The 121,896-nt window shown below is 34.3% G+C and overlaps 12 protein-coding genes, 2 long non-coding RNA genes and 1 pseudogene across 25 annotated transcripts; 7 read left to right on the forward strand and 8 right to left on the reverse strand.

Annotated features, from left to right (window-relative positions):
• The first annotated feature begins 50,905 nt into the window (after window positions 1-50,905).
• Window positions 50,906-53,713, forward strand: LOC125580625 (transcription factor FAMA-like). The gene has a single exon (XM_048745399.1). It carries the CDS (start codon window positions 51,527-51,529, stop codon window positions 52,046-52,048), a length of 522 nt encoding a protein of 173 aa, XP_048601356.1. The 5' UTR covers window positions 50,906-51,526; the 3' UTR covers window positions 52,049-53,713.
• Window positions 53,714-56,065: 2,352 nt separating this feature from the next.
• Window positions 56,066-57,897, forward strand: LOC106379407. The gene is made up of 3 exons (XR_002655499.2): window positions 56,066-56,803; window positions 56,895-56,950; window positions 57,447-57,897. It is a non-coding gene; the product is annotated as an uncharacterized LOC106379407 (long non-coding RNA).
• A 15,079-nt stretch (window positions 57,898-72,976) lies between these two features.
• LOC106375512 (auxin-responsive protein IAA27) lies at window positions 72,977-74,650 on the forward strand. The gene is made up of 5 exons (XM_013815440.3): window positions 72,977-73,502; window positions 73,591-73,850; window positions 73,928-74,069; window positions 74,180-74,241; window positions 74,404-74,650. Exons 1-5 carry the CDS (start codon window positions 73,132-73,134, stop codon window positions 74,439-74,441), a joined length of 873 nt encoding a protein of 290 aa, XP_013670894.2. The 5' UTR covers window positions 72,977-73,131; the 3' UTR covers window positions 74,442-74,650.
• Window positions 74,651-74,787: 137 nt separating this feature from the next.
• On the reverse strand, window positions 74,788-76,375 carry BNAC01G09360D. Of its 3 annotated transcripts, none has more exons than XM_013815437.3 (3): window positions 76,257-76,375; window positions 75,223-75,832; window positions 74,788-75,136 (listed from the first exon to the last, which is right to left on the reverse strand). In XM_013815437.3, exons 2-3 carry the CDS (start codon window positions 75,830-75,832, stop codon window positions 75,009-75,011), a joined length of 738 nt encoding a protein of 245 aa, XP_013670891.1. In that variant the 5' UTR covers window positions 76,257-76,375; the 3' UTR covers window positions 74,788-75,008. The 3 variants fall into 3 exon arrangements, with proteins under 3 accessions (XP_013670891.1, XP_048601357.1, XP_048601358.1); XM_048745400.1 differs by having other exon boundaries at window positions 76,191-76,262; XM_048745401.1 differs by lacking the exon at window positions 76,257-76,375 and adding an exon at window positions 75,967-76,243.
• Window positions 76,376-76,426: 51 nt separating this feature from the next.
• Window positions 76,427-80,218, forward strand: LOC106375509. Of its 3 annotated transcripts, XR_002660937.2 has the most exons (11): window positions 76,427-76,569; window positions 76,808-76,874; window positions 76,947-77,047; window positions 77,142-77,249; window positions 77,601-77,651; window positions 77,741-77,797; window positions 78,169-78,337; window positions 78,428-78,542; window positions 78,850-78,991; window positions 79,179-79,304; window positions 79,389-80,218. It is a non-coding gene; the product is annotated as an uncharacterized LOC106375509 (long non-coding RNA). The 3 variants fall into 3 exon arrangements; XR_002660935.2 differs by having other exon boundaries at window positions 78,169-78,542; window positions 79,191-79,304; XR_001275295.3 differs by having other exon boundaries at window positions 76,428-76,569; window positions 78,169-78,542; window positions 79,187-79,304.
• A 1,385-nt stretch (window positions 80,219-81,603) lies between these two features.
• LOC106375508 (F-box protein At1g30790-like) lies at window positions 81,604-83,215 on the reverse strand. The gene has a single exon (XM_013815436.3). The coding sequence runs from the start codon at window positions 83,171-83,173 to the stop codon at window positions 81,842-81,844; it is 1,332 nt and encodes a 443-aa protein (XP_013670890.1). The 5' UTR covers window positions 83,174-83,215; the 3' UTR covers window positions 81,604-81,841.
• Window positions 83,216-83,293: 78 nt separating this feature from the next.
• LOC106375507 lies at window positions 83,294-87,857 on the forward strand. 8 transcript variants are annotated; one of them, XM_048745408.1, is made up of 4 exons: window positions 83,294-85,371; window positions 85,461-85,514; window positions 87,171-87,287; window positions 87,625-87,857. In XM_048745408.1, exon 1 carries the CDS (start codon window positions 83,429-83,431, stop codon window positions 84,512-84,514), a length of 1,086 nt encoding a protein of 361 aa, XP_048601365.1. In that variant the 5' UTR covers window positions 83,294-83,428; the 3' UTR covers window positions 84,515-85,371; window positions 85,461-85,514; window positions 87,171-87,287; window positions 87,625-87,857. The 8 variants fall into 8 exon arrangements, with proteins under 8 accessions (XP_048601365.1, XP_048601359.1, XP_048601360.1 ...); XM_048745402.1 differs by lacking the exons at window positions 87,171-87,287; window positions 87,625-87,857 and adding an exon at window positions 85,978-86,424 and having other exon boundaries at window positions 85,461-85,553; XM_048745403.1 differs by lacking the exons at window positions 87,171-87,287; window positions 87,625-87,857 and adding an exon at window positions 85,987-86,424 and having other exon boundaries at window positions 85,461-85,553.
• On the forward strand, window positions 85,158-88,160 carry LOC106372879. Its single transcript, XM_048743592.1, has 4 exons — window positions 85,158-85,394; window positions 85,461-85,553; window positions 86,262-86,366; window positions 87,472-88,160. Exons 1-4 carry the CDS (start codon window positions 85,158-85,160, stop codon window positions 88,033-88,035), a joined length of 999 nt encoding a protein of 332 aa, XP_048599549.1. The 3' UTR covers window positions 88,036-88,160.
• A 23-nt stretch (window positions 88,161-88,183) lies between these two features.
• LOC106375505 (polyprotein of EF-Ts, chloroplastic) lies at window positions 88,184-92,152 on the reverse strand. Its single transcript, XM_013815435.2, has 7 exons — window positions 91,917-92,152; window positions 90,418-91,755; window positions 89,965-90,327; window positions 89,594-89,889; window positions 89,095-89,513; window positions 88,694-89,018; window positions 88,184-88,622 (listed from the first exon to the last, which is right to left on the reverse strand). The coding sequence occupies exons 2-7, from the start codon at window positions 91,745-91,747 to the stop codon at window positions 88,338-88,340; spliced, it is 3,018 nt and encodes a 1,005-aa protein (XP_013670889.1). The 5' UTR covers window positions 91,748-91,755; window positions 91,917-92,152; the 3' UTR covers window positions 88,184-88,337.
• Window positions 92,153-98,058: 5,906 nt separating this feature from the next.
• LOC106375504 (aspartate--tRNA ligase 1, cytoplasmic) lies at window positions 98,059-100,830 on the reverse strand. The gene is made up of 10 exons (XM_013815434.3): window positions 100,755-100,830; window positions 100,078-100,581; window positions 99,889-99,999; window positions 99,683-99,796; window positions 99,294-99,584; window positions 99,095-99,205; window positions 98,954-99,007; window positions 98,673-98,868; window positions 98,474-98,588; window positions 98,059-98,387 (listed from the first exon to the last, which is right to left on the reverse strand). Exons 2-10 carry the CDS (start codon window positions 100,561-100,563, stop codon window positions 98,261-98,263), a joined length of 1,605 nt encoding a protein of 534 aa, XP_013670888.2. The 5' UTR covers window positions 100,564-100,581; window positions 100,755-100,830; the 3' UTR covers window positions 98,059-98,260.
• A 1,916-nt stretch (window positions 100,831-102,746) lies between these two features.
• Window positions 102,747-105,410, forward strand: LOC106375502 (annotated as a pseudogene).
• Window positions 105,411-105,568: 158 nt separating this feature from the next.
• Window positions 105,569-108,052, reverse strand: LOC106375503 (26S proteasome regulatory subunit 4 homolog A-like). Its single transcript, XM_048745409.1, has 6 exons — window positions 107,499-108,052; window positions 107,175-107,420; window positions 106,393-106,562; window positions 106,089-106,305; window positions 105,863-106,003; window positions 105,569-105,775 (listed from the first exon to the last, which is right to left on the reverse strand). The coding sequence occupies exons 1-6, from the start codon at window positions 107,970-107,972 to the stop codon at window positions 105,692-105,694; spliced, it is 1,332 nt and encodes a 443-aa protein (XP_048601366.1). The 5' UTR covers window positions 107,973-108,052; the 3' UTR covers window positions 105,569-105,691.
• A 192-nt stretch (window positions 108,053-108,244) lies between these two features.
• On the reverse strand, window positions 108,245-109,691 carry LOC125580627 (S-protein homolog 21-like). Its single transcript, XM_048745410.1, has 2 exons — window positions 108,665-109,691; window positions 108,245-108,568 (listed from the first exon to the last, which is right to left on the reverse strand). The coding sequence occupies exons 1-2, from the start codon at window positions 108,914-108,916 to the stop codon at window positions 108,344-108,346; spliced, it is 477 nt and encodes a 158-aa protein (XP_048601367.1). The 5' UTR covers window positions 108,917-109,691; the 3' UTR covers window positions 108,245-108,343.
• Window positions 109,692-113,707: 4,016 nt separating this feature from the next.
• On the reverse strand, window positions 113,708-115,034 carry BNAC01G09490D (S-protein homolog 74). The gene has a single exon (XM_013815049.2). It carries the CDS (start codon window positions 114,311-114,313, stop codon window positions 113,837-113,839), a length of 477 nt encoding a protein of 158 aa, XP_013670503.2. The 5' UTR covers window positions 114,314-115,034; the 3' UTR covers window positions 113,708-113,836.
• A 4,092-nt stretch (window positions 115,035-119,126) lies between these two features.
• On the reverse strand, window positions 119,127-119,847 carry LOC106375553 (glycine-rich cell wall structural protein). Its single transcript, XM_013815497.3, has one exon. It carries the CDS (start codon window positions 119,741-119,743, stop codon window positions 119,402-119,404), a length of 342 nt encoding a protein of 113 aa, XP_013670951.1. The 5' UTR covers window positions 119,744-119,847; the 3' UTR covers window positions 119,127-119,401.
• Window positions 119,848-121,896: the final 2,049 nt, after the last annotated feature.

Below are 121,896 nucleotides of genomic sequence, written 5' to 3' on the forward strand. Positions count from 1 at the left end.
AATATCCTCTTGAGTCCTGGTATTATCTGTTTGTATCTCTTCAAGTGCTTGTTGTAACATATTTATTTTTTTCTTACCATAAGGTGGATTATTTTTCCGCCATTTAGCAATTTCATGACGACAATTACTAATTTTTGCCACTATACTCTCTGCGCCCCCTCCTGCTTTTTCTTCTTTATGGTCTATCCAGCCAATTGTAACTTAAACATGAGTTTAAAACCCAAAAAAATATTTCAAAAATAATAGTTAGAAACAAAAATATTTTTAGTACTTGTTCGTTAGAATTGAATTTTCTTAGTTAACATTCAAACGTATAAAGTATAAATTATAAATAATGTTAAGACTAAAAACTAAAAATATATTATTGTTTGATCTTATATTAATTAATAACTTTGTTTGTATATGATCACACCTCATACATGGTTTTGCAACGTTTGTTATTTTAGTTAATTAAATACGTTGTATTAATGAGTAACTGTGTTTGTATATGATCTTGTATTAATTATTTTAGATGTATTTAATTAACTAAAATATAATATTCTTTTAAGGGTTTAATGTATTTAAATAATATTCAGTAATACGTAAAAACAAGTCACAAAATATGTAAGCATCTTTATACATCGGCTGATCAAATTGCTCAACATATTTTTTTGAGAAACAATTGCTCAACCGTTTCTTCAAATGCTACAAAGTTTCTTTCCTTATTTTCTAAAAGATCGAAAGAACATATATGTCTGATATCTAGGATTGGACAAAAAACTAGAATTCGAAGAACCGAACCGAAATTGATTAAATATTTGAATGGGTTTAAAATTTTGGTATCTAGAGATGTGAAATCAAACCTGATCTGAACTGAAGTATTTCGAGTATCCGAATATAACAGAAATAGATTTATATACTTAAATATATTAATTATTCTTAGATTAATGTATACTAAAAACATCTAAAATATATAAGATACTTTAACTACAAGAAAACAGCAAGGATACTGAGGGAAAAAATCGTCGGAATTTCGTCGGAATAATGTTATTCCGACGACATACCGACGAAACAAGTCCTCGGAAATAATTCCTTGGAATTTCTTCTTTCCTCGGAAATCCCTCGGAATTTTCCGACGGAATTCTGAGGAAACATATTTCCGAGGAAATTCCGAGGATCACTTGTTTGTCGGAAAACTCCTCGGAATATACCGAGGGAGAACTTCGTCGGGATATCTCCTCGGAGTACTCGATCGATCGATGCGTTTTTGGACGTATATCCACCGATCGATCCGTTTATAAAAAAAAGTTCGGAATATACCGAGGAAAAACTTCCTCGGAAGTCCCTCGGTATATTCCGAGGAACATGTCCCTCGGTATATTCCGAGGAACATGTCCCTCGGTATATTCCGAGGAAAGGTGTCTCTCGGTATATTCCGAGGAAAGGTGTCCCTCGGTATATTCCGAGGAATATGTCCCTCGGTATATTCCGAAAGTTTTTTTATAAACGGATCGATCGATGGATATATGTCCAAAAACGCATCGATCGATCGAGTAAAAAATATATTTAATTTCATCGGAATGTTAAAAATATTAATTTTTTTTTAAAAATAAAATTTTTGAAATTTAAATTCGAAAATACAAAATTAAAATTGAAATCATATTAATTAATATTCGAAGTTTCACAAATAAAAATAAAACATTCCGAGTTTTTGGAAAAAAAAAAAACTACGGGTCTGGCACGTCCGAGAACACCTCGTTCGGGTACATCCTCTGCATCATCTCCATCATTTGCTGGTTCAGCCTCCTCTGTGCCTCATAGCCCGCCTGTTGAGCCGCCATCTGGGTCTCCAACAAAGATATGCGATCATCCTTGTCCTTCAACTGAGCCGTAAGTACTTCTGGATCAACAAAGGGCGGTGGTGCAGAAGAAGGAGGAACCGACCGGGTGCGACGACCCAAACCGACCAAACGTCCCTTCTTCTTTGGAACCGACTAAATAGAAAATAGCCAAATTTACAAATCTAAACCAAGAAATAAATGAATTGAACTTTAAAAAAAAAAGAACTTACGGATTCAACGATTTCGTTGATTCGAAACCGGGACAAGTTGGTCGAAGCCGTCGAAGCGTCATCCTCGGTTTGAAGCTGAGACACTTCGTCTACCACCTGAGTTTGGACCAGGTCGACCACGTCCCTCACAAGACCGTCATCAATCTGTCCGGTCTTCTTGTTGGTATACGCCCTCCTCATTAGGGCGAGATCATCAACCGGCTCGCCATTATTTTCTTCCGCCTTGAAAAAAAACATAAATTAAAGAAACATTAGAAATTTGAAGAAATGCACAATAAATTAAAATTGTGAAACTCAAATAATTGAAGAAAAAACGGTTGAACTTACCAAGCGATCTCCCAGAGTGGCAATAGATTGAGCACCCAAGTTATGCTTGTAGATGCCCTTCTCTTTACGGTCGCTCCTGCGGTTGGTGGAGTTGGTGGAAGAAGTTTCTTTCGTCTCTTCCTTATCCCAATGCGCACACAACTCATTCCAGACCGTGTCGTTCATCGACTTTGGGACCTTTTAATAATTAAAAAAAAATAGTTTATTAAATTAAAAAATAGTTTAATAAATTAAAAAATTATTTAATAAATTAAATCGAACCTTATTGATTTCCCACTTTTTCTTCCACTCGTGGATCTGCTTCCCATAGTTGTCCATAACTTTATGGACGAAGTGGTGATAGATAAAGAGCGTCTCATCGGAATTCCAGTTGAACTCTTGCTGAAAAAAACACACAATTAGTAGAAAATTTATATTAAAGATTAAAAATATAAGTAAAAAATTAGAATACTTACCGCAAACTGACGAAACCACAGAACCTGCTTGTCGGTAGGGAAGTGAGTGAAAGTCGGATGTCCCCTGTCGAGGGCCGGGTACATCATACGGTTGATCCATGCGCTGATCCCGTTCCCGGATCGGTTGAACCTAATAAAAAGAACAAACGGTTAATAATGAATCCAAATTTAAAGAAAAAAAATGTTTAATTACCATGTTTGACCCCGTCCATGTGCATACGGAGTGAGATACGGAAGATGGTCACGACCGGGTTGTTGAACCAACTCCGCAACACTCATCACTCCCGGAGGACCCGGAGGAGCAGGAGCGGATGCAGCAGCGGGAGCAAGAGGAGCAGGAGCGGGTGCAGCAGAGGGAGATGTATGGTTGGAGCTTTGGGGCGAAGGGGAATCCTGAAAATGGCTGGAATCCCGAGACTGGCTCCCCGTACCACCACGACCACGACGCTGTCGAGGCCGGATCTGATCATCATGAGACCTGTAAATTAAAAAAATATATTTAATAAATACAGAAATATATAAATTAATTTTTTTTAAAAAAAAAAGTCCCAAATAATTTAATCACAAAAAAAATATTTATAGATATTAAAAATAATTAATAAATATATAAAAATAATTCTAATAAACAAAAAATAGTTTTAATAAATAAAAAATAGTTTAATAATTACAAAAACTAGTTCTAATAATATATATATATTAAAAATATTTTTAAATCCCAAATAATAGTTTTTAATTAGAAAAAAAGTTTTATAGATATTAAAAAATGTTTTGTAAAATCCAAAAAATCGAATTTATATACAAAAAAGATTTTGTAAAATCCAAAAAATCGAGTTTATATAGAAAAATCGTTTTGTAAAATACAAAAATCGATTTTATATACAAAAATCAATTTTATAAATACAAAAAAAATAAAAAAATTATAAAAAAATTATAAATCAATTCAACAAAACAAATTATTCAACCAAATCACAATTCTAAACCTATTATACAACCAAATCACAATCCTAACCAATCACCCCAACAAAAATCTATCAAAACTACACAAAAACCTAACAAATAGAACCTAAGAGAGTGGGATAGGGTCCTTACATGATTTGTGTAAGAGAAGGGGGAGATCGCCGGAGATATCGTCGGATTTGAGTGGGAAATCGCCGGAGAGAAGAGAGGAGTCGCGCAGAGGAAGAAGAGAGAAATGGGGAAGAAGAAGTGGCTCGTGGTTATAAAACCTAGGGTCCGACAGATATTATCCGTCGGAATTCCGTTGGAAATATAATTTCAATTTTCGCGAAATATTTGCCAGGTAAAATCAAAATATTCCGAGGAAATTTCGACGGATAGTAAATTATCTGTCGGAATTTCCTCGGAATATTCCGAGGAAATACCGAGGAACTAGTGTTCGGGGTTTCAAAACATCAATTTTTTTTGCCGTATTTCATTTCCTATACAACTGTAATGCATACCATTGAGGATTCTTTGTATAGATGAGCATAAACCATGAAATAACAAATTTCAAAACTAATTGAAAGTATTCTCTTTACCGTTCATTAAAAGGTATAAGTGCTTCTCTTATGTTGTGGGATTTCGTTCATACAATCGGAAAAGTGTTAATTATACGGTTAGGAACAAATTTTTGACTTCATAATGAACGTAAGACACTTAATAAGGGTTATATATGTGTTATTCAAACCGCAAAACATTGTATTAGGTTTAAAAACCCTATTTCCTCGGAATTTCCTCGGACTAATCCGAGGGAATTGCGAGGAAACCCTATTCTTCCTCGGAATTCCGAGGAATATTCCGAGGAACTAGTGTTTGGGGTTTCAATACGTCAACTTTTGTTTCTAAACGGATTGATCGATGTATATATATACAAAAACGCATCGATCGATCACCAAGATGGACGAAAGCCGTAACAATGTGATCGATCGATTAGATTATACCATCGATAGATCGAACAAAATCTCAAGCGTTCCTCGGAATTTCCTCGGAAAATCTCGTACGTTTTTTATAAACGGATCGATCGATGTATATATATCCAAAAACGCATCGATCGATCACTAAGATGGACGAAAGCCGTAACAATGTGATCGATCGATTAGATTATACCATCGATCGATCGAACAAAATCTCAAGCGTTCCTCGGAATTTCCTCGGAAAATCTCGTACGTTTTTTATAAACGGATCGATCGATGTATATATATCCAAAAACGCATCGATCGATCACTAAGATGGACGAAAGCCGTAACAATGTGATCGATCGATTAGATTATACCATCGATCGATCGAACAAAATCTCAAGCGTTCCTCGGAATATCCTCGGAAAATCTCGTACGTTTTTTTATAAACGGATCCATCGATGCGTAATTGTACAAAAACGCATCGATCGATGCGTGTGCGAACAGAATTATAATGCAAAACCCGAACTTTTTGGATCAAAACCTCAGAACTCTCATCCCCTCCGATTTCCCCTATAATTCGACCCCCCCCCTTTTTCTCTCTCTATAATCATCCGATTTGAACAATTTTGGGCTCTATTCCCCTTGATTTTTCGAGCTCTACCTGATTCATACACTCGTTTTCACCCTAAGACAGGTATACTCCACGAATCTCCACATTCTCAAATCGTGTTCTTGAGCAATTTTTTGGGTTTTGTGAATTTCTTATTTCCGTGTTGATTCCTTGATCAAATATGCATGAAACTGATGTTTAAACATGGAATAGAACACAATTGTCTGTGATCAACGAGTTTGGAACAGGATTTGAGATGATTTAGGGATTGAGAATTTTTTTCAATTTGGTTTTTTTTATCACAACTCTCGCTTGTTTTTTATCAAAACATATACTGCATGCATACTCACTTGTTTCAAAGATTCTATTTTGTAGAGAATGAAGCGCACGAAAATATCAGCAAAGAAGAACACACAAGAAGAGGGTTCGTCTCAGCGAGAGAAGCAAAGGCCAAAGAAGTGGGATAAGTCTAATACCACCCACTACAACAACATGAAGAAGGTAGCCGTTCCGGCTACACAACTAGCATGTCTTGAGACGATGACAATATTGGAATCAAATCAGACATTGAAGGGCTGTTCCAGAACATGGGTCTATGCCAACTATGCAACCCCAACGAACCCACTTATCCAGAGTTGGTACGCCAGTTCCTAGCATCCGCATACGTCAGCCATCCCGATGATAGCCATCAGGAAGGTTTTCTGGCATTCGTAGTGCAGAAAGTATACTTTGAGGTATCTTTCACAGACCTCTGCGGACTATTTGGATTGAGTGTAGGGGAGAGGACATCTGGTCTTTATTGGACTTCAGAGCTGTTGAACTTCTGGGAAACGACTGGCACAGGGGTTTATAGATCTTCTCAGGCAAAGGAGTCACTTATCCGGAGCCCAGTACTGAGATATGCCACACGCCTCATTGGCTTATTGCTATACGGGACAACCACAGCCGCATCAGTCACGCAATGGGAGTTGTGCCTCCTGTACCAAGGTGTGAGGCATTTGCTACCGGCATTTGGAAACTCTACATTCCCACCTGCTACTGCCTTCAACATGGGAGCGGTGCTGGCCGTAAACTTAGCAGGATACAAGGGGAAAGTAACCAAATCCAAGAGCAGTGCATGTGGATTTGGTGCAGTGATTACTCGGATCCTTACACATGTGGGTGTAGACTGCGAGAACCATCAGGTAGCACTGGACAGATCGAACAACATTGCTTGGAACTACCTGGATGTCAAAAATCTAGTAAGTAAGGAGTTCATAGCTGGTCCCACTCGAGGATCCATCGGGATGGTCCTTACGTCTACGTATTCCAGGACCGAGCGAAGAAAACACTCTACTGCCACCTGCCTCAGATCGGCCTGACTGCTCTACTTTCAGAGGCTGCAGTTGAGTTCCTACCCCCTGCTACCGCACTAGTAGACAAGCCATCCTTCTTCACGCCAAAATATCATACCAAAGGCAAGGCCGTGGATGATGAAGAAGGAGAAGATGAGGCTGCACAAGCCATTCCAGATGATTCACAACCCCATCAGCTACTCCCATCAGACTCCAGCCAGTACAAGCTGCAAGAGCTTCCACCGAACGCCACTTCGCGCCAGCAACAACATTGGAGAGATCAGAGCAAAGACAAACAACGACATGCTACACAAGATCTGGGCTGCCATTTCACGTATCAGGCCGTGTCGTTGCCAAAAGGATGATGTAGTTCATCCGGACAACTCTCCATCCAGCTCTGGTTCGGGTTCGAGTGGTACACACAGGGTAAGAAAGAGGTCTAAGAGACCCAAACATGCAGGAACATCTGGAGCAGGAGACGAGGAGTAGGAGCTACGTTTTTTTTCGGTTAATTTTGAACTTAGTTTTGAACTTAGTTTTTTTTTATTTTTTTTCTTAATTATGCGTTCGTTTATCTTTTACATGGTTTCTTCGTTTTATTTGGTTGTGTTTTGAGTAGTTTTTAATTCGTATTCTGCTTTGCCTTGCTAGATAAACCAAATAACTAATATCCGAGGAAAGAGGTTATATCAAGTGTTCCTCAGAATTTCCTCGGTATTTCTTAAAAAAAAAAAAAAAAAAATCAATGGTAGTCTGTTTCCGAGTCATCATCACCAGATGAATCTGAATCTGGATCTTGGTGAAACTCTCCAATCACTGGTTCATCCTCTACGTGAACGACGGCTTCCTCTCCGAAGTCGGTTAAATCGACTACAAGGCCAACTCCAGCTAAATCTTCTGCTGCACTTAAGTTGCCGGATGTGCTTGGTTGTAGTGGGTCTTCCAGCTCAGAACTTCCCTGAACTCGGCCTCTCGGGTTGAGTCTTGTAACAGTAACCCATGGATCATCTCTGTTCCTTACCGGGGGTACTTGATATAACAAACCTGTAACATTTAGAAAAATTATAAATTAATACACATGATGATGAATCATTCTGAATAATTAACATTTAATTACCTGATCGGCCTGAGAAGCAAGAATGAAAGGATCATAATATTGCAGCTTTCGCCTCGAATTTACTGATGTAACACCAAATGCATCTGTTCTCACACCTCGATCTGGAGTGTTGTCGTGCCAATCACAATAGAAAACAGTACAGCGCAATCCAACCATGCCCAAATACTTGATTTCCAAAATCTCATGTATGTGTCCGTAGTATACATCATCTCCTGATGCAGAACAAACGCCAGCATCATAAGTCGTACTCGAACGTCTCCTCTTCTGAGTTGTGAATGCATATCCTCGAGTACAAAATCTCGGATATGACTTCACAACAAAGTTTGGTCCAACGACCATCTCACGTATCCAATCGTCAAATGTTTCACCTCTGGCCAAACCAGCAGACACCTATTAATAGCACATATATATATGTTATATCAATAAATGTGAATTAGTATAAATATGTGATAAAATATATTTTAATTTGTTTAAAGCACTCACATAAGTAAACATCCATCCAGTAAATTCTCTCTGCTTCATTTCTTCTAGTTCGTCCTCTGTGGCGTATCTATACTCGAACCGCTTTTCTGCCATGAAAATCCTGTATATGATGACAATAATGTAATTAATTAAGATTTAAATTTCAACTTGTTAAAATAAAAATTTGTAAGCTCATTTATTTACCTCTCATATTGAAGAACGTCTTCGCAGTTGGTGAGCAAATATGTTTGCAAATGACTGCGCTCCTGCTCAGTAAGTCGACGGTCCTTTGGTTTTCCGCTAAGTCGTCCAACGTCTGTGAAAATGTCTGGAACCGTAACATGATATGTTGCCCGTTCGCCTCTATCATCATGCCGAGCAGGTCTTCTGTTTTTGGTCTGAACTTCTGCTGGAAAGTAGTACTCGGCAAAGTTTGAAGTTTCTTCATTGATCATCTGTGCGACTATAGAACCTTCCACCCTACTTAAATTTTTCACCATCTTCTTCAAATGGAACATATACCGCTCATACAGATACATCCATCTATACTGCACAGGACCACCAAGTTCCAATTCTCTTGCCAGGTGAATAACAAGATGCTCCATAACATCAAAAAATGAGGGAGGAAATATCTTCTCAAGGTTGCACTGAATCACGGCTATGTTAGTCTTCAAATTTTCAATACCTTCAAGAGTCACTGATCTCGTGCATAAATCGCGGAAGAAACCACTTATCCCTGCAATTGCTTCATGAACATTTCGTGGTAATAGTTCCTTGAAGGCGAACGGAAGGAGGCGCTGCATCATTACATGGCAATCGTGGCTTTTCAAGCCAGTAAACTTTCCTTCCTTTCTGTCGATACAGTTACGCAAATTTGATGCGTAACCGTCTGGAAATTCCACATCGTTTGAAATCCAATCAAAGAACGCATCTTTTCCCTCTGCATCAAGTCGGTATATGGGAAAAGGAGCCCTACCATTCTCATCAACATGAAGTTCTGAACGAGCACATATATCGACTAAATCCAGTCTTGACTTCAAATTATCCTTTGTTTTACCTTGAACATTAAGGATCGTGTTCATGAGATTGTCAAAAAAGTTCTTCTCAATATGCATGACATCTAAATTATGCCTTAGCAGATGATCCTCCCAGTATGGCAGATCCCAGAAAATATTTTTTTTGTGCCAGTTATGTAGTTCTCCAACAGCATCTACCGGAAAACGCTCATGTCCACCGACGTCTGGCGTCCTTTCTGCACCAAAATCTCTTAGTTGTATCTTCAAATCTTTCCCACAAATTTCCGGAGGTGGACTGTCAAACACCCTCTTGTTCTTCGTAAACAAATTCCTACTCCTACGATATGGATGATCAGGTGGTAGGAATCTCCTGTGACAGTCAAACCAACACGTTTTCCTTCCGTGTTTTAGTTGGAAAGCATCAGTGTTATCTTGACAATATGGACATGATAGCCTTCCATGCGTTGTCCATCCAGACAACATACCATATGCTGGAAAATCACTTATTGTCCACATTAGTACTGCCCGCATTTGAAAGTTTTCTTTACACGAAACATCGTATGTTTCAGCACCTTGAGCCCATAGTTGTTGCAACTCATATATTAGTGGCTGAAGAAACACATCAAGTGATCTCTTAGGATGCTCTGGTCCGGGAACGAGAATCGAGAGAAACAAAAACTCTCGTCGCAAGCACAAGTTTGGGGGTAGGTTGTATGGTGTAAGAATGACGGGCCATAGAGAATACTGTCTTCCACTCTTGCCAAACGGACTGAAACCATCAGTACATAATCCAAGGTAGACATTTCTTCTCTCATACGCAAAGTCGGGATACTTTGATTGGAAATGCTTCCACGCTTTTGCATCTGAAGGATGTCTGATCTCACCATCTGTTGAGTGCTCCGCATGCCATCTCATTGGTTGCGCTGTGCGTTCAGACAGATACAACCTCTGCAACCTTTCCGTCAAAGGTAAATACCACATCCTTTTATATGGCACTGGAACTCTTCCACTCGTATCTTTATAACGAGGCTTTCCACAAAATTTGCATGTAACCCGCTGTTCATCCGCCCTCCAATAAATCATGCAGTTGTCGCTGCATACATCTATTACCTGATACGATAAACCAAGACCAGCTACGAGTTTCTGAACCTCGTAGTATGAACCAGGAGCTACATTATCCTCGGGTAGAATACCTTTTACAAAATCAGCAATCGCATCCACACAGTCTTCAGCCAAATTATAATCTGTTTTAATGCCCATCAATCTTGTAGCAGATGATAAAGCTGAATGACCATCTCTGCAACCTTCGTACAATGGTTGCTTTCCAGCATCCAACATATCATAAAATCTCCTAGCTTGTGCATTGGGTAAATCTTCCCCTCTAAAATGATCATTTACCATCTGCTCAGTACCTACACCATAATCTACATCCGTTCTAATTGGTTCTTCTAATCTAACCGCTGGCTGAGGTTCGCTAGTACTACCATGTTCATAATCAGTTTCCCCATGATGATACCAAATTTTGTAACTTCGTGTAAACCCACTCAAATATAGATGAGTCCAAACATCCCACTCTTTAATAACCTTTCTATTTTTACAATTAGAGCAAGGACATCTTAACATACCTGTTTTTGCTTCCGGTTGTCGGTGAACTAACCCCATGAATTCGGTTATACCTCGTTGGTATTCTTCCGTAAGCAATCTCGTGTTCGGATCCAAATGAGGTCGATCGATCCAAGAACGAAAATAATTTGAAGAAGATATATTTTTTATGAATCAAATTCGTGTGTAAATAGAGTAAGAGGGAGGATGAAGATATGGAGTGAATGAAGAGGAAGAGGAGTGCTTGTATTTATTGTTTAAATCCTGCCGACAGACCGAGGAAATTCCGACGGAATTCCGACGCCAACGGCTAGTTCGTCGGAATTTCATCGGAATTTTGTAAAATCCCCAAACGGCTCTCCAACGGCTATAATATTTCTTCGGAATTCATCGGTTTTTTCCGAGGAACACATAATTTCCTCGGAATTTCCTCGGAATATTCCGACGGATTGATATTTCCTCGGAATTCCGTCGGTATATTCCGGGGAAATTCCGAGGAAACCAAATTTTGTGTTTCCTCGGAATTTCCTCGGAAATTCCTCGGGATATTCGAGGATTTCATTTTACGTAGGAATGTCCGTCAGAATACCGCTGTTTTCTTGTAGTGTTTTAAGTTGTCCAAAATACTTGAAAAAATATATATAAATAGTCAAAATTAAATGTCTAAAATAGCTAAAATATACTCAAAACACCAAAAATACTTAAAATATTGATTCTCTATCCAAAAATTCACACCAAACTAATTTATATGTTAAATTTAGGTATTTTGACATTTTTTTATTCAAATGTATATGTAATATATTATTTTGTTTATAGATTTTGAGAAATACAAAGTATATAATGAATTTTTAAATTTTTAAATAATTTAAATGGGTTATCCGAACCCGATCCAAAAATATCCGAACCGAACCCGGTCCAAAATTTAGAAATACCTGAATGTGACTGAAATCTTTGATTCCGAAAACTCGAAACCCGAATAAACCTGAATCGAACTAGAATAGATATCAAACAACGTGGAATATATATATATAGTGTATGAAAGAAATCAGTAACTATCAAACAAGAAATAATTTTATAATGAATGATAAAATGTAACAACAAATAAACGTCGTAACAACAACAATTTACAAATTTGAATAGATTTTCCAAAAAAATCACTATATGATTATTATATTTTCAATGTATTTGATCTAATGAATAGATAATTCAAAATTAGCTTTTTAATACCAAATGTTTATTAAAATTAAAGGCCTAATAAATTAAGTCGGTTATAACCGAGAGATTTTCCACGATGAGCTGATAAACGAAAATAACTAAAATATGCCAAAAAATAAATGTGACTAAATAGAGAAAAAATCTATAGAGAAGCTTTACTTGTAATCGTAAAATTTGCATTCGAAGAAAAGCAAAGAAGTCAAAGTCGACGGTGAAGAACTCAACTATAACGCTAGCTTATGCTATTTAGTTGGAATCAAATACTTTTGTATACTTTTATTATTTAATGTATTAATTAATTTTATATACTTACATTTTGAGGTTATGTGTGTTTGTTTTACAAAATGTATTTTATTATATTTTATTATATAAGTGTACATACTGCTACGATGGTCTTTTTTTATGTTGTAATCGTATTTGTGTATATAATTACATTTTGAGGCTATGTGTTTGTTTACAAAATGTATTTCATTATATTTTATTATATAAGTATCTCAAAAAAAAGTACATACTGCTATGATGGTCGGTTTTTTTAGTTGTGATCGTATTTGTATATTGTGCATACACAATTGTTCGTTTTTATTTTGTATTCAACCATGTTATAGTGGGGCAATAGAAAGCTGGCATATTAAAGTGTGGCTATATGTATGCACCACTGCCGCTGGTTTATAATCGAGGAAAATTTATTTTTAAGCAATATCCAATATAATAAAAAAGTTGACGGAAAATAGATGTAATAATAAAATGGTTTGCTACTTACACGGTGACGAGAGCATTGTGTCATATGACGCACACAAATATAACTTGCTTTTAAGTTTTGAAATTTTTTTAGAGAGCAAAATACTCTACTATTTGAGTATTTGTTTTTTTGTCTGATAGTACTAAGTACTAACAAGGAAGATGACCAATTTCTCGAACGCGTCAATAATGTCCTAGGGTTTGGAGATCCCTAATATTCTCCTCCTCAGTTATTCAATTTCCAAGAAATTCTTACTGGTAAAATATAAATATATCGAGTCAGAAAAAATACAGATATACTTAACTATACGTCTTAGATATGTATTTAATAATGTGTAGTTTGCACCTAAATGAATTGAAGGGTATAATTTTTTTTTTTTTTGTAAACGAAGTATAAATTGATACGATTGTAAGTAACCCTTTCTTTTTTTGAAGAAGTAATTGTAACCCTTTCTCAAAACACAAAAATATACAATTGCTGATATTATTGTTCCATTTTTAGTTGTATTTTTTTTTTCTTTAAAAGTGTGATCCGAAGAAAAAAAAAAGTGATCCGAAGAACTTTATCCAGTTTTTGTTATACAGTTATACTGCAAGAAAAGAAAGAAAGCATTGCAATGGGAAAAAAATAAATTCAAATACTAAAAATGGTTAAAACTCAACATATATATCACCTAGCGACTAAGAGAATTTCCAAAAAAAAACTTTATAACTCTAAATATAGAGTATTTTGCTCTCTAAAATTTTTTCAAAACTTCAAATTAAAGTTTTAAATAGTGAAACTTCAATTTTGGTCCTTACAATTAATTACACATCATATTAAAAAATTATAAGTATTTTTCGTTTATCATTTTAATTCTTAAAAATTTTATATCTCATAAATATTTTAATTTTTTAAAAAAAAACTCAAATTTTACACATAAATCAAAAAAATAAATAAATTAAGATTTGTAATATTTTAAAATTAGAATTAGAGAACAAGAATATTACAAAATAAACTCAATAATTATTTTTTTAAAGGTATATGAAGACATAACTATTAATATATTTAGGCATGCCCTTAAAAATGAACATCAAATGCAATTTTATGTTTTACAAATTTAATTAGATTTAATAAATGACATTTTTATAATAAATATCTCTGATCTCTTTAAAAAGTAGTAAATAAAGATTTGGGGAGTAATAACAAATTTAATTTTTTTTTGTATATGGCGTAAACTATTGAAACTTAGGGACCAAGTTGCATCGTTTCTCCTGTCTGAGATAGGGAATAGCAAGACCACCTTATTCTGGTTTGATAACTGGCTTCGGGTTGGAAGGCTTCTCAACATTACAGGCCCTTCAGGAACACAAGTTTGGATATCCCTCGCTACGCGACGGTCTTGGAAGCGGCCTCTGGTGGACAATGGAACATTCTTCGGTGTCGTGGCTATCACCTATGGGCGATGATAGCCTGCATCAACTCTGTTCCAGCTCCGGCAGAGGACGCGGTTGCTGATCGTCGTCTATGGCGCCACGGAGATGAAGATTACAAACCAACCTTCTCAAGCAAAGCAACATGGGAACAACTTCGGGTCCACAATCCAAAACTCCCTTGGTGCAAAGTTGTTTGGTTTCAACAGAGCATTCCACGGTTTGTTTTTATCATATGGTTGGCTTTTCAGGATAGATTGTCGACATGAGCGAGAAGTAGAGCTTGGGGTTGCGTGCAACCGTGTTTCCTCTGTGGTGAACCGGACGAAACTCGTGACCACCTGTTTTTCGCTTGCCCTTACTCATTTACAGTATGGATCGATCTAGTAGGGTTTCTATTGGGTTCTCGTGTGAATCCTGACTGGACTATCACCGTCACATCTCTTCTATCTCCTCGCAGGAGGGAGATTGATATATGTATCCTGAAGCTTGCTCTCCAAGCTAGCATCCATAGTATTTGGCGTGAGAGGAACAGCAGGCGCCACCAGGGTACTCTCCTCAGCGCGGGTCAAATGGTTCGGTACATTGACAAGACAATTAGGAACATGATATCCTCTCTCTGAAAGCGGAAGCCAAGCTTCTATGGTGACATGATGCAGCGATGACTCGTTTGGGCTTCTTCGCTACAACTGTAATATGTTGTTTTTCCATTATATGACTTGTGTTTCTTTATCCGAAAGCATAAACCTCAGTGGCATGTAATTTTTTCTTTCGTTGATAATCAATTTAAAAATTCAACAAAAAATAATAAACTTTTTTCAGTTTTTCTAACTTCAGTTTAATACAGTAGAAACTATCTAATTTGAATCAAAATAAGATAAAATAATTAAAAGCAATCTAATTCGAACCATATAATTTGGTCCTCCCGTTTTAATGGGTTTGAGTTTTCTTCTAAATCTTTGTCGGAGAGGATGTGTCGTTTCTTCCCATATTTATTCTCTTCCTTACTATTTCTTCTTATTTTATCATCTTAATGCTTACGAACAAACACCAAGCGCCAAATTCCTGTTTCTTGTCTTCCTCAATCATCCCTATTTTAATTTATTTTCTTAAAACTATATAAGTACTTTTTTGTAACTAAAACTATTCATTAACTACTTGTATTCATTTGTTTGAGAAGACAAATTGGAGTAAATAACAGAATCTAACTCGGTTGCATAGTGCATGTGGCAATCCTAATCAATTTAAACATATTGGTCAGTTCTGTAATTTAATATATTGGAAGAATTAAACATATTGGAAATAAATCATGTGGGTTACTAAGTTCACTATTCGACCAACAACTTATGTCTATTATATTGACTATTGATATGGCGGCAGTCAAGTAAACGTGAAGGTTGGAAAGGGGTGAATTTCTCTCATGGGTGAGGAATTGAGGATTTAGGATCGGAGGCCAGATCTGGTTTTATGATTAATTATGTTATTTCGAATATTTGAGATATATACTCTGTCTTTTCTTTTGTTAAAATGAAGAGTTCAAATTTGATTTCAGTAAACTCCACTTCGAGGGGAAGTGAACTTAAAGCTTATATTAAAAATAAATCACGTGTTCTTTTATTTACTGTTTTCTTGAAATTTGGTTTTGTGATCCAAATCACAAAGTGGATCATCTAAATTATGGTTTATTGCTAGCAAATGTTATCTGGCTAGTAAATGGAAGGTTTATATTTTTTTTTTTAACATCTTCTAAAACATCATCTATTACAACGATGAGAAATATTACATATACGATTCTACGGTCGACAATTCTACCATCATATGAAAATGCACGTCTGACTGTATCACTCTGAACCGTCCTATGAGATCCATGTTCGATGATACGTCCTGCACCATACTGAAGACCTCTTGTAATTTTTTTTCTCCGTAATCTACATAATTTGTGTTTTCTGGGGTTTGAACCCCAAATTTCATGGTGTAGAAGCATTAATAAACCCTTAGTTAAACCACGGTACCACGGGGCTTCCACGGAAGGTTTATATCTATATGTAACAATTACGATTTTTATATACCCAATAGTATTGGACCATATCTCAGTGGCGTATGATTATAAAAATCATCAAACACTCTCAATAATTATCATATAAAATAAAAAAAGGAGTGATTAAACTACAGATCCCAAAACCCCTTAAATCATGCCTTTTGTGTTTTTTATTTGTTGTTTTGTCTTCTATATAAATGTAAAGTATATTTAGTTAAATATTATATATGTCTTCTTTTGCAGTTTTTTCTCCACTTACTGAACTCTAATTACTTTCGTCGCCTATAAAGGAAAATAACTACTTTTGTGGATGACGAGAGAACTATTCCTTGTATTTTTTTTTAGACTATATACTTATATTTGTAACTGGAGTATAAATATAAAAAAACTAATTTTGATTTTATGAGTCTAAGAAACTACAAAATATAACGATGATTACTGTAAGTGATTTTATTTAGAGTTATATTATATCTCAAGAACAGAATTCTACAAGTTAGATAAGTTAGATGAAACCACAATAAACTTTTATATGCAAGCCATCCATTTTTTTTTGTATTGCAGCATTTGTATATAATTTGAATCCGTTTACTATAATTACAACATAAATATAGAATCATTCGCTCTAGGTTTGTATATCAAGAGTTCAAAAAACGACCGTAAACTTGATGCATGTAGAATGTATATCTTATATTTTTATACTGAAATAGATTTACATTATAAACTTTTCTTGAAACTATTCGTTGTATCTTACATGATAATTCGTTTTTTTTTGTATTTGAGCATTTGTATATAATGTGAATCAATTTAATCTAATTTTAATAGAATCATTCGTTCTAGGTTTATATATCGTGTTTAGATATATATCGTAAACATAATGCATGTAGAATGTCTATCTTATATTTTATAGTGAAATAAAGTTTTCTAAATTTTATTGAAATTATTTTTTGTATCTTACATAAAAATTTAAGGTATTTTCCACAAGTTTTGTTAAAGACATTCTCTTACTAACGATTTTTAGTTTTCTGTAGTAGTTAACCACTAACAATATAATTCAACATAACTCTTAGTATAAAATACTAAAAGATAAATATGAAATAAAAATCCATAGAAAAACTCTAAAACGACTAGACATTGAACACATAGACATATATATGAGTGTGTAAATTATGAGAAATAGATTTTGTACGATATATTTTAAATACAAGAAAACAGTTTAAACACATAAATCAATACACATTTATATTTTCCGAAAATTTGTTTTTGTGACTGCATAATTATACATAAATTTTAGAAAACCAATGACGATAAATCAATACACATTTATATTTTCCGAAGTTTTGTTTTTGTGATGCATAATTATACATAAATTTTAGAAAACCAATGACGATATTTCTGTGGCTGTACCCGTGGATCTTAGTGGTGTTGGGAACAGACCATATTAGGCCTGGGATTTTTGTCCGAACCGAATGGGCCGAACCGGACCGAACCGGTTTTTTTCAGTTTTCGGTTCGGTTCGGTTTTCAATTCGATTCAATTCGGTATGGTTTTGAAAATTAATTCGGTTTTCGGTTCGGTTTTTGATTTTCAAAAAAAAAAAATTAAAAAACCGAAAATAACCAAAAATATTCGAAAATAACCGAAAACCCGAACCGAAAATAACCGAATAACCCAAAAATAACCGAATTTAACCGAAATAACCGAATTTAACCGAAAATATCCGAATATTTTGGAAACATTATACCAAAATTAACCAAAATTTTAAAAATTTGGTTATTTTCGGAAATAAAATTGAAAACCGAAATAAAACGATAACCGAACCGAACCGAACCGAAATTTCATTCGGTTTATTTCGGAATTGTTTTTAATAACTTCGGTTAACCGAAAACCGACGGTTCGGTTCGGTTCGGTTTCGGAAAACCGAAGTCGCAGGCCTCGACCATATTATTTAAAAGCCCAATTGCTTTACTACATGAGATCTGTCTGAAAAATTGCAAGTACAAAGGCTAATTTCTCTCTCGCTCTTAAAAACATTGAAGTATAAAAATAGAAGTTTTTTCATTATTGAAAGTGGAAACCAAAAGAGTGATGAAATATGGAGAAACAGATGTTTAATACTTAAAATGGAATATATAAAAAGGAAAAAATAAAATTTCCCAAGCAAAATTTTAATGCATTTTCTGTTGTAATATCTTTTAAATATTGTATATATTTATTACAAACAAGTAATGTCAACCTTGAAATTCATTTACGTAATAAATACTTCTTCTGTTTCATATTAGCTTTCGTCTTAGAGTTAAAATTTTATTTTATTTTTTTAAATATTGTTTTATGTTTTCAATGCATTTGTTTGATAGTTTTCCAATTTTATATCCATTTTTATCTTATTAATTAACATAATAAAAAAATAATGTATTAATTAGGGTTAAAATAATAAATTTAGTAATTTTCCTAATATGTGCGAAAGAAACTAAAACAACGTATAAATTGGGCTTGAATTGAACCTCTCTCTAACTCCCCTCTCTCTCTCTAAATCCTCTCAAAAAACAAAACCCTATTTCGTTCTTCACCTTGGTGGCCGGCGGCGCTCCTCCTTCTCTGTAGTCGCTGGTCATCCACCCCCCCCCCCTTTTTTCGCTGTTTCTCCTCTCGCCGCTCTTCTCCCTCCTCTGCTTTGTTTCCTTTCTCGGTGGTTCTAGGTCTTCGCGTCTCCGCGCGGGCTAGATCTGGCGCGTCGGACTTGGAATCCCGGTGAAACATGGTAGAGGAGGGGATGTGTTGGTTCCTTTGAGCGAGTGGAGTCGCGGGGGCTTCGATCTGGTGTCAGATCTGAGCTTTGGATGCAGGATTTTTATTGTATCTCTTGCCTCTCTACTCGGTCTTCTCGGATGGGTGAGTGAGTTGGCTTGGCTGAAGGCGTCTTGGGCCCTTCTGACGGTGGAGCTGCGGTGCTTCTTCCCCTTGTCTGTCTGGTCTCCAGCGGCGTTCTTTTTGGGCCGGTCAACTTTCTCCCAGGAGCTTCTCGGAGTTGCCTTCGTTTCCAAGCTGGTTTGGTCTTCGACGGGTTCTCCGTCGCAGGGGCGTGTGCGGCGAGAATGGTTGCTGGTCTTGTCAACCGCAGCTAGGCTCTTCGGTGGCAACATGTGCGGAGTCAACAGGGTTCTGGGGCTGATCTAGGGCTGTCTCGAGAACATTCACCTTACGGTGGAGGTTGTTGTCTTTGTCTCTCCGGTGCAGGTTCGATGGCAGTGTGGCGGCTTTGGGTGCTCCTTCTCCAAATAAAGCTCGATCTTCTCTCGGCCGGTGTCCTTGGTTGCAGGTGTAGCGGTCTGTCCTTGAAGGCCGTGGATTAGGTGGGCCTAGCGAGCTGTTTTTGACTTCCCGATCTTTAAGATTTGGTCACCGGGTACGCCCAATTCTACCGGATCCAATATCTCGTTCTAACTGGGGGTTCGATTCTGCGGCAAGTTATGGCTTTATCTTTGATGCTTTCTTCATGTGATGTTGCTTTGCTTGTAGTTTAGGTCATGTTTATGTTTATGTGTTGGTCTGAGTTTCTGTTAGATTTAATTTTGTACTCCGCTTCTTGTTTCCCCTGTTTGTCTGTAAAAAACTAAAAATCTGGTAATGAATTTTAACATTTTTACCAAAGAAAAAAAACGTATAAATTGAAACATAAAAAATAATTGTTAGGAATAAATTATTTTCTTGAACAATTACATTGAATCCACTTGATTTAAGAAAGAAAAAGAAGCAATTTCCATTCTCATAAGACAATGATTACTGAAAAAGAAAAGAAAATCTTGTGTTGTGTCTTGTAGACTTTTTAGTGTGGCTAAGACTTATCGGCATGCTCGATTAAGTCGGATCAAGATGAATCTATATTTTACTTTTATCTACATATGAAAATTTTGCGATGATTCGTACGTAGTTTGTTTCTTACTACCATATACTGCGTGTATGTCCGTTTCGTTATTTGGACTTTAGTCTAAATGTTTTAACCCACTGTTGGCTTGTATCAAGGAGCATACTTTACTTCTCATATTAGTTGGATGCTTCGGCCAAATCTGATGTTAAAGTGAAACTTATAATCCTAATCAGGTGATGGAAAAGGTGAATGATAAACCTTCTGCTTAAAAAGTTAAAAGATGTAAAATGTACTAGAATCCTGACAAAATGGAACGTATCTTAAGAAAATAGTCTATGGTTTTGTCAATATGAAAACTTAAATATATTCGAAATTAATAGTTGATTACAATTCTAAAAGTGACTTCATCAAATGAGAATACAGTATGTCAAAAAATAAAGTCTTACAATATTTCTGAAGAGAATTAACGATAAATCATGAAGTTAAGATTATGAATATCTAAAATTGTTTACTTGTATATACTATTCCAAATTGCTATTAGGGCCGACTGTTAATTACCCGTTTGGTCAAAAAGATTATGATTTTATTCATCTGTTAAAGAGAAGATATATAAGTTGTTGAATTATAATTATAACTGGCTTGTTAAAATGATTGAATTTGAAAATATAGAAGGCAAAAAGTATATTTAAAAATATCATATACTAAAATTCCTATAATAATAAAATATCCAAAATTTTAAAAGTCATTTGTTTACTAAACCGATGTTTATATTTATACCCTTTTATTTCTTAAGTGGTTGTTAAACCATTTGTATAACTTAGACCATTTTCAATGTATATTTCTATTTTTGAGTCTAAAATAGAAGAACTCTATATAATAGAGGTGTATTCCTCTAAAATAATTAAAAAATAATAATTACAGAATAAAAAATAAAAGATTATTACTTTTGTAGAAGAAAAATAGAAACTTCTGTTTTAGAAGTAGAAATAGAGTTGGATTGGAATAAATTTGCCTCTAAATGCTGCTATAGAAACAAATATAAAGATAAGTTGGAGATACTTTTCCTAGTATAAGTTATAACCACATGCTTCGACCACTTTTATAAACGGTTTGTTTAATTATGAAAGTAATCCGCACGTCTAATTTGCTAACTGAGGAATGAAGAGATGGCTCACGCCCAACCGCTTCCATATCATCTTCAGTTAAATCTAAATAACTAAGTAGAATTAGTTTTGAGACCTTTAGATAGCTTTTTGGTATTAGACATGTCTAGAACTTATATGTCAGAATAAAGACATGTAGATGAGAAGAGATGTTATTTTAATCTTTGTCGACACAAGTAAACACTACAAGAAAACAGCAAGGATTCTGAGGGAAAAAATCGTCGGAATTTCGTCGGAATACCGTTATTCCGACGACATACCGACGAAACAAGTCGTCGGAAATAATTCCTCGGAATTTCTTCTTTCCTCGGAAATCCCTCGGAATTTTCCGACGGAATTCCGAGAAAACAAATTTCCGAGGAAATTCCGAGGACCATTATTTTGTCGGAAATGTCCTCGGAATATACCGAGGGAGAACATCGTCGGGATATTTCCTCGAACGTTCATCGATCGATGCGTTTTGGACATATATACATCGATCGATAGGAATATACCGACGGAACTGTTCCCTCGGAATATACCGAGGGACATCTTCCTCGGAATATTCCGAGGGAACAGTTCCTCGGTATATTCTGAGGAACATGTCCCTCGGTATATTCCGAACGTTTTTTTTGTAAACAGATCGATCGATGGATTTATGTCCAAAAACGCATCGATCGATCGCGTAAAAAATATAATTAATTTCCTCGGAATGTAAAAAATATTAATTTTTTTAAAAAAATAAAATTTCTGAAATTTAAATTCGAAAATATGAAATTAAAATTAAAATTGAAATCATATTAATTAATATTCAAAGTTTCACAAATAAAAATAAAACATTCCGAGTTTTTGGAAAAAAAAAAATAATCTACGGGTCTGGCACGTCCGGGAACACCTCGTTCGGGTACATCATCTGCATCATCTCCATCATTTGCTGGTTCAGCCTCCTCTGTGCCTCATAGCCCGCCTGTTGAGCCGCCATCTGGGTCTCCAACAAAGATATACGATCATCTTTGTCCTTCAACTGAGCCGTAAGTACTTCTGGATCAACAAAGGGCGGTGGTGCAGAAGAAGGAGGAACCGACCGGGTGCGACGACCCAAACCGACCAAACGTCCCTTCTTCTTTGGAACCGACTGAATAGAAAATAGCCAAATTTACAAATTTAAACCAAAAAATAAATGAATTGAACTTTAAAAAAAAAGAACTTACGGATTCAACGATTTCGTTGATTCGAAACCGAGACAAGTTGGTCGAAGCCGTCGAAGCGTCATCCTCGGTTTGAAGCTGAGACACTTCGTCTACCACCTGAGTTTGGACCAGGTCGACCACGTCCCTCACAAGACCGTCATCAATCTGGCCGGTCTTCTTGTTGGTATACGCCCTCCTCATTAGGGCGAGATCATCAACCGGCTCGCCATCATTTTCTTCCGCCTTGAAAAAAAACATAAATTAAAGAAACATTAGAAATTAGAAGAAATGCACAATAAATTAAAATTCTGAAACTCAAATAATTGAAGAAAAAACGTTTGAACTTACCATGCGATCTCCCAAGTGGCAATAGATTGAGCACCCAAGTTATGCTTGTAGATGCCCTTCCCTTTACGGTCGCTCCTGCGGTTGGTGGAGTTGGTGGAAGAAGTTTCTTTCGTCTCTTCCTTATCCCAATGCGCACACAACTCCTTCCAGACCGTGTCGTTCATCGACTTTGGTACCTTTTAATAAAAAAAAAAATAGTTTATTAAATTTAAAAATAGTTTAATAAATTAAAAAATTGTTTAATAAATTAAATCGAACCTTATTGATTTCCCACTTTTTCTTCCACTCGTGGATCTGCTTCCCATAGTTGTCCATAACTTTATGGACGAAGTGGTGATAGATAAAGAGCGTCTCATCGGAATTCCAGTTGAACTCTTGCTGAAAAAAAAACACAATTAGTAAAAATTTATATTAAAGATTAAAAATATAAGTAAAAAATTAGAATACTTACCGCAAACTGACGAAACCACAGAACCTGCTTTTCGGTAGGGAAGTGAGTGAAAGTCGGATGTCCCTTGTCGAGGGCCGAGTACATCATACGGTTGATCCATGCGCTGATCCCGTTCCCGGATCGGTTGAACCTAATAAAAAGAACAAACGGTTAATAATGAATCAAAATTTAAAGAAAAAAAATGTTTAATTACCATGTTTGACCATGTCCATGTGGATACGGAGTGAGATACGGAAGATGGTCACGACCGGGCTGTTGAACCAACTCCGCAACACTCATCACTCCCGGAGGACCCGGAGGAGGAGGAGCGGATGCAGTAGCGGGAGCGAGAGGAGCAGGAGCGGGTGCAGCAGAGGGAGATGTCTGGTTGGAGCTGTGGGGCGAAGGGGAATCCTGAAATTGGCTTGAATCCCGAGACTGGCTCCCCGTACCACCACGACCACGACGCTGTCGAGGCCGGATCTGATCATCATGAGACCTGTAAATTAAAAAATATATATTTAATAAATACAGAAATATATAAATTTTTTTTTTTAAAGTCTCAAATAATTTAATCACAAAAAAAGATTTATAGATATTAAAAATATTTAATAAATATATAAAAATAGTTCTAATAAATAAAATAGTTTTAATAAATAAAAAATAGTTCAATAATTACAAAAAATAGTTTTAATAATATATATATATATATTAAAAATATTTTTAAATCCCAAATAATAGTTTTTAATCACAAAAAAGTTGTATAGATATTAAAAAATGTTTTGTAAAATCCAAAAAATCGAATTTATATACAAAAAAGATTTTGTAAAATCCAAAAAATCGAATTTATATAGAAAAATCGTTTTGTAAAATAAAAAAATCAATTTTATATACTAAAATCAATTTTATAAATACAAAAAAAATAAAAAAATTATAAAAAAATTATAAATCAATTCAACAAAACAAATTATTCAACCAAATCACAATTCTAAACATATTATACAACCAAAAATCACAGTCCTAACCAATCACCTTAACAAAAATCTATCAAAACTCCACAAAAACCTAACAAATAGAACCTAAGAGAGTGGGATAGGGTCCTTACATGATTTGTGTAAGAAAAGTGGGAGATCGCCGGAGATATCGTCGGATTTCAGGGGGAAATCGCCGGAGAAAAAAGAGAGGAGTCGCGCAGAGGAAGAAGAGAGAAATGGGGAAGAAGAAGTGGCTCGTGGTTATAAAACCTAGGGTCCGACGGATATTTTCCGTCGGAATTCTAATTTCAATTTTCGCGAAATATTTGCCCGGTAAAATGAAAATTTATGCCGAGGAAATTCCGACGGATAGTAAAGTATCCGTCGGAATTTCCTCGGAATATTCCGAGGAAATACCGAGGAACTAGTGTTTGGGGTTTCAAAACATCAATTTTTTTTGGGGTTTTTCATTTCTTATACAATTGTAATATATACCATTGAGGATTCTTTGTATAGATTAGCATAAACCATGAAATAACAAATTTCAAAACTAATTGAAAGTATTCCCTATACCGTTCATTAAAACGTATAAGTGTTTCTCTTATGTTGTGGGATTTCGTTCATACAATCGGAAAAGTGTTAATTAAGGGGTAAGGAACAAATTTTAGACTTCATAATTAACGTAAGACACTTAATAAGGGTTATATAGGTGTTATTCAAACCGCAAAACGTTGTTTTCGGTTTAAAACCCCTATTTCCTCGGAATTTCCTCAGACTATTCCGAGGGAATTCCGAGGAAACCCTTTTCTTCCTCGTAATTCCGTCGGAATATTCTGAGGAAATTCCGAGGAACTAGTGTTTGGGGTTTCAATCTTGTATGTTTTTTTATAAACGAATCGCTCGATGTGTTTTTGAAAAAAAAATACATCGATCGATCACCAGATGGACGAAAGCCGTAAGAATGTGATCGATCGATCAGATTATATAATCGATCGATTGAACAAAATCTCAAACCTTCCTCGGAATATCCTCGGAAAACGGATCGATCGATGCATTTGTGTAAAAAAACACATCGATCGATCACCAGATGGACGAAAGCCGTAAGAATGTGATCGATCGATCAGATTATATTATCGATCGATTGAACAAAATCTCAAACCTTCCTCGGAATATCCTCGGAAAACGGATCGATCGATGCGTTTGTGTAAAAAATCGCATCGATCGATCACCAGATGGACGAAAGCCGTAAGAATGTAATCGATCGATTGGATTATACGATCGATCGATCGAACAAAATCTGAAGCCTTCCTCGGAATAGCCTCGGAAAATCTTGTATCTTTTGTTATAAACCGATCGATCGATGCGTTTATATAACAAAACGCATCGATCGATGCGTGTGCGAACAGAATTATTAGGCAAAACCCGAATTTTTTGGATCTAAACCTCAGAACTCTCATCCCCTCCGATTTCCCCTATAATTCGACCCCCTTTTTCTCTCTCTATAATCATCCGATTTGAACAATTTTGGGCTCTATTCCCCTTGATTTTTCGAGCTCTACCTGATTCCTACACTCGTTTTCACCCTAAGACAGGTATACTCCGCGAATCTCCACATTCTCAAATCGTGTTCTTGAGCAATTTTTTGGGTTTTGTGAATTTCTTATTTCCGTGTTGATTCCTTGATCAAATAAGTATGAAACAGATGTTTAAACACCAAATAGAACACAATTGTCTGTGATCAACGAGTTTGGAACCGGATTTGAGATGATTTAGGGATTGAGAATTTTTTTCAATTTGGTTTTTATTTATCACAACTCGCTTGTTTTTTATCAAAACATATACTGCATACTCACTTGTTTCAAAGATTCTATTTTGTAGAGAATGAACCGTCCGAAAACATCAGCAAAGAAGAACACACAAGAAGAGGGTTCGTCTCAGCGAGAGAAGCAAAGGCCAAAGAACTGGGATAAGTCTGATACCACCCACTACAACAACATGAAGAAGGTAGCCGTTCCGGCTACACAACTAGCATGTCCTGAGACGATGACAATATTGGGAATCAAATCAGACATTGAAGGGCTGTTCCAGAACATGGGTCTAGGCCAACTATGCAACCTCAACGAACCCACTTATCCGGAGTTGGTACGCCAGTTCATAGCATCCGCATACGTCAGCCATCCCGATGATAGCCATCAGGAAGGTTTTTGGCATTCGTAGTGCAGAAAAAATACTTTGAGGTATCTTTCACAGACCTCTGCGGATTATTTGGATTGAGTGCAGGGGAGAGGACATCTGGTCTTTATTGGACTTCAGAGCTGTTGAACTTCTGGGAAACGATTGGCACAGGGGTTTATAGATCTTCTCAGGCAAAGGAGTCACTTATCCGGAGCCCAGTACTGAGATATGCCACACGCCTCATTGGCTCATTGCTATACGGGACAACCACAGCCGCATCAGTCACGCAATGGGAGTTGTGCCTCCTGTACCAAGGTGTGAGGCATTTGCTACCGGCATTTGGAAACTCTACATTCCCACCTGCTACTGCCTTCAACATGGGAGCGGTGCTGGCCGCAAACTTAGCAGGATACAAGGGGAAAGTAACCAAATCCAAGAGCCGTGCATGTGGATTTGGTGCAGTGATTACTCGGATCCTTACACATGTGGGTGTAGACTGCGAGAACCATCAGGTAGCACTGGACAGATCGAACAAAATTGCTTGGAACTACCTGGATGTCAAAAATCTAGTAAGTAAAGAGTTCATAGCTGGTCCCCACTCGAGGATCCATCGGGATGGTCCTTACGTCTACGTATTCCAGGACCGAGCGAAGAAAACACTCTACTGCCACCTGCCTCAGATCGGCCTGACTGCTCTACTTTCAGACGCTGCAGTTGAGTTCCTACCCCCTGCTACCGCACTAGTAGACAAGCCATCCTTCTTCACGCCAAAATATCAGACCAAAGGCAAGGCCGTGGATGATGAAGAAGGAGAAGATGAGGCTGCACAAGCCATTCCAGATGATTCACAACCCCATCAGCTACTCCCATCAGACTCCAGCCAGTACAAGCTGCAAGAGCTTCCACCGAACGCCACTTCGCGCCAGCAACAACATTGGAGAGATCAGAGCATAAAGACAAACAACGACATGCTACACAAGATCTGGGCTGCCATTTCACGTATCAGGCCGTGTCGTTGCCAAAAGGATGATGTAGTTCATCGGGACAACTCTCCATCCAGCTCTGGTTCGGGTTCGAGTGGTACACACAGGGTAAGAAAGAGGTCTAAGAGAGCCAAAGATGCAGGAACATCTGGAGCAGGAGACGAGGAGTAGGAGCTATGTTTTTTTTTCGGTTAATTTTGAACTTAATTTTGAACTTAGTTTTTTATTTTTTTTTTTTCTTAATTATGAGTTCCTATATCTTTTACATGGTTTCTTCGTTTTATTTGGTTGTGTTTTGAGTAGTTTTTAATTCGTATTCAGCTTTGCCTTGCTAGATAAACCAAATAACTTATATCCGAGGAAAGAGGTTATATCAAGTGTTCCTCGGAATTTCCTCGGTATTTCTTTAAAAAAAAAAAAAAAATCAATGGTATTCTGTTTCCGAGTCATCATCACTAGATGAATCTGAATCTGGATCTTGGTGAAACTCTCCAATCACTGGTTCATCCTCTACGTGAACGACGGCTTCCTCTCCGAAGTCGGTTAAATCGACTACAAGACCAACTCCAGCTAAATCTTCTGCTGCACTTAAGTTGCCGGATGTGCTTGGTTGTAGTGGGTCTTCCAGCTCAGAACTTCCCTGAACTCGGCCTCTCGGGTTGAGTCTTGTAACAGTAACCCATGGATCATCTCTGTTCCTTACCCGGGGGTACTTGATATAACAAACCTGTAACATTTAGAAAAATTATAAATTAATACACATGATGATGAATCATTCTGAATAATTAACATTTAATTACCTGATCGGCCTGAGAAGCAAGAATGAAAGGATCATAATATTGCAGCTTTCGCCTCGAATTTACTGATGTAACACCAAATGCATCTGTTCTCACACCTCGATCTGGAGTGTTGTCGTGCCAATCACAATAGAAAACAGTACAGCGCAATCCAACCATGCCCAAATACTTGATTTCCAAAATCTCATGTATGTGTCCGTAGTATACATCATCTCCTGATGCAGAACAAACGCCAGCATCATAAGTCGTACTCGAACGTCTCCTCTTCTGAGTTGTGAATGCATATCCTCGAGTACAAAATCTCGGATATGACTTCACAACAAAGTTTGGTCCAACGACCATCTCGCGTATCCAATCGTCAAATGTTTCACCTCTGGCCAAACCAGCAGACACCTATTAATAGCACATATATATGTTATATCAATAAATGTGAATTAGTATAAATATGTGATAAATGATATTTTAATTTGTTTAAAGCACTCACATAAATAAACATCCATCTAGCAAAATCTCTCTGCTTCATTTCTTCTAGTTCGTCCTCTGTGGCGTATCTATATTCGAACCGCTTTTCTGCCATGAAAATCCTGTACATATGATGACAATAATGTAATTAATTAAGATTTAAATTTCAACTTGTTAAAATAAAAATTTGTAAGCTAATTTATTTACCTCTCATATTGAAGAACATCTTCGCAGTTGGTGAGCAAATATGTTTGCAAATGACTGCGCTCCTGCTCAGTAAGTCGACGGTCCTTTGGTTTTCCGCTAAGTCGCCCAACGTCTGTGAAAATGTCTGGAACCGTAACAGGATATGTTGCCCGTTCGCCTCTATCATCATGCCGAGCAGGTCTTCTGTTTTTGGTCTGAACTTCTGCTGGAAAGTAGTACTCGGCAAAGTTTGAAGTTTCTTCATTGATCATCTGTGCGACTATAGAACCTTCCACCCTACTTAAATTTTTCACCATCTTCTTCAAATGGAACATATACCGCTCATACAGATACATCCATCTATACTGCACAGGACCACCAAGTTCCAATTCTCTTGCCAGGTGAATAACAAGATGCTCCATAACATCAAAAAATGAAGGAGGAAATATCTTCTCTAGGTTGCACTGAATCACGGCTATGTTAGTCTTCAAATTTTCAATACCTTCAAGAGTCACTGATCTCGTGCATAAATCGCGGAAGAAACCACTTATCCCTGCAATTGCTTCATGAACATTTCGTGGTAATAGTTCCTTGAAGGCAAACGGAAGGAGGCGCTGCATCATTACATGGCAATCGTGGCTTTTCAAGCCAGTAAACTTTCCTTCCTTTCTGTCGATACAGTTACGCAAATTAGATGCGTAACCGTCTGGAAATTCCACATCGTTTGAAATCCAATCAAAGAACACATCTTTTCCCTCTGCATCAAGTCGGTATATGGGAAAAGGAGCCCTACCATTCTCATCAACATGAAGTTCTGAACGAGCGCATATATCGACTAAATCCTGTCTTGACTTCAAATTATCCTTTGTTTTACCTTGAACATTAAGGATCGTGTTCATGAGATTGTCAAAAAAGTTCTTCTCAATATGCATGACATCTAAATTATGCCTTAGCAGATGATCCTCCCAGTATGGCAATCCCAGAAAATACTTTTTTTGTGCCAGTTATGTAGTTCTCCAACAGCATCTACCGGAAAACGCTCATGTCCACCGACGTCTGGCGTCCTTTCTGCACCAAAATCTCTTAGTTGTATCTTCAAATCTTTCCCACAAATTTCCGGAGGTGGACTGTCAAACACCCTCTTGTTCTTCGTAAACAAATTCCTACTCCTACGATATGGATGATCAGGTGGTAGGAATCTCCTGTGACAGTCAAACCAACACGTTTTCCTTCCGTGTTTTAGTTGGAAAGCATCAGTGTTATCTTGACAATATGGACATGATAGCCTTCCATGCGTTGTCCATCCAGACAACATACCATATGCTGGAAAATCACTTATTGTCCACATTAGTACTGCCCGCATTTGAAAGTTTTCTTTACACGAAACATCATATGTTTCAGCACCTTGAGCCCATAGTTGTTGCAACTCATATATTAGTGGCTGAAGAAACACATCAAGTGATCTCTTAGGATGCTCTGGTCCGGGAACGAGAATCGAGAGAAACAAAAACTCTCGTCGCAAGCACAAGTTTGGGGGTAGGTTGTATGGTGTAAGAATGACGGGCCATAGAGAATACTGTCTTCCACTCTTGCCAAACGGACTGAAACCATCAGTACATAATCCAAGGTAGACATTTCTTCTCTCATACGCAAAGTCGGGATACTTTGATTGGAAATGCTTCCACGCTTTTGCATCTGAAGGATGTCTGATCTCACCATCTGTTGAGTGCTCCGCATGCCATCTCATTGGTTGCGCTGTGCGTTCAGACATATACAACCTCTGCAACCTTTCCGTCAAAGGCAAATACCACATCCTTTTATATGGCACTGGAACTCTTCCACTCGTATCTTTATAACGAGGCTTCCCACAAAATTTGCATGTAACCCGCTGTTCATCCGCCCTCCAATAAATCATGCAGTTGTCGCTGCATACATCTATTACCTGATACGATAAACCAAGACCAGCTACGAGTTTCTGAACCTCGTAGTATGAACCAGGAGCTACATTATCCTCGGGTAGAATACCTTTTACAAAATCAGCAATCGCATCCACACAGTCTTCAGCCAAATTATAATCTGTTTTAATGCCCATCAATCTTGTAGCAGATGATAAAGCTGAATGACCATCTCTGCAACCTTCGTACAATGGTTGCTTTCCAGCATCCAACATATCATAAAATCTCCTAGCTTGTGCATTGGGTAAATCTTCCCCTCTAAAATGATCATTTACCATCTGCTCAGTACCTACACCATAATCTACATCCGTTCTAATTGGTTCTTCTAATCTAACCGCTGGCTGAGGTTCGCTAGTACTACCATGTTCATAATCAGTTTCCCCATGATGATACCAAATTTTGTAACTTCGTGTAAACCCACTCAAATATAGATGAGTCCAAACATCCCACTCTTTAATAACCTTTCTATTTTTACAATTAGAGCAAGGACATCTTAACTTACTGTTTTTGCTTCCGGTTGTCGGTGAACTAACCCCATGAATTCGGTTATACCTCGTTGGTATTCTTCCGTAAGCAATCTCGTGTTCGGATCCAAATGAGGTCGATCGATCCAAGAACGAAAATAATTTGAAGAAGACATATTTTTATGAATCAAATTCGTGTGTAAATAGAGTAAGAGGGAGGATGAAGATATGGAGTGAATGAAGAGGAAGAGGAGCTTGTATTTATAGGTTAAATCCTGCCGACAAACCGAGGAAATTCCGACGGAATTCCGACGCCAACGGCTAGTCCGTCGGAATTTCCTCGGAATTATGTAAAATCCTCAAACGGCTCTCCAACGGCTCTAATATTTCCTCGGAATTCATCGGTTTTTTCCGAGGAAAATATATTTCCTCGGAATTTCCTCGGAATATTCCGACGGATTGATATTTCCTCGGAATTCCGTCGGTTTATTCCGAGGAAATTCCGAGGAAACCAAATTTTGTGTTTCCTCGGAATTTCCGAGGAAATTCCTCGGGATATTCCGAGGATTTCATTTTCCGTCGGAATGTCCGTCAGAATATCGTTGTTTTCTTGTAGTGAAAGTGACCAATTTAAAGAATTATTTATGCCTTAAGTTCTTCAAAATGCTTTTCTGTCTTTAAAAGGAAAAGGAAAAGAATTGAGGATAATTACGTATAATATTGTAACTGATACGTATATGCAAACAAGAATGAGTTGGATTGCTCATTCAGCTAAAATTAATTGTTGATTTGGATAATAATGCATTGAATTTATGAAGACAGTCATCGTCATGAGAAAAAGTAAGTCTAATTAAACTTAAATTAAGAGACTAATTAGTCCAGATTTAATGCGACCAACTTTTGGTGGAGCTTTAAGCAAAAAAAAAAAAAAAACTTTTGGTGGAGCTGACTATGTTTGCTTTGTATTGCTTTCAAATGTAGTCTGCTTTGGCATAATGAAATAAAAGGTTAATGATTTATAGCTTTCAAGTTGGTCTAACGTATAAGCTTCAACTTCACATTATTATTAGTGTTTCTACATATTACAATAAATAATTTTATCATTATGCCGTATGAAATTATTAATTTTATTTTTAGAAGCACATTTCAGGTTTTGAAAATTTAAAAGGTGCATACTTTCCTCTCGTACCCCAACTACCATTTCCATCATGAAAATCAGATTTCATCAAGGCTTTTATCTAAGCGTTACTAGTAGGATCCGATGTATGTCACCTGGTATTATGATCGTTTAGTTATTGTTTTCTTACTGTATAATGAATCTTTGGGTTTGTGATCTTGAGAATTTGTCTTCCGTCTTTATAAGAGAAAATTGTTGGCGGTGGTTTAACCGTTAACATTCTCAGTAATTCTTCATTGGTTTTCTAAAAAGTAGTATGTCTTGCAGGTTTTGAGTTAGTGTGAGCATTTTGTCTCTGTTTAAGTTTTGGGTTTGTTCTATTTCGTTTAAAACTATTTTAATGTTATGCATTGTTTGGAGTTTTTAGGTTTTTTCCCTTCAAAACACTGATTCTAAGAAAAACATTCGAGGCACGGTTATAAGCTCCGTGGAGTTCATTGAGAATTAGCTATTCCGAAAACGTCACGAGAAGTCCCGGTATCCGAGGCAACAAAGAGAACCTCACATTCCCGGGAACTTCGTCGATAGTTGAGAACGGCAACCGAATCCTAAAGATTACAAAAAACAGACTAGCGGAATATGCTGGGTTTAGTGGACGGGCGAAGCTAGTTTTGCAATAGTTTGACTTAGGAATTTTTGTCCGAAATGGGCTTATAACCAGATCTGATTTGTCGATGTTTCTGATTGAATAAATATTATCTACATATTAAAGGAGAAACATTACAACATTTAATGTCGTCATGTATCATCACCACAATGAATCTTAGAATTCTTAGAAAATATGTTGGTCTATCTAAATATATAATAAACTTTTTATTAAAATAACCATATATTCACTATTAATGTTCCTCATTTTCCTAAAATAAAAATTACAGAATTACCTAATTTGACTAAAGTAAACATAAAATTAATTATTTTGAATAAGAAATATTTGATAAAAATTAGTGTAACCTCTATCATATTTTTTAATTTTAAATTAATAAAATAAATAAAACAACCACATTAAAAATATAATAAAATTTTGGATTTTTCTGTATATGTTATATTTTGATTTTTGTAAAGGACTATAAATTATTAAAACTATTAAAAGTCTCACATAATTTTTGTGATCCATGATTTAAATTTTTTGTTATGATAAGATACAAATGATTACAAAATCATATAAGTAGGTAGTATCATTTAAAAATATTAAGATTAAAAGATATATATATATATATATATTAATATTGTTTAAATTGTAATATAAACGATATAAAATACATAAATATTTTAATTTGGAAATCTGCTTTGAACAAAATTGAAAACTTAATATTAAATTTTAAATTTTGCTTTGATTTTTTTAAATTATAAATTACTAAAACTATTAATCCCACAATATTTTTTTTTTGCAAGTGATTTATGTTTTTGTTATAAAAATACACAAATGATCAAAAAACCATATGAGTAGAAATTATCATTTAATATATATCAATATTTAAATTACACTATATATACGTTAATATCATTTAAATTTAATTATGTACCATATAAAATAGAAAAAGAGTGTTTGGATTATTAAAATTTATTTATGTATTCACACCAATTTGATTATATACGTAATAGTTACTGACTTTTTAATTATTTAATATATATTTATTATTTCATAATATGTATGAAAATATATAATATATATGAAATGTTTATCACGCGCAAGGTGCAGATCTTAATCTAGTTATATTAAAAACATTGTTTTATCAGTATTGAGTTAATTAACATGCTTTAAGATAACCATAAAAACTGGAGTATATTCAATTTGAAATTGGAATTGGTTTTATTTTTATTAAATTCTAGTTAAACCATTTAAAAATTATCAGATTTAGAATGTAATTTTTTAATTAAAACACTCTAAAATAACTAAAATGCATAAAATTTACGACTTAAATATTTTTAATAATAATAACTTTTAAGATATCATGTCAAATAACAAATTGAATAAATATTTGAATAACATTGAATTTGTTATTTTACTACAAATCATTTCAGACTTCCAATTGAATAGATCTGAATATGCTATTCATTTATCATGGATAAAAATTATAAAATGGTGCTATATTAAAAGATAAATAAATCTAATAAAATAATAGAAACATATTAAAAGAAACCCAGACGACTCAAATTAGAGACAATGGGGCAGAAACATATTCTGAGTGGGGGTAACAGAGCAGTGCATCCAGCGTTTTCTATAAGAATTTGCACACATTTAAATAATTATTATAATTCTTCACTGGGGACAGCCGCCCCCACCTCACATAAGGTTTGCTGGTGTGTAATAGGTCTGAGACGGATCGGGTATCCGGCCAATTTTAAGGTATCCGGATCCGGATTTTTATCCGGCGGATCCATAATTTTACTATCCTTACCGGATCTGGGGTTCTCGGATATCCGGGTGTCGGATATCCTTCTAAAAATTGTAATATCCTGATGTTGATTTGGATCCTTAAAATAAATACAAAATAATATAAATATATATAAAATATTAAAAATAATTTTAAAATAAAAAATATAATGTTTTTAATTATTTCTATGTATAATATATTGATATTACAAAATTTACATAAAATTTATATATACTATTATAAAAATGAAATATATTAAATAAAATTAATTTTTATATATAGATATTACTATTTTTGAAATAGTTATTAATAAAACTTACGGATCCGGATATCCAGACTAAAAAATTAAGATATTCGGATTCGGATCCGGCTTCGACGGATCCAACATTTTACTATCCAGATCCGGATTCGACCCCTTTGGATATTCAGATTTTCGGATCGGATCCGGATCGGAGTCCAGATCTCAGATAAAAGTATCAGGTCTAGTGTGTAATGTTACAAAATGATAATGTTACAGTGTACTTTTATAATGTACTAGTTGCAGATAAATAGGTGAATAATATTTGCAGAGGCTGGTGTGTGGGGCCCATATTATATGGGCTTACTATTAACCTAAAACAAAAACTCTTTTCACACGTTGGGCCTTTCGCACGTGAAAATAACCGAATCATGTTTTGGAGGCAGGATTAGGCCCACACGTCGTCCCATTTCTTACATGTCGCCTCCAGTTTCAGTCTGCCGATTTCACCCCCTACTCAACACCTCTCTTTCTTTTTTATCAACTATTTTATTTATATAAAATATAACATTACAAAAAGATAATAAAAATACAGTACAATCAATTACAAATTTAGAGAAAAAATACATTATAATACATAAATTAAAATTTGAAAATCTATCTTCTGAACTATATTCTTCGATAAAATAGACCAAATTTTATTTTGCAATTTTCTTTGTTGTATTATATTGGTCAAACTCCAATATATAGACATCAACCGAATAATAATTTAGTATAATAATTCTTTTAGAATAACAAAAACTTAAATCTGCCAATTTTCAACCATTCAAAAAATATTGCAATACAACAAAAAAAATAGTCTTGATTATTGCAAAAAATAATCTATAGTGCTTTTTAATTATGACAATCTTGAACAACGTAATTAGGGCAAGTTCCTTACCACTTAAATCTGTATATAATACCAATACGATGATTGTCTTGTTGTCGATCATGGCCACAAATCTGGATTACTGCACCTCTATTTCATGTGATATTATGGTATTTATCTCTATTTTCAGCATAATAATTGATTTCTTTTGTCGACAATTGATCTTTAAAAAAAAATCCAAGTGTATGTATATAAAATTGTAAGAGTAAAAATCTAAATATTTCTAAAACTGATGAATAAAGATGTCTACCTGTTTAGTACATAGATATCCGACAGTTAACGTATACTAGATTTTGACCCGCACATGTATATTTTTTTATTTTATAAATATTTATTTTAGATATTATCGATAAATTTTTTAATATAGTGATTGACGTTTTAGTGTTATATATTATATAAATTTTTAATATTATTGTTTAGGTTTCTTATTCGATATTATTAATAAATACTAAGTTGTTTATGTATTTTACTATGTTATTAATTGTTATTGCATATTAATATATTTTGAGTACAATACAATAAATTCATATAGTAAAAATTTATTAATTGTTATCACATAATTTGTTTTCCGGTGTTTCATTATACAAAGATTATACTTTAGGGTCTATGATTTTATCTTTTTAAAATTTGGACTATTATAATTTTCGAGTTTGAAATATATTTTTCAAATTTGTATATTTGGTTAAGAGAAATTTAAAAAAGTAACACAACTATTTTGAATTTGGAAGATTATACGACTGAATTTTTTTGTTACTAAATTAATGTGTTGTCTTTATAAAAAAAAAATTGGTAAGATTTTTAAAAACGTTTTCAACTTATTTTTATAACTAAAAGAATAAAAGTTATTGTTAAAATTGATTTTTCATTACTATATTTAATGAATTATTAAAAATTAAAATTTTATAATAGCATATTTAAAATAACACATCAATTAAAAGCTGTTATATACATTTATATTTTGCATCTAATCATTTTAGATAATATATTCTTGTGAGTTTCAAAATAAATAAAATAATAATATATAGCTGTAGACATACAGTTTAACACATGCTAAGAATTTTATATTTTGTATAAAAATAATACATACACGATTTCTTATACGACCCTTATGTCTATTTAGAGTATTCACTGAGAATTACAATAATCAGAGTCGTGTATCAGGTCCAATTACAATTTAATATGGCGTTGGTTTAGTAGATAACCGAATATACATTTAATATGGCGATGGTTTAGTTGTGTGTTACCATGTTGGTTTAGTTTAAGTAGTTCTTATGATATTTTTATAAATAGCGTAATTAGATTGTAACTTTTTGAAAAGGTCCAAAACTTAAATGACAACTTGTAACAGTAGATAAAAATAAGACTCTAAATTAATAGATTAGATGTATATAAGTTTATAAGAGAATTCAAGTTCTATTTTTTTTGTCTTTTTTATCATAGAAAGCAAAAATATTTAAGGAAACAAAAAATTCTTAACACTCTAACCAACAAAAAATGAAGAAAAACTCGTTATACAAGGTTCACAAAGTTAGGAAAACTCTTGTTCCATTTGCATACAACTGATGACATTAAAAAATTTAAAGAAAAAATCACTCTCAAAACATTGCAGTTCCTTCTTTGGCTAATGTCGTTTTTTGGAAACAAGTGTGTTGTTTGATGCGGAAAATATGAAAATAGAGTGTTTATTAGGAACTTTAGATTCTAATATAGCGACGCAGTGCCGGTCCGGAGTTTTGGGGCACCTAAAGCGCACTAACAAAATAATGCCCCTAGCAACAACATTTTTTTCTTGATTTTTGTTTTTTTAAACCAAAAAAATCCAAAATTATTGTTCATAATGCCGAAATTTCATAAAAACACTAACATGTTATTGAGAATACCATTGGTTTCTTATTACTCTAATTCATCTTGTATTCACCTAACTGTTTTTTCTTTCAGCAACAATTTATACAAATGCAAAAGTCCGAATAATTTAGTTATATCTAGTGAGAAACAGAACAATACAAATATTAGTAAATACAACACAAGACAACGATCACTTTGAGTTCGTTTTAGTTTAATTTTTGTAAACTGAATCCTTAAACCGTTGAAGTTGGAGAAAGTGGAAGGGATAGTGAGATAGTATTAGAACCCACCAATAAACCTCATGTTTGGCTTTAGTTTAAAAAATACACAAAAGAAAAATTGGGAGAAACAAGGATAATTAGTATAATGTAAGAGCTTTGACAATGAAAAAAGAGAATACGGTCGAATTTGTTGGAATTCTGCAAGAAATCAGTGTTCTAGCAAAATTTATTCATGGAAAATGAAAGAAGAAAGAAAGATGAATTGTCTTAATAAATGCATCATGCACGAAACAAAATCAGTGCTTTATTTTATTTTATATGACTAATAGTATCATTTAATGAAAAAATATATAAAATCGGAAACCAAGACTGTCACTAAATAAATACAAATCAATTAGATTCTTTCAGTTATTATCAAAAAAAAGAATAAAGGAAAACAAAAATAGAACCAGCGGATTCAAACTGAACATCTCGGAGTTAAGTAATGAAGAGCTCAACCAGTAGACTAAATCTTATATAATGTTTGGCGCCCATAAATCTTATATAATGTTTGGCGCCTAAAGCCCTACCTTTCCGGGCTTTAGTCCAGGGCCGGTCCTGAGCGACGTTAGTATGTCTGTCGTCAGTACTGGCTACTAATCGTCAATTGTGAAATGAAGTAACGAAGTCAATCAACGTATTATATAAATATTGTCTTCATTTAATACAAAGTAAACGACATATACATAAATTAGATTTGTTCTACAAGAAACCTCTTAAAATAATACCAGTTTTTGATTAATAAAACCGTATAAGAAACATTAAACATACCGGATGAATCCATAACTCATGTCTTAGATCTGGATTAGATCTTCCAAAGCAATAGAAGGTTTTTCTAGGTGAGAAAAAGAAATTTATAGTGATTGAGTACGAACCAATAAGATATACGTTTATCTTCAGCTTGTTTGCAATCGAAATTAGTCAATTTCTTTTAGAGAATTCACGAGTACAGTTTTAAAACAAAAGTATATATATATATATATATATATATATATATATCCTTACTAATAAAAGGGATCTTTTAAGGCTCCATAGAGCGTCCACATCAGCAAAAAAACTTCATCCGAAAAATACACGTGGTATAAAATATAGTTTTACATTTTAATATTACTAATTTTCGAAAATTATAAATAATATGTAAACATACAGCATAAAAAATAGAAAAACTACATTAAACATATGTAAAATTACCATTTTTCACTTAAAAAAAAGACGGCTTATCTCCATAATGTAATATTACCGTTTTATGAAAAAAAACAAAAAAAATTATTTATAATTTTCAAAAATTAGTAATATTAAAATGTAAAACTATATTTTATACCACGTGTCATCTTTCGGGTGAAGTTTTTTTGCTGATGTGGACGATCTGTGGAGCCTCAAAAGGTCCCTTTTATTAGTAAGATTTACTTATTATTTATTTTTCTATACATTGAGTATTTCTCTTTCTTATGCTTTATATTTAGTTAATATCTATATTTTATATTTTAAGATAGATGTTTAAATCTTAATGTTTTTTCCATTTTTAATGTAAAACGGCAATGTTTAATAGAAGGGGCCTTTTGAGGCTTCATAGAGCGTTCACATCAGCAAAAAAACTTGAGAAAATTGCCAAATATGACTCACAACTTGATTTCAAACAGAAAGGTTAACCCAAACTTGAAACAAATGCAAAAGTAACCTAAAAGACTATTGAAATTACAACCAACCCCTTGTGAACAAACAAAAAAAACCAAAATTTTTTTACGTTTCTAACCCCCGTAAGTCGCTGCCCAGACGACTTTCCAGTAAGTCGTCCAGACGACTTACCAGAAAGTCGTCCAGACGACTTATCTGGACTAGTTTTACTTAGAAATAATTTAAAAATTTTGTAAAAAATATTTTGATAAGCGAAAAATTGAAATCATGTAATTAACATATGTTTTAAGAGATATAAATTAAGATATAACAAAAGTTAATTGTTTTCAACATAGATGAGTGAAAGTAGTGAGTCATGATATTCTTTGGTTTATGTTTTGCCAACATATGTTGTAGTATTGTATGTGTTCTTAGGGTTAGATTTTGGAATGCATAAATGTTTTTTTGAAAACTTTAAAATTTACCTAAGTGTTTTAATTCTGTGTATAGTAAACACTATTTAAGTATAACTACGGGTTTATAACGTGGTTAGTTAGTTAATTTAGTCAATTTAGTTTAGGGGTTAAATTTCGGGTCTGGGACGACTTACTAGTAAGTCGTCTGATGTACATTATTCAACAGACGACTTACTAGTAAGTCGTCCAACCGGACCAAACCTTTAATTTTACAATGTACTTTTAAACCTAACTGGATTATTTACCGGCCATATATAAGGTGTTTTTTTTTCACTGTTTATCGAAAATCAGAAGCCGTTTCTCTCAAAGGCGATTTCGAAGGCGATTTCCGTCGATTCTCTCTAATCCATCGTTCTCACCGCCGGTTATCTCTCCGCCGTTATCACCGTCGTTCTAACCACCGTTCTCACAGCCGCTTCCTCTATTTAAGATCCGAGAGGAAACCCTTGCGCGCATTCTCTCAGAGGCGTTTCGTTGAACTCCGCCGCCGGTAAGTTATATCTCTTACTGTCGAGTGATTGATTGAGGAAAAGATGAACATAAAACTGGAAGTCTTGGAAGACTTATAATTAAGTCGTCTGGGAAGTCTTCCAGCTGGAAGACTTCCCAGACGACTTAATTATAAGTCTTTCAGCTGGAAAACTTGCCAGACGACTTAATTATAAGTCTTTGATTGTTTGAGATGGTTGTCTTTGATTGTTTTGCAGGCAGACAAAAAAAATGGAGATGCCAGAACTCCCCCGTAGGATATATACATTAGGGGAAGAGCTCCCCGCAGTGCATAGCATTTCGTATCATACTTGTTGGACGTTGCATGCTGCTTTAAAGAAAGCTCTTCATGATGACGAATATGAAGAGCTGAAGGAGTCGAAGTTGGGAGTTTTCATCAAGTTCCAAGAGCTGGGATTTGATTGGGCTTCAAGGCTGGTTCACTACATGCTCGGTTTCCAGCTGGACATAAAGAAGAAGCATGAGCTGTGGAGTCTCGTTGGTCCAGAACCTGTGAGGTTTTCACTGTTAGAGTTTGAACACCTCACTGGTCTTGTCCGTAAGTGTTTGCTTTTCACATAATAGCTTGCTTTTTACGTAATAGCTTGCTTTTCCCATAAAACCTGATTGCTTTTCAACATTTTGTGTTTTCAGTTATTATAGAACAGCTCTCGATAAAAAACCACGTAAAAGTAGAACTCGGTGGTATCAAATCCTCCGAACCTCCCTAGAGTGGCTGGAGGACTGTGTAAGTCTTCTGCTATGACGTAGACAACTTACTTGTAAGTCGTCTGGTAAGTCATCGACGTAGAAGACTTACCACTAAGTCGTCTGATATCTTCTGACTTCTACTTTATTTTATATGCAGCATATTGATGCTTGGATTAATGTGCTGAGGAAGAGGTACAACGCTAACCCACAACATTTCAGGAGCGAGAGAATGTGCTTCCTTGATCATCTCTCTGCTCAGCAATGGAGATTCAACTTCAAGGATTTTAAGGACTCGAAGCCCGATCAAAACGGTTTAGGAAGAAGACTCACTGGTGGGGCGTGGAATTATTATGCAAGCACTATACCATCATTTTGCCAATCGAACAAGGTTTGGGGGACAGATATTGATGATATCTATGCGCCAGTAAACTTCGCCGACAGTCATTGGATTGCTATTTGGATATCGATCCCTAAGAGGCACATAGTCGTCTTTGACAGCATTTGTTCCAGTATCTCCCCAAAAGAACTCGATGTGGTAATGGAGCCTTTTCTCTACATGGTCCCTTATCGGCTTGTTGAGTGCACTTCCTCAGACGAACTACGTGCCCAATACAGCATGGAGCCATTCACATATGAGAGACCGACCAATATACCTCCGGCCCGAGCTGGTGATTGTGGCGTGTACACTCTAAAGTACATTGAATGTCATGCTCTTGGGATAGAGTTTAGTAAAAAAGACTTTGCTAAGGCCAACGGGAAGAGTATGAGGGATAAGATGGCGGTGGATATATTTCAAGAGCTTCCTGACGCGCATGAGTTCGAAAACAAGGACATGGATGACATCCTGGGTACGTATGACGGGTGATAAACATGCCACTTTAGATGATTTTGTATGATAGATTAGGCTGATGTGTGTATTTGAACTTGATCCCTATTTTGTAACTATATTCTGCGCAGAAGACTTACAGTTAAGTCGTCTGGACGACTTAACTATAAGTAGTCTGGAAAGTCTTCTGAGCAGTGACCTTTTGTAACTATATTTCGGATAATATAAAGGGCAAGACCATCTCAAATTTGTTTGGTAGTGCAATTTGACAAAGAAGTTGACACAGATAAGTTCATAACACAAATTTTTAGTACATAGACTGAACACTGGACGACTAACTGGACGACCTTCTGGACGACTTAATTGAAGGTCTTCTGGAAGACTAAACACTGGACGACTAACTGGACGACCTTCTGGACGACTTAATTGAAGGTCTTCTGGAAGACTGAACACTGGACGACTAACTTGAAGGTCTTCTAGAAGAAAAAACTCTGGACGACCTTCTGGACGACTTAATTGAAGGTCTTCTGGAAGACTAAACACTGGACAACTAACTGGACGACCTTCTGGACGACTTAATTGAAGGTCTTCTGGAAGACTAAACACTGGACGACTAACTTGAAGGTCTTCAGGAAGAAAAAACCCTGGATGACTAACTGGACGACCTTCTGGACGACTTAACTGAAGGTCATCTGGAAGACTAAACACTGGACGACTTACATTGTGGTTTCGTATGGCCAGTTTCCTTGCATTTTGAGCATCTATAAGCCTTGTGTTGCTTCCGGGGTTTACGTCCTCTCATCCTGGATAGCTCCAACCAAGATTGCCATCTTGATTTCTTCTGTCTTCCCGAACCACGTTTTACTTCCGGAGGAAAGCATGTGCGTTCCTCAACTTGTTGTCCAACACAAGGATATATATTCTCTGAGTATCCTGCAAACAGAAAATCCTTTGAGTACACTGGACATACAAGTGTGGAGATATGCAAACCAACAGATGTTCCAGCAGCTATAGCATGAGGGCAAGGTATTTTCTCCACTGCATAGACACCACAATCACACTTTCCATGTTCCAAATCAACCACACAGTCCATTTTCCCACCTTTCACAAAGAATCGCCATCCATCAATTGGTTGTACCGTCATCGTATCCGCTATCTCCGATCGAACAACAAGCAAGTATTCAACACCTCGACTATGTTGAGTTGGGAGACTCAAAGCATCTTCTCTCCTTTTCCAAAACCACTTTCCTAGCTTCTCCCTTATGAACTCCAACAGGAACTGAACCGGAAATCCTCTAGCTCGCTTCAGAGCGGAATTAATAGATTCAGCGATGTTGCTTGTCTTTATGTTGTACCTGTCCCCCTGACAATAAACCCTTGACCATAGGCTGACGTCGGCATTCTCCAAATACGTTACAAGCCATGTACCGGTCAAAATCTGAAACCGTATGAGCATAAGCAGCACCTTTCACCAAGTACAAGAGATGTTTCCCTTTATACTTTTTGACAATGTTATCTTGAAGGTGATAATAACATATTCCTCGGGTTGCCCAAGGAAACACCTTATCACACGCACTTTTAATGGCCGCGTGCCGGTCAGAGACTATCACCAGAGGCTGCTCATCAGATACACAACTAGCCAATTTTGTGAAAAACCATTCTCAAGAAGGTTCATCTTCAGCATCTACGATCCCAAAAGCCAATGGAAATATCTGAAAATTCACATCTTGTGCGGCTGCAACTAACATAACACCTCCATATTTCCCACTTAGGTGAGTCTCATCCACCACAATGACCCTTCTCTGATACTTAAAACCTTTGATATAAGCTCCAAAAGAGAGAAATAGATACTTAAATCTATTGATAGAATCAAGTTCTATAGCCGTGATAGAATCGGGATTTGCTAAGGAGATTTGCTCGAGATATGATGGCAGACGCGAATACCCATATTCTGCTGATCCTCTCACCAATGTTTGTGCATATAAAAGTGCTCTGTATGAAGTGGTGTAATCAAGCGTCATGCCAAACATGTTCTTCATTGCATCAGTGATATGCTGCGGATTCAACCCATCAATGATTCCAACACGATCAATGAAAAGCCAACCAACATACTTCGGAGTACAGTGTCTCCGCTGAGCGAGTCGGTCTCCCGCTGAGCATGTATGTTTTTCCACATACTTTGTTACCCAAAACGTGTTTGTCCCATGTTTCACACTCGCTCTGACCTTCCATTGACAACCACTAACCGGACATGTTGTCACAAGGAGAGTTTTCGTTGACTTGTATATTCTGAAGGAGAACTTAAACCTCACTGCTGTCAACCGCAGCTCTGAAAGCAGTGCATCCTTGCTAAAAAAACTCTGGTTGACATAGATACTGTTACCATCCGATTTTCCTCCTTCAATCTTTTCGATATCTTCAAAACACATATCATCATCTTCCTCATCCTCATCTTCAACCTTTCCATAAACACTGTAATCCTCACCATTCTCGTCCGCTTCAGCAACAATAGAGATACCAGCATCCTCCTCCCCATCGTCCTCATCCCCATCGTCCTCCTCCCCGTCATGATTTTCATCTTCAACCAAATCATCATCATCATCATCTTCAAAACATTCATCAGCTTCATCATCTTCCCTGAACTCTGAAACCGTTTCCACCTTGCTACGGCTTGATACACAAAGCCGTACTCCATGCGTTTTGGTTATCTCGAGCAAGTTTCGAACTTGTCTATCACTTGTAACATGAATAGGAGGGGTGTCTGGAGCCTGCATCATTTCTGCTGGTAATGAGTAGGTTATCTCCACAGATTCTGTGCTCATGTCCAGGTTATAATCTTCTTGAGCCATTGCAAGAAGTTCAGCATGTGTCGAACCTTCCCCCAAAAAAATGATTCTCGCTCCTTTGACATTATCAACCACAAAATCTCAACGACAATCATTCAACAACCATTCTCCATACACTGCATGTAACTGACGCATCATCTACAAAAATTCAAAATAAAACACATTAGTAAACATAGAGAAAATGTAAGTTTACTAAACATTGACGCAGACGACATACCAGTAAGTCGTCTGGAAGACTTACCAGTAAGTTGTCCAAACAGGTCATTTTTGCAATTGAATTTTAAATAGGACGACTTACTTGTAAGTCGTCCAGCTTTGTTTGTTAAAAAAAAAAAACCTAGACGACTTACCAGTAAGTCGTCTAGGATAAATGGGTTTGTTTTGCATTTGACCGAATTGTATCAGATATTTGACTTTTTTTGGACGACTTACCAGTAAGTCATCTCAGGGAAAACAAAAATTTCAATAGTTTATTAAAGCTAGACGACTTATTTGTAAGTCTTCTCAGGTTAGTTTGCAATTCGAAAAAGAAACTTATATATTTAACTTTACCCAGACGACTTACTTGAAAGTCGTCCAGGCAGACGACAAACAAGAAAGTCGTCCGAGATAAGCAATGTTTGACCATAATCTAGGAATTAAATCTGGACGACTTTGCTTATCCTGGACGACTTTCAAGTAAGTCGTCTTACTGGACGACTTCCGCGTAAGTCGTCTTACTGGACGACTTCCGCGTAAGTCGTGTGGGAAAAGTTAAATTTAAGTTTTATTTTCCAATTGCAAAAGTAACCTGAGATGACTTACAGATAAGTCGTCCAGATTTAATAAAATATTGAAATTTTTGTTTTCCCAGAGAAGACTTACTGGTAAGTCGTCCAGGAATAGTCAAATATCTTACACAATTCGGTCAAATGCAAAACTAACCCATTTATCCTAGACGACTTATCAGTAAGTCGTCTAGGGTATTCTCTAGTTCTTTTTTTAACAAACAAAGATGACGACTTAAAAGTAAGTCGTCCGTTTGACCAGAAGACTTACCCGTAAGTCTTCTACAGCCAGACTACTTACGGGTAAGTCTTCTACACAAACAGATCTGGAAAAAATTTCAGTTTCATACCTTAAACTAGTGAGATGACTTCCTTAGCACACAGAGTCTTCTCCAACCACCCACAATCTCAAACGAAAGTAACCCACCAAGAATAGTATGCTTGAATGGCTCTATAAACCATAAAAAAAATTGAATCAAAAGCTTGAGTTTTTTGGATGAATATGGAGGCAAAGTGAAAGAGATGTTGTTTTTAGTTCATAACAAGTGAGAAAGAGAGAGTGTAAATCGATTTTAGGTGCATTAAGAGCTTCAAATTGGTTGCTCATGGTGGTTGGGGTATTGATCACAATGGCAATCTTGTAATTACTTGAAGATGATGAGGGTGAGAGAGTAAAAATATCATTTTCGGAAAAAAAAAATAAAAAAAATTTGATGGCATTTTCGTGAATATCATGAACTTGTGGGGTGAATAGGACAAAAGAACAATCCAAGAAAAGCATGAGTTAGTTTTAGGTTTGACTTTGAGTTTTGAGTCAATCTTGCAAAAAGCCCAAAAAACTTCACCCGAAAGATGAAACGAGGTATAAAATATAGTTTTACATTTTAATATTACTAATTTTCAAAAATTATAAATAACATGTAAACATACAACATAAAAAATAGAAAAACTACATTAAACATATGTAAAATTACCATTTTTCACTTAAAAAAAGACGGCTTATCTCCATAATGTAATATTACCGTTTTATGAAAAAAACAAAAAAATTATATATAATTTCGAAAATAATAAATATATGTAAACATACAACATAAAAAATGGAAATAATACATTGAACATAAGTAAGATTACCATTTTAAATTTTTATTTTTTAAAAATAATATGTAAACATACAACATAAAAAGCGGAAAAACTACATTAAACATATGTAAGATTACCATTTTTTCACTAAAAAAAAGACGGTTTATCTCCATAATGTAACATTACTATTTTGTAAAAAAAAAACATTATATATAATTTCGAAAATAATAAATAATATGCAAATATACAACATAAAAATTGAAATACTACTTTAAACATACGTAAGATTACTATTTTACATTTAAAAATAACAAAAATATGTAAACATACAACATAAAAAAAAATGGAAAAACTACATTAAACATATCCTTACTAATAAAAGAGACCTTTTGAGGCTCCATAGAGCGTCCACATCAGCAAAAAAACTTCACTCGAAAGATGACACGTGGCATAAAATATAGTTTTACATTTTAATATTATTAATTTTAGAAAATTATAAATAATATGTAAACATACATCATAAAAAATAGAAAAACTACATTAAACATATGTAAAATTACCATTTTTCACTTAAAAAAAATGACGGTTTATCTCCATAATGTAACATTACCGTTTTATAAAAAAAACAAAAAAAATTATATATAATTTCGAAAATAATAAATATATGTAAACATACAACATAAAAAATGGAAATACTACATTAAACATATGTAAGACTACCATTTTACATTTTTATTTTTAAAAAATAATATGTAAACATACAACTTAAAAAATGGAAAAACTACATTAAACATATGTAAGATTACCATTTTTCACTAAAAAAAAGATGGCTTATCTCCATAATGTAACATTACTATTTTGTAAATAAAAAACATTATATATAATTTCGAAAATAATAAATAATATGTAAACATACAACATAAAAAATGGAAATACTACTTTAAACATATATAAGACTACCCTTTTAAATTTAAAAATAACAAAAATATGTAAACATACAAACATAAAAAAAATGGAAAAACTACATTAAACATATCCTTACTAATAAAAGGGACCTTTTGAGGCTCCATAGAGCGTCCACATCAGCAAAAAAACTTCACCCGAAAGATGACACGTGGCATAAAATATAGTTTTACATTTTAATATTACTAATTTTAGAAAATTATAAATAATATGTAAACATACAGCATAAAAAATGAAAAACTACATTAAACATATGTAAACTTAAAATTTTTCACTTAAAAAAAAATGACGGTTTATCTCCATAATGTAACATTACCGTTTTATAAAAAAACAAAAAAAGTTATATATAATTTCGAAAATAATAAATATATGTAAATATACAACATAAAAAATGGAAATACTACATTAAACATATGTAAGATTACCGTTTTACATTTTTATTTTTAAAAAATAATATGTAAACATACAACATAAAAAATGAAAAACTACATTAAACATATGTAAGATTACCATTTTTCACTAAAAAAACGACGGCTTATCTCCATAATGTTATTTTGTAAAAAAAACATTATATATAATTTCGAAAATAATAAATAATATGTAAACATACAACATAAAAAAATGGAAATACTACATTAAACATAAGTAAGATTACCGTTTTACATTTAAAAATAACAAGAATATGTAAACATACAACATAAAAAAAAAAAAAAACTACATTAAACATATGTAAGATTACCATTTTTCACTAAAAAAAATGGCTTATCTCCATAATGTAACATTACCGTTTTATAAAAAAAAAAAACATAAATATAACTATTTGATTATTTGTCCAAGTTCTTCTATTAAACATTTCCGTTTTACATTAAAAACGGAAAAAACATTAAGATTTAAACATCTATCTTAAAATATAAAACATAGATATTAACTAAATATAAAGTATAAGAAAAAGAAATACTCAATGTATAGAAAAATAAATAATAAGTAAATATTATAAATATATAAATATATGAATTATATATACAATAATAAGTAAATGCACAATTTTTAAAATATGGAAAGAGTACATTAAATATTAAACATCTATCTTAAAATATAAAATATAGATATTAAGTAAATAGAAAGTATAAGAAAAAGAAATACACAGCTTAAGAACAATGGAAAAAGTATATTAATATTTAAACATCTATCTTAAAATGTAAAATATAGATATTACGCAAATAGAAAGTATAAGAAAATGAAATACACAATTTAAAAAAATGGAAAAAGTACATTAGTATTTAAACATCCATCTTAAAATGTAAATCTATCTTAAAATATAAAATTATTAGTAAATAGAAAGTATATGAAATAGAAATACACAATATAAAGAAAGATAAATAATAAGTAAATATATAATATAAGTAAATACGTAATTTAAAAATGGAAAATTACATTAAGATTTAAAAATATATCTTAAAATTTATAATATAGATATTACGTAAATAGAAAGTATAACAAATGGAAATATACAATTTAAAGAAAAAGGAAAATGTACATTAAGATCTAAACATCTATCTTAAAATGTAAAATAGAGATATTAAGTAAACAAAAAATACAAGAAATAGAAATACATATACAGGAAAATAAGTAATAAGTAAATAATGTAAATATATAATATATGAATTATATATATAATAATAAGTAAATACACATTTTTATTTAAAAAATGGAAAAAGTTCATTAAGCATTAAACATCTATCTTAAAATGTAAAATATATAATATAAGTAAATACACAATTTTAAAAAATAGAAAAAGTACATTAAGATTTAAATATCTATTTTAAAATATAAAATATAAATATAGATATTACGTAAATAAAAAATATAAGAAATGAAAATAAACATTTAAAAAAATGGAAAAAATACATTAAAATTTAAACATCTATCTTAAAATGTACATCTATCTTAAAATGATAGTAAATTATATAAAAATGGAAATACCACATTAAACAAAAAAAAATGTATAGTTTTACATCAAGAAAGTCCCTATAAAATTCATTATTTCATCAACATCAACCTCACACTATTAAGGAAAACTTCAAAGCACTCGAGCAAAAAAAATGGTTCCACCATCAACTCTTGCCGTCCCAAAAACCTGTAATGACCTTGAAGGAGATTTTTTATAACAACGAACTTTTTGTTAGGTGGATTCATTGTTGGGAAACCTGCAACTTTCAAAAGCTAAACTTATTCATGGGAATTGAATTGCTTTTCATATACTCAAAGGTATTCTTACAAATTTAAATTAATCTAATCCATAATTTTATTGTTAATATTTATATTACTCTTTAATGATCAAACCATTACATTTAATAACCATTCAAGCGTTTATCCCGAAACACTTCTTTCCTCGCCGAATCAGGTATTGGTTCATGTTGGTTTAGTATTGTTTTTGGTTTATTAACCGGTTTAGGATGATCCTATTGTAAATATAATTTAAGTTGGTTTAGCATATATTATGCTTAAAATAACTTAAATTAAATAATAGTAATATTATGCTTAAAATATAATTTTAGAGAATTTTCAAATATAGTTTACAGAACATTATAGGTGATGAATTTAATTTATTAAATTTATTAAATTTATTAAATTCGTTTATTACTTAAAACTAAGTTTTTTTTAAGAAAAACATACTGAGTTATAAATATCAATGCTCGATTGGTGAGTATAACATGAAGACAAAAATATAAATATTTCATTTTCAAGATAAGAAATTCAGCTTTTATTCAGTTACTCAATATATAATATCTTAAATTATTTTTAAAAAAATATACATAATTTGTATATATAGATTAATCTTCCAAACTTAAACTATTATATTATATATGAATAATTTTTTTAAATAAAAATAATTTCTGATTTAAAAAAAATAAAAACAACAAATGGTTATTTTCAAATAACGGATGCAATTTACATTATACTATCATTTAACAAGTATTAGATACATTTTGATATATCATTATTTTCTATTTTCAGAAAAAAATAAATTGTTAAACATTAATATCATCTAGGTTAAGTATACTAACAACACAAATTCAAACATCACAAAAAATATTTACATAAACATTATAATACAATAATTTAATCAAAAAATACAATTCAAAAAAAATATTCAAAAGAATAGTTATATACTTAATATTTGAAAATCAAAGATATTTTTGCTAAAATTGTACTTACCTGGCCAAGGAGATCGACCATCTTTTTACGGATCGATCGATTGTTGAGCATGTAGTCGATCCGAAAAAGCTCTGCAGTTTAATTACTTTGTGCAGAAGCCTTTGCTAACTGGATCGCTCCTCCGTGCCCGTTCTATTGGTATAATGCCTCCTTGATCAAGTGACAATCATTAAAACCCAAAATTCTGTATTTTGCTCTGTGTGTAGCACGTTAGTAAACCATGGAATCAACTTGCAGTGTGAAAACATTGATTCAAAGTCACTGTGAAGTTCATGGATAGTTGTTATCAGGCCAAGAAGCTTTATAATCAAGTACGAAGCCGTGGATAAAAGTAACTCGGTATGTAAGTTTTCTCCATATCTTAATAATTATTTCACCTATATATATACATAAATACTCCAGTTTCTTTCACGAACCGAACTTCTTAGGTGAATCCTCAGGTGTTAACGACGATAACAACTCCGATATGATATACTACTATATGTCCAGAAGAAGCATTCAACAACAAAACCAAACGATGCAGCAGCAGCATCAACTGTCTCCGTCAGGACTTGGAGCAACACCTAGCCTCGCAGGCGTGATGCAGTTTGCGCACTTTGGTCTGAAACTGGCGTTGAACCAGACCAGAAACCAAGATGATCAAGAAACCGGGATGGACCCAGTTTATTTCTTGAAGTTACAAGTCTTAAATGATAAGATAGAGGATCATAACCAAATCCATAATCTCATGTCTCAAGCAGGAGGTGAGTGTGAAGGAAACATAGTCAACGTGTTTCTTGAAGAAAAGGAGAATCAAGAGGATGAAAACGACAATAGCTCCGTGCAACTCCGTTTTACTGGAGGAGAAGAAGAAGGAGATAGAGAGAACAAGAATGACTTGACAAAGGAGTTAAAGAGCAAGAAGAAGAGAACAAGAACAAGCAAGACAAGTGAAGAAGTAGAAAGCCAACGAACGATTTATATCGCAGTCGTTAAAGGAACTGTATGAAGAAAATGAACAAGCATCTTCATGTCCTCAGGTCTCTTATGCCTGGATCCTACGTTCAAAGGGCACCCTAATAACGTATATACTTCTTTTTTGTATTCATATATCTTAAAACATTTTTTAGTATGCACGTATATAACATGGAGATCAAGCTTTGATCATAGGTGGAGCAATAGAGTTTGTGAGAGAGTTGTAGCAACTTCTACAATGCCTAGAGTCACAAAAGCGTCAGATAATCCTCGGAGAAACCGGTAATAGGCAAATTGGGAACATGACCACGGCAATGACTTCTTCTTCATCGATAACTTCAGTTGCTAACCCGCTAATTATTAGTGGAAATTTAATTGAACTAGAGGGTGGAGGAGGAGGGCTCCAGGAAGAAACAGCAGAGAACAAGCCGTGCTTGGCTGATGTGGAGGTGGAGCTGCTGGGTTTGATGCCATGATCAAGAAGAAGACCAAGACAACTGATTAAGACTATTGCTGCGGATCTTCAAGATGCATGATTAACATTTTCCATGATTTTTAGTTTGCTAAACTCTGTTTCAAATTTTCCCGTTTCAATAATTAATCTCCTTTTCCATAAGTTGCATACTTAGCTATTAGAAGCTTACGTGAAAACATCATCAAAGATAACAAATTAAATATTAAAAACAACAAATATTTACCATATATACAGTGATATATGATACACTAAGAAAACATATTCACGAAAATGATATTGAAAGCTATCTCTGCAATAAGTACAATAATACATTAAAGATTACTTGACAGACTGCTTGACAGACAAGTTATTACTACAAACACACAAACATAGCTAAAAAGACATATACTAATTTTACGGCAACAAGTCCACATATGATTTACAAACCCAAACAAACGTAGCTTACAATAGATAGTTTAAGACAAATAATAAGTAAATAACTCTTAATTGGCGGTCGCTTCTTAATAGCATTGACACAACCTATGGGTAAAAAATATTGACATTCTCTTGAACACGATTATACAAACCCTACATGGTCCTTCAGCCACAAGGCAACCAAGGTTGTCTTATACTCAAAACTATTATATCTTCCTTCAAAATTATAGCACGCAATCATGCTGACTTCATTTTATTATTGAACACATTCACAAAATACCAATCCAACTAAAATATCTAACAATGTGAAATTCACAACTTATTTGTAATATCCCATAAAATAAAACAATAAAATCAATAGGAAAAAAATCTCATAACAAACAATGATTTCACAATTCTGTTCAAAAAGAAATAACACAATGTTTAAATTATGTGTAGCGTGGACGAGTCCTAGGCCATAACAGTCCTAGGCGGTGATCTATATAATTATATAACTGTATATTTTCATTTATTTTCACATTATCTAAATCAATAGGTTTAAAAATGTATAAAAATATCAATGCATTCAAAAACAAATATATAAGAATGAAAAATAATTCATAATTTGTATTGAATTTCAACTATAATGACAAGTATTTTTATTTCACTTACTTTTATAATAAATATATAACAAACACTAAATATAAAAAAAAATAATTACATTAATTAAAAAATAAAATATTTTTGTTAATTTATCAAACCTTTTATTTCTAATAAGAACAAAAGAAACAATAGAAAAAAATATTTTTAGTTTAGAGTAAACTGCATATTTTTACACGTACATGAAAATACAATAAATCTTTTAATTGATCTTCACTTGCTTAACATAGATTAATATAGGCAAAAATAAGTTAATAACAACATCAATTATAATAACTGATATTAAAACAAATATTTTGTATAATTTATTAATAAGTGTCTCAAATTGATATCATTTGTTTTTCTGTTACTATTTATGTAATATAATATGATATTTTTTGTAGTGTTATCATACACATCTCTTGCAAATTCAAATTTAAAATACAAACCACAAAATCATACAAAAAATAATAACTTAGATCATAAGTAAAGTATATTCCGCCGGTAGGGCGGACCGACCCTAGTTATCTATATCCCCTATATATTAATTGAGAAGCATTTGAAAAATTAGAACCTTAATTTTGTATTAATTAAAAAAACCTCAAATCCTATGTGGCACTCTAAATGCCTTCTAAAATTCATTTCAAAGAATTCTAGAGCATTTAATATAAAGTATAGTTTAATCTAATGGTGTCACATTATTTCATAATTATATAACACTAGAGAACATTATATTAACCTAAAATATAGGAAGTGTGTATTCTTTCCTTAAATAAAAGCTACGGAATTACCTAATATGATTTACATATATATGGCAATTAATGATTATGAATAATAAAGATTTGATAACAATTTTTACATCCTTCTTCATTTTTGTTTAAATTTATATTATTAAAAAAAATTAAACAATCACATTAACTATATAATAAAAAAATTAGATTTTTTCTTATATGTTATATTTTGAATTTTTTAAAATGACTTTAAATTACAAAAATGAGAAAACCTTATATGTTATATTTTTTTTAAAAATGACTTTAAAATACAAAAATGAGGACACCTTATATGTTATATTTTTCTTATATGTTAGAATTTTCTTATATGTTATATTTTGAATTTTTTTAAAACGATTTTAAATTACAAAAATGTAAGTTTTTCTTAAGTAAACGACTAAAAACATTAAAATGACATGTATTAATTCGATGGTTGATTTGAAAGTTTTCAAAACTATATGGAAGATAAAAGTCAAAATAATTTAACTGTGGAAACAATACTGTTCACTTTTTTCAAGAATGTGTTCGAGGGGAAAAATAAGGTTTTTATGTCATAATTTGTTTAATGTCCACTAGAGAACATTATATTAACCTAAAATATAAGAAGTGTGTATTCTTTCCCTAAATAAAAGCTACGAAATTACCTAATATTATTTACATATATATGACAATTAATGATTATGAATAATAAAGATTTGATAACAATTTTTACATCCTTCTTCATTTTGTTTAATTTTATATTATTAAAAAAATAAACAATCACATTAACCATATAATAAAAAAATTAGATGTTTTCTTATATGTTATATTTTGAATTTTTTAAAATAATTTTAAATTACAAAAATGAGGAAACCTTATATGTTATATATTTTTTTAAAACGACTTTAAAATACAAGAATGAGGACACCTTATATGTTATATTTTTCTTATATGTTATATTTTTCTTATATGTTATATTTTGAATTATTTAAAACGACTTTAAATTACAAAAATGTAAGTTTTCCTCAAGTATACGACTAAAAACATTAAAATGACATGTATCAGTTCGATGTTTGATTTGAAAGCTTTCAAAACCATATGTAAGATAAAAGTCAAAACAATTCAACTGTGAAAACAATACTGTTCACTTTTTCAAGAATGTGTTCGAGGGGAAAAATAAGGTTTTATGTCATAATTTGTTTAATGTCCACTAGAGAACATTATATTAACTTAAAATATAAGAAGTGTGTATTCTTTCCCTAAATAAAAGCTACGAAATTACCTAATATTATTTACATATATATGACAATTAATGATTATGAATAATAAAGATTTGATAACAATTTTTGCATCCTTCTTCATTTTGTTTAATTTTATATTATTAAAAGTAATAAACAATCACATTAACCATATAATAAAAAAAATTAGATTTTTTTCTTATATGTTATATTTTGAATTTTTTAAAATGACTTTAAATTACAAAAATGAGGAAACCTTATATGTTATATATTTTTTTTTAAAAACGACTTTAAAATACAAAAATGAGGACACCTTATATGTTATATTTTTCTTATATGTTAGATTTTTTCTTATATGTTAATTTTGAATTTTTTAAAACGACTTTAAATTACAAAAATGTAAGTTTTTCTTAAGTATACGACTAAAAACATTAAAATGACATGTATCAATTCGATGGTTGATTTGAAAACTTTTAGAACCATATGAAAGATAAAAGTCAAAATAACTCAACTGTGAAAATAATATTGTTCATTTTGTTCAAGAATGTGTTCGATGGAAAAATAAGGTTTTTATGTCATAATTTGTTTAATGTCCAATCCGATCAACCCATGATGTATTAATTATAGTTTTGTTCTATTATTTTTAATAAAAATTGATCCGATCCATCGGAAAAAAATTATATAATAACAACACAAAATATTTTATATATATAAATAAAATGATCAAATATATAAAAGAAACTATCGATAATATATACAAATAAATTCATCCTGCGCAAGGCGCATCTCTTATCCTAGTAATAATAATAATAATAATAATAAAGTTGCTCAGAAAGCTCCTCGTGCATCCACATCATCTCTCCATGCTCCAAAACTCGCCACGTGTCTCTGTTCCATGGCTCTTTCTTTATGTTTGATTTTTTTGTCCTCTTTGTTTCGTTTGATTTTATTTGGGCCCATGATTATACGAAAATCTCACCCCGATATGTCTTTTAGGGTTATCTCATGCTCAAGTTACTGTTCGGCGCTGTAAACATTCAGATTTCCAAGGTTCCCATTAAAAAGAATTGTAACGTTTTCCCTTCTATGTAACTCCACCATTAATCCAATCATTAAAACTACACTCCACCTCCCCTCACACTCCGTCTCATTTATTCAGTCTCATCATCGGTGTAGGTACCGGCTTGAAGCTCCACCTATAAATGAGTCCGTTTGATGCGATGAACATCTCCGTCAGATTTCTGAAAGATTAAACTCTGTAACGCAACAGCTCCAACCTCATCCTTGACAAGAAGGTAACTCCCACGACCTCATCCCTTTCTTATTAATACAAACGTTTATCACAAAACCGATTGTGTAAAGTTATTGTTTATTCTTGTCAAGCAGTCTCCGCTTATCCAAGGGACCATCAATGCCAACCGAAACTCAGCGATCATTAACATGTAATAGTCGTAACTTTTCCTTCGCTTCTTCTAATTCTGATTACTGTAACAGTCGAATATCCTTTTTACTAGCTGTTGTGGAAAAGGATTTGATGGTTATGTATCTGCTTATCTTCTTAATTCATTGACTCCGATGATTTTTAAAATGTCCCTCTTTCGTTTATCGATTTGTCTAATATTTCATTTGTTTGGTTACTGCAAAAAGTGTTATCGGCTAAATATGTTATGGTGTTCTTCCTGATTAGTATTTAAAACTTTTATATCACTTTTGGAGTCTATTTGTGCTTCAGTCTTCATGTCTTTCCTTCTCTAATGGTTTTCATGTAAAGTTTCATGTCAGCTCTCCGATGGTTCACAAGTATTTTCATCGTAAACGTTTCTTCTCTTTAACTTAAACTGTTATGTAGAACGTGCTTCTTATTTTTAACCTCATCTTGTGAGGTGAAACATTCTGCTCGCCTATTCGGTCTTCTGCTGATCATTTGTGTTCTTGCAGGTTGTAGTCAGGAGACTCAAGGCATGTAGAAACAGAGAAGATATAGATTTTGTTGTTGAAGTCGAGATTCGAAAGAAAGTTTTGTGAAAATTGTTGATCAGAGACTGAGAGTAGAGAACGTGGAAGAGAAGCTGAGAAGTTTTTCTTGCTGGGACTAAAATATGCTCAGATGGAGCCGGAGAAGAGACCAACAATGTCTGAAGTGGTGGAGATGCTAATGAATAAATTAATGGAGAAAATGTCGTCTGAAATTGAAGCCAATTCTCTCTTCAAGAATCCATATAGCAGCAATTAAAACTGTAGAGAGCATCAGGAGGTTGCAGATGAAAGCTCATACGTGATCTCGGAAGAAAAGGATCATTATTAAAAGGGTTTTTAGGCACATGACATTTGTTTTCTCAGATTAGTTTTTAACATCTTCTCTTAATTATATTAACACATGACAAAGCTACTCCATTTCCAAATTTCTACTAACACACTTCTCCACTGAAACTTCCATTAAAAAGGTGTCAAATGAAACTATTTCACTTAGTTTGTGTATGACAACTTTGTTTTGTACATCCTTAGGGTTGCTTCATCACAGTTTCTCTGACTTGGCCCAAGTCACCATACCTTGACCGTAGAAAGACCTGCAGCAAAATAGTAAACTCATCATATCATTAGGTGAAAGAGAAGCATTGTTCTCAACATCGCAACAGTGTAGATGGTTGGAAGCAAGGATCCAAAGCGAGTAATAACCCGCGGATTCCAATATAAAAAATGATCTCAAAGGAAACACCACCAAAGTCTGAAAAAAGTTTATGAAAAAAAGAAGTGGTAAATACATTTAAAAGCATTTTAGTAATTTATAAAAGGTCCAAATATATCACATATTTTGTATTACTGAAAAAGTTTTTTAAAAAATAATGATAAAAATAAATTTCACCACTAAAACTCCTTTAATGTATGTATTGTATCTACTTCCTAAAGTGATATATATGTAGTCTTACACTACCAAATTTAATAGAACGATTAGCAAATTTTAACATTTAAGGAACAAATTTATATGATCAAATTATTATAACAAATGTTATATTTCAGTGAAATTTTGATGCTTTAAAATGAACCATCAACACATATAATCTCAATTTATGATAACCAGAAGCTTAAAACTTAACATTAAAATATTGATATATGTACAACAAATTTTTATGAGTTAGCTATACACAAAATAATCTATAAATTTTTGAAAATAATTAATCTCTTCTAAAATTTTAAGATTGTAATATAAACTTTGAACTGAAAAAATTAAAATAATTATCATGAAAATTATTAGCATATGAATATTTATGTTTTGTGTTGATAAGAGGAAACTAGACCGCGAAATACACATCAAGCAAAAAATTACATTAAAATATTATTGAAAACCAACACTTATAAAAAAAACTATAGAACAAGAAAACCTTACGAATCAAAACAATATTTTTCATCATTTGTTTTCATAAGTCCCATCATCTTATGAATTTAAATTATAATATTAACTTAGAATTATAAGTTTAATTTCCAAGGGATTGAAACAAAATCCATATGTAGAATATATTCTCCCCGTTGATAGTCAGGGTCTTCTGTATTATTGATGGTAACATTCAAGAGGGTTCAACCATTGTCCAACCAACCTTACAAACCAATGATGACACTGCAGACCAGGCTTTGGACATTTGGGTATTCCTTCGGATAGAATTTTTTGGATTAAAAAAATTGGTCTCATTCGGATATTACAAAAATAATCACGTTCAAGTCGGATCCTCCCAGATACGTGTGGGTTCGAATTTTATCCGAAATAACCAAACTATTCGATTCAACTCGGGTATTTTATATCCAAATTACTCAAACTAATATAAAATAACTTAAAACCTAAAAATACTCAATTTATATAGTTCGAATTAGTTATATTTTATTTGAAAGTAACTATATACATAATGTTATTTGAGTATTTTTTTTTTAAATCTAAGCATCTATTTTTATCTATGAATACCTAAAATAACTAATATATTTGATTTATAATTTTAATTTTAAGTATTAATACTATTATAAATATGATTTAAAATAATATTATATATATATTTATGTTTGGACATGTTTGGATACTCATTTAGTTTTCCGTACGGGTCGGGTTTGGTTTTGATTTTTTTGGATTTTTGAAAAATGGTCACATTCAGATGTTCAGGCATGATCCAACTGATACCCTATTTTTCGGGTCGGTTCGGGTAAATATTTCGGATATGAATATTATACCCAGCCCTACTGCAGACATAAAGGACAAGTGAGACGCAATATACACAACAGATTTAAAGCAATTGTGTTTAAATAAATTTGTAAAATAAAAACCATATTTCTCCAGTTCTAAAAACTCTTCAAGCATAAATCAAATACTAATATGGATATTAATATATATATATATATATATATATATAGTGAAAACAAGAGATACAATATAAATGATCGGAAAAGTACAAAATAATATAAATAAAATTATCTCAATTGTGGTATAGATTAAAACAAATCGATAAAAATATATACCATTAAATGAGAATATCTTCACTGAAACTTTGTTAATTATGAAAATTAGTTACCCTCAACTAAAAGGAAGCTGAATATTATTAAAAACAAAATCAACCGAAAAACGATAAAAGTAAGATAAAAAGGATCAAATAAATATTATTTTATACAAAATAATCAAATCATGAAAATAAATGATAAATAAAATATAATTTGAAACTAAATTTTCACGCGAAGTGCGGACAAACCACTAGTATTAGAATAAAGTTAGCATGATTACATATGGAGTTAAATCATGGAGGCCTTAAAAGAGAGCTTAAATCATTGAGAAGAGCAGTGACAACTTGTATTAATAATTAGTGATAACAGTTAATCTATCTATTCGTTTTTAATAACGCGATTAGAATAAAGGACCCTTAATCAGTGTCCATATTTTGCCTTAGGCTCGTAGAGAAAAAAACCAAGTGTCTACATGTTCTCTTTTTTTTTTTAACTGATTACATGTTCTCTTTAGTTAGATAGATTTCTCATTTCTGTATCGTTACATTAATTCTTATTCTAGTTTCTTTTTGAAAACGGGCTTTACATTCTTATTCTAGTTTTTTTTTTTTTTTTTTTTTAGGTAACCGCGGGTTTCCGGCGACCGTGGTCAACCGACTATTCCTGCGAGGTCCACGGCACTCCATGTATTTTTGGGATTTAACCCTAACCCGGATGGCCAGCAGGACTCGAACTGCGGGTACCGTATTGAGGATTTTTTCCTCGAGCACCACTAGCGCAAGGCTGCTGGTTACTTTCTTATTCCAGTTGCAGAGTATAAATTTTGTTTCATGGAGTTTATAAGTTTCTCTTAGTCATATATATATATGTTTATAAGTGTATGTTTCTTCATAATTTTTTTTTTGCGAACTTTTCTCCATAATTCTTTTAATACGTCTCTTTGATTCCTTACTATTTTGTTTGTTTTGGTTAGTTGCCGTAAGAACGATAACGATGTTTGTTTGTTTTTTTGTCAACGATCATGTTATTTGTTAGGTTTGTTAATTTTCTCGAATTATTAGGTTGTAGTTGCGGTAACCTTCTTTCGTTGTTTTTTTTTTTTTCTGAACACCTCTTTCGTTGTTTTTATACTGTCTTTGTTTTGGGTGAGAAAAACACACTATTCTTTTTTTGGGTAAACTTCGAGTTGTTTTAGCAAACCCTAAAGTTTTTTGAATGGTCAATTGCCGTCGAATCCATTACTGGGCCGAATCGCTTAAATGGGCTATATATCATATATAATACCAGACTAGTGAATGGGCTTCGATCCATCTCCTTATATTAAACTTGAAATTGCTTCGAATAAGGTTTGTCACGAGACATCAATTAATACGTGACAAATTTCTTTTTTGGTAAAAATGTAAAGTTATTATTACCAGGAGCTTTTGGACAGAAACACAGAGAACAAGAAGCAGATCAACAGAAAACAAAACTAAACACACCCAAATTTATTGGAGAGCGACACTACAAACCGATAAGCCGTCCAGAGGTCTTGACCAGGATTGCACTAACAGCTTGCCGCAAAGAGAGTAGCCGCAATTAAACCGAGAGCTAAAATCCGGTAATTTTGGCCTCCACGATGATCCACTCTTTATGATTCGACTCCATCGAGAACAGCTTGCGGAAGGCTACCTAAGCACCCACACACACGAGCAGACAACACCGGCAGAGACCAAACACACCCGCTCCGACCAAACCGAGCAATTATTCGGAAAGAAAGGCCTCCACGGCTAGCCACACACCACAGACCAACACCAAGAAATTAGAGAAGACACGCACCGCCAGTAAAAGAAGGACAGAAGACAGCCCTAAATCATGCCCCTGAAGCTAATCGTCTCAACGCGCAAGCCACATAGAAGGAGAATCGTGGTTGACAAGACCAGCAACAGACCTCCTTTTACGCGTCCACAGCGGAGAACCCGCAGCAGAACTTCTCAGATCAGAACCAAAGCAACCGAAGAGACCAGTCAAGAGCTTGACTGACTTACCTTAAGACATGCGCCGCCGTGACCAAAGAACATGCACAAGAACACCGAACCTTCACCGTCTGAAGAGCTCAGTCGCGAATGCAGATCGAGAGAGCTAGCTCCCCCGCACCGAGAAGGTGAGGCAGAGGAGAAGGGAGGAGATCCACTTCCAATGGTCAGATATCTGACACTAGATCGAAAACCTCAGCCCCCGAGCCCGACCAAAAAAAAACCCTCAACAAACCGAACACCTTGATTTTCCGATGCTCCGAGCCAAACACACCAGATCTGAACCGCGGTGGTGATAGGGCCTAGAGTGTAGAGAAAGGAATCACGGAGGGAGGGATCGAGAGGGGTGAGACGGAGAGAGCCAAATCGAAAAGGAGGGGGGGGGGGGCGACCAGAGCAGGAAGTGGAGTTCAGGCCACCCAAAGCGGCTGAATTAGGGTTTGCGCTCTATACGCTTTTAGAGATGGAAGAGAGCGTTTTAATTTAGAAAAAGAAAGTTTTTCGACAAATTCTCTATTAACCCTTCTTTTTGTAACAATTCTCTATTAGCCCCTTGATTCTGAAACATTGCTTCTACTGCTAGTTTATACTATAACAGATTCAAAAAAATATTATAAGACAAATCTACTAACAAATTTACCTACTTTGTTAAGATTAATATGAAATTCTACGTGCACTAGTTTCAAAAAAAAAATATACGTGCACTACAATTAACCATCATATAAAAATCTAATCTTGATGGTTCTAACTATACCATATTAAAGATTTTTTTTTAACGTCTGATTAATTATGTTATTACAACGATAAAAAATATTATATAGACGATTCTACGGCCGACAATTCTAATATCATATGAGAATGCATGTCTGACTGCATCACTCTGAGCCGCCTTATGATATTCATGTTCGATGATACGCTCTTGCACCATGATGAATACCTCTTGTAACCATTTTTCTCCATAATCTGCATAATTTGTGTTTTCTGGAGTTTGAACCCCAAACCTCTTGGTGTAGAAGCATTAATGAACTTTTAGTCAAATCACTGGACTAATGGGACTTCCATCGTATTAAAGATCTTATGTAAATTATTATTATTTATTTATATAATTAATGACAATTCATATTTTGATACTCTAAACTTAGACCTTCTGGTATAATAACATTAATAAAATTTTAATCAAATCACTATAGTAAGTGCTTCAACAATTTCGAAAGATGGCTTTACAAGAGATTGTACGCACTACGCAGTACGGCAGTAGCCAGTAGGCCGCTTTCTTCATTGACTTTCCAGTAACTGGAGTCTAGAGAGTAGAAACTATCTGAGGTCAACCGGTTTCCATTCCATATCAATATCCGTTTCTGGTCAGCTACTCATCAAACCTAACCAAATCGAACAAACCCTATATGTGCCAGTGGCCATGATATATATTACATTTGGTATTTACAGATTTCGGCAAATAGAATAATGTGAATAAGCATCATCATGTGGTATATCTTCATAAATCTTGATAGTGGAACGCAATAATGCAATATGCATATACAAATGGAGCATATATGTAAACCTACATCATTGAGGCTTACGACTTATAAACGTCGACTCTGATTGACAAAGTCAATTTTCCAATACCAATCACTTTCTAAAATGTCTACCATATATTTGTCAAAGAAAATTTTAATGAATCTCATGATTACAGTATTTGAAATCTTATAAAAAAATTATACCCTTCGATCAAATGTATACTCACACTAACCCTATATTTATATTTGCATCAAGGATCAAAACAATTTTCCTAATTTGATATAATTTTTTTACTTATTATTGGATTCACCTTTTATGGTGAACTTCTAGGTTCACCAATGATCTTGTTATTTCATATTCGATATTTGAAAGAAAAAAAATTGTTAAGTTATATTATGTTTTTTAAAATAAAATGGTAAAAAAATAAAAAATAGTAATAGTTATAAAAAAATATTTTTAGCGTCATCAGCAAAACACTAAACCCTAAATCCTAAACTTTTGGGTAAACCATAAATACTTGGGTAAACCCTAAACCCTTGGGTAAACCCTAAACCCTTGGATAAATCATAAATTCTAAATCTAAAACACTAAAACACTCAAGGGTTTAGGGTTTAAGATTTAGGTTTAGGGTTTAGTGTTTTAATGTTTAATGTTTTTTATTTAGAGTGTAGGATTTAGGGTTTACCAAAGAATTTAGGGTTTAGGATTTAGGGTTTAATGTTTTGATGACGACCCTAAAAAATATATTAAAAAAAAAAATTGTAACTACTATTATTTTTATTTTTATTTTTACCTTTTTAATTTAAAAACATAATATAACTTGACAATATTTTGTTTCTTTTTCTAAAAGATATCAAAAATGAAATAACGATATCATGTTGGTTGGTGAACCTAAAGGTTCATCACAGGAGGTGTCTCATGATTACAGTATTTGAAATCTTTAAAAATTACACCCTCCGATCAAATGTATACTCACAGTAACCCTATATATATGTGTATATTTGCATCGAGGATCAAAACAATTTTCCTAAATTTGATATAATTTCCCCAAAACAACCGGGAGTGTCATTGGTATAACCGACCTTTTACTGTTGCGGCAAAGGTCACTAACATTATTATTAATCACAGCAATTTCTTAACAGAGTGAAATAACCGCGTCTGAATGAAGATAATATAATATCTAATCATTCATGGTCGTCGTATTGATTCGATAGTAGGTTATAATGGAGCATGAGGTTCTTGTATAGATGTTAAATCAGTGGAGTAAGTGGCTGCTTTGTGTAAAGATTCACACTGTCGCTTTGATCTTTTTCTTTCCATTGCTACACAAATCGATCTTTCACTAACGTCGTATGTACAATCTTTCACTGATTTAACGTTTTTAGGTATAGTGTAATTCCAGTCGATATTCAACTAAATATATTTTCAGTTAGTCATTGTTTTGATGCCTTGCAGGAACTATTTGTAGTAATATAACAAGCATTAATTAGAATCTGATAACGTTTTTAATATATCATCATAATTTACACTTCAGTTAGCACTTTTTATGTTCCCTTAATACGTTGAAAATAATAAACACACATCCAAGGACAACATTTTATCTATAAGTTACTTATGGTATCTCTTTCTAATATAATTAAAACCTATATGATTTAGTCAAACAAAGTGCTACTAGCTAGTAATAATTATAATCAGCACATCTGAATATCTGATGCAACAATGATTATGCAACAGCCATATACATCTTTAGAGTTTACATATTGCATAAATTTCGATAGTGATAAAACATTGTAACTATAACTTTTAATGAACTAATGGCTCGATTAGATGGTGAGTTGAGGTGCAATTTAAGATGAGATGTTTGTAAAACGACAAAAACTTACCAAAAAAGAGAGAGAAAGACAAATGAAAAAGGAAAATAAAGGCACCTTATGATTAAGACCCTCGAACTTACACAAAAACACAAATCCAAAAAGCTTTAGATAAGATACAAAGATGAATCCACGTTAGAGGCTTTAGTTAACCAAATTACTATGCATGGTGTAACAATGCAACGTACACGTATTTTTTATATATATATATATATACAATTTAATAAAATGGAAACTGTTATCTCGTTGGTAGAAATGGCAAATATTTATCTATTACTTTTTCGTTTTCCATCCACGCGAATCTCTGAATTTTTTTCTATTAAAAAACTGGCTTAAAATCCGGAGTATGCAGCTTTTGTAATATTACAATACTAAAAGTTGGATATACTCAACAGAGAAGCTGTCCACGTCATCTATAAAAATTGACAAATCAGAAAGCTTTCATTCGCCACATTAGTACTGCTGTTTTGACTGATCAAAACTGGGTTTCGTTTCTCTGTCTTAGTCTGTCTTAACATTTTAATTCGGCCCATAACAAACCCACCTTGCTAAGCCCTTTTTTCGTCTGTCTATTGAGAGTCGATATCTCCCTCCCCCGACTGTTCCACTTCTTCTCCCTCATCTGTTCCCTCTCTGAACTAAACGTAGCCTTCAGACATTACTGATCAATCAATGAAGGTCTTTAAGCTCCTCTTGATTGTTTCGTTCCACTTCCCATTCATCCTCCTCCTATATAAATCATTGCGTCTACTCCTTAACTCCACACAAAATCAAAACATACTGAAACAGCTACATTCATGGCCATGAAATCGACCGGAAAATCTCAGTTTTTTACTTCAGCGATGCCTCACCAGGTCCAGCCGAATCAGAGCTTCGATTTCAATTGATCCACTTCTAGCACTACAAGAAAACAGCGACATACTGAGGGAAAAAATCGTCGGTATGTCGTCGGAATAACGTTATTCCGACGACATACCGACGAAACAAGTCCTCGGAAATAACTCCTCGGAAATTCATTTTTCCTCGGAAATCCCTCGGAATTTTCTGACGGAATTCCGAGGACCACCTGTTCGTCGGAAAGCTCCTCGGAATATACCGAGGGAGAGCTTCCTCAGGATATTTCGATGGATTTTCCGATGGTCCAATCCTCGGAAGTTCCGACGAAATGTTCCTCGAAATTTTCATCGGAAGTTCCGACAAAAAAAAGTCGACTTTTTTTGTGACAACCCGCCCCGTGGGAACTACCTGCCCCGTGGGGCCCAGGCTCACAGCGCTGCAGCGCACCGACCCCAACCTCTCCATTATGAGTTCTCTCTAACTCCATAATTAGGTTGTTGGTGAGCCTCGAACCCAGAACCTCACCCTTTAACAGCATTCCCACTGGACAAGCTGTCACCAATTGACATTACAAGGCTCTGATACCAACTTGTATGACCAGATCCTGGATTCCCCAATCCAACCAGACCGCAGCCTCACCAAACAATGCAACCAGTTTCATTTACATATTCAAGTTTAAGTGATAAATAATTCTAAGTCTTTTTCAGAGTTTTGAGGTTCCAACATTCACAGTCAAACCATCCAACATCGACTAGGGCAAATAGATATTTCATAGATAATAACCAAGGTTCATACATCATTCATCATCCTAATAAATAGATCACACACTAGAATCGCATAAGTTCACAAGTTGCACAATAGGCTACAATAATTACATAATTTTCCGAATCAACCCAATCACCACACATCTTCCCATGGCCGCTTCCTCATGGTGCTTTTCCCTTACCACGGTCCATTTCAGGTCCTGGATCCAACACAGACAAACACACAATCACAAGGTTAGATTACAAAACTAGAATCAGTTCACATTGCATGGTCGAATCCAATCTAGACAAGAACAATCATCAAAAATGTCAAATCTGACCCCTTTAAAAAGAGATCCAAATACCAAATAAAATTCGTGATAAATCATGACAATTCAGAAGAAAAATATTCTCATAATCAGATTCAAAAGAACCGGCTCAGATCATAGTGATCTCGGCCATGATCAGCCCACACAAGAACAAGGGGCTTTCATGGGGATTTGATCAGGCCAAGGCCTTAAGATTGATAGATCCTTCCCTGTAATATCATAAAACAATCCCTAGTACAATATATATAAAGAAACAGAGTAGAAGAAGTCAGAGTAAGGAGTGGCCAATCGATCCAAACCGGCCAGACTCACACGGCCATCATCCGCAGCCTCGTCCGGTTACTCTTGGCCACACCTCTCACCTTAGGAGTTCGGTCTCCAGGGGCGACTTCCTTCTCTTTCTCCTTTGCCTTCTCCTTGTCTTTCTGTCTCAAATCCATCCTCTTGATCACACGCCCAAACACACCAGGAACACTCAAGAACAATCGCTTGGATCAAATCGGCCAATCCAAGGTTTGTGTCTCTCTTTCTCTCTTGAATTTTCTCTGTGTTTCTCTCTGTGTGAAAGTGAGTAAAAATCGACCAGAATGGCAGAAAAGAGAGAGAGAGGACGACTTAAACTGTCCCCAACCGCCTGGGCGAACAGTTACCAAAAATCACATCCCTTCTTCCCAAAACCGTCCCATAACCGCCCATTGGCGGTTTCTCCCCTTTTCTTCCTTTGACAAATCAATCACTGAGCCTTAGCTCACACTTTGGAAGCTTGCCCACTCCCTGTCCCAAGCCTAAGACCAATTTGGTCGAACCGTCCCGCACCCGGACCATCGGCTCGCCCAGTAACCGTCCCAGACTCGTCCACACTGATCCGAACCAGAACGCACCGATCACCGGATTGAGCTGACCTCCAGCTGTTCCCAGCTGAGTGAGCTAGTCCACCAGCTCCCGTGAGCTGAACATATCTTAGTGAACTGAATACCAGCTGAACCGATCTGATTGAACTCAAACCAACACTCGTCCAGCTGCCTAAACACTCACTCAACTCCTTTAACCTTGTTTCCATCCTATCCTGGTTAAGTCTCAGCTGACTGATGCCCTTAACCTTCATTTAGGGCCATGAAACGCTTGTCTCAAGGTCCAATGACCTGACTGGTGTGTCTCCCCGCACCATGGCCCGTCCGGCCGATCCTATCTAGGATCGGAGACATGACAAGTCTCCCCCACTAACTTGAGATTCGTCCTCGAATCCATGTTAAGTGTTTCCTCAGGAAGAAATTGTTTGTACCAGTCCGGATATGTAGCTTTCATTTTTGCTTCTGTTTCCCAAGTGATGAGGTCTTTACCATTATAATCCCACACCACTTTGATCATGGGAACTGTCTTCTTTCTCATAGCTTTCTTTGACCGATCCACAATCCGAACCGGTAAGGTTTCCAAAGCCAGGTCCTTACCAAGGTCAGCAGGAATCTCGGGCAAGAAAATGTCTTGTTTAGACAAACATTTCCGGAGTTGGGATACATGGAACACATTGTGGTATGCATCCATTGCTGATGGCAAGTCCAACTTGTATGCCACTGCACCCATTCTCTCTATGATTCTGAATGGACCCAAGTACCTAGGATCCAGTTTCTTTCGTCCAGAAACCCTCGTCCTACCCTTAAAGGTAATCATCTTGAGATACACCAGGTCATTGACCTCAAACTCAAGATGTTTCCTACGCTTGTCTGCATAGCTCTTTTGGCGGTCATGCGCTTCTTTCATCTTCTCTTTAGGCTATTTGCGTGTGATGTATGGATGTAGCGCCTCTTTCATCTTCTCTTTAGGCTATTTGCGTGTGATGTATGGATGTAGAGGAAGCCTAGGGCGTGGCAAACAATAACCAAAACTCACCAGAGTAGAAAGAAGAAATAAAGGAAATGATAAGCCATCAAAGTAGAAAGAAAGAAGATGATGAATATTTTAACCAAAAAAAATATATTGAAAAGGACATAATAGATATAAACATATTATGATTTGGACATGTGCAGTGTAGCATATAGCCAACATATGACTATGCGAGTGCCATTTTCTAAAATTACACTTAAAAATAAATTATAGAGGATTTGTGAATCATACTCAAATTGTAAAACATATACATGCTATTCGAGTCAAACACACATTGAAAATGATGTGAAAATTACTGATCATACTAAAGGTTTTTCAAAAGTCATCTTACATGAAAACATATACTAAAATTTTTATTTTTAAACAAATTTCAAAGCGACATTACATACATGCCAACATCACAAATTACAAAATGGCAAAAAAACATTATAAGGAATATAAGAGAGATTCAAAAAGAATTTCGAAACCATCATGTCTTTATTGTGAATTGGAGACATAACTAACTGGAATTTGGACATGGTATAACACCCACTTGACGATGTAGGAAAACAGATAATATAAATTAAATGGTGAGAGTAATTAGTAATTAGTGATTAGTGAAAAATAAAACGAGTAATAAACATGTTATCAAATAGGCCCAAACGCAAAAAGAAATTAAAAAAATGTTGAAAATTTATAACATAGATAATATTCAATGCAGTTTTTAAGTTCTATAAAATTTAAAACATTATTCTTCTACTTTAGTTTCTACTTTCTACATTTAGAATGTAACTAATTTGACGAGAAGCGTATAAGTATTTTTTTTTAAATTAGTTACATAACTAACTACAAATCAAATGCATGGTTTACTTATATATAATAAAATCTATATATTTTATAAACATAAATAAGTATATGGAAACATCATATTTTAGCTATATTTATATATAAAAATTAAAAATTTATAATGCTTTTATTCATATTTAAAATTAATTGAAAAATTAAACTAAGTTATCAGTTTATAATATCTTTATTCATATTTTTATAATTTTTGGTTCAAATCCACCGAGAACAAAATTTAAAAAAGATTCTCATATATCTGTTAAAACTGGTCTTAACTAATGGTCAATTATAGGTTGCTTTCTTACATATTACAACTAAAGCTGGAATGACAATCATTCAAAAAAAAAAGGTTACATCTTCTAAAACTGAAGAACATAGTGTACAAAAAACTAAAATTTAATAAATAAAATTGATAAGAGCCCAAAATAATTTGTAAGTATATAGTTTTACTTTCATCACAAATTAAAAAAAAAATGTTACTGATTAAGTTTTGAAAATATTTTAAAATTAAATAAATATAAAATTTAAAAGGAAAAAGAAAGATTTGTTTTGTCTTAGAGCCCGTACTAGTGTTGAATCGGTCCTGATCACAATTTAATTGTTGTCAACGTATGTTAACTATAAGTTTATAACCTTATATGAGAAAACATGTATTTATATATTATAACTAACGATTGCTATTACAACATTCCTCTCTTGATCCTTTCCAAATACTCTCTACCATATTACCAGAGACTATTGATTTCATACAGTAGTTAAATTGTTATAATTAACCTTTTCAGTTGTCATATACAATGACGATAAACACATTCAACTTTCTAAAGTTATGCATGCAAATCATATTTTTTGGTTACATAAAGACTGTACACAAAAATTTTAGTATCAAAATTTAAACTAATTACTAATATACTGCAAAACACCAAACAAAAAAACAAATATATCAAACTTAAGATCAAAATGGTCAATGATATAACTAATAAAGTTTTCAAAAAAACACAAATGAGAAAAATAGTTCACATTCTAATTAAACATCAAAATAATATATATTTACAGGCATTATCCGCGCGTAGCGTGGAAAAAAGTTCTAGTAATAATAAAGATAGAAATGTATATCTCTAACTACCGCTAAACGTAATAGATGAAATATGATACTTTCATGAATATATAGGATATATGTGTTTCTCCCGGACATAAATATCCACACATGCAAACATAAATATTTTATAATTATTTATTAATATATGCATTACTAATTAAGAGACTATAATGATAAATTATTATTTATGTTTTTTGAAAATTCTTATATATTATTTTTTTTGAAAATTTCTTTGTATACTATACTCATCATTTAAATAAATTTTAGAATTCACTAAATATTATTTTTCAGTTATATAATAGAAATTTTACTTGATTATTATTTAATTATGTATTTTCTGTTTCTTAATTTTAAATTTTTGATTAAAAGATATTTTTGGTTAACAACACAATATCTATAGGAAGTATCTTTTTATTTTAAAATATATTTTTAAAATTTTGGATAATTCTTATTATATTAATTTTAATTACCTATGTTATCAAGAAAGTAAACTCTTTTTTATTTTAGCTAATTAATATATTTTATTTATTATGTGTATAAACGATATTATATGCTCTAACTTTTAACATGAGAACACAAATGTCAAAAAATCACTTCGCAAATAAAATTACCTGTCAAAAAATTAAACTCATTTTTGTTTTTAGCTAACTAATATATTTTATTCATTATGTGTATAAACAATATTACCCGCTCTAGTTTTTAACATGAGAATTCGAATGTCAAAAATCACTTCGCAAATAATAGTATAAATATTATACATGAAACATTATGATGCAAATATATAATAGATACACAAAAACCCACTAAATTCGAGTGAAATGTGATGTATATTTGTCCAAAAAAATATGATGTATATATAATCTGATAAACATTTATACTAAACACACTAACAGAGAGTTTCATAATCCATTCTTGATCTTTTTAATGACTTTCACACATTATTCCAACTATCCAAAATTTTATTATAGGTCAAAACTTTAAACATATTCCTGATTTTGGGAAAGCATAGTATAAAATAAAAAGGTGGTTTGTGGAGACGACACTTCTTTATTTGGGAACACTGCTCAATATTGCTACTGCGGCTAAGTGGCAAAGACCTACCCCCTACTGTTTCTTTCCACTTTTCATGCCCCGTGTGGCCCCAATAATGAGAGCCCATGGGCCCAAAACTTTTCGAGATTCTCTGCTCTCCCTCATCCTCAAGTCTCATCATCTTCATTGCAATTATTGGCGATTTAGTAAATCTCTATACCATTAGTGAACGGGTAACATTACTAATATCTATTCATTACGATTTAGAAACATAATATGTAAAGTTTCATTTTATTTTATAAAATGATATTGCAGTGAAAAAAAAGTTACATACTTCTACTCATTTCAATCAAATTCACAAAAGTCATGAACTCTATTAAAAGTTGATTTTATAATTCACTAACTAAACATAATTATCGGTGCAATCATCAAGACGGATTACATTAAGAAAGCGTATTTTAGCTGCTAAATCATATGCATGGTAGCATAACATGCGCTTCCAAGAGAAAGCAAATTGTTTTTAAATAAAATAGAATAAGAAAATGGAGAAAGCGAGAGACAATGGCAGAATCGTAAAGCTAACAGGACGCTTTCTGTGACCTGTCGGGGAGTAGATGTCTATACATATGTAGCGTGTATATATAGATTCATACATGTATATACAATTTGCCAAATACAGTACTACCATTCTTTTTCTTAATTCAAAGTCAGTAGTCTATTTTAAGGTTAATCTAATGTATCGTGATTTGTGTTTAAACCCCAAAGAGGAAATAATTTACTTCTAATTATTGATTATAAAAAATATTAACTTAAGTATATTTATTCAAATAAATAAAAGAAGAGAAAGCTCTTGCTTTTGTTTATCACACAAGTTTTAATTTTTCCTCTTCTTCTTCATCTCTCTCTCTCTCTCTCTCTCTCTCTCTCGCACAGGAAGGGTTTTACTGTTTTCTCTAAATCACTATATGCTTCAACAGTTACTCCACATTCATCATACTTGAGAATGTCTGAATCCGTAGCAGCAGAGCATGATTACATAGGTTTGTCCATGGAAGCAGCACAAATGTCTGACAACAAAACCAAAACCAGAGACAACAACAACAACAAAAACGACGACGTTCTGAATTTCAAAGCAACCGAGTTAAGACTCGGTTTACCCGGTTCTGAGTCACCGGAGCGAGTTGACCAATGGTTCTTGTCTCCCAAGAGCTCATGTCCAGTGTCAGGTGCCAAAAGGGTGTTTTCCGACGCCATTAACGGGTCTACCAAATGGGTCTTCTCTCCTGGATCCGCTACTGATGTCAAAGACATTAAACCGGCCGTTCCGGTTAAGGAGAAGAAGAGCTCTGCTGCAGCAGCACCTCCAGCTTCCAAGTAAGATATATAAAAAAAAAAAAGCTCTCTCCTTTCTACTCAGACATCTCTGTTTTAGAGCTTTAATGATGTTTATTTGATGGAGCAGGGCACAAGTTGTGGGTTGGCCACCGATTAGATCATTCAGGAAGAACACAATGGCTTCTTCTCAATCTCAGAAACAAGGTGGTGGTGATAATAATAACTCAGAGACTGAAGGAGAAGCAAAGTCTGGAGCTGAGCCTTGCTTGTATGTTAAAGTGAGCATGGAAGGTGCTCCTTACTTGAGGAAAATCGATCTCAAGACTTACAAGAGCTACGTCGAGCTCTCTTCTGCTCTTGAGGAGATGTTCAGCTGCTTCACTATTGGTATTGTTGTTTATAAGTCTCTTTCATTGAAGATAATAATACATGTGAGTGTGACTGAGTTGTTTCATTTTCTACAGGTCAGTTTGGGTCTCACGGAGGGTGTGGCCGAGATGGGTTAAACGAGAGTCGTTTGACCGATCTCTTGCGTGGTTCTGAGTATGTTGTTACCTATGAAGACAAAGACAGTGACTGGATGTTGGTTGGTGATGTCCCTTGGGAGTAAGTCTTTGATTGTGCTCAATTTTAGAAACCACTAAGATCAATCAACAACTTAAGCTTAACCGAAGAAGGATATATCAATGAAACTCTTTACTGTGTTTTCTCTGCAGAATGTTTATATGCTCCTGCAAGAAGCTGAGGATCATGAAGAGCTTTGAGGCTATAGGCTTAGGTTAGCCTTCCTTCTCTAAACTCTTGCTCTAAGCATAAAACTTTTCTTCAGAGAAAGAAACATATCAGTGATAAATAGCTCAGAAAGGATACCACTTGGTCCCTTCCGAACTCTTGAAACACTAAGAACTGTCCTATAACACAAATCTTGTTTGTTTTGCAGCTCCAAGGGTGATGGAGAAATGCAGAAGCCGGAACTAGTTGATGATATATGAATTTGTTTTCTAAGTATTCTTGTGTGTGTGTTTGTGTGCTAAGAGTGATGTTTGATCTTTGTTTAAACAGCCTCTCTGTCTCTAATCCATCAAATGGGTTTGTTTGTGTATGTGTGTTTTTGCTTAGTGAGACTTCATAACTCATATGTATAAAAAGATTGTTAGTGTGTAAACCAGCTGCGTTTTGAAACTTCATATCGATGCACTCTCTCTCTGGTTTGGTCCCGGCTAACCAAATGATATACCTAAAAGTCGCAGTGAAGCAAAAGTTGGAACATTCTCTGGTTCAGAGTTTACGTTGAAGTGATATCTAATTTGATTGAACTATTGGATTCAAACGAAGTGATACGGATCATCATACTATTACTAAACATGTACAAAGGGTTTAAAACACGCACACCACAGTTTCATATTAAATGTATTTGATCTAATATATATTACAGAACCTAATCCTCAGTTCCCTTCTCTTTAAACCTCTATGTACCAAACTGGAAACCGGAAAGGCTTACAGGACTTGTAGCGTAACACACTCCGATTTGCTTCCTTGTGTCTCTCAATTCTTCTGGAAGTTCCAGCTTCTCTTGCTAAGGCTGTTCACTAGCCAGCCAAAGTCGAGTAGATTTTGCCCGTATTGTATCTTCACGAGGTAGCTTCTGTAAGGTATCAGTATGTTCTTAAGACCTGAGAGCATTCAAGATAGATATCATTAAACGGAGAGTGGAGACAGTCATTAACAGACATCAAACATAAAGAGCGTTGTTAGTTACCTGTTATGCACATTGTCTTGTAGAAGTGGGCAACATGCGCATCACCCTTGGTCACAACGCGCTTGTTCGACTCCAAACACTCAAGAAACGCCAGGTCGGCTTTCAGCAACTCAGCCTGGTCATGAGTGTCATAACCAATATCATGGCAATAACAGCAATGGTCTAACCAATCAATAGGTCTCTGATCCCAAATCGGCGAACCCCCATCTTTCCCACTAGACCAATTCGGTCCACAGTAATGCCCGTACCTCGGGAAAAGCTGCGAAAGAAGCGCTCTCGGCCCTGTGTGCCACGGAACCTTAGACACATAAGGTCTAAACCGATAAACAGTGCTCACGGTATTCACTCTCGATGACCTGCGAGACACGGCATGCCTTTTCAACCCTCTGTTTATAGTAGTGGGTTTCTGCTGCTTCCCATCAGGTGAAGTTGCAGCCCAAGGAAACACAGAACCAAGGGAGAAAGTCCATATCTTTATGCCGAACAAGCTTTGCCCTTGATCTTGCTGTTCAAGGAGAGAAGTGGTGGATGTCACGGTTTCTACCATGGTTGCATCTTTCTTCGAGCTGTTGCTGTTAAACCAGGAGATGCTCGGTAACCCAAAGTTCATCTGTAAACAACACACAGCAGTACATACAATGACTTCAGAAACTAAGTATCAACTCTGTCATCACTATGAATATAATCATGTTTGAGTAATTAAAAAAAACAAGACTTTGTTTCTGAAACTTCTTGGAAACCGACCTTTTTTGTGTAATGATCAAGACAAGAAGAAAAGTTTTAATTTTTTCAGACATAGGTTAGTAGTGTACGAAAAGGAATAAACTTTGGTCTGTGTAATAAGACGCGAGTGTTTGGGAATTCAAGTTTTTGAATTTCATGATAATGCAAAGAGAGCAGTTTTAATGGATGATGATGAACAAGTCGAGATCTCAATAAACATTTAAAATTTACTAAACCTAAATTACATTAGATCAAGATCTCCAAAATGGAAATAGAATCAGACTGATTGAATCAAAATGAAATTCACGAACCTGAACAGGAAATTTTACAGAGACGCTACGAGAAGAAGACAGCTTTTTCGTTTTCCTTCACAAGTTTTATCTAACCCTTTGTTTTATTTTATTGAGAAGAAACTTTAATGAGCCGAAAACTTTAGTGGGCCGACGTTATAGCCCATATAGGAACTAGATTATCACAAAAAAGTCTCAAGTCTTCACCTCTCAGAGGTAGAGATGTCAAACGGGTTGATCCGTTCTGTCCCGTCCCGTACCAATAAACCCGGCAGCAGGTGAGGCCTGGAAGCGGAGAGGACAGGCTCGTGCTGCTCTTGGGGAATTTGCTGAGGTTAGTAGTTCCACGTCTTCTCTACTTCTTTGTTCAGAGCTAAAAGCATAGACAATAAATGTATTTGATGGTCCTCTATTCGCCCCTGCATAATATGATAAATAATATTTTCTGATTGATATCCAATGATTTGGATTACTCTCTGATTGATGTCTGTGTTTAAGCCTGTTTAGTGCTTGCATTTTATGGGTAAATACAAGTTTCTTGTACACACTCTCAATCTACTCGTTATTGATAGGCGGTTGAAGCTTTGACTCGAGCACTGGAATTGGAGCCAAAATCACCTGATATTTTGCATGAAAGGGGTAAGTGTCTTTGTAATGTATTTCCTTTTACTTTACCTATTTCAGTTTTGATATCTTAATAATTGTATTCAGGTATTTCAATTTTAGATCTAAGGACTTCACTGCTGCCGTAAAGGACTTATCTATATGTCTGAAACAAGAAAAGGATAACAAGTCCGCACATACTTTATTTGGTAAGACTATCTTCTGTTCTTATTCTTGGTCTCCGAAATAACAATGACAAAGTCCGCAAATGTTTTCTTAGCAAAAATTTGTTGATCTTTCCAGGGACTATCTTTTGCATATCTTGGTGAATATATTAAAGCTGAAGAGGCGCATCTGAAGTCCATCCAGCTGGATAGTAATTATCTTGAAGCATGGCTACATCTCGCCCAGGTAACACACATATACTTATTTATGTACAATTATGCGTTTTCTATATAATTTTCAACTATTTAGTCATGAAAACAGTATTTTGGTTATTGCTTTATTCTTCCTTTTTCAATCTGGGTTTCCATGCATATGATGGTGAATAAACGAAGTTGGCTTTCTGTAAAGCTTGTGAGACTTGTAAATGAAGAGTTCTTTCATTGACTTTGGAGGCAAACACTTAAAAAGTTTCCTGAAAGCCATTGGAAAATGACCTTACTTTAGTTGTCTTATCCAAGTTTTTTCCATAATCAATTGACTATGGAACCCTTCACACTTTTTTTATTCACTGACGTTGTTTCCTGATTTTCTTGGCAGTTGTATCAAAGCTTTGGAATGCATTGATCAGGTTCTACAAGTCGACAACAGGTAGCTCTTTATTTGGGATGAACTATCACATGCTTACTATATTTCTGGCTTTGCCATCGTAGTAATGGAAATGTTCCCGTCTTGACCAGGGTTTGGAAGGCCTATCACTTTCGTGGGTTTGTGTTCCATGGATTAGGTGAACACAGGTATGTATAGTTAGGCTGTACTTAGATTACTGGAAAGTGAAACTTTGGTTAAAGAGGAAAATACGCCTTCGTTAGTTTGCGTGTTACCTAAATCTCCTTAGTGATCCACGTATATCTCAATGTGTACTTTAAGATATGATGTCTGATAAGATTTTCTTCTCATGGCTCTTGGTGTTAAAAGATCTCCGTGTGAGCAAAAGAATGTTCTAATAGAAACCGAGAATTTTGATGGTCATATTCACCTTGGGTTTTATCTACAAGGCTGGTCTTTAAAACAGTGTTATTACTTAATATTCACCTGTAGTTGTTTTGCTATTTTGATTTTTAAGGAGAGTATAGAGATGCGGTAAATAATCCACTTTGCTTCGCAGAAGGGATACTTGGAAGTTGTCAGAACTCTACTTTCCGTCGGAGTTTCATTGAAAGCCATCACTCGCAAGGGACTGACACCTCTTCCCTACGCTGCTCAAGGTTCTCAGTTGGACCTCGTCAAGTACTTGGTTAAGAAAGGAGCCAATGTCAGAGCTACAACAAAGGCAGGTGTTTATGGAGCATGTGTTTCAGACTCTGTTTTTCTCTATCTCCGTCCCTTGCAATGTCATTTTTGATCATCTTTCTGCTGAATGGTAGCTTGTGGCAGTGAGCCAAGTGAGAAACATTCTCGGACTGGGAACACGGGAGGCTGAAGCTATTACTGTTGATGTCACGTCTAAGGCATACCGTAAAAGACTTGCAATCCATGAAGGTATATTGGGACCACCTGACCTTATGTTGTTGCGTTATATAGTTTGACTTACCACTGTATCGCCCAAAGATACGATGGATGGGGCCATGGAAAACTAGATTCTTATCAATTTGGTTGATGGCTTGTGAACCTGCTGGTCCCTTACCTTGCGAACTAGCTTAAATTGTTGTGAATTTTGGTTCTCAGCAGACTTCCAACAAGTCTGGCACTTTCGTGTGGGTTTACACGCTGTTATCTAACAGTTTTGATGTCTATTGAATGAAGTCTTTTCTTCCCAGTCATCTGACAATAACCTGCTTTTCTTCAGAAATCTACAGGCAGAAGCTTCAACAATGTGTTCTGATGGAGAGCCGAGCGATGACAATGTCGCTGCTTTGTTAAGGTCAAGAGTCATGCTCTGAACTATTGAGGCAGCTCATGCAGAAATCTGTGGAAGCAAATTTGAAAAGGTAATCCAGCTTATTAGTCCCCTTCTATGCCCTAGTTTGTTACCATGGTCTTTCGTCTTAGTGCTCTGCAGATTTAACGCTGTTTTTTAATCTCTCATGTTAATAGTAATTTTTTTGCCTGTTTTCAATCCGTTTCCATTAACTTCCTTTGGACCATATTTGAATACAGATACTTATTCGTTACCAGTTTGGCAGGCAGGTTATTTCTTCTGGAGTGAGATGGTTACGATGCTGAAACTACAAATCAGTAAGAAAGGCTACTCATGGTCTTCGGTTATCCAGAGAGACTGCCATGTCTATTGCTAGCAAGGCTGTGAGTATCATCATCGCACTCTTTACTTTCCCCATATTTTTGATATTAATAGTTTCTCTGATAAGAAAAGATAAACTATATCAGACGAGCAAAGGAGCCCAAGAAGATGATTGCCTTGAATCGCTCAGAAAGACAAGACCTGACAAAGAACTCGCGGAGAAGATGGGAAAGCCTGGCCAGACTGAGATAACTCTTAAAAACGACCTTCCCGAGAGGGACAGGATCGATCTCTACAAAACATACTTGCTCTACTGTCTAACAGGAGAGGTAACAACAAAGAGAGACGACTCAGAGTACTTGCTTCTGAATCAGCTTGGTGGGATCCTTGGATTAATTTCGAAAGAAATAGTCAACATTCACGTAGGTTTAGGCGTTAGCTGAAGTGATTCTAGCTGATGGGCAGTTGACAAAGGCTAGAGTAGAGCAGCTAGACGAGCTGCAGAAACAAGTTGGGTTGCCTCAGCCGCAAGTGGAGAGAAGGTTATAAAGAACATAACAAACCACAAAAATGGCAAACGCGAAAGAAACTGCTGTTAACCAAGGAAGACGGAATATAAAGCAGATACGAGAGAGCTCAAGGAGTAGACTAACGAACTCGCTGATCCACGCTGTGGCATTACCAAGGCAGAGAAACGCTAAAGGAGTGGTATGCAAATCCTCTTTTCCTCTCAATTCTAGGAAGTCGTTTTGTATGTCTCATTAGTTTGCCGGAGCACAAGAGATTTTGTGGATTTCTAAAGTTTATAGATTTTTAAAATAACTGATTTTTTTTTCATAGACTTTTTCAATTATGTTAGTCCATATATATATAGAGTCCATAATTTTTTTTTTAATCATGTTATTTTGTTTTATTATTGTTAAGTAAAGTAACTATGTAAGAATATTGTTGTTGTAAGGTAATATGTTAACACTGAGAGCATCTCCAAAAGACACTCTATAATTTTAAATATGAAGTTTTTTGCTTTCTAAAATAAACTTCAAAACTTCAAATTTGATGTTTTGAGAAGTGAAACTCTATATTTGAAGTTTCACTACTCAAAACTTCAAATTTGAAGTTTCATATTTTTATTTGCATTTTGGTCCCTACAATTACACGTCACATTTATGGTTCATAAATATTTTCTTGTTTATTGTTTAATCCTTATAAAAATTATATCTCATAAATAGTTTTAAGTTTGTTTACAAAATTTAAGTTTACACATAAAATTAAATAAAAACTTTAAAATAAGATTTAAAATATTTAAAACTATATTTAGATAACAAAAGTATACAAATAAACTTAACAAAAAGCTTTTAAAAAATTACATGAAGACATAAATATTACACAAATTTAAATATTATAACAACACTAATAGTCAGGTAAGTTTGATCCGAAACCTTCAAAATTTCCAAAAATTGTCCAATTTTGTTTTGTGTAACTGAAGATGGTTGTTGTTGTTGTTAATGTCTTTTCGTACAATTTTTTCTTGTTCATATTGAATATATTCACGAGTGTTAATATCATCGATAAAATTTAGTCTTTTAGCAATATTTTATGTTTCTCTTTTACTTTCTTGCTCTAATCTAATGCATTTACAAGTATTAATATCATCTGATTTCAATAATTTTTATTTTTAATCTACAAATTAAAATGAGGAGAGCCATTTTTACTTAAAAATGCACTAGTATATCATATATGCATTACGAAAATCACTTTATGGAATAATATGTTGTTTTGCTTGAAGTTTAATATTAATTAAGTTATTTTGTTTAAAATTTTATATTATAATATAATATTTTATTAATTAATATTGTTGTAATATGTTTATATATGTGCTAGTTATTTACAGAATTTTTATGAATTCAAATTAGTTATGACAAATATAAGGACCATATTATAAAATACAAATAGTTTTGAAGTTGAGTTTGAAGTTTTGCTTTTGGAGAAGAACAACTTTAAACTTCAAATATAGAGTTTTGGAAACTTCAAAATAGAGTTCATTTTCGGAGATGCTCTAACAATGAGGTACGTCAAAGAGGTGTTAGTTTTTTTGAAAGGTATGTTACATGTATATGAAAAGAATCTAAGTTTTATCAGTTTAATGTGTCTTTTTAACATATGTCATTTAAAAATTTAAACAAACATCAAAAATATTCATGCTCCTTTTCAGTTTGTTCACGAGATCATTGTACTAATTTGAATAGAATGGGAGCCATCTTGAGTAGTCAAAAGGGTGACATGGTTATATAGCAGGGGGATATGGCTGTCGGTACCAAACATCATCGACCCAAAACAGAGAACACAGTAGCAAGACACAAGTTGAAAGAAATCTAGTGCATATATAACACAATACACAAGTATATACAAATATAAGTAAAGAGTTGTGAAACTAGAATAAACAAGGAAAAGGAAAAAAAAGAACCATCAACAGATGCGAGCCAATAAAGATAAACAAAAACAAGTTTGCTGCATAAATATTATTTGATAAAGAAAAAAAAAAAAATCCCGAGAGGGTTTTGTTTGTCAACAAGCTCTTAGACATAAAAACACACACATTTTATAGAAAAGCAATACTATCAGCGTGCTGGGGTGAGAAAGAGGCGCAACAAATGCCTGTGAGTCCATAACGGCTCCAGAACTCTTCAGTATCTGCGACACCGTGGATCCTGACTCTTCTGGCGCTCTTCGTGTCTGTGTTGAAGTAGAAAACATAGAAGGGCTTGGCACGGCCTGGTAGAGTTGTTGGGGAGAAAATGATTTCACCAGCCTTGTTGGTTCCTTGGGAGATCAATCTCTGACCCATCGGCGCACGAGTGAAGGGAAGAGGCAAGGGAAGCTCAAATGTTTGTTTGGACCACTCATGTTTCGTCACATCCTCCAGTATCCAAAGATTAAAACGGTCGAAAGAAGAAGCACATCCCAAGCAGTTTGGTACAATGACAGCTAGCTTCCCTTTGTATTCTATCAATGATGTATAAGACTGCCAAACCAGGACCTCCTTAGGCGTTGTGATAAAACTTAGTATCCTCTCATTTCTAACATCAAAACACACAAACACAGGAGTAGGAGGAGTCTCTTCTTCATTTGGAACTGGAACAGAAGCACCATAATACATGAAACCATTGATGCTTAGTCCCACAGTCAAAGGGAGATAATACGGGGAGGTAACTTGGCTGCTACGAGATACTACTACTCCTCCTCTTCCAAGTCTTATAACCTCGTGCGTGCACATCATCAAACTAGGGTTATGAATATGATCAAACTCAGATGTCAACAGGGTCAACGCTTTGAATTGATCATGGACAGGATCGTATCCCAAGGATGTGCGAAATGCCTTGCAGTGAAAGGAAAGGACTTGCCGCGTGCTAGGGTTACAAATAATGAAAGTTGTAACATCATTACAAGCCATAAAGCCATGGACGGAAGAATACTTGTAGCCGTTGCAAGGCAAGGTCACCGAGGGTATTGTCATGTCTAGATTGGCAACCAAAGAAGAAGAACAAGTTTTCTCCTCCTCTCCCGAGAAGATGAACAGACGCTCGGGTTTACCAAATACACTATTGGTGAAAGCGGCTACAAAACGGGATGGCTTGGCAGCGTAGTAAGAAGCGACGAATCTTTGGCTTCGGATAAGGGAATACCAATTCTTGGACACGCATAGGAACTTCATAAGCGACTTTCCAGGCAATCTAGTCAGTGTCTCCACCTCCATATCGTAAGGGAGGAAGACATGTAGCTTCTTACCTGGGCTCTTGTCCCTTGACTCGTAGACTTCTTTTTGGTGATGGGTCACACTCTTTGCAGGCGATCTAGCCATCTTCTTCAGATCAAGAGGGATCGGTTCCAAGATGCTTCGGCTGCCCTTCTCATGTTCCTTGCGTTTCATCATGGAACGAAAACCCTTAATTCGACTCGATTGTTAGATCTAGATCCATATAAAGACAAAGGAGTGTTTCGTTTTGAGAATTCAGACAGATCTCAGCCGTTCGTTTGAATTTTAACTTTTAACAACTCTAACTCTGACACATCTACTTTACCTTTTTTTTAGTTTATTAGATTTTGTTACGAGTAACTAAGGTTCGGTTCGGAACCTGTGGTGGGAAGGGATGATTTTTTCACCTGGAAGTTAAACAAAAGTGGAGATATGACAGTAAAGTCTGCTTATTGGCTGGCTTCGTCACTTAAGGCCAAGGAGCAGATTCCGGAAGCTTTCATAGAACCCTCAACCAATCTACTCAAGGAGAAAGTATGGCAAGTGAAAACAGTCTCTAAAATCAGAGTTTTCTTATGGAAATCACTAAGTGCTGCTCTCCCTACGACTGACTTGATCAGTGCCAGAGGAATGAGGGTTGATAGTAGATGTCAAACGTGTGGTGAAGAGACGGAATCGATCAACCATATGTTGTTTCAGTGCCCTTTTGCTAGGCTGGTATGGGCGAGCTCCTCCATTCCCTATCCTAATGGGGGTTTTGACGAGGGCTCTATTTTCACAAATGTGAACTTCCTTCTCAACCTTAGTGGATCTCAACGGATAAAAGAGGAAGATAAAAGAGCTTGGCCTTGGATCATATGGAACATTTGGAAGAGAAGGAATGAGGTTCATTTTGAAAACAAATGTTTAAGTGCAGTTGAATTAATTCACAAATCTGTCCAAGAAGCTAAGGAATGGTACACTGCTCAAGAAACAGAGGTTGAATGGGAAAAGGCTCAAACCCCTTTGCTGGTCGTTTCTAAAAGAAAATGGACGCCTCCGGAAACTGACTGGGTCATGTGTAATGTTGGAATGGAGTTCTCTAAGAACAACCATTGTGTAGGAGGAGCGTGGGTTCTAAGAAATAACAGAGGAACTGTCCTATGCCACAGTAGGAGGGCCTTTTCAGGGGTAAAGAGTAGAGATGATGCAAAGCTGAAGGTTGTATTATGGGCTTTGGAAAGTATGAGAAGCCAGAGACAATCTAACATCATCTTTGCGGGAGAATTTGGTGACTTGTTTGGTGCTTTGCAACGACCTCAAGCGTGGCCATCGTTCTCCTACCAATGTATGTTAATGGAGAAGGAATTGGAGGGGATAGTGAACTGGAAGACGAAGGTAATTACCCGAGAAGCAAATAGAGGGGCTTTTTTCATTGCTCAAAGTGTCATCAAGTATGGTTTGATAAATTCATATGTGGCCAAAGGGCATCCACCTTGGTTGTTTGAGCTCTTTGTTAATGAAAGTCGATCCCTCTGATTGGTGATGAAACGGTAGACGGCCTTTTGAGAGAGGTTGAAGATGCGCCAGAGTTGTTAAAGAGCACGAGGAAAAAGGATAGAAACTGCTGTTCTTGGATGCTCTGTTCTATATGGCTATGTTTTATTTTGTTAATTACACCAGCCTGAATGTTCTTCGGCTTGGCTTTTGTAAGAGGAATGATGGTGTTAAGGCCAATCAAATTCAATAAAAACTCCTTGATGGAAAAAAAAAAAAACTAAGGTTCGGTTCGGTTCTTTTTTTTTAAATAAAAATAAAACAAAAAACAAAAAAAAAAAACTCAGAGGGTTCATACTGAAACATTGAAAAGGAAAACATACTATGTTCTAAGTAGGCTAGGTCATTGGCCGACTCTCTCTTCTCTTCGGCAAATCCACTCGATATTAAATTAATAGACGAAGAAGCCATCTTTGATTATCATCCATCCATCCCTTTCTGAATTCTGATTATCATCTCTCTGTCTAGTGACGATGGGAGCAGCTCGCTCAGTGTTTTCATTAAGCCTTATTCCATCATCTACTCATGGAATCAATCGAAATCATCTCAACCTTTTCTCCTAAACCCAAACAGGAGCGTGCTCTTCCTTCCGAAAAGTTTCGATTTTTTTTTTTAATATGGGTCAATGGCGAATTTAGCTAAAGGAATGGTTTTTTCCTTGATTCAGGAGAAATTGGCGGTGGATAATGGCTCCACTGGTGAAATTTTTTCTTCTTCTGCGTTGTTTCCCGAATCTCCAAACAGGGATGTAAATAGAATAGTCGCTGCTGCTTCTGTAACCGCCGCTTTGGCCTTGTTCCTGTCGACGAGGCTTGATTTCAGCGTTGCCTTACGAGGAGGTTGGACTCGTTCGTTCATCTTGGTTTTGTGGTCTTTAGATTATTGAGCTTTATCCACGAAATGCTTTAATGATTTCTTTTGTGGTTAGGCTTTGTCGAATGGAAAGCCGACAGTGGTGGAGTTCTATGCTGATTGGTGTGAGGTTTGTAGAGAACTAGCCCCTGATGTTTACAAAATTCAAGTAATGCTTGCTCTTTTATGCCTGTGTTTGATTTGTTGGTGTTGAGTGTGAACCATAACTTTGACATGAGGCATTAGGTGAATGATGAGACGAGTCTTAGCGAGGATTAGACAAACCTGGTGTTAATTGATTTCCGGTTTATTGGGTCAATGCCGGTTTGATCTAAGAGTCTAATTAATAGTCCGGTTAAGTGTAAACCCTCAGTGATATATAAGGGGGTAAACAAGAGCTGAGATGTTATCGTTGTTCTCATTCATCTAAGAGTCAACAACGTGTATCGAGCTCAGGAGTGTTGAGCTTCATTGTTGTTCTAGTGAATTGCTGGATCGAGGTCTGGCCCCAGTGATTAGTTCTCCATATCGGAGATATACACTGGGTAAACAATCTCTGTGTAGTTATCTTTCTTGCTCTGAATCTTGATTAGGTTTAACAGGAGTTACAGAGAGGGTGAGATCTGAGATCGATCGATAGATTGGTGAACTTGGAGCGTTAGATCGTGATTCAAGTTGCAACAGTTGGTCACAATCTTCTTGAAGAAAATTGAAGCCTCTGTATATAAAAGATATGAACAACGAGCTTTCTAGTTGCATCATCTTGTGTTAGTGTTATGGAATAGAAAACTTGTTTGGGAAAGGAAGACGAGCAAGTTAGGGCTTTGGAGATTCTTATTGCACCCAAAGTTTATGTTGCATTTGTTTAATTGATTAGGGAAACTTCTCTAGTAATGGATTTGGCTATTGTTGTAGGCTAATGAACAACAAGCTAGAGCTTGAATTCAAGATTCTGGTTGAAGAATCAGATCCGTCTTGTGTTGTTGGTTTTAAAAGGACATGGGAACATGTTTAGGAATGGATTTTGGAACTTTTAGATACTAACGATCCAGATTAAAGATAGGTTCTTTCTTTGGCTTTTGTCACTTGTCAGGTCGTGGAGAACCGAGAGATAGTGTCTTCACGTAGGATCCTACGTGTGTACACGCTAAAGTGAATCCCAAATATTTCTTGTTCTCTAAATAACTGACCCCACATTGGGTTTTTGGAGAATCTCCCTTCTCTAATTAGACAATATGATTTCCCCTGGTTTAAAGTGAAAATTATTATTTAAAGAAATTATCAGGTGCCGTTCCAAAAAAAAAAATATTTAGGTAAATAACTTTCGTTTTTTTAATGTTATTATTTAGTGCCAAAAGATAAGAAAATTAAGCAACGAAGTTAGATGAGAGCGCAATTTATAGATCTGAATTTTTCAAAACCATTCTATAATTTCTCTTCTTTGTCTTTCTACCACATTCAAACAATAATGTTAATCTTACATCACATTCTGACAATGTTATTTTATAAAAAGAAACAAAACATTGTCAAAAGGAATTTAAAAAACAAGATCCAATAGCTTCCTTGTGACGCAAACTTCAACCTCCCTGAGTTTTTTTTTTTTTTGGAAAAAAAACTTCAACCTCCCTGAGTTCTCACCTCTTTCCATCTTCCTTCTATAGCTTTCTTGACTTTACTCACTATTTTTCTTGCTCACAGACTAAATTTATCTATTCACCACTTTTACATACATTTATCTATGTATACCCAATACAATTTCATGAGTTGGACCGCATAAACTACACAGGGAAATGGGAAATAGTATTTTAGCAACAAAAAGGAAAGAAAAAGAAATAGGGTCCTAATGGTGACTGCGGTTGATATTACGGCAGCTTCTTCATTTTGTCTGCGTGGATGATATATAGTAAGTACTTCGGTTATTTTCCATGGCTTTTTTTCCTTCTAATTCACATGAGTAACATATATAATAATACTATTAGAAAATTGCATGTTATATTTTGGTGATATGTTTTGACTTGATAAAAAGATATTTTGTCATAAAGAATATAAGTGGTTCGAATGCAAACTGGCCTTTCAACTTGCCGTAGAATCAACAATATGACTTTTGGCTCTTACGATTTCTTGTGTATTTTTCTTTTGTAAATCAGTTTAACTCCTTAATATATATATATATAGAGTCCATAATTTTTTCAGAGCTCCGTATCCATACTTTCTTCTTGTGTAATTTTCCTGCTTACCAGCTTCGTGGCGAATCAGCCAGGCTTAATTTCCCACACATCAAACACGAGTATGGATACGGAGGCGGTGGTAGAAGCTTCAAGCCTCTTCATCCCTCTGTTGAAGCAAAGCTCGAAGCGATTTGTCAGAGCTTGAGAAAGACAGAGGATGATGATGATCTCCCCTGTTCTGAAACAGAGCTTTTCCCGCCGAAAGCAGAGGATCAAGAGAGTGAATTTGGGTTTTTGAGAGCTGATGCGAATTCGTTTTCCGATGAGTCTCAGGTTGGATCTTTGTCTCCGGAGTCAGGTATTACCACTATGTTCATGGGTTTCTCGGATTCTGAGTTTGATGAGACTGGGAGTTTCGTGCTTGAGAAGTTTCCTTCTGTGGAAATTGATTGGGATGCGTTTAGCAAGTTGTCTGAATCTTAAGTGTCAGCCTTTAACCTCTGTGTCTGCTATTAAGTGTCGTATTAGTTAGCTAATCGCTGCAACTTAAATTTTTTGAAATATTCCTCCTCCATGTGTTGAATAAGACACTGACTTTTTTTGTGATCTAGTAAAATGGGTTGTAGACAAATGAAAAACAATCTCATATTTTCATGAACCAAAAAAGTTTACAGCTTTTTGATTAAAAACTCTAATCAAAAGGTGAATACTGAATGATTTTGTCTACAAAACAAAAGAGGGAAGACTTTGCTTTAAACTCATGTGACAAAAGAGAAACTCCCCGTTCAGTTGTCTTCTCCAAGGGTAAACTTCACAAACCTCCTGACCTTAATGTTTTCACCAAGAGTAGCCACCGTTTGCTTCACAAGATCCTTGACCAGAACGCTATCATCTTTAATGAAAGGCTGCTCAAGCAATGCCATTTCTCCAAGCCTCTTTGAGATCCTTCCTTCAACAATCTTCTCCTTTATGTTCTCTGGTTTCGACTCTAGATCCTCTCTTTGCATCTCAATCTCCTTTTCCTTCTGCTTTATCTCCTCTGGAATGTCCTCGATGGACACATATTGCACCTGCGTGTGTACACGTTTCATGTCAGAGACCACCACCAAGCTATTGTTTTCAGATGAGAAATGTTCTTTACCTGTGGATTAGCCACTGCTTGCATTGCAAGATCATCAACCAGTTCCTTGAACTTTTCGCTTCTTCCCACAAAATCAGTCTCGCAGTTCACTTCTATGAGGACTCCAATGCGAGCATCGTGGATGTATGAACCGATTCTCCCTTCAGCTGCAAGCCTGCTTGATTTCTTATCAGCTGTTGAAAGACCTTTCTTCCTGAGATACTCTTGCGCTTTCTCAAGATCTCCTCCTGTCTCCGCCAACGCCTTCTTGCAATCCATCATCCCTGCTCCTGTTTCTTCACGCAGCTGCTTCACAAGACCAGCTGAAACCACTGCAGTTGGTGGACTGCAAACGCCATTTTCAAAATAGTTTTAAGTCTCTAACGAACATAATAAAGAAAGAGAGAATAATATCGTTTCACCTTGGAACAGCTTCCTTGGGCAACTCTTCAGCCTTTGGCTGTTCTTTCTCTGGTTCGGCTTTCGGTTTAGCTGCGGTTTGAGCAGCAACCTCAGCAGCAAAGTCCTGACTCTTCTTCTCGAGGCCTTCTCCGAGAGTGTACCTAATGAATCTCTTCACCTTGATGTTCTCTCCAATGGTTGCTATCCTCTGCTTTACGAGATCCTTCACTATCACCTTATCGTCTTTAATGTATGGTTGCTCGAGCAGTGCAAGTGCGTCTACCCTCTTCTTTATCCGACCTTCCACTATCTTCTCCCTTATCTGCTCCGGTTTCGACAGAAGATCTTCCTTTTGCATCTCTATCTCCTTTTCCTTCATCACAATCTCTTCTGAAACATCTTCAGGTACAAGGTACTCTACTTGAGGGCACGCAGCCACCTATGTAACAAGTCAATTTATGTTTTAAGTTACAGAAAATGAAGAAAATGTTGTTAGCTAGGATCTTTGGAGTTACTTACCTGCATAGCCAGATCATCAACCAGTTCCTTGAAGATGTCACCGCGTGAGACAAAGTCTGTCTCGCAGTTAACTTCCAAGAGGACACCGATTCTGCTGTCGTGGATATAGGAACCGATTCTCCCCTCGGCTGTGGCTCTGCTGGCTTTCTTGTCTGCGCTCGCTAGTCCCTTCTTGCGGAGGTACTCTTGCGCTTTCACCATATCTCCCTCGCTCTCCAAGAGAGCGTTCTTGCAGTCCATCATTCCGGCTCCTGTTTCTTCTCTGAGTTGCTTCACTAAGGCCGGTGAAATGCCAGCTGCAACAGAGAGAAGTTTCCCATTATATCATGAAGCAGAGATCTACAGAAGCTAAAGATGAGCAAAAGAAATACCTTTGATGCCACTTTCCTCAGTAGAAGCTTCTGTGACTACTGCGGCAGGAGTCTCGGCTTCAGCAACAGGTACTTCGGCCACTTTCTCAACGTCTTCACTTGCTACAGCTTCTGGAGATGAAACTTCATCAGGTATAGCTTCAGCAACAGGTACTCCGGCTACCACCTCCTCCTTCTTCTCAACGTCTTCTGTTGCTACAGCTTCTGAAGATGGAACTTCATCAGGTACAGTTTCAGCAACAGGTACTTCAGCCACCACTTCCTCCTTCTTCTCAACGTCTTCGCTTACCACAGCCTCTGGAGATGAAACTTCATCAGTAGCTGAACTTTGAGGAATAGAGTTCTCAGAAACTTCCTCTTCACCTGGTAACGAGTAGAATAAACGGATCAATGATATTAAACATTAAAACCAATTAACTGATTTAGTACTAGTAAAAAGGCAACTCAACCTACTTTTGGTTTCTGGAACTGGAGGAACATCTGGCGTTTCCTCAACCTTTTCCACCTCCTCAACTTCAGCTGCTGCAGCAAGTGTTTCCGTTTGCTCTTCTGTCTCCTCTTCAGCTTTGGTCTCTATCACTTCTTCTTCTTCTACCTTTGGAGTTTCTGAAAGAACCTCTTCAGGTGATAAAGATAACGATTCATCAACTTTCTCAGAGGTGATAGCTTCCTCTGATTCCTTCACAGGCTCCACTGGTTTCTCAGCTTCTTCCTCCCTCTTGTCAAGAAACGCAGCAATCTCCACGTTCTTACGGAAAGCAAGCACAAACGGATTCGTGGCTGTATGCACAACTCCTTGACTGAGCGTTTCATCAAACTTACCATCATCTTCCTCTTTCATCGTCAAAGTAACACGTCCCCTCGCTATCCTCAACACACGAACCTTAACCTCTTGTTCAGCTTGCAACGAAGACCCTCCACCCATCATCATGCTCCCAATCCCATCATCTGCTTCCTCATTCGTAGGCAAGAACCCTTCTTCACCTTCACCAATCGTTATAAACGCTCCTGACCTCGTCAAGTTCTTCACCGTTCCATCCAGCATCTGCCCTTTCACATACTTTGAGCTGAACCCATCTTCCTTCTTCTGTCCCCCTCTTTTCCCTCCTGGCCTCGGCTTATTATCACCACCACCGGACTGGCGTTTAGGAGGATCGTCATTGGAACGCATAGTGAGAGAGATACGTTTAGCCTCAATGTCAGCTTCCACCAGCCTCACTTTCACCTCTTGCCCAATAGAGACAACACTCGCAACATCTTTAACAAAGGTGTCACTCAGTTGAGAGACGTGGACTAACCCATCAGTGAAAGCACCAAAATCGATGAAAGCACCAAAGGGCTGGATGGCTCTTACTTTCCCGGTGAAGGTAGCACCAGCAACAAGCTCCTCGTTCTTAACCGCAGGCATCTCGCTCTTCCTTCCAGGTCTTGCTGTTCCCCTTGAAGTAGGAGCAGCAGGAGGAGCTGAATCATCTGACTTGTCATTGGCGTCGGTTTCCGGAACAGGAGGAGAATCTTGTCCCTCTACAGCGGCCGCCACGAGGTCAGTTTCTGTGGTGGCTCTAGTACGATGAGGATGCAGCACAAAGTGTCTTCCATGAGTAGGAAACAGTTTAAGCGAAGTGGAAAGAGGAAGGACGAGTCTTTGAGTTGATGGTGGTATATGTTTGCCAGCTTTACGCGAGAAGCAACATTTGATGGAGCAATCATTCTTCTTTACAGTGAAAGCTGCTCCGGGAACGAGCCATGGTTTGCTGATAGAGGAAGGAGTAACCGTAGCCATCTAAAAAACTGTGACATACATACACATAAAGCACAGTATCAAAAGCTCCATCGAACAAACACAGAGTCTAACTAAACAATTGACAATTCATATCTCCAGACCAGTAAAGTGGAATATGATTGCAGAAACTAAACCCATTTTATTGATTACAAGTAAGAAAAGGAGCTACCTTTTACTTCGCCTTGCTTGCTCTCCCAGAAGGCGATAAAATCGCTGCTGCTTTCCCTGATAAGCTTTAGAAGAGAAACGAGGGAAGTGGTGAGAGGCTTTAAAGCCTTATCTCGTTTTGTCTGTCTCTTCAAAGATTACATACCAGATGATTGTCTTTATCTCTCTCTCTCTCTCCCTCCTCGGCACCAATCAGCTATAACTCCAGGCTGAGTCGATTGTGGGCTTTAGGCTAAGGCCCATTGTGTTACTATAATTAAGCCCATAAAGTTACTGAAGCTTGAGAGTTTGACTGAAACTGCTAAATTTTCTGAGCCTGTGATTGGTGAGGGACTATTCAACATTTTTGGCACAAAGACTTTAGTGTTATAAGATAAGCATTGAAATGATCATCCACTTCTTTACCAAACTTAAGCACTATGATCATCCACTCCTTACCAACTCAAGCACTATGATCATCTACTCATCAAGCACTATGATCACCCACTCATTTACCAAATTAAGCACCATCCTTGTTATTTTATGTATTGTTGTTCACTATAAATACCATCACTCATCTCACTCTTTTGTACACCAAAAACAATAACAAGAGTTTATAATCAAAGAATCATTACATTTTCTTCTTCCTTCTTATAATAAACTCTCTCCCTTATACTAGTGTTATTTGCTTCCTACGGGTATTAAATTCTACTCTTATTTAAATTTCTCGATACTATAAATTATAAGTTATTTCATAACACGTTATCAGCACGATCACTCTGCGATTCGGTAAAATTTATTTGTATCATTTATACCCTGTTATAATGGTCGGTATACCGCCTCTACTATTATTTATATCATGTTATAATGGCCGGAATACCGCCTATATTATTTACTAGTAATTTAATTTATTTATTGGTCGGCCGAGCCGCCTTATATCCTGTTTATTATTTATTGGTCGGCCGAGCCGCCTTATATCCTGTTTATTATTTATTGGTCGGCTGAGCCGCCTTATATTCTGTTTATTATTAATTGGTCGGCCGAGCCGCCGTATAATTTATTTGATATTATGCATTGATCGGCTGAGCCGTCGCATGATTTGTTGTCATATAACATAAATATTTCATTGTCATAATTTTTCACTTTTATGAAATTTTATAGATTTGATTGACCGTTTAATACGATATTTTCGGACTAATTTTTGGTGCACTCGATTTAACCCCAACGGTCACAAATAAAATTTTTCAAAAATTTCCCCTTTCTCCAACGGTCATGAACAGTAATTTTCATCTATAAATACAACTCATTTTCACTTCATTTCATCATCCAAAACATTTCATCTTCTCTCAAAAAAAAAATTCAAATCGCTCTCCTCCGATTTTTCATTTCAAGAAAGATGATTCGCGCACTTTTGTTTTTATGTGCCATTTTTATTTGTGTTTCTATTTATGGTTTATTCGTTGGAGAATTTACTCCGAGTGAATTTAAGATGAATATCGGTTTAATTTTATTTACATCTCTTCTCCTTGTAATTGCTTGTATGATTAATGTAAACGGTTTTTAAATTATGAAGTTCATAATAAATAGTTCATTTTAAAATTGCGAAATTCTAAAAAAAAAAAAATATATATATATATATATAGTCATTTTAGACGATGATATATATATATATATATATATATATCAACGCTTGTCTATATGTAAGAATAATAGTTATTTGATGAATTAAATTTTGCTTATTATACTTTAATATGCTTCATGGTTTAATGGTATTAAGGAAACATACTTTATGATTCATGGTCTAACATCATAAAAGAAATTATTTGTAATCGGTTAGTTTTGTGGTCGATTAGTCTTTGGTCTAATATCATAAAAGAATTTGGATTATATGTTGATATTTACTAATGTAATGGCCATGTTTATATGAGCAAAATTTAAAGTTTTCAGGATTGTGTATTCTCTCGGAAAGATATGTACAAGTTATCAGCCAATTCAGAAACGTGAACAGCTGAAACTTTCATCGCCGATATACTTCTGTTTATAAGATAAGTATTTTTATGCTTTATATACAAGTTTAACAAACTTGATTAGATAAATCAATTTGCATGAAGTTGGCAGTGATATAAATTTGTTCATTAAATTGATTGATAGGTTAAACTTTGTTAAAAAGCATGAGAGTAATAATATAGTCTATATAATAATTACTATGAAAGTTTTATTTATTTTCTGATATAATAAGACACCTTTGTTAATACATATTTATATATATTTGAAATAATTTGATTTTATTACCATTTATACTGAGGATTTTAAGTTTAAAGCTTGACTCTAAAAGATCCATAAGTTTTGGAAGATATATATATAAACAAGGTATTATCACCTGAAGTGATTACCTAAAGCTCATTTTTGTATTTTGCACTTAAAGATTACAAGATCTGAAGTCTGTAAATAAAGCCAACTATGTTAGATGTTAAGTTTAAAAGTAAAATTTCTTCAAGAAATTTTTTTATGATGCATATATATTGAAAAATATCTATTGATAAATCACGTCTAGTTGATTATGATTCATTCTCCTGAAGAGAATATGACATTTATACCCTTTTAGACGTGAACATTGGTCAAGAAAATGAACATAAAAGTGGTTTTAGACGTAAGCATAAATGAGGTCAAGGTCCTTCTTTATAGAACTCATACTCTCACTTAAAGTTGAGAAAATAAACATGGTAATAAAGAAAAGAAATTATGAATTCATCTGAAGATGAAAGAAAATTTATTGTGTGTACAATACAAGGTAGTAAGAACTTATAGAATGCTTAAAAAGAGGATCTATATGATGCTCCAGAAGTGTACATAGTATTACTGCACATAAAAATTCAATTTAAAGTTTTTAAGAATGCAATTTAAAGTTCTTAAGGTATTGTATTTTTATAAGTATCAAAAGTTAAAAGGATCTACGAAAAATACATAACCCATGTAGGATATAGTGTTGATTAAGAAAATGAGATACATTCGAGATTGATAAACCTGTAGTATTATCATCTCGAGGGGAAGAGTTAAAGAATCTCACTTTTTATGATAAGTCAAACATCCAGAAGATTATGTTTACACTAAAACTAAGATTGATGAATTTTTCTCAAAGTAAATCCATGAGATTTTGAGACACTTATGTTGAGACAATAAGCAAACGAAATGATATATACATTTCAATCAGAAATAATTCTCAAAGCAGTATAAGTATTTTTTATCTACAGCCTCTTATATATTGTACTACATAAAGATTAGTATAATGAAGATAAATGTATAGTAAACTAGAAGTTTACATTTGGCATGAATCAGTTAGACCATTTTGGTTCATTAATAATGCGAATATATAGGTCATATGCATAGTCATATAAGAACCCGAAGATTCTTCCGAATGATTTGACATATGTTGCTTACCCATAAGATAAAAGGGTAATATGGTTTTCACCAGCCAAAATAAGATATTGGCATAAATAACGAAGATGTTAGTGGACTGATCACCCACTATGCATTTTTATAATATTGGTGAATTCACTTCTTAAAGTCTTTAATGACTATAGCACATTCACTGAGATAAGTGCTAAACATTTTGAGCAACATTGGATCGCATCAAGCCAATAAATATTCACTAGTTCTCCCCATCATTGGTATAGAATCAGAAACCAATCATTTTCATCTAAGAATGTTGGATGTTGCTCCGCCACAGAGCTTCAAATGAAGATGTGTTTTCAAATGAGGTTGGAAATATATGTTGGATATAAATCTCTATTGACACTTAAGAATCCAGAGCCATCCCCGAAAACTATAAGTAAGGCTATACATGAATTCTAAAAGTGAGTTAGTACTTCCAACATAAGGGGGAGAAAATAAACAGCTGAAAAGAAAATAAGTTGAAATGAATTATCATTGATCCTCGGGCTAAACACAATGTGAAATAGAAGTCCAAAAGATAATTCATTTCAAAACTTACTAAAGCAGTTGCCAGACACGACCCATATAAATATAGTGATCAAGTCACATATACCAGCTGTAAATGCTCCAATAAGAATAAATGTTCTACAAGAACAATATCAAACTGCTAGTCACGCCTGCAGCGTGGTAAACAGATTGGTTCCCAAGATAAATCCTCGTAAATGAAAAGGAGCATATATTGATAATGGTCAAAACGAGGCAATATAGTTTTGTATGATCTCCAGAAGAGAAATTAAACATGACTGACGAAAATTCAGGTACCTGAGACAAATGAAGAGATCTCAATAAGTTATGTCATGTATGAAACAAAATGGAACCGATAAGAAAATTGACGTCGATGATATTATACATGCAAAGTAGCAGTTGATATAATAAATGAGAAAGAGGATCATGAAAGAAAGTCTATTGAAAAGTGTACACAAAGAAATGATTGGCCAAATCAGAAAGATGCAATAGACAAAGATATAAACTTCTTGTGAAATAGAGAAGTATTTGGACCAGTAGTCCATACACTAAAAGGTGTAAAACAAGTGAGATGTAAATGAACCGTTGCACACAAAGAAGGATCAATATGAAATTGATTGTGAAGAGACATAATTTCATATGGTAGATGCAACTAGTTTCAAGTTCCTTATAGTCTGGTAATAAAGGAAGAACTTGAATAAAACAATCCACTTGAAAAATGTTAATCCATGAAAGTATAATCCATGAAGGATTGATGATATCAAAATCATGTTCCCGGGAACTCTGCATATTCGATCGAATTGAAACAAACTATTTTATGGGATATATGAAATATTATAAGGTTAACAAATGTATCCATTTGTATTTATCAAGAGATTATAAATCAATAGAATCATGATTTGAATATAATCAAAACTCCTGAAGAGTTATAGAAAAATTATATTTTGAAAGAAAACTCTTGACAATACTATATTGTTTTTATGTATCTAAACTGGAGTTCTAAAACTGAGATGTTATCATAAATATCCTTAAAGTATTTTATTTAAGACGCTCGTATATGTTTGGTCCTGAAATACCATACGTAAGAGTGTTATTTAAGAAAATTATTAATCTTTTTCATTACTGAAAGATGTAATTTCATATAAAAAGAAAGAAAATCATAATAGTAACTTCTATAGTTACAAATGAATAATTCGTATGTACGAGACGAATTTTTATACGATTATATGTAAGAAATTTGGTTTGAAATCCAAATAGACCAATAAACTATTGTCTAAGTCAAAAGAGAATTATGGACAAGAAGTCTAAAGGCCCTAGATATCATAATAGAAATGAATAGAGTTTATTCTCTTAAGCTTAATTCTCTGAAGAGAGTTGATTGGAATGCATATCCTGAAGATATTGTTTCCAGGGAAAGAAATATGATAGTAAGTGTGGTTGTACTCTTTTTCCTTATCATGGTTTTTTTTTATCCCATTGGGTTTTTCCATGACAAGGTTTTAACGAGGCAACAAAGAACATACAAAAGATAGACACCCAAAGAGAATGTTACAATTTGAGAGATGAAAATCTATCATTGTTCTAAAAGTTCTATGACTACTCATTCGAGGGGGAGCTTACGTAGTTGTACTCTTTTTACTTTTACTACGGTTTTTCCCATTGGGTTTTCCATGACTAGGTTTTTAACGAGGCACCACGTAATACAAGATGGATGATCAAGGGGGAGTGTTATAAGATAAGCATTGAAATGATCATCCACTTCTTTACCAAACTCAAGCACTATGATCATCCACTCCTTACCAACTCAAGCACTATGATCATCTACTCATCAAGCACTATGATCACCCACTCATTTACCAAATTAAGCACCATCTTTGTTATTTTATGTATTGTTGTTCACTATAAATATCATCACTCATCTCACTCTTTTGTACACCAAAAACAAGAACAAGAGTTTATAATCAAAGAATCATTACATTTTCTTCTTCCTTCTTATAATAAACTATCTCCCTTATACTAGTGTTATTTGCTTCCTACGGGTATTAAATTCTACTCTTATTTAAATTTCTCGATACTATAAATTATAAGTTATTTCATAACATTTAGCTTATTTTTTCATTACCAATAATTATAAACATATCGTTTGATAAAAATAAAAATAAAAAAAATGGTAAGATCATTCATCAGGAAGAAACAAGAATTGCAAAAGGATGAATATGTTTGTATTACCAATAATCTAATCTTTCTTTTACAAAAAGTCCATATTGTCCTCAATTCATGCAAAAACACTACGAATTGTCAAAGATCTTCAATGAGAAAATATCAGTGGAGCCTGACAATTATCAAAGATGAGATAGATATATTAAGGGAGCAAAGGCTTTGAGAGACACGAGGGAAAGAGCGATGATATTAGGGAGCAAGCCTTTGAGAGTCACGAGGGAATAGAGAAGTTTTGCGGATGTTATCGAGGGCACATAAGAGCATTACCACACGCTCCAGCCCCACTCCAAATCCACCGTGAGGCGGTGCACCATACCTGTAAACATGCAGCCACTTGTCAACTCAAACTCAACTCAACTCATAGTATGTGGATATGCAGTAGATCGATCAGTTTGTGGTTACCTGAATCCATCGATGTATGTGGATATTGTCTTGACATCAATGCCGCATTCTCTTGCACGCTTCTCCAAGAGTTCTGGGTCATGGATACGTTGAGCTCCTGACATGATCTCCTCTCCTATAAGAAAGAAACCTCAAATTTAGTGTATTATTATTAAATCAAGTGTACAAGTAACAACATAATTGGGTGACAAACTCGCACCTCTGATGAAGACATCGAATGAGTTGCTGTAGTTAGAATCGTCTTCACATGGCATCGTGTAGAACGGTCTGACAGCCGATGGATAGCGATGCAGCATGTAGAACTCTGTCTTGTACTTTTCCAGAACAAGCTGGCCAAGTTTCCTCTCAGATTCTGTATTTAAATCACCAAGAGGATCAACCTCCTCGCCAGCTTCCTGTCAAGATGACCCAATTATTATTATTATTATTATTCATACTCTTAACTCATCAAGTTGAATGCAAAAAAAAATCCAGTCATACCTTAAGCATTTGAATCCCTTGTGCAAAGGTTAGTCTCAATGTTTGCGGAAGAAACTACAAGTTTAGTGCCAAATCATCAATTTTCAATACAAAAGAAACTTTAAGTTTTTTTTCCTAAGAATCCAAACGATAGATAGATACCTTCAAAGATTGAAATGGGTATTGCTTTCTGACAGTTTCAAGTTCCTTTGGGCACCTTTCTTCTATTTTTGTGAATATGAACGGAAACAAGTCCCCCACAAGATCCATTATCTGCACAAAACAGGAAGCACTAATGGAGAGATTGAAATATTATCAATAATATTTTTTGAACACTTGGCGCACAATCATATAAACACACCTCAGAGTAGTGCATTCGTATCTCCATCTCCACATCAAGACCCACGAATTCACACAGGTGTCTATGAGTGAAAGAGTCTTCAGCTCTGAAAACAGGACCAACCTCAAAGACGCGACGCATGTCACCACATATCGCCATCTGCTTATGAAGCTGAGGAGACTGAGCCAGACAAGCAGGCTGCCCTTTGTAGTCCAACCTAAATACAGCGGAACCTCCTTCGCTACTGCCAGCAATCAATTTCGGTGTGTGGATTTCAAGAAACCCCTTGGATAGTAAGAATTCTCTGAACGCCTACACAAACAATTAAAAATCATGCATGCAAGGAACGTATCAGGATTAACACATGTATAATGACAAATCCTATCCTAAAATCCTCCATCAGGGCTTACAATTTGGACATGGCACTGAATACGGAAGAGGGCTTGATTAGCCGGTGTTCTGAGGTCAAGAAACCTATTATTGAAACGCGTGTCCTGAAGGACACGAGCAGCTGGTTTGCCAACCTGCAACAATCAATCATGGAAACAGCAGCGAAGATATTAAAAAAAAGCACATTAGCAGCTCTCCAAATCTTAAAAACATTATTATTCTCTACCTTGACAGATTTTTCAATATCTGCTTCACTTCGAGCAGCATCCTCCACAAGAAGTGGTAAATTTAGCGAGGATCTGCTGAGGCAGTACATTTTTGTGACATGTATTTCAACCTGCAACATTGTTATCGATGAGTTAATAATGTCACACTAATCAAAAGAATCAAAAGGAAAAGGAAACAAGAAGCAAACCTGCTGAGTGGTTCCTGTGAGAGGCTTCTTAGGGAGAGAGACGACACCGATAAGCTCAACAACGGATTCATGACTCAGCTGCTTGACAAATTTAAGCATGCTTGTACCAACTCGGGCCTCCTCCACGACGCATTGAACCCTGAATTCACTTTGCCTCAAGATCACAAACAATTTTTTACCGACTAAGCGATGATCGTGCACTCGACCTCTGATGGAAACCTCTGACCCCACAATCTCTTCAACCAAGTTGCTCACTTCAGTTAACTCTTTTCCTTCAACAGCCTCTCTCCAGCTTCTACCTGCAGCCGACTTAGGAGTCACGTCACCGTAGTTGCTGGAAAACGATTCATCCTCCTCCTCCAGAGGAAGAGGAAGAGAAGATGATGTGGCTTCTTCTCGTTCCTGTTTACGGGACAACTTCTCCAGTTTAGCGGCTCTCTTCTTTGCTGCTTTCTTGCTCATCTTCTCTTCGTTGGATGACGACATGATGCCTCCTTGGAAACCCTACACATTATATATTCCCCCCCATTCACTCACGAGAAAGATGACTTAAACCCTACTTTCTTGGTAATTCAAAAGTTTCAATTAACTAATATAAAAACTCTGAATTAGGATAATATAAAAAAAAAGAGACAAATATGAACAAGGAGAGGGAGAGAGAGAGAGAGAGATCTTACGGCGAGGATGGAGAAGCGCGACTGAGAAAGAAATAGGTTTAGGGTTTTTTTTGTGTGATCCCTTGTATAATAAAAAGTAAGTTGCCTAGCTAATTGAATAATGACATGTAAAAATTATTACAAAATAATAAATAAATAAAAAGAATTGAAAAGAAAAAATAGCAAAAGCAAAACAGGTTCCCATAATTTTTGTTTAGCATAAGAGGGAAGTTAAAGTTTTCAAATTACTAATTTTTTATAATTTTTTATAACTTCCTCATCACAAAGACGAAATATCCATTGATTTCGCAAGTTTTACGCTACTTTAACCGTTAGATGTTTAACGTAACCAACACTACAAACTAGAAAAATGAAGATTTCCAATCCAAGGTGTTCAAAGGAAAAAAAAGAATTCTCAATTCAAAAAAATATAAGAAAAACGAAGAATACAACAACAACATCAAAAGGCAAAATACAATCTGTCGCAATGGTAAATGATCTTAATTACACTATCAAAGATGAACATCACTAAAATAAAATAAAAATAGTTTGAATTAATAAAAACAAAAGAAAAAAATAGAAAAGAAAAATGCACCAAAAATGTTTCACAGTTACGTGTTAATTTACATAGTTAGTAGATAAAATCAAATTTTTTTTTTTTACTTTACCTCGCCGTCCGTTATTCTTTCAACACCTCCACGATCACCATTTAGTTTTTACGTCCTATATTCTATTATTTATAAGATTATTCCATTACTCTACAATTTAAAAGATCTCTCTTTTGTTTTTCATTTTTCTTCTTTATTTTTCATTTTGTGCTCGAGTGTAGCAAAAAAATTTATACAAATGTCTTGCCTATATTCATATTTATTTGTTTCCTTCTCAGTTTAACAATTTTAGTGCTCTCTAATTCTTTCTACATGATTCAGGTTGAAAATTGTATTTAAGTATTCTCCTATTCCGAAAACTTAATTCTTTCAAAGAAGAAGAAAAAGAAAATTCAAAAAATTGTAATCAACTTAGGTAACAGTAAGTATGTCTTAATTTACTATATACAAATTGATTATTTACAGATTTTTGCTTTTTTATAACCGAACATATTCAACTATTTTCAGTAAAAAAAATAAGCATATTCAACTATTTTTCAAATCTGTTTATTAATCTATTATATACAAGTTGACTATTTTATACATGTTTTCTTTGTTATCATTGAAGTTCCAGGTTGTTGATGACTGTTGAGGAAAAGGAAAACGATGGAGTAGAATCTAAAAATGAAAGTTCAAACAAAATATCCAAAAATGTATTTTTTACTTGGCATTTTATCTTTGTCCTGCATCTCAGATATTAAACTATTCAATATATACTTTCAATAAAAATTTAATGTTTTCATAATTTTTTCCTACTAATATTGTATTTAAATAAATATGTTTACTCCAAAAGTATATTGTTAAAGACTTATTTTAAAAACAAATATAGTAAAAGTGAATGGATTAGATGTAGTAAATTTAACTATATTTAATTTTTCTATAAAATTATTATCTATGTTCGTAAAAAATAATAATAATAATTGTTTTAACCCTTCTAAATATGTTGTTTGAATACAACACTTCTAATATTACGTCACCATTTTATCTAAATCCAGAATATTTAACTAAAATAATGTTTATTTTTGATTAAATGGGACGTTAGAATTTTATAAAGAAAATAATTAAAATGTAAATTATATCTTATTTTAAAAGCAGTATTATAATATTTACTTTTATGTGTTAGCATATATATTATTTTTATAGAAACAAGCTTTAAAAAACATGTATGTTGTATATATTTTTCAAAACTACATCATAGAAATTGTTTCAGTACTTCTAAGTTTATGTATTAATGTTTACCTAGGTTAAGAAAATATATAAATAAAATAATAATTTATTTTGATAGTCATTTTATGATCAAATACTTTAGAAGACATTAAAATTGACAGGTGCGTAGCACCGGAAATAATACTAGTTATCAAATAGGATAATACTATGTTATTATCAATAGAGCACAATAAAGAGTTGTCTTTATCTCGGTGACTCTTACTGGAGTAATAAAAAGAGAATGACAATCACTTTCAACTCACTGTGAAACGTGTAGTTTTACATTAATATGAAAATTATCTCCTCTGAGGTTCATTTATTTGAGAACCAAATCTGAAGTTTTATATGAAATTTTTTTAATCATCACGAAATAGATGTATTAATTTATTTTAGATCTTTACTGGTGTATATATTTTCTATATTTGTTTTATCGGTTCGTATTGTTTAGAACTCTTTGTCCCGAAGACTTGGTTATACAATTCAGCGACAAAAAAAGACACCAGGACTAACTTTATGTATTTGATTGTTTTATGTTCGTGGTTCCACTCTCCACTTGATTCGTTTAACATAAACCACATCATCAATGTGTACATCATTTTCTTCTCATTGAATTTATTAAATACAAATTAATCTACGTATTTGTTTTCTCTTTTTACACCATTATTGTAATAATTTAATAATTGAATTATTCAACAACGGCTATTCAACATTTTTGAAACTAAAACTCTAGCTCATGAATCTTATTGGCTTATTGTTCTGATCAATAATTACAAACATATGGTAAAAAGATCATTCATCAGGAAGAGACAAGATTTGCAAAAGGATGGATATGTTTGTACTAGTGATTCTTCTTCTTCTGATATTTTCCAACAAAGCAGTTTCTCAGAGTGAAGAAGGAGAGTTTGGTTTCAACGGTTACTTATACAACAGCTATGGAATTGCCAATCTTGACTCCAATGGCTTATTAACGCTCACAAACTCGACCAGCTACAAATCTGGTCAAGTTTTCTACAACTTACCAGTGCGGTTCAAGAACTCAAAAAACGGTACAGTCTCTTCCTTCTCCACCACCTTTGTTTTCGCTATAGTCCCAATATTCCTAGGCCATGGAATGGCTTTTGTCATCTGTCCCACCAGAGGCTTGCCCTATGGCTCATCATCCCAACATCTAGGACTGTTTAACTTGACCAACAATGGAGATCCCTCAAATCATATCGTAGCAGTTGAGTTTGATACCTTCCAAAACCAAGAGTTTGGTGACATAGATAGTAACCATGTCGGCATCGACATCAATGGCTTGCAATCAGAGATAGCTTCCACAGCAGGTTACTACAAAGAAGACGGTACTTTCAAAAACATGTCTCTTGCAAACAGTAAGCCGATACAAGCATGGGTTGAATATGATTCCTCAAGGAAACAGCTTAACGTCACGCTTCATCCTCCTCATCTCCCTAAGCCGAATATTCCATTACTTTCTCTAACCAAAGATTTGTCACCGTATCTCCTCGAGTCTATGTACGTTGGCTTCACTTCATCCAACGGCATGCTTCGTTCATCTCAATATGTTCTAGGCTGGACATTCAAGCTCAATGGGGAAGCTTCGAACCTAGATATATCTCGTCTCCCAAAACTTCCTGATGACGACAATCAAGAAAGTGGTCTGAAAAGGATCTTGGCCATTAGTTTGAGCTTAACGGGTTTCGCTGTGCTCGTCTTCTTGGCCATAAGTCTTACCCTTTTCTTGAAAAGGAAGAAGTTAATGGAAGTTCTCGAGGACTGGGAGGTTCAGTTTGGTCCGCACAGGTTTGCTTACAAAGATCTTTACGTTGCTACAAAGGGTTTCAAGAACAGCGAGCTTCTTGGTAAAGGAGGGTTCGGAAAAGTTTACTAAGGTACATTGCTGACGTCGAAGATAGATATCGCGGTGAAGAAAGTTTCAAATGATTCAAGACAAGGGATGAGAGAGTTCGTAGCAGAGATCGCCACCATTGGGCGTCTCAGACATGCTAATCTAGTTCGGCTTCTTGGTTACTGTAGACGCAAGGGGGAGCTTTATTTGGTCTACGACTGTATGCCAATGGGCAGTCTTGATAAGTTTCTCTACCACAAACAAGAACAGAGTCTTGACTGGTCACAAAGGTTCAAGGTTATCAAAGACGTAGCTTCTGGTCTTTGCTATTTGCACCAGCAATGGGTTCAAGTTATCATTCACAGGGACATTAAACCAGCAAACATTCTTCTCGATGAATCTATGAACGCAAAGCTTGGTGATTTTGGTCTTGCCAAGCTCTGTGATCATGGTATTGATCCGCAAACCTCTAACGTGGCGGGTACGTTTGGATACATCTCCCCAGAGCTGTCAAGAACCGGGAAGGCAAGCACAAGCTCTGATGTATTCGCGTTTGGAGTGTTGATGTTAGAGATAGCTTGCGGCCGAAGACCCGTCTTGCCACGAGCATCTTCGCCGAGCCAGATGGTTCTTACGGATTGGGTGCTAGATTGTTGGGAAGATGACATATTGCAAGTGGTTGATGAGAGGTTAAAACATGATGATAATACGTACCTCGAGGAGCAAATAACAATGATTCTGAAGCTTGGCTTGCTCTGTTCGCATCCGGTTGCTGCCATTAGACCGAGCATGTCTAGCGTTGTCCAGTTCTTGGACGGTGTGGCTCAGCTACCTCCTAACTTGTTTGACATTGTGAAAGCTCGAGAAATCGTTGGAGGCACTGAAGCCTTTGGTGAAGCAGCTAAGTCTCTTGTGCAGCCTAGTTCGGTCGCCATGGTGACGTTTACGGAACCTTTTACCTCACATGGTCGCTAAAACATCAAACTCGCAGAATCACACTCTTTCTTCATGTCACAGTTGTGTTTGAAAACTATTGTGTAACTCTCTACTTTTGTCCGAGTGTTTTTTCTACGAGAATGTCTATTTAGGGTGTGTTTCAGTCATTTTAAGGATCCGAGATTGCGAAATGTAAATGAGAATGAAAACAAATTGTTATTTTGAAGGGAAAGCAGATGACATCATCTCATATGATTCGAAAGATCCTAAGCAGAAACAAATGTATCATAAGCAAAGTGTAAAGGATGACGATGATGATATTACATGTAAAGGCCTTCAGGGACGCCTTCTTTCTTCTTGAACATAACCTTCTCCTTGGCTTTCTTGAAATCCGGATGCGTCACCTGAACAGACCACACATCAAACATTAGAGTTCGTGGCTACTAATTCCCAAGATGTGTGGTTTGAACCAAATGATTTAGACTCTTTACCTTCATACGACGCTCCCTGAGAGCAAGCAGACCAGCCTCAGTGCAAATAGCTTTGATATCAGCTCCTGAGAACTCGTCTTTTGTCATCACAAACTCTTCCAAGTTTACATCTTCCGAAAGAGTCATCTTTGATGTGTGTATCTGTTTTAAACAAAGACACTCAAGCTCAAATGACAAGAAACTTTTTAACAAGCAATTGATTTTGATTTCTCGGCATAAGTATTACCTGGAAGATGCGTCTTCTCGTTTTGATATCTGGTAGTGGGAACTCGATCTTCCTATCAATACGTCCAGGTCGAAGAAGTGCCGGGTCAAGACTCTCGATTCTGTTTGTTGCAAGGATGACCTTTACGTCTCCTCTTGAATCGAACCCATCAAGCTGGTTCAGAAGTTCCAACATAGTTCTTTGGATCTCACGCTCACCTCCTGAGTTAGCATCATACCTGTTTCCATTTCAATCATTTAATCAGTAACCATCTCCGATGAACAATTGGTTATATGGATCATGTTTGTGAGTTAGTTTGACTTACCGCTTGGTACCAATAGCATCAATCTCGTCAATGAAGACGATTGATGGTGAAAGGTCATCAGCAACTCTGAAAAGCTCTCTCACAAGCTTGGGACCGTCTCCCAAATACTTCTGAATTAGTTCACTACCAACAACTCTCAAGAAAGTAGCTGATGTAGAGTTCGCCACCGCCTGAGAAAAAAAACAAAGATTCAATATATCACTCCCGCATTGTTCAATAGTAAAGCAAGTACAAACACAAAACAAAAACTAAGCGACCAAACTGCAGCAGTTACATGTATGTGACCGAAACAAAAGAAAACAAGTGATTCATCAGATCTTCATCCTTGAGGAAAACATTCTGGCTATGATTTAATTTCTGTAATTCAGGTGACAAGCGCAACAAAGGTTTAACCTTTTTCAAATATTTCTGCTTAGAGCACAGCCTCGTATGTTTTTTAGCTAGATAACAAGAAGAAATCTGTTGCAATCAGACTATAGATTCATCTGAACACGTCAGTGAATGTAAATGAAACTTTAAACAAGAAACTACGCTATACTCCTAACAGATACTGGTACTTGTTAGATTAAAGGCAAAACCTTAGCAAGTGGTCACTGAATGTAAATGACATTTCAAACAAGAGACTAAGCGATACTCCTAACAGGAAGAACTCTGTTGCAACTACATTGCGAGTGACTCTATGTGAACAAGTCACTATAAGTAAATGAAACCTTAAATAAGAAACTAATATATACTCTTAACAGATAATACTACATGTTAGATTAAAGGTAGAAAGTTCAAACCTTAGCAAGCAGAGTCTTCCCAGTTCCAGGCTCACCATACAAAATCACACCCTTGGGCGGCTTAATACCAATATCCTCATACAACTCAGGATGAGTCAAAGGCAACTCAACAGCCTCCTTAATCTCCTGAATCTGAGCTTCTAACCCTCCAATATCAGCATAAGACTCCAAAGGCGCCTTCTCAACTTTCATCACAGACACCATCGGATCCACTTCATCTTGCAGTATCCCAACAACAGAGAGAACCTAAACCACAAAAACCCCCAATTAAAACCACATCTCATAAAAAGATCCAATCTTTTCAAAACCCTAATTTCACAATACCTTATTATGCATCAAGATCGAGCAACCAGGCTCGAGCTGATCTTTATCAACGAACGACAAGATCCCAACGTAATACTCAGGTCCCACGGAAGACGATACGATTGCGTGATTCTCATCAATCAACTCCTCGAGGTTCCCGACGCTCATCGGCGTCCCACGGAGATCATCGACCTTAGATCTATCTTCCTCCGCCTTCTCCTCCTGAGGCTTCAGCCTCTCCTGATTCGCTACGAACTCTTCCTCCATCAGGAGATAGTCCTTGATCCGCTCCATCTTCAGCAGCCTGAGCTTGCACTTAGTGGAAGGAGTCACCGTCGGGAGCCTCGCCGCCGCCTCGGGTCCTTTTTGGCGACGCTGCTTCCTCCCGACGCGGGACGGCGGAGCCGCCGGCTCGAACTTCTTCTCTTTCTTATCGCCGCCATCGGGCTTCTTGTCTCCTTGGCGATTCAAACCTCCGGATGGTCCTTGACCCATGATTGCTTCTTCTCCGAGAGAGCTTTGCCTTTTGTGTTTCTCTCTTTGTACTGAGATTCTTGGCTTTGGGAAGAAGATATCTTTTTTATCTAATTCATTTTTTTAATAAATTAATAATCAGATTTTGGGCCTATATATGTATTAGGCCCAAAAAGGAATCGAGCTTAATTGTGCTACGTAAAACAAGGCCCATAAAATTTGAAGTTACCCTTCCGAAGCGTAACCAAACCTAAAGAGACCACCATGAAAGTTTACTACGTAAACTGAAACCATTTAATAAATCTTTATTATTGTTTATTGTTGTTACATGATAATAGTAATACTGTACAAAGATAATATATGGTACTATATATATTTATAGATCATTGAACTCATTCATATTCACTCGCAGGTGCACCCACTCGAGTGTTTCTTGAGGGAGCATCCCATTTATACATGAAATATTCCCCGTGAAATTGCTTGTTGAGGACATAGACTCCCTCTTCTTTTGCGATCCACCTACATACATTAGGGTCCATTCCAGTACACGTACCATCTATAAAATCTTTGTCTGGAAGAAACGCATTAAAAACCACATGGTGTTTGTAATTTGGTCCCTGCATGCAGAAACATAAGATATAAATTAATCTGATCTATTTTAATTTCTACTACAAGCAAATATATATTACATATATTGAAAATGTATATTTCACCTGCCATAGATCACACCAATACAGAGTCTTTAGGTTGATGGTAAATTTAAATTGAAAATTTTCGCCGATATTAAGATAAGTAATCGGAAAATCATGACTTCCGCTCTTGCAATGAACCTTGAGTTTTTTCTGAAACCCTAGCTGGTTTACAATTTCAATATTGAATTTTCTGAAGAGAGGAGGCATCAAATAAGAGTTTATAGAATCAACAGAAAGGAGGACAAGGAAAAAACATAGTAAATATTTTCCCATCTTATTTTTTTTTCTATCAGACGTATAATAAATGTTTGTACCGAGTACCACAATAAATCTATTACCATGTAAAATATATATACAAAAAAAACGTACGACTAAATTTGTCCATACATTAAATATTTTGTTGATCAAAGTCCATACATTAAATACTTTTACTCTATTTTATTGCATTTATGAATCATTCAATTCAAAAGCAAGTCTTTTTTTTACTACATTTAAAAAGCAAGTTTATATGGTATTAGAGCATCCCAATTCCTCTTTATATTTTACTTTAAAATGGAGTAATGAACACAAAATAAAAACACTACTCTATAAATGGAGTAATGGAGTAATATTCTATTTTTGTTCATTACTCCATTTTAGATTAAAATATAGAGTAAAATTGGAAATGTCCTTAATATGCATACACATATTTGAACTAATTGGTTATTGTTATTCCATTAGTTTCTTTACTATAGAAATAGGCTGTAACTTTTTTATTTTGATTTTAATTCATTTGCTATAGATTTATTTTGAAAAATATTCAAAGCATTTAATAAAAGCTAGAAAATATGATTTTCATAGCTAATCTTATATATTAAAACAGAAGTCACAACTTTTTTCATGTGTGATTTTTTAAGTTGGACATTCTATTAAATAATTACTTTGATGAAATTTTCTATTTGCATAATAATATCATAACAGTAATTGTAGTTGCATTTTAGTCTTTTATTTTCCTAAACAACTAAGTAAACTTATTGTTAACCAGATTTCTTCCTGGTTTCCTTCCTAACCATATGCTTCTTCTTTTTTTTTTTTAACGTGTGATATATTCTTTAAATTTAATTGTAGCTATTTAATTAAAAAGGAACATTATAAAACATATCCTTTCATCTAGAGTTCAAGAGAACTATAATACACATTATTCATATAGCCATGATTTAATATCTTCATCTTCTTATTTGAGATACAAATAAATATTTATAAGAAGATTCTAACAAAATACTTTTAAAAATAATTCAGAATCATTTTAAAATTTACTTACAACAAGTAATTAATTTAAACTTTAATTATAATAAACTATAACTAGAAATTAAAATTTAATTTAGTTTTTATTTATATATATTTTTAAAAATATATAAATATTATTAACTATATTTTAATGATAATGAAAATTTAAATGATAAAAGATTTTTTTAGAAAGATCCATTTCTATTTCCAATTAAAGAATAAAACTATTTTACCCAAATGAGGGTATTTCAAGTAATTTCTCAAATAAGATCACTACTACAAAATTATTTTGAAGTACAATATATTATAGCTAATTTGAAAGAAAAATTGTTGTTTTTAACAGTATCTCAAAAAACAATTATTGAATTTAAATTAAATTGGATCTATATAAAAAAGATTTGTCATAAAAAAATATTATGTAAAATAATACTGTTACATAATAATGTTTTCAAAATAAATTTTGTTACATAAATAAAAAAATTATAAAATTTATAGTGATAATATATAAGTCACATAAACATAGATATTATTGAAATATAATACTAAATTACATTAAGTTATTGATAAATTTTGTTATATAAATTTAAAATATTTTAACTTAGAAAGAAAAAACTCGCACAGATGTGCGGGTCGAGATAGTATATTTTATTTTCTAACTTTTTGGTCGTAGATTTATTTTTCAAGCCTAAAACATGATTGTTTTAATAGAATGCTTTAAAAAAAATGGTTGTCTAACATATTTACAACCCTTCAAATCACCCCTATACTTGTCTAAACAAATAGAAAATGGTAATAGTGTGCGGTTGTTTAACTGGTAATTTTTATTGATCTGTAAAATATTTCCTGATTTGGGATTTATTCGGATAAACATTCTAGACTTTTCTGGAAATCGTTTTCGAACTTTACTACCTATGTGGTGTTGTTCTGTTCTATTAAAAAATAAAATTAACTAAGTAGTGATATCTTAATGGTAATCTTTTGAAGTTTGGTGTGTATCCACATCAATTTTGAGCTCAATTTTTAAAAAAAATTAAATTATCACTACTTAGTTAATATGAATTTGGGTTTCAACCTTAATGGCTAACAAGATGGACCATAGCAAATGATCGGTTTACCCTTAGCATTAGTCAGAACCATAAAGTATTCCAAACTCATATTATGCTATATGGTACGATTTTGAAGTAGTCTACTATGTAGCATAAAATGTGTTACTTCCTAGTCCGGCCGGATCAGCCAATAGAACATATCAAAGAAAAACAATATGTAATTTTGTATTTCTTATTTGCAAGTTTCTGCAATGCTATTTTATATAAATAAATAAAGTTAGTTGTTACAAAAACTATGTAAAGGATCTATTTTCTACATCTTGGGATTTTGTTTAATAACATACTCGAACAGACTAAAGTAATTCGATAGTGAAACATCATCCCACTTGTAGTTTGTATTTAAAAATTAAAACATGATTGATTAGAAACATATTTCGTCATAATCATAGAATTATTTATATACCTTAAAAGTTAAAATAATAATTCTACCAATTAATCAAATATATTCTCTCCGTTTCATTTTAATTGTCTTTCTAGGTTTATGAACATAGATTAAAAAAACATATAATTTTGTATATTTTCAAAATAAAAACACAATTACCTATACATCTAATCATATTTCAACTAACAGAAAAAATGAAAGAGAGAATCTGATTAATAAATTTTGCATTGAAATTTTAAAATGACATTTATTTGAAACGGGAAAAAAATTTCTTGGAACAATTAAATCGAAAAGAAGGGACTAGTAATATGTAACTCCTATCACATCAACTCTGATATTTGTAGCAGTTGTACTCTACCTCCCTACACAGAAGCGACGGCATAACTTATTTGATAATTGTAGATCTGGAATAAAAGTTATTTGATAATTTATCCAAAGCGACAGCATAACGGTTTCAATATTAAGAATTGACCACCCAAAAACAAGTTATCCACTTGTACGATATATATTTATACATGATTAAATTCATATTCACGCGCAGGTGCAACCTCTGAAGTGTTTCTTGTGGGAGCATCCCATTTATACATGAAATATTCTCCATGAAATTTCTTGTTGAGGACATAGACTCCATCTTCCTTTGCGATCCACATACATACATTAGGGTGCATTCCAGTACATGTACCATCTATAAAATCTTTGTCCGGAAGAAACGCATCAAAAACCACATGGTGTTTGTAATTTGGGCCCTGAAACATAATTATATATATTATGTAAGAGCTTGCATTTACATATGTCGAGAAAATGTATAAACATCTTTCACCTGCCACAAATTGCACCAATATAGAGTAGTTAGGAGGATTGTAAATTTAAATTGAAAACTTTCGCCGATATTAAGATACGTAATCGGAAAATCATGACTTCCGCTCTTGCAATGAACCTTGAGTTTCTTGTTTATTCAGAAAATTCAATGTAGATGTTTTCTGAATAGAGGAGGCATCAACGAGTTTATAGAATCAAAGGAAATGAGGATAACAAAAAAAAAAGTAAATATTTTCCCATTTTTTCTCAGATGTATAATATAGATGTTTTGTGACGAATATGACAATAAATCTGTCACTCATATATATATATACAAAAAATAAGAACGAATATATTTGCCCATCCATTAAATACTTTGACTGCGTTTTATATTTAATGTGATATACTTGCCTAGTTGGTTGTTTTCACCGGTTTGACTAGTAAAATATTTCCTGGTTTGGGATTTACTCCTATAAACTGTGTAACTGCAAAAGATCAATCTTCTAAGAGCACCAGCATTAATAAACACCCGGTTGGGATTCATAATTTGATTTTTTTATTATTATTTTTTTTATTTTTTCGTTTGATTTTTTTGTTTAAAAAAAAAAAAATTGACCAATAGCGGGCCGCCACGTGGCGTGGAGCCCGCTGAACAGTAATGATCCGGGTTCATCCGGAAGGAGCGTGGCGAGACAGAGTCATAACTGTAGCATATTATAATCTTTTTTTTCTCGGGACGCGTGTGAACTCCTCTTATCATTCCCTGATGCGCATGGTCTAAGGTTCTAAATGGTGATCAATCTTCTAACTGCAAAATAATTTCTTATCATTCCTTATATTTTATACCATTTATAAAAATTATTTGTTACCTAGGATTTTTTTACATTCCTTAAATGTTAAGGAATAATATACTACAATTATTCTTTATCAAATTAGGAGAAAAATATATGTTTTTTCTTATTTTATTTCTCTTCATTCTTTTCTTTTATTCCTCTTCATTCTTTTCTTTTATTCCTCATATTCTTCTAATGATTATCAGTTAGATCCTAAATGACTAAGATTTAACTTATTCATAAATAATGAAAGCCATTAGTAAAATAAAACTTATTTATAACCAACTAGAGTATTTCTCGAGTTGATCTAGAGAATGATAATCACAATTATAGATCAAACCAAACCTCAGTGATGTATGTTATACAGAAACAAAACATTTTCGTATTATATCCATAAGCAATTGAGATCAATACAAGATCGAAGGAAGTTCATGTTGTTGTCCAAAATGTGTGTTAGAGTATTTTAAATTAACAATACATTTTAAATCAAAATCTTATTTTCAGATAAAATTTTCAATGAAAATCCTTTAAATAAAAAACCATGTAATGCATTATCGTTATAGTGTCGCAACAATATATTTTAATTAATGATTTTTTATCATTTTATGTCCATGAGTACATCACATATATTAACAGGTTTGTATATATAGATATATAAAATTTAATAACAAACAAAACATTTTATTATTAGTGGAAAAGTTTAAAAGTGAAACATGGAGATTTATGAAAGCTATTATGAATTAGTATTTGTTTATGCATAAAACAACAAGATTAATTTATAATCATACAATTAGCAAGAGAAATTTCTTCACCACCCAGTTTCCCATTTCTCTAGTAATAAGTCTTCACCAATAGCAGAGTTCCAAAGATAAAGCCCATCAGTTTTAGCGGTCCAAACGCATTTTTCCCAACCGCATCTATGAAACAAGATTACATCATCCCAAAACACTTTCACATTCATATGACCATCATCTTTACTCAAGTAGCACCAAAATAACGTTGAGTGAAGCATATTTTCTCCAAAATTCCAAGAAAATCTATCTCCCAGATGCAGATTTTGTTCGCCTAAGTCGTCGTCTTTAGATTTACAATGGACGAAGAGAGTTTCACTGGTGATTAAACCGTTGACCACCGTGATTTGCCAGTCAGAAATCTTCGGGACTATGATGTCTCTGGTGGTCGTGCTGCTTGCTAATACACGATCATGAAATGTTAAAACAAGATAAATAAAAATGCCTAAGAGAAACTGTTTGATGTTGTTCATGCTTTTGTTTCTAGTAAACATTTGTGAAGAATTGTTTTTTGTTGCTTTGGTTATATAATGGAAGAGCGAAACGGTAATTGACGTTTAATTAACTTATGAACTCTGAAGTTATTGCATTGCATTAACGATTAAATCAATTACGTGATCATTGACGGGTGATCATTTTGAAGCTCAAAGGTCGGCCTTCTCTATGAAAACAAAAAAGTTAGCTTAAAATTTTTGTGATCCAGTTAGTATCATCGAAATCTATAGTCGAACAAAATTAAATTATATAAGTTAGTATAGATTAGGATGTCAAAACTATAACTCAAATGTTTATGTAATTATGTCAAAACAAATTATTTTCCTTAGGTTTCAGCATGGTGGGGGTATTTATTTCTAAGAAAAATAGTATTTCCTGAGCCTCTTTTATGGGGGTTATTGGAACACGAATTTCTGTGGAATTTGATGATTTTAATAGTTGAGAGGAGTTTACAAGTTAACTAGATTTAACAAATTTTATCAAATACTTTTACTTAGATTTTCATTACTTGTGTATATAATTCTATTGATTGTTATTAACTTTTAAAGTAAAAAATTAATGGTGGTAGAAAAAAATGGAAAGAAAATCATTTCAATTAAGACAATTCTTAAACAACTTTTAAAAAAAAATTTCTCACAAAAAAGATCTCAAGAAATAAAATGACCAAAAAATTTAATTTCAACTTTTTACTTTATAGATATATAAATAATAAATAATAAAAATATTTTTTTATATAATTTTGAAATATATGTTTTAAATTTGAATTTTTGTAAAAAAAATTGAATTATTATTTTTGAAATGTTTTTTTTTTTAAATTCGAAAGTGCTTTTTAAAACTATTTTTACAATTTTTATTTTAAATTTTTAATATTTTTTCTATTTTTTTAAGTTGTGAATTGTATTATGTTAAAGTTGTGATTTGTATATTATTTCATTCTTCAATTTGAGTTTTTGTGTGTGAGTGTATTTTATTACATTGATTTCAAAAATCTTATGGGTAGATGATATTCTCAAAGTTGAGTACAATGAGTAAAAACAAAGAAAATTTACATCTCAATAACAATAGATTTTAATAGAATTTTAAAATCAATGAAAACTAAACTTTTTCAATAACAAATGATTTTGAGTGGAATTTAAAAATCATCACCCCAATAACAATTGATTCTATTTAGATTTTAAAAATTCACAAACCAATAACAACGGAATCTCAAAATTTAATAATTCCTCTAGAATTCTTTGCCCAATAACTCCCCCTTAGTTAAACTAAATGCTTGATTTATTATCTTCTATATTAAAACAGAAGTCACAATTTTGACTCATGTGTGATTTTTAAAAAATAGACCTAATAGACTTATTACTAGAAAGTCATGTTATATTTAATCTATAATCTTATCGTTATTATAGGTCTAAATAACTCACTTTCTACATAATAGGAACTAAATAATATGTCTATAACACAATATTGCTATGTTATAGGAACTAAGAGGGGTTATTGGGAGATGAATTTGTGTACAGGTTGTGAATTTTTAGAGTTGATAGATTTAAAAAAAGTTATATGGATTGTGAAAATTTATATACATTGACTTATTAAATTTGATCATAACTTTTTTAGATTGATATAGATTTTCATGAATTTGCATTACCTATTTTCTATCATTTTTTGTAAAATAAATATAGAATATATTTATTTTCTAAATTATATAGCATGATTATTTATTTTTTTCTTTCAAATTAAAAGAAAATAATACTGATACATACAAAATTGAACAATTTTCTCAAATAGCCATTTTAAAACATTTTGTTACAAAAAGAGCATTAAAAAGCTGTCAAAAAAAAAGAGCATTAAAAAAAGAAAATAATCAAAAAAAGTTTCATTAAAAATGTAAAAGACTATTTTACCCCTTACGGGGTAGATGTATAAGTAATAAAAAATAAAACATAAAATAAAAAGTTGTTCTTATATATTTGTTTTTCAAATTCGAACATTTTTATATTTTTTCTATTTTAAAAAAAAATATTTTTTTCAAAATTTTCTTTTTGAAATTCGAAAATGTTTTTTGAAACTATTTTTTTGAAAAAAAAAAAATTATTAAGATTTGTAAATCTAATTATTATTATCTATATTAAAAATATAATATTCTTAAAAATAATTATATATTCAAAAATTTAAAAATATATAAATATATAAATTATAGTTTTGAACATATAATTTGAATTTAAGGTGCAATAGATATTTGGTAAGAATAATTATTTTTTTTCTAGTATTTTTATCACAAGGATTTTGAAAATCACATGGATACATATGATATCTTGAAAGTTGAGTCTTATAAGTAAAAATAAATATAATTCATCTCCCAATAACACTAGATTTAGTTAGAATTAGAGAATCAATGATAACTAAACTTTTTGAATAACAAAATATTTGAATGGATTTTGAAAATTCTTAAACCAATAATAATAAATTCTATTAAGAATTTTGAAATCCAAGAATTAATAACAATGGATTTTTAAAATTCACAAGTTCTACACAAATTCATCTCCCAATAACCCCCTTAAATAACTATCAATCATTTCCAAGCAAAAAAATTGATCTGGAAACAACCAATTCAATAAAAAAATATACGATAAAATTATTATGTTTTAAAACTAATAGACACACTTCATATATATATTATAATATATACCAAAATGGAATTAAAAATAAAATGTTTATATAAAAATAAATGAAAATAAACATCCGCACGGTTGCGCGGATCGAAATATAGTTGTTATTTAAAGTATAAAGTAAGTACCAATAACGTTGTACGTTACATTATTGGAATATAAAATATTGGATCACTGGAGTGTTTGAAGAACACCTTTTCGAAAAATGATTTCAGTTTTCTTCTTAAAAACAATACCAAAAATTCGATAAAAAAAATTAATCAATACAATTAACTAATTAAGTACATTCTAAGAACACAATAACACGAATCCAAATATTCGAAGCAGTCTACATAGTGAAAGGTTTCGCACTATTCAAGTTTATATAGAAAAAGGAAAAACAAATCTAGACGGACAGAAAAATCAAGACACTTCATAAATTAAAGGGCAAATATTCAAAATAGCACATTTCTAATTTTATATCACAAAAATAGCACTCAAAAACTAAAATGACCAAAATAGCACATTTCTAAGTTTATCATTTGAAAATTTTAATTTTTTTATTTTCTAAAATTTGAAATCTTATCCTCAAAACCTCATTTCTCAATTCTAAACCCTAAACCCTAAATTCTAAACCCAAAACTCTAAACCCAAAATCCTAAACCCTAAACCCTAAACCCTAAAATCTAAACCCTAAACCCTAAACTCTAAACTCTAAACCCTAAATCCTAAACCCCACCATTTAACTCTAAACCCTAAGTTTGTGACTTTTGATAAAATATTAAGTGCTATTTTTGTGACTTTTGACCTTGAGTGCTAGTTTGGGAACATAAACTTGATTTAATGCTATTTTTGTCTTTTTCTCTAAATTAAATAGCTTTCGCTCGGCTGTACTTTTTGATATGCTAAACAAACTAAAACTGATATAACCAAATTACGATTAATTTGGTTGAATTTTTTATTTTTTATTATTTCATTAGGATAGATCCACAAAGAATTCAGCAAAGAATTCATAAAGTTTAGTAACAGCTATAAAGCATATAATATCACATCTTATTCTCATATCATGAGTAATTAATCTTGGACATGGTTATATTTTCTTTGATTTGGGTTAAACTCGAACCCCTAAAGGATCCCTCGAAATAACATACAATTAGATATTACGGTGAACCTCCGTTGTAGATGACTGCTTGTAGCCTACAAAATTGATATCAAAACAAGATCAAAGGAAATATTTCTGGTACAACCTCGTACAAAAGTAGCACAACTGACATAACCGGACCGGTTGGGTATTGCTGCTAGGCACACTCATATATGATATATATATAAACGATGAATTTTTCTGATTTATATTTTTAAATTATTTGACAGAATTGTTTGGAATAGCTTTGGATGTGATTGTTTGACGCTGGAAGTTCCAAAGACTATGATATGAAATAAAAATAATACAAAATCGCAATTTCTGTAAAATTTTGTTTGGCGAAGTTAACATTTCTCAGTTCTCATCATTAAAAAAGGAAATATCCATGAGTTAATATTCACCTGCAACACAACGTGTAATAGACCAAGTTCCCAACCTCACACATTTTGTAAAGAAGAGAAAGAGTAAATGCACAAAACCAACCTCGCAAAAAGTATTTTGAAATGCAACGTCAGCTCAGCCTAAGTTTGACTGTTTTTTTGCCTTCTAATTCTAGCTTGGAACGTACTCATTTCGACTTTAATATGTTGTCACCTAACTATCCCAAATACGAAAATTGTAGATCGATCGACTTAAGTGTAAGTGTTGTTTATGCCTAGTCAAAAAAAAAAAAGTGTAAGTGTTGTTCGATAAGTATATCCTTTCCACCCTATACAATTACTTGTTACATCTACTAAATCATGTTTTTAATTATGTATATTGTTTTCATTTTTTGTTGTCATCCGTACATTATTGTTTTCATATTTCCTATCTAATTACTTGTTACATCTATCAAATGCCATATAAAACGAAAATCCCATTTCAATAAGTAAAAGTTTTTTATTTGATATTCGTTTGTTAACTTATTTTCTTTGTATTTTAGTTGAACTTCAATTAGCTCGAGGTGCGTCCCAAACACATTTATATACCTAGAGGGCTTTACTATAACTCTTTTTTTTTTGTAACACGGCTTTACTATAACTCTGTAAATAGACTTTATGATAAAAAGTAGTCATATATGTTGACTAATTTATTAAGTGAAACACTGGAAATTAAATAGAATTTGAAATTGGACCAAGCCATGACACAACAAAGACACGAGTTTGATTCTAAGGACACCATAGTAACTTAAGACGCACGTCAAACAGCTAATGAAAATTCCAAAAAAAAAACATGATTATTATTGTTGCCCTGACATCATCTTAAGCTAGACCTAATTCAAGGACCGTTACAAATCCTTAAACCAAAAGTAACAACTCAACCACTCAAGGGAAATGAACTCCTCCAGTACTTCCTCCACCGACTCCGGAACCAACTCCACCGCCTATCCCGTTTCCTAAACCACCGCCTATCCCATTTCCTAAGCCACCGCCTAAGCCTCCACCAACACCACCAAGTCCACCAAAACCAAGGTTACCACCGGGACCAGACACACCCCCACCGACGCCACCGAAAGGTAAACCGTTGTCTCCGATGCCGGAGTACCCGCCACCGTATCCGAGGTAGTTCTTCTGGTCAGAGAGCCCTCCTGGGATGTTTCTTGCTCCGGAAGCAAAAGCTGAGGCTAGGGCAAGAACCAAGAAGAGACTGAAAAGACACTTCGCCATAATCTCAAAGTGGTTAAGAACGGTAATATTGATAACAAGAAAGTAGACAAATTTGAATTTTTATGTTTATTGCATTGCCGATGATCTGGGAGATATCTGGGTCCTTTTAAAGGCCCCGAGTGACCACATACAAAAATATGACCGGTGAAGATAGTTATTGCCAATGTAAATGCTTTTTACCAAAGGCTCTGATGTCAAATTTAAGTTTATTTACATTCTGAAAATGACTGGTGGTGACGTGGTAAGTAACTAACGTTCCGCCACGGCTGTGTAAGCGGTTGAGCCAGTCAAAGCTATCAGATAAAATTGTTCAAATTTGGAACGATATTTTAGACGGTAAAATATTGAAATTAGAGAATTGTAATTTTTCTCTAAGGCTTTTAATTTAGCTTTATCAAGCGACCAAACATCTTAAAAATAATCCTGTCCTGGTTTCCTCTTTGAAAATAATCATGTTCTTTAAAACGATAGTCTCTATCGAATGATTTCGTTTTGTAGATCTGTTGTATTAGCTACCCACGTTTAATACGGTGGTGCATAGAGTTTGATGATTGATCGAAAAAGGAAAAGAATTGGTAGAGTCTCCAGTTTTACAAAGAAGTGGCAAATGGTTCACCTTTCTTCTGAAAGACATGCTGGTACACACTTTCGCTGAGAGATACATGAAAAGTAAAGTAAAATCTTTCGATGTAAACTAAGAGCAGCATTATCGCTGACTCTTAGCCCAACTCTTCCCCCAAACTCAATTAAAAAACAATTAACAAAACACATAAGCCCAAGACTCGCCTCTTACGGGAGGTGCCGAAGGCCCGCCACTTAGTGACTCGATGTAAACTAAGAGCAGCATTATCGCTGACTCTTAGCCCAACTCTTCCCCCCCAAACTCAATTAAAAAACAATTAACAAAACACATAAGCCCAAGACTTGCCTCTTACGGGAGGTGCCGAAGGCCCGCCACTTAGTGACATGTGTCAACAAATGAGAGGACGAAGCAATCGGTTACGCGTCTCTCTCGATCATCTCTCTCTCTATCTCGATCATCTCTCTCTCGAAACTCTCTCGACGAAAGGTGATTTCGTCTCTTTCGGTGTCTCTCATCGGCGACGTCTCCGTCGGTATCTCTCATCGGCGACGTCTCCGTCGGTATCTCTCATCGGCGACGTCTCCGTCGGTATCTCTCATCGGCGACGTCTTCTTCGGTGGCTCTTGTCGGCGACTCTCTCTCGGTGGTTATCCTGGAGGCGACAGAGCTCTCTCTCGGTGGCTCTTTCAAAATCGAAAGGTAAGCGGTTGTTGTGTTCTTGACTATGCATGTGTTCGATTAGGTCTGATCTGTTGTTTTTCTATGTAGTTTGTTGGCTCTGTCTCTCAGTGGTTTTTCTCCTCTAAGCTTTTCCTCGGTGGCTCAAATCGAAGCTCTCACCTCAAATCGAAAGGTAAACCGGTTGTTCTGTTGTTTCATTATGCATGTGATTGATTATTGTAGTTTGTTGGTTCTGTTTGTTTCACCTGAAATCAAAATTTTGATGTGTTTGATCTCTGGATATGTCCTGTTTGTTCTTAGGTTTTAATTTTGTTTCAGTTAATACAGATCGATCAAAGTTGATTTGCTATGTTTCAATCCTTGCTCTGTGTCTGTTCTTTGATTTGTTTTCGCTTTTGATTATGTCTTTCTGTTGGATTATGGTCTGAATCATTTTTTGTTTATGTCTTTATGTTGTCAGATAAAAGGATCAAAATTCATCGAGCAAAGGTTCATCTAGCTCAGGAGTTCACTGCAAAATAAGGTTAGTGTTACTCTTAACTGGTTCTCCTTACTAGAATTGATTTAGGTTGTGGTTAGAATTGAACCGACTGTAATTAATGAGTTGGTTAGAGTTAGGATATGGTTGTGTGATTAATAGAAGTGATGGATAGCTACAATTGATTAACGCTTAATGTGATGAAAGTAGTAGATAAATGTCAACACGTTTTTGTTTGTTGGTTGTCATGAATGCATCCTCTCTTCCTTCTCTGTCATCTCCTTCATCTTTCTTCTCAACTTCTTCTTCTCGGTATGAATCCTAATGCCCGTCCTTTAGCTTTTTAAACTTACTAAACAGTCAACTCCCTAACAATGAATACCGAACTCAGTTTCTGAGTTTTTCACCTAC

This window comes from Brassica napus, chromosome C1, assembly GCF_020379485.1.
Source record: "Brassica napus cultivar Da-Ae chromosome C1, Da-Ae, whole genome shotgun sequence".
NCBI classification, from domain to species: Eukaryota; Viridiplantae; Streptophyta; class Magnoliopsida; order Brassicales; family Brassicaceae; genus Brassica; species Brassica napus.

Bases quoted from the DNA above. Each gene is read 5' to 3' on its own strand.
- LOC106375512 (XM_013815440.3), top strand. From the start codon at position 73,132: ATGTCTGAATCCGTAGCAGCAGAGCATGATTACATAGGTTTGTCCATG. The intron at 73,851-73,927 runs GTATTGTTGTTT...CATTTTCTACAG, and splicing joins GTTCAGCTGCTTCACTATTG to GTCAGTTTGGGTCTCACGGA. The intron at 74,070-74,179 runs GTAAGTCTTTGA...TTTTCTCTGCAG, and splicing joins GTTGGTGATGTCCCTTGGGA to AATGTTTATATGCTCCTGCA.
- LOC106375504 (XM_013815434.3), bottom strand. From the start codon at position 100,563: ATGTCGTCATCCAACGAAGAGAAGATGAGCAAGAAAGCAGCAAAGAAG. The intron at 100,000-100,077 runs GTTTGCTTCTTG...ACAATGTTGCAG, and splicing joins TCACAGGAACCACTCAGCAG to GTTGAAATACATGTCACAAA. The intron at 98,589-98,672 runs GTGCGAGTTTGT...TCTTTCTTATAG, and splicing joins ATTCGATGTCTTCATCAGAG to GAGAGGAGATCATGTCAGGA.
- LOC106375507 (XM_048745408.1), top strand. From the start codon at position 83,429: ATGACAGTAAAGTCTGCTTATTGGCTGGCTTCGTCACTTAAGGCCAAG.
- LOC125580627 (XM_048745410.1), bottom strand. From the start codon at position 108,916: ATGGGAAAATATTTACTATGTTTTTTCCTTGTCCTCCTTTCTGTTGAT. The intron at 108,569-108,664 runs GTGAAATATACA...TTCTGCATGCAG, and splicing joins ATTGGTGTGATCTATGGCAG to GGACCAAATTACAAACACCA.
- LOC125580625 (XM_048745399.1), top strand. From the start codon at position 51,527: ATGATATACTACTATATGTCCAGAAGAAGCATTCAACAACAAAACCAA.
- LOC106375553 (XM_013815497.3), bottom strand. From the start codon at position 119,743: ATGGCGAAGTGTCTTTTCAGTCTCTTCTTGGTTCTTGCCCTAGCCTCA.
- LOC106375505 (XM_013815435.2), bottom strand. From the start codon at position 91,747: ATGGCTACGGTTACTCCTTCCTCTATCAGCAAACCATGGCTCGTTCCC. The intron at 89,890-89,964 runs GTATTTCTTTTG...TCTCTGTTGCAG, and splicing joins TGAGGAAAGTGGCATCAAAG to CTGGCATTTCACCGGCCTTA. The intron at 88,623-88,693 runs GTAAAGAACATT...GTACACACGCAG, and splicing joins AAGCAGTGGCTAATCCACAG to GTGCAATATGTGTCCATCGA.
- LOC106375503 (XM_048745409.1), bottom strand. From the start codon at position 107,972: ATGGGTCAAGGACCATCCGGAGGTTTGAATCGCCAAGGAGACAAGAAG. The intron at 106,306-106,392 runs GTAAGTCAAACT...AAATGGAAACAG, and splicing joins GATGCTATTGGTACCAAGCG to GTATGATGCTAACTCAGGAG. The intron at 106,004-106,088 runs GTAATACTTATG...TGTTTAAAACAG, and splicing joins CGAGAAGACGCATCTTCCAG to ATACACACATCAAAGATGAC.
- LOC106375508 (XM_013815436.3), bottom strand. From the start codon at position 83,173: ATGATGAAACGCAAGGAACATGAGAAGGGCAGCCGAAGCATCTTGGAA.
- LOC106372879 (XM_048743592.1), top strand. From the start codon at position 85,158: ATGGCGAATTTAGCTAAAGGAATGGTTTTTTCCTTGATTCAGGAGAAA. The intron at 85,395-85,460 runs GTTTTGTGGTCT...TTTTGTGGTTAG, and splicing joins GGACTCGTTCGTTCATCTTG to GCTTTGTCGAATGGAAAGCC. The intron at 86,367-87,471 runs GTTGGTTTTAAA...AACTTGCCGTAG, and splicing joins AATCAGATCCGTCTTGTGTT to AATCAACAATATGACTTTTG.
- BNAC01G09360D (XM_013815437.3), bottom strand. From the start codon at position 75,832: ATGAACTTTGGGTTACCGAGCATCTCCTGGTTTAACAGCAACAGCTCG. The intron at 75,137-75,222 runs GTAACTAACAAC...GAATGCTCTCAG, and splicing joins CAAGACAATGTGCATAACAG to GTCTTAAGAACATACTGATA.
- BNAC01G09490D (XM_013815049.2), bottom strand. From the start codon at position 114,313: ATGTTTACTAGAAACAAAAGCATGAACAACATCAAACAGTTTCTCTTA.